At 36.6% G+C, this 115,874-nt stretch overlaps 8 protein-coding genes and 1 long non-coding RNA gene across 15 annotated transcripts; 5 read left to right on the top strand and 4 right to left on the bottom strand.

Annotated features, from left to right (window-relative positions):
* The first annotated feature begins 4,657 nt into the window (after positions 1–4,657).
* On the top strand, positions 4,658–5,616 carry MLP423 (MLP-like protein 423). The gene is made up of 2 exons (XM_022056830.2): positions 4,658–4,914; positions 5,116–5,616. Exons 1-2 carry the CDS (start codon positions 4,728–4,730, stop codon positions 5,385–5,387), a joined length of 459 nt encoding a protein of 152 aa, XP_021912522.1. The 5' UTR covers positions 4,658–4,727; the 3' UTR covers positions 5,388–5,616.
* A 39-nt stretch (positions 5,617–5,655) lies between these two features.
* UMAMIT36 (nodulin MtN21 /EamA-like transporter family protein) lies at positions 5,656–9,373 on the bottom strand. Its single transcript, XM_022056827.2, has 7 exons — positions 9,020–9,373; positions 8,793–8,855; positions 6,992–7,108; positions 6,610–6,859; positions 6,353–6,511; positions 6,120–6,271; positions 5,656–6,030 (listed from the first exon to the last, which is right to left on the bottom strand). Exons 1-7 carry the CDS (start codon positions 9,223–9,225, stop codon positions 5,877–5,879), a joined length of 1,101 nt encoding a protein of 366 aa, XP_021912519.1. The 5' UTR covers positions 9,226–9,373; the 3' UTR covers positions 5,656–5,876.
* Positions 9,374–12,148: 2,775 nt separating this feature from the next.
* Positions 12,149–18,646, bottom strand: LOC110826225 (WAT1-related protein At3g28050-like). The gene is made up of 8 exons (XM_088208898.1): positions 18,281–18,646; positions 18,138–18,200; positions 17,927–18,040; positions 14,460–14,691; positions 14,158–14,316; positions 13,898–14,049; positions 13,518–13,709; positions 12,149–12,375 (listed from the first exon to the last, which is right to left on the bottom strand). Exons 1-7 carry the CDS (start codon positions 18,454–18,456, stop codon positions 13,559–13,561), a joined length of 1,047 nt encoding a protein of 348 aa, XP_088065024.1. The 5' UTR covers positions 18,457–18,646; the 3' UTR covers positions 12,149–12,375; positions 13,518–13,558.
* Positions 18,647–19,344: 698 nt separating this feature from the next.
* Positions 19,345–23,018, bottom strand: LOC110826230 (importin subunit beta-3-like). Of its 5 annotated transcripts, none has more exons than XM_022056835.2 (10): positions 21,597–23,017; positions 21,309–21,515; positions 21,109–21,219; positions 20,821–20,906; positions 20,620–20,686; positions 20,455–20,521; positions 20,189–20,346; positions 19,907–19,998; positions 19,723–19,789; positions 19,345–19,582 (listed from the first exon to the last, which is right to left on the bottom strand). In XM_022056835.2, the coding sequence occupies exons 1-10, from the start codon at positions 22,839–22,841 to the stop codon at positions 19,439–19,441; spliced, it is 2,244 nt and encodes a 747-aa protein (XP_021912527.2). In that variant the 5' UTR covers positions 22,842–23,017; the 3' UTR covers positions 19,345–19,438. The 5 variants fall into 5 exon arrangements, 3 of the variants coding, with proteins under 3 accessions (XP_021912527.2, XP_088066155.1, XP_088066154.1); XM_088210029.1 differs by having other exon boundaries at positions 20,189–20,322; XM_088210028.1 differs by having other exon boundaries at positions 20,189–20,325; positions 21,597–23,016.
* Positions 23,019–23,959: 941 nt separating this feature from the next.
* On the top strand, positions 23,960–25,370 carry LOC110826232 (NAD(P)-binding Rossmann-fold superfamily protein). Its single transcript, XM_022056837.2, has 2 exons — positions 23,960–24,538; positions 24,650–25,370. The coding sequence occupies exons 1-2, from the start codon at positions 24,077–24,079 to the stop codon at positions 25,262–25,264; spliced, it is 1,077 nt and encodes a 358-aa protein (XP_021912529.1). The 5' UTR covers positions 23,960–24,076; the 3' UTR covers positions 25,265–25,370.
* A 23,081-nt stretch (positions 25,371–48,451) lies between these two features.
* LOC110826234 (uncharacterized) lies at positions 48,452–52,886 on the top strand. 3 transcript variants are annotated; one of them, XR_002542011.2, is made up of 3 exons: positions 48,452–48,703; positions 49,423–49,545; positions 52,392–52,886. It is a non-coding gene; the product is annotated as an uncharacterized LOC110826234 (long non-coding RNA). The 3 variants fall into 3 exon arrangements; XR_002542010.2 differs by having other exon boundaries at positions 48,456–48,672; XR_015813982.1 differs by lacking the exon at positions 48,452–48,703 and adding an exon at positions 48,712–48,879.
* A 7,945-nt stretch (positions 52,887–60,831) lies between these two features.
* On the top strand, positions 60,832–63,190 carry LOC110826231 (Serine/threonine-protein kinase WNK (With No Lysine)-like protein). The gene is made up of 7 exons (XM_022056836.2): positions 60,832–61,108; positions 61,241–61,294; positions 61,423–61,605; positions 61,772–61,877; positions 62,018–62,059; positions 62,159–62,215; positions 62,469–63,190. The coding sequence occupies exons 1-7, from the start codon at positions 60,972–60,974 to the stop codon at positions 62,976–62,978; spliced, it is 1,089 nt and encodes a 362-aa protein (XP_021912528.1). The 5' UTR covers positions 60,832–60,971; the 3' UTR covers positions 62,979–63,190.
* A 658-nt stretch (positions 63,191–63,848) lies between these two features.
* On the bottom strand, positions 63,849–95,243 carry LOC110818945 (Threonyl-tRNA synthetase). Its single transcript, XM_088209984.1, has 20 exons — positions 94,891–95,243; positions 94,567–94,804; positions 94,386–94,445; positions 93,950–94,039; positions 88,348–88,422; positions 88,078–88,206; positions 87,908–87,997; positions 87,722–87,810; positions 87,502–87,598; positions 87,337–87,423; positions 85,492–85,576; positions 69,267–69,361; positions 69,061–69,093; positions 68,880–68,966; positions 67,392–67,484; positions 66,806–66,898; positions 66,502–66,723; positions 65,812–65,883; positions 64,532–64,603; positions 63,849–64,356 (listed from the first exon to the last, which is right to left on the bottom strand). The coding sequence occupies exons 1-20, from the start codon at positions 95,142–95,144 to the stop codon at positions 64,261–64,263; spliced, it is 2,157 nt and encodes a 718-aa protein (XP_088066110.1). The 5' UTR covers positions 95,145–95,243; the 3' UTR covers positions 63,849–64,260.
* Positions 95,244–101,955: 6,712 nt separating this feature from the next.
* On the top strand, positions 101,956–102,792 carry LOC110818955 (transcription factor IBH1-like). The gene has a single exon (XM_022048010.2). It carries the CDS (start codon positions 102,205–102,207, stop codon positions 102,445–102,447), a length of 243 nt encoding a protein of 80 aa, XP_021903702.1. The 5' UTR covers positions 101,956–102,204; the 3' UTR covers positions 102,448–102,792.
* Positions 102,793–115,874: the final 13,082 nt, after the last annotated feature.

Genomic DNA, 115,874 nt, shown 5'->3' with positions numbered 1-115,874 from the left:
GAGACATCATGATAGAGTCCCATAGCTCGAAGTTTGTCATGCATCCCGGAAGTACCAAAATGTACCAAAGCATGCGACCCCGGTTTTGGTAGAATGGGATGAAGAGGGACATAGCTGACTTTGTATCTAAATGCTTGGTATGCCAGCAGGTCAAGGCAGAGCATCAACGCCCAGGAGGGTTACTTCAGCCTTTGCCGATCCCGAAGTGGAAGTGGGAACATATCACCATGGACTTCGTAACGGGATTACCCAAGGCACGTTCAGGACATGACGCCATCTGGGTAATTGTTGACCGGCTTACCAAGTCTTCCCACTTCCTAGCCATCAGGATGACCGATCCCTTGGACAAGTTGGCAAGAATGTATATCCGGAAAATAGTCATATTGCATGGAGTTCTATTGATAGTGGTATCCGACAGGGACCCCAGGTTCACTTCTTTGTTTTGGAGTAGCTTTCAGTAGGCCATGGAAACAAAACTGTCTCTCAGTACTGCCTTCCATCCTCAGACTGATGGACAATAAAAAAAGACAATCTGTACACTTGAGGATATGCTCCGAGCTTGTGTCCTTGACTCTGGGGGCCATTGGGATGACCATCTACCCTTGATAGAATTTGCCTATAACAACAGCTACCAAGTGAGCATTGGCATGGCTCCGTATGAGGCGTTATATGGGCGCCCATGCAGATCACCGATTTGTTGGGAAGAAGTGGGCGACGGACAATTTTTCGGCCCGGAGTTGGTGGAGGAGACCACGTCTAAAATAGTTAAAATCATAAAGAACATTCAGACGGCTCAGAGCAGGCAGAAGAGTTATGCGGACTCCCAGATGAGAGATTTAGCGTTTGAAAAAGGCGACCGGGTGTTCCTTAAGGTCACTCCTTTCAAGGGAATTAGTAGGTTCGGCAGGAGGAAAAAACTGAACTCCGGATTTATTGGACCTTTTTAAGTCTTAGACAGGATTGGTACTGCCGCCTACAGACTGGCACTGCCTCTAGAGCTCTCCAAGGTCCACAATGTGCTCCATGTATCTATGTTACGCAAGTACAACCCGGACCCCTCTCATGTCTTGGCTCATGAACCGCTTCCACTCCAAGAGGAGTTGTCCTATGAGGAAGTACCAGTCGGTATCACGGACCGAAAGAGCAGAATACTCCACAACCGGAAAATATCATTTGTAAAGGTCATGTGGCAGAACCACACGCCAAGGGAGGCTACCTGAGAGCTAGAATCAGACATTAGAACCCAGTATCCCCATTTGTTCGACCAAGAGTAAGAGGCAAATTTGGGGCACCAAATTTCTTTAAGGGGGGAGAGTTGTAACACCAATTTTTTTTTTATTTTATTATTATTGGAATTATTTTGATTTTATTTTATTTTAATAATTAATTTATTAAGTAATAATTATATAGTTTTAAATTTAATTTAATTTAATTTAATAGAAATAATAATAATAATAATGATAAAAAGGGGTAAAATTATTTTTTGGATTTAATTGAAAATGATTTTGAGAAAAAGGGGTGAAAATTTAGATTCTGGGGGTATTTTTGAAAAGAAAATCGAAAATCGGAGGTCAAAATGCAATTTAAAAAAATTGCACCACGTCAGCAGCGAGCCCGGTCAGTAGCTCCGGCCAACCAGGACACGCCGCGTGGCAAAGACGCTGACGCAGGAAGGCCACGCAGAACGGGCCACGTGGGCGATCCTCGTGCGCACGATCGGACGGCTGAGATCCGTTCCCGCGCGTACGGAAAGCCCATATCAAACGCGTGCACGGATGACCCAGATTGAATCACGCATGGACGGCCCAGATCGCATCGCGATAGACAATCTAGATTTATTTCTAATTTAATCGCAATTGGACGGCCCAGATTAAATCATGATGGACGGCTCAGATTAAAAGGGGAGGGTTATAAATAATCTCATCCACACCCAACCCCAAACCCTAGCCGCCAGAGTCCTCGGCAGAGAAGACAACCCAGCCATCGGAGAACCGACCGCCACCACCCGCCGCTGTACCGGAGCACCTTCAGGCCTCCAAACGAGGTAAAATTTCTTTTCTTGGCTCGGTTTTTGATGACGAACCCACCTGTGGCTAAATCGGAGCCAAACCACCAGCCAATTGGCCAGAAAACACTATCAAAGACCAGCGACGGCGCCGTCGCCGGAGCACGGCGGAGCCGCCATGCCGGAGTTGCGATTTGGGTCGAAAGGGGCCCTGGGCCTAATTTGGGATTTTTTTTGGAACACGTGCAGGTACCAGTAGTGCGTTTCAGTTCCCCGGGAAAAATTCAGGGAAAATTAGGGACAGCCCGTAGGCGCACTGTGAATCGTATTCGAATCCCGAAAACAAGTAAGGACCCCTCACCCTATTTCCTATCACGGTATTAAAGTTCAAAATGATAAAACGGTATTTCTTGAATTAACGAATGTGTGAAATTGCTTAAGGTGGCTAATGGAGCCCGAGTCTAATGTGATTGGTGATTTACTGTTATTTGGCCTGTTTACAGCTTTAAATGCAAAATGAGGTTTGATGTGTTCATTTTACAGATTTGTGTGCATATACTACGTTTTTATTAATTATGAGTTGAATGACTGAAAAACTGAGACTGTATGTTGTCTGTTTGGCATGAATTACGATTTGCTTGTTTAAATATGAATTGATGATGCTGACTGAGAAAAAGGAAAATGAAAGATTGTGTAGACTGATAATTGTATTATGGGGGTCAGCCTGACTAGATATCCTGGGAGATGGCGGACGGACCGGGTCCGTAGGGAACCTTACCGGGATTGTGGTCTCACATGCCGGACGGGGTATGGAGATCTTATGGTTTTAGCGCCCATACCGGACGGGGTATGGGGACGGCCCGTTTCACCCTCATACCGGACGGGGTATTGAGGTTTATGGTTTTGGCGCCCATACCGGACGGGGTATGGGGACGGCCCTGGAAACTGATTATGAATGTTAAAGGTTAACGGGTAGCGGGACCCCTATGGACCCCCATGGATACTAGTAGGCTGGTAAATGAGAAAAAGATATGTTGTATAATGATTGAATTACAAGAGGCGTGATAAGTGTTATGTTTTACAGCTTATATTATTCCATGATTATGATAATGTTATTGTTTTTCTTATATTGTTTTCATAAATTCCACCGAGGTAAGTGGATGGTAAAGGTTTTATCATAAATAAAAGGATTTGTTGTAAAACATGCTCCATGGGTCCTTTGTGTTTTCTACCCACCTTTACCTCCGTGACGGTGAGATATCGTGATGTTCTTACTGGGCTAGTGTAGCTCACTCCTTATTTAACCATTTCAGATCAGGAAGACATGGTTCCCGAGCCCGTTCCGCATGAGGATGACGAAAGGGATGCCTAGAGACTCTGTAGTCATACTCATAACTTTGTTTTTGAGTTTCTCTTTTAGTTAGTTTAACATTTTATATTTTAAGTACGTTTTTGGTTTTCGTGTAAGGGATGTTAATCGAATTTTGGCTTCACTTCCGCATTGACATTTTTAATACACTCATTTCATTTTAAATTTCCGGGGCCGTTACAAATTAAATACTTATAAAATTAATAATTGATCAAGATGGAATCTGTCAACTTTAATAGTAAATTTAAATTTTATGTTGTCATTTATTATAACGACTGAATTAAGACATTGACTATAATAGTTGAATGAAAGAAAAAAACATTGACTATAATATTTGAGATATATATGTATATAATTGGGTGTTAAAAAAAAAGTAGATAAGTCTAAATTGATTTTGACGTCTACAGGAAGAAGTCAAAAAGGACATGATCACCTATATAAATGTGTGTGTGCGCGTGTGGATTGCAAAAAATTGGTGAAGAGAAGAGCTAAAAAAGATTAGCCACACACAAAAAAAATTGAGAGAATTTAGACAGATATTAATCAATTTGTTCGCGTATTTCTTAGAATAAAGAGTTGAATAGTAAATATCAATTTTATTATAAATATGCATAAATTATTTGTATTTTTAAATAATTTTAATTTAAAAATTTATTATTAATTATGTTTTAAATTTAATATTCAACATGAAATATAATTTTAAAATATAAATAAATTATATTAAATTATTTTATATTTTCAATTATGTGTTATGAATATATTACAATTTTACAGTTGGTATTTTGTTGATTTCAACAAAACGGGAGTTTTGTATTTACATGAAAGTATCATTCAACTTTTTTCATTTTCGCCCATAAAATTACATAATTATAAAGAGAATGTATAGAAATCATATTGGAGTTAGAAAATTTTAGAATTTTATTATTATGCAAATATGCATATATATATATATATGCATTAGATATTTGACCCCATAAAACATGTATCCAGAAACTCTGTTCTTTAATGAAAAAATGGTACGGTTCACCAGCCATACCTACTAGCTTTAAGTATATTCAGACATACCCACAATGTCAATCCTGATTTGGGTTGAAAAAATTGTGAAGTTAATACGCCTCACTCACTTGTTTGAAAATTAGTGAAACCAAAGTTATTGAACTACCGGTGTTTATTACATTTTCATTGAATGTTTGCCCATATGCCTGTAAGGACAGTTGACGATAATGTATGGAAGCTGAAAACAAATATCTTTACTGCTATACACATATACATATATAAAATGCCAATGGAGCTCCAAAATGGATCACTGATTTTCTCTCATTGGTTTTTGAGGTAGAAATATCTTAGACAATAATGGCTTTGAGTGGCACTCTTGAGGTGGAGGTTGAGATCAAATCAAACCCAGATGAGTTCTGGAAGAGAATAAGAGATTCAACTGAGTTTTTCCCTAAAAACTTCCCTCATGATTATAAAAGCATTGAAGTTCTGGAAGGAGATGGGAAAGCCCCTGGCTCGGTTCGTCTCTTTACTTATGGTGAAGGTGAAGTAATTTATTCTTGACTGAGATGTTATTTCGTTAAAATTTTGTTTTTTTTTTTTTTATATATAATTAACAAGTTGTTTTCTTTAATCTAATCGAACCATAATTGACCTTCAGAGTGATTTTAAGACATTTTCATCTTTCATATAAATTTTGTTAAATTTTTTATAATAATAGTAATGTTGTAAATGTTAATTATAGGTTCTCCGCTGGTAAAAAAATCGAAAGAGAGAATCGAGGCAGTGGATGAAGAAAAGAAGATTTATGTTTATCGGGTGATCGATGGAGATCTATTGAAATACTACAAAGAATTTGAGGGAAGCATAAGTGTTTTTCCAAAAGGAGATGTTACATTGGCTAAGTGGTCTGCCAAGTTTGAGAAGACAAGCGATGAGATTCCTGATCCACACGCCATTAAAGATTTTGCATCCAGAAACTTCCAGGAGATTGATGCAGGCATTCAAAAGTTTTAAACTTTATGATCTGAACAAGATGAATAATATCACTAAGGTAGTCTAATCTACAAATTAAAATAAGGGACTTCAAGAGTTGTGTGTTGTATTTAATCCCTTAATCTCCTGTTCTAGAATAAGGCAGTACTGGATAATCTACTTGCACCCATTTGTCTTTCATGTTAAGTTCATGCTTTGTAGTTTTTATCGTACCTATTCGTGTTGCAATATAGTGATTTACTCAGATACATATATGTGTGTATGTAAATGTTACTAAATAATATTATGGTTTGATCAAGATAATAGCCATTCAATTTCACAGAAGCGATGTACAATGATTCTCACAACTGAAAACAACTTTCTTAAACAAATAACCTTAAGAAAGTGAAAAAGAGGGATTCAAAAAAAAAAAAAAAAACCTCATGTAGAGAAGCCTCTGCAATGGGGATTTTCTTCAAGATTTTTACAAATTTATTCAGACTAAAAAGAAAAGCTTGAATAATTCCAACATCAGACTTGAGAATCTTCTTGTAAGAGAGGAACTTTCTCTGGAAAAATTGACTTAACCCCTTCAACATCACCTTCTTTTTGTGCTTCGACTTCCCTAATCTGCCCTAACATCACAATATAATAACCCATCCCAGCTATAATTGCTCCTAGAACACTGCACATAAAAAACAACCTCAGTTCTAATTAATTCAAATAAAAATAAAAGAAGTGGGTAAAGTAAAACTCTTTCTTGATATATCTTACCTTCCATAATGAAGACTATTTGTAAAGAAGCTAACACCAAAAGTGGTTGCAAAAACAATCCCAAATGGCTTGAACAAAGGCACATAAAAAGGGCCTTTCTTTCTTGTGCAGGATACATGAATACTGCTCCGCACTATACTTACATATATTGCCTGTATAAACACACATATAAAATATTTCATCATGTGGGTATTTAAATCATTGCATGAAAAATTCAATTTTTGATAACTTACCGTCAAAACAATGATAAACAGATCCAAATTAAGGTTGAGTTTCCAGGCACTTGGGTCTCTCTCCATGAACAAAGAGAACATAACACACTGAATGCTCCCAGCTAAGCTATAAAAAGAGGCAACTTTCATGACTTGAGGGTATTTTTTCACAGTCCCCAGCTGATCAAAACCCAAATAAAGATTACATTTTAGCATACGAATAACACCCGGAAAATCAAATTTAATATAATATTTATATGTATGTACATAGTATATACCTGTATAATGTTCCATATTGAAACACAGAGAGAAGCAGCGGCGAGTAAAATGCCACCAAGAACCCAATTGTCTTGTGGTTTGTAATAAACAAAGAGTTGAGGAATGAATTGAAGGGAAGGAGTAGAAGATGAAGATTTACGAATGAATGGACCCTTGTAGAGTTCTACTACGAGAGCTCCTCCAAATGAAACCAAAGTGCCTGTAATTTTGGCTCTGGTACTGGACCTTCTAAAATCTAGTTCTGTTTTCCTGCAAAGTTCGGAAATCGAAAAAAAAAAAGAAAAAAAAAAGGACAATTTGTTTGACTCAGTTCCTTAATTATGAAATTGAGGTTACAAAAAAAATGGGGAAGAGAGTTGTTGAAGGTGAAGAAGAAAAAACCTGAGAGCAACAGAGAGCAAAAAGGAAAAAGCAGGAATCATCAGACCCATTGCACAAACAACAATCGGCGAACTGTAGCTCAGCCCAACAAATGCAAGGTTTTGGGAAAGAAAAATCCTACAAATTTCACCCAAGCAGGAAAAGTAAGAACACCATAAGAACAATTCATAAATTTTTTTAATTGCTTTTTAATAAAAAGTTATCAGCCGAGAACATCAAAAACTTGCTCTGAAGAACAAGTATGGGGGTCATTTAATTAGCAGTTTTAAGTTAACTTCAGTTCTTATTGCCCAAGGCCCATACTAGATCAGGCCCGGAAATTGTCTTTTGTTTTTTTTAATAGTAATAATATCTTTTTTTTTATAGATTTTTTTAGTTTTTTTTTTTTTTATTATTCTTAGGCCAAACGAATACATGCAAGATCAATCAAATCTATACGTTCTGAGATTTTTTTAAAGAGAAAATTACTCTGTGTAAAATAATTATATACATATATATTCTGACATATAATTTTCTAGCTTGGTCTTAATCAAATTTTTTGCGATGGTGATATAATAGCTAGATTTATGTCCAGGTAGATGATGATATCACATCACTGTTAATTTGATATTTTGAAAGAGTTTTTCAAGATTTCAGCAGTTTAAGATTTTTATAATAAATTGAGGTAGTGAAAATATAACAAAGCCAAAAAGAAAAATATATATATATACACTTTAATTGTACAAAATGTCAAACCACAAATATATATATATATATATATACAAGAAAAAAAAAATAGTTAGTTCAGGTGTAAGTATAAGTATTTATGAGATTATACAGAAATAATTTATATTTGATTTTTTGAAGTCAGTTGCCCCGCTATTCCACAAAATACGAAATTATGCATAACTTTTTTAGAAAAAATCATGTAGGACTTTAAGATTTTCTTCTTCTTTTATTTTTTGAGATCAGGAATTTAAGAAGTAGAGGTCTGCTTTATTACTGTGATTGGCAAAGATATCTGAAGATGGTAAGACATTAAGAAAAAGGTTTAACATTCAAAGAAATCAATATATTATTTTGAGTAAAAGAATATATATTTATATATATATATATATATATAAAATAAAGAAATCAAATCGTGATGTATAGATTTGTACTTCGCTTTGGAGCAAAAAGTTGTAAAGGATAAAAGCCTTGATTTATGGCAAAAAGAAGAAAATTCTTCTAGATATGTATGTGTATGTGTAGACACAGAAACGCATCTCACTATATCCATATATACATACACATATATATATTACAATATATGTATACATATATATATATATACGCATAATGTACGTACGTTATAATTAGGCATATGCAAACATATACATTTCATTTGTATATTGTATGATAATGAACATACTCTATGTAAGAAAGCATGTATATATGTGTCTGTTATAGTCATATGTATGTATACATGCTTACAGCCTTTTGCAATATACAGCACTTGCGGCAGATAATGAGCTATCCTCCTAATAGGAGAGATTGGAGATTAATATTAGTAGGATTAGTATGATTAATTATGTTACTTAGGGCTCTAGAACAAGGCCGTGATCATGATGCTCTTGTCACCTCAGAAATTGCGAGTGTCACGCAAAATTTTAGATTACCATATATGTAACTTTTTAGAGCGAGAGATTAAGCACAATATATCCATCCCATAATCAACAATTGTTATATAAATACATAGATATACATATATATATATATATAGAAAGAGAGAGAACAGGAAATAAGGAAATGAAAAGAGAAAAAGGAGTGTATATATACACACCCTGTAAACCCCATCAAGAAGCAGCGAAGAAGAAGTTGACGGGTGAAAATTGGCTGTCGTGGCCTGAATATTAAACCAAAAGAATAATTAAAATTAATACACACACACACACATACATATATATAGTTCCTCCTCCACAACAATACATCAACATATAAGAAAGGTGATGAGAAGAAGACGAACGACGGTTAACGAGGGAACGGGATGGAGAGAGAGGAGACTAGTACCTTTCCCTGTGGAAGAAGAAGGAGTAAGGAAGAAGAAGGATAGAGCCAAGAGCGTTCGTGTAAGCAATAAACACAAAAGGACTCAACCCTCTCGTCATTATCGTCTTCGCCATAATTGTCAAAGCTATGGTCGCACCTTCTGTCATCACCATCATAGTGAACATTCCCATTTCTCCCCATGAATAATCATTACCACCTTCACCCATCTTAACTCCTTCTAACTATTTCCCCTGAAATTCTCCTTCCTTAATTGCTCTCTGGTTAATTAATTAACTATAAACCCAAACCCAGAAAAGTTTGTTTTACATGCATATATATCTAGAGAGAGAGGGGGAGGGGGGGGGGGGGGGGGGAGAGGAAGAAGAATGATTGATGGGTTATATCTACAGAGTGATTTACAAGGTGTGTATTAATGGTAATGATGTGAATAGAGGGGTATTTATAAATGAGGAGAAAGAGACAGGTTATGAGAAGAAGAGAGTGGTGAAAGAGAGAGAGTAACCTTTCACAAGTCCATGAAGGTACGAAAAGAGAGAAAACGCTACTCGGGTGACTCAATCTATTCACAAAAGGAGAGAAGGTGACGTAATAATGGAAAACATCATTTCATATAATTTTGTCCTTCTACTCCCTCAATCTTAAACAAATCAATATATATGTGTGTGTGTGTGTGTGTATATATATTTGTTGCTATACTTGGCGAATATTTAATCATGGGTATGGCCCAGAATCTCTTTTCTTGGTGCTGGCATTGTGGTGGAGATTTCAAATGGGTCTACCTTATAAGATTATTTTAAAGCATCAGTGTCTTCACCCACTTGTTTTAAAGTTTAAAAGTAATATTGGGATACTGAGGAGTAAGTATTTGATTCTGTAATGATGAGTTGGAGATCAGATGCGGGTGAGTTTAGTTTTTAGATTCATTAAAACATCAGCATCATCATCCTCGTCATCATCTTCTTCTTATTGTTCTTCTCGCATTTTATATGTATATATATATATATATATATATATTTTCAAGAAGAAGAAGAAGGAGGAAGGTGAGAATGGCGTCTTATTATTTTTGTTAGAGAAGGTAGACGCCAATTCAAGAGGCGCCGACGATGAGATCAGACGTCTCATTGTTTTTATCTAAATTTTGAAGAGCCAGAAGCTATACTGCCTCCTCACCGTTTGAACCCTTCGTCAAATCCTTATAATTTAAAATTTCATCCTTCTAATTAAAGAAATAATAATAATAAACAACTACTTTTCTTCCCTCGATACAAGGCTACGTACAATATATGGTAACAACAAATAAATTATATGTTCTCGTAAATTTTTTTAAAAAATATGATGGATTTACGTTCAAATTATAAAAACATATACAATTAAATAAATATTGAATAATAGTAAAACAACGTATTTAAATTTTATTCAAATTATTATAATTTAAAAATGAATTTTTAATGTTTTAAATAAATTTAATTTACTTAATTAATATGTATTAAGAAGAAGTGAAAAAATAAATTCAAATTAATTTTACAAAAGAGAAACAATTTCAGTTGTTCCACACGTAACCTAATTTAGCGTTTGTAATATTACAAACCCTATAAGTAAATTAGATTCACCATTCTTTTATTTAGTATTTTCTGTAGATAAATTATATATTACTATCTGTATTAGTTATTTTTAAAAAAATATAACTTAATTACAAATAATATTAGAGTCTTTGAGCAGTTCTTAGAACTTAGCTTACTTCTAATTATAGCATAATTTTAAAGTTTTAAGATAATGTTAGGGTGTAGAAGATGTTCCTGTTAATTTAAAATCTTGTTTAGAGTCACATATATATATATATATATAATTGAATTAGTAGCTTTAGATTGCGCAAATTATTTTATATCGTAAAATAACTCTAAGATCTCATTATTGTTATAGAACCTCGAAACAATACTAAAATATTGAGATAATATTAAAATTCCAAATTTATGTCTATTTTAAATTTACTTCACAATTTTGAAAATATATAGGTACTAATTTTATCTTAAAATCCAAGGCTATATTGATTTCTCATGATAATGTTTAAAATTTTTAGTAGTGTTGTTATAAAATATATCTCCAAATTTTATTTTATTTTATTTTTTAGTCCTATTACATGAAGAATATTTAATCTCTTGAAATAAGATAACAAAATACAACATCTATTATTTCGTACAAATTTTACTTGATACAAAAAATTTCATACAAAGTTATGGTACAAATTTTTTTAAAAAATTCATATTTTCAAACTCCAAACATGTTGCTTTACTCTTATCCTTTTAATGTTTAAAGTGGACCTTATTATACTTTGACATCTCTGGTCTTTTTCTTTATCTAATTCTTGAGCGTGCGTGCACATGGATGCAAGTCTTACATATATGTGCACATGCGTCTGCTTATAAACAAAAGTTAATGCTCAGATTCAACCATTAAACTGGGTGAAAAAGAGCATTAGTTCCGACCAATCTGCATGTCTGGCTAATTCAACTTCCTCAAATATAAAAGGGTTTGAATTAGAGCAAGGTCATAAACCCTAAGAAATCAAAATCAATCCACAACCCTATTTAAGAATTTCCATTATAACAAGTTGAATCCAACACAATTGATGAGTATCTATAAGATGAGGGAAGGCCAGCAGATCAAATAACCACAATCTGCTTTGGATAATATTAATTATTGAAATGAGAGCATGGTATGAGCAAAAAGCAGACCATGACATAAGTTGCCATGCTCAATACAATCAAGATGTGAAATATTCAAACAATTATTTTTTCTGTAAATTTATGTTTTCGTTTCTCGAATGCTTTTTCTCAGAGTAGGGACCTAAACTATGCTTTTTACGAACTAAGAGCAGAATGAAGACGACATTTCTAATTTTGTTAATGGCAGTAATAGATTCGTCAATGAGTGATAAAAAGAAGTTTGATTAAGAAATAAAAGGATCATATTAGATAGTGTGAGTTTTTTGTTTCTTATCTCTACAAGCTAAACTCTAGAAGCAATGCTCATTTCTGTAGTCATGCTGCCCATATTTGTTAAAAAATATCTGTACCAACCACGTAGGTCTCATAGACTTCTTCTTCATGTCTGGTCAGAACATGATAATCATCACAAGTAGAACTTCAAATTTTCATTAAATATAAACACCAGATACAGAGTTCTATATGATGAATATACAATTTATCACTAGAAAGAAATATAAGAGAATTATGAGACAGTTCCATTTCATGACATTTCAACGCATTGACAATGCAAAATTCATAAAATAAAAGTGAGTATATACCATATTTCTTCAGCGCTTGGGAAGAATAAAAGCCAAGAATTATAGCTGTCTCCTGATGCACAGATAAGACAGATATATCAGATATTATTTTATGAAACGACGACTCTTGGTTGACAATTTAAAAGCGAAATAGAAATATGGCTTCAACATAGAGGAGGAGACACAATGACAGACTAATTCACTTCAAGCTTGAGTCCGAAGAATCCTATCAACACTAGCTCAAACTTATCTAAGGGTACTAAAAACTAAGGCTAGATTGTTCAAAATGATAAATCCAAGAAATAGAGATAAACATGCATTAGGAACAGAATAAAGGAGTATCTAACTTGATGTCCAATTTAAACCAGATAGTTTTATGATTCCTTACCGAAGTACAAATATGAATCCATCACCATGGAATTTAACATAAGCTTGCAATTGGTTCAATTGCAAATCAGATATAAAATTTAAGAGCTCATCCCACTTATTAAGTAAATGGAATTAAAGAAAACAATAACATTATACAGGCGGCAGATTTTCGACATTGAATCGAAATACAATCTATTATGTCCTAATTCATTGTGTACATATTACATGTTAGCATCATCACTAACATAAGACATGGATCCTATACATATTTTTAGATATATCCCGAGTTCAACTGAGCTTTACTTGATTCAAGATGTCACCCGGAAGTTTCACCTCAACCTTAATTGACACAACTGCTACAATGAGGTTTTAATCTTAAGAGTAAATTTGGATACGCATAGAGTTGTAGACTTTGAACAAATCCCACCTAACATCATTTGAAAGGAAAAATACACCGACCAAGAAGAATTCATAATAGAAAACGAAAAATATCACTCATGAACTGCCAAATGGTCAGAATACTAACATCTCAAGCCAAATTAACAGAACAAAATTCCATTGCAGTTCCAAATGTAACCTTGGTTCATATTCTTATCTGGTGAAAAAGGACGCTAACTAGTCCAAATTAGTAGGCTGCCTCTAAAAATAACGAAGGGTCATTCATAGGCTTTTTGTTCGGACATTCCTTAATTTAATGGCTGATCTGTAGCTACCCAAGACAAAATCAACTTTTACACTAAACTTTTTAAGATAATACAATATCAGGCTTTATAATTTTTTATACGAAGATGAAGATTTAAAATCAACTTTAAAAGAGTTTATCAAATAGAAGATAGTGGAGATTACCCATTCCATTTGCCAGAAGAGACCCTGTCTCTATTTGCTTTTTATATTTCATTGTCATTTTGCAAGAGAGGAACCTTTTGGCTGCTTGAAGCCAAACCTCCTGCTCCCATTTCCACGCCCATCTTCACTTCTTTGGCTTTTCCCCACATCACAAAATAAAACCCAGTGACAATTACCACTGCTCCAATCAAACTATACAAATTTGAAAAAAAAAAAAAGTGAGACATGAAATTTTTTATAAATATAGAGAGACAGTGAGAGACACAGAATAAAAGATTGGGAATGAAGAAAAATCTAAATTCAAAAGCCTAATCAAGGAAATCCGTGTTCATTATGAAATTGAGTAAGATCTGAAGAAAAGCAAGCATCCAACAGTCTACCTTCCAAGATAGAATGTATCCCCTGAAAAGATGACACCAACAGCAACTGCAATGATAATTCCCAATGGCTTGAACATGGAAACGAAAACAGGTCCTGTCTGATGTAAGCACCATGCAGAAACGGTAACTTGGAATGCAGACCCAAAAACTGCCTACATGTTTTGGAATTGAAGGTCCAACTCAGCAAGTATGTTTTTACCGCATATAAAGACATGGTGGTGTTTTTGTTGTTTATTTTTCCTTTTGGGTAATCTACTCACCGAGTACGAGACAGCAATCAACCTGACTTTAGGCTTTAAGCTCCAGGCACTGAGATCTCTTTCCATAACCAAACTGACTATTGCAGATTGAATGGCCACAAAGAGGCAGTAATAAGAGACTACAATGAGCGCCAAAGGATACTTCTTCAGGACTGAAGCCTTATAGTTTGAGAATTATGATTCAGTTTTTTTTTTTTTTTTTTTTTTCTTTTTTTTTTTTTATGCACAAAGGAAATGCAGAAACAAGAGGAAAAATGGCAAGATTTTCAACCATACTGTTTGTTTTTAAAAATAAATTGCACCTGTATGATAAGCCATGCTGAAGCCAGCACACAGGAAATAGCAAGGAGTAATCCTCCAGTCACCCACTCTGACAGTTGCAAGAGAAGCAGACGAGAAGACTTTGACATTGAAGATGTCATCAGAAGGGGAAGGCCTTTGTAGAAAGTCACTATGAATGCACCTGTAATTGACAGAACAGTTCCTACTGATTTAGCTATGCTACTGAAGCTTCTCCATTCAAGTCTTTCCATCCTGAAACCACCAATCCCAAATTAGTCAAATCAGTTCACAACACAGCAGCATTATCTGTTCACAAATTAATTTCAACATTGTTCACTACCATGTAGCAAGCATTTTAAGTGTTCATGAAATATTTGAAGCAAATACTTGCAGCAGAACCAGAAAATATGTCAAAGAATGCAGTGCACTTGAATAGAAAACAAGACTCTCACAAATTGCAGAGATAAGTTAAGAAGAAATCACTAACTATAGTAGCCAAGAGGAACTCTTGTGAACAAGAGTCATCCTGTGGGAGGTTCATTTGAATGCTTGATTCGGATTTTGTTTCTAAATTCCATTTCTGTACCTTGGAACTCTACAAATTATAAGTTCAAATGAGGTCCCATAAATACCATACAATCTTAACAAGAATGGCCATAACTATCCCTGTCATGCAAGAGGTATCCATACCAAGATGCTAAAGTACATAAGATTAGTAGCAAAAAGGGAGGAATATTATGTAAATTGGATATGGTGAAAGCCTTCAATAATGTCTGTTGGAATTTTGTTGATTACATGCTTGATAGGTTCGGTTTTGGTAAGAAATGGAGAAAATGGATCAAGACTTGCATCACCGCAACAAATTTTGCGGTTATGATAAATGGAGGCCAGTCTACATTCTTTAATGCATTTAAAGGCTTAAGACAAGGCGACCCCCTTTCCCTGCTACTTTTCATTATAGTAATGGAAGCATTAAATAAACTTATTGAACAAGCTACAAACTCAAATCTCATTAAAGGAATCTTGGTGGGCAATGAAAAGAAAATGGAGATAACCCACTTATTTTTCGCCGATGACACTTTCATTTCTTGTCAACCGGAAGTTAGCATCTGCATTTAAGATGTATTTTACTATGCTTCCTAGCTGCCTCTGGTTTACGAATTAACTTATTCAAGTGTGAATTGGTAGGGATTGGGCATGACAGCAAGGTGGATGACCTGGCCCGGGTTCTGGATTGCAAACCTGCAAATCTACCTATTAAATAGCTTGGTATACCTCTTGGGGCGAAGCATAAAGATGGCAACTGTTGGGAACCGATGGTTGATTACTTTGAAAAACGTCTTGCATCATGGAAGAGAAATTATTTGTCTAAATATGGGAGATTGACCCTTATCAAGAGTACGCTATCCAAGCTCCCAACATATTACCTTTCAACCCTTACTATTCCGGCAAAGGTGGCTAAAAGACCTGAAAGAATTCAATGTGATTTCCTTTGGGGGAATGAGGATAGCAAAAAGAAGTTCCATCTTGTAAATTGGGACGAGGTCAAGACTACTATCAACTCTGGTGGTCTTGGTCTGAGATCCCTCAACATTCTGAATAAGGCATTGCATGGTAAGTGGGATTGGAGATACCGGAATGACACTAACAGTCTTCGGAAAAATGTGGTGGATTGCAAGTAGAATCTGAATGGAAGACAGGATCACCGTTGTTGGATAGAAGTAATTCCGCTATGAGCTTGTGGAAGGGAATCTCTTACACTAATCATTCTGTGCTTGAGTGCTCTAGATGGAAAGTGGGAAAAGACAACAAAGTCAAGTTCTGGTCTGATTTCTGGTGTGGGGATTACAATCTGCAGACCCTGTTTCCTCTTATTTTTGCCCTCTCTAAGGATAAACATATCATAATTGAGGAAGCTTTTGACAAAAATAATGGCATTGGTTGGAACATTGTGGTCAATAGGAATTTAAAAGATTCGGAAATTGTGGAATACGACAATTTTCTGTATGTACTGAACATCATTCAGCTCAACAGCTCAGATGATAAGCTGATTTGGAAGCTGGAAAGGAAAGGCTCCTTCAGCATAAAATCATACTATAATTATCTTGCGGGACATAACAGAATTGTGGTAAATACTTTTCTTGCCAAAATGATTTGGAGGGCAAATGCTCCTACCAAAATTTCTTTTTGCACTAGGGAAGCTTCCAAGGAACGCATTTTGGCCATTGACAATCTCATGAAAAGAGGCTTTTCGCTAACAAACAGATGTTATCTATGCAAAAACAATGCTGAAACTAGTAATCACCTTTTGCTTTGGTGCCCTATCACTCACAAGCTATGGAGTATGGTATATAGTCTACTTGACATTTGTTGGGTAATGGCTGGCTGTGTCCAAGAAGAATTATTCGCTTGGGATCTGGTGTGCAGGAGAAATAAGAAATTGAGACTTCATTCAGCTCACTATTTTCTGGGTTATCTGGAAAGAAAGAAACAATAGAGCCTTTGAAGGAAAAGAAGAAATATTGGGCAACATTCTGAGCAAATGGCTTCACTTTTTTGGTTACACTGTACTGGAACATAATATTAACCATTTTGAAGATTTAGGGTCAGTTGTAAATATTCTTATTGACTTGTAAATCTTTTGTACATAGGCGGCGCCCCCTTGACACCTCATATCAATATATTTTGTACACTTTTCTTTCAAAAAAAAAAGGGACCTTGCCTGCGGGACTACTGAGTCTGTAAGAAAACAAAAATCATGGCATTTTATTCCCTGTTGCAACTGTAAGCATAAATAATAAGATATTTTGAAAATAGTGTGCCTGTGTAGTTTCTCCTTTTACAGGTGAAGAAGGTGCAAGAGAGCCGAGGAAACAAAACCATATCCCAATTTCCTCCCACAGACCAAATATTCTTTAACAAGGAGCATGCAAATTCTGCATCATTTCAGTATCTTTATTGTGTACAAACTACCAACGTAACATTAATTTGAGACAGTTGAAGTGAAATGTAAGCAAAGTAAAGTTGAGATTCAGTAAATGAGGCTTTAAAAGGAGAACATTAAAAAGGATCATCTTTCACATTGCTATAAGAATTTTTCAAGAGCCAGACCCTACCACCTTCAACATGAATTTGATTATTTGGGTTTCAGTAGCTGAAAATCCATGTCAAATCAAGGGCGTGAGTGCTCTTGGAAATTCAAATTCACGTATCACAAGGTAGAAGATGATGGCCAAACATGGAAGTTTATAGTGTCAGTTGGTACCCACTAATTTGTTCTCTCAACTACCGCCCCTTCAATGCATGCTTAAGTTCAAGAATTCCAAAGATAGTCAACTAATTCTATTTTATTTTTTTGGTTCAACTTACACAGCAAGATGTAAGTTCATAATTAGAGAAATTTGACCACATTAGGAAATAATCAGAAACCATGCTAAACAGTTTGATCATGAATAAATATTATCATGAGGCAGAAGGCGAGCATAACCTGAAAATGACGGCTAGTATAAAGGTAAGACCTGGGATAAGATTGAGCATGGCAGTCCCCAAAGTAGGCGAGCTATAGAAAATCCCAGCATACGCAATAAACTGAACTAAAAAGCTGCGTTATAACAAAATTAGTATAAATCAACCAAATCGACGCCGCAAATCCGCACAGATAAATAAATATTTTCCATGTAAAACGAAATCAAACATACCCAATGAAGCCAAGAATAAAGAAACTGCAGAGAATGGGAAAAGTGAGCGGAGGACGCCGTGACCTGTGTGGAGAGATTATTTGTATAATTCATAGCAAAGTTAGCACGGAAAGTTAACCTGAGTTTTGATAGATAGAAAGTACCTGTAGAAGATATAAGAAGAAGGAAGAAGAAGAAGAGAGGCAAGGGCATTGGAGTAGAAGACGAAGACGAAGTTGCTCATTCCGTCAGACATGGCTGCTTTGCCCGCTATCATGAGACCAGTTTGTGCACACTCTGCCATCATCATCCCCACGAATGCCAAAACATCCTTCCTCATTTCACTCCTCTGCCTCACTGTGAATCTCGGTGAGTGTTTTGACTTGACCCCGTTTAGATTCCTCACTTGGAGTGGAGGAGGAGGAGGAGGAGGAGGAGGAGGAGGAGAAAAAACAGTGACAAGAGGGAGACTCCTTAAACGACGACGTTTCCTCGATTGAGATTGAAGGTTTAGTAGAGATATTTTGAAAATAAAATTGTGATCGATATAAAATCTATATATTTGTTAATAAAAGGATATTATAATTATTGATTTATAATATAATAATATTTTAAGAAGTGTTTGGTGTGCACGTGATAGAAAATAAAACTAAAGCAGAATTAAATAAAAATAAAAACACGTTTAGAGCATACGACAAGAAAATCAATTTAAATTTAATTAAAGAACTAATTTAGCCCAGAAATATATTTAAAATAGAATTTTATTAAATAATAAGTAATGAGTAAAAATGAAAACTAAAATATAATTAATGACAAAAAGAATTTTTTAAATAAAAAAATCACAACCATCTTATCCTCTATTATTTTACACTCTTGCACAATAACCATATACTCATTATCCTAAAAAGAAAAAAAAAAAAAATCATTTTAGTTCAAACAATTAAAGAATATACTTGTGCGTACTATGTCAGAAATAGAAAGTAAATTGACCCATGAGTTTTATCTTTATAAAATATAAATAACAATATCCATTTTCAAAAAAAATTAATTAATTAAAAAAAACACTAAATAGGGTTTAAATTTTTTATGATTTATTATTTAATATCTAAAAATATAAATTTATAGTTCTATTACTAAAAATAAATGAATCATAATTAATTTTTACATATTAAATAAAATAAAATTTATTAATTGAACCGAGAATAGAATAAAATTTTTTTCAACAATATCATCTGAAAACTATTTCCATTCACTGATTATGATGTAAATTTACAGTATGGTAATTAACGGGACAGAGTATGTATATGTATAGACTGTAAATATTACAGAGAGGTGAGTAACTTTTGGTGTTGGGGGTTTAGGGAAGAGAAAATTACGAAGGCAGCTTCATGTGAAAGCCTTCCCCAAATTTGTTTCACCAAATTACGCATCCACTTAATACTTGCACCTTTGCCTTGTCTAATTACCTACAGATCAAAATTTACCACAAACAAAAACATGATTAAATCATGTGACCAGGTAGATTAAGCCATTTACTCGCAGTAAAAAAATAATAAATAATAAATAAATAAAAAGAACATCAAGAAACAAGAAGCCAATAGTTTACCTCAAGCAAAACCCAAATAACCTTGGGAAGGTGTTCGTTGTTGGAACCCAGAAGTTTCTCATCCAACCTGAAATATTAAAAATCAAATATAAATACAAAAATTAACTTAATTATATATATATATATATATATAAAACGTACAAATCATAATTAAATTAAAAATAAAAATAAAAATTGCACTAACCTTTCAACCATATGGCAAAGCTGTTGATGAACAATTTTTGACTCATGCACATCACTTGTAAGTGGCAACAAACTTAACCATTTAGAAAGAAGCTGCCAAATTATCAGAATTTTTTATCTTTATAAATTTATGCATAATTCAATTAAAACTTTTCTCTAAGATATAAATTTCTTCTACAAATTTATCCTTCCTGTGTTTGTGTTTTTGTAAATTTAAATTTCTAATTCAAATGATAAATAAAATTAAATTCGTATGAAATTTAATATAAAATAATAAAAATACCTTGCTGACATCAATATTGGTCCGATGAGACTCGCATATTTTTCCAAGAGCACAGACTGCAATATCAAATGCTCTTACATCCTCTCCCTGCGACCTATTGCTGTTCTCAATAATCTCACTTATTTTCGAAACAGCTTCTACACATACAGGTCGTAAATCTTACAAATATGAATTCAAAACGTAACATTAAAAGGAGAATTCGATTATATTTATGTATTATATATATATATATATAATACACAAGTAGAGTAGAGCTAGCAAGCTACCATTAATAAATGGTCTAAAGTCAGTTCCACCAAACTCTGCACAGACTCGAATTCCACGTATGGCTTCCTACCAACAAACAAGTCCTTACAATAAAACAATGCACACGTACATACATACATCAATAATCTGTGCAAAACAAAACAAGAGGAGAAAAAGTAAGAAACCTGTTTTATTTGTGCATTTTGGTTATTGCAGAGTTTAAGTAAGATCGATACATAATTGCCATAGTGTCTGCCAAGAACAAAGATTAAAGATGTATTTTTATTATAATATCTCGAGTCTTAAGTATTATTATTCCAATAATATTTTTCAAACACAAATCACTAATTTTATTACTACTCATGTGAGGTAAGAGGAAAACATACTTGGAAGCTACTTCCCGGCAGCTCTGGGTGAGAATGTTTAAACTACTTAATGCACTCCATTTTGCTGTACTTGTTTCATCATTATCCTGTGTTGACAAAACCAAAGTTAATCCCACTATATATCAACTCTTTCTTCATACTGATATGTACACATATTCATACATTTCTAAATGTACTTGTACATGTGTAGACATACAATATATTTCCCAATGTTGTTCAAGTAATTTGTGAGATGGGTTTTTTTTTTTTTTCCTAATTAATGACGGCGGTGGAAATCGGAATTCTTACCAGCAGCATTATAAGCAATTTGCTCATAATATTATTCAAATTCATGTACTGTGCTAAGCAATCCGGAGAAAGATTATTTGCCAAGGATAAGAATGCTGCTGCAACTTGTTCCTAAGAAATGTGTTTGCATAAATTAAACGATGAACACAAAGTTTTCAACCAGATGAAAATGAATTTTCAGAAATTCAGAAACTGTAGACCTTCAATCTGGGATGTTTGTTTCTGTCAAAGGCATCACTTAGCCTAGGCAAAATCCTAGGATGATGAAGGATTTGTGAAACTTGCACTAAATCTGTGGAGAGTTGCATGAAACCAAATGCAGCGCTTCGAACTCGGAAATGAGGATCTTGGAATGAATTGATTATCATGTTAACTGTTTCCTCCAAGTAATTTTCTTTTGTCATGATCTGCACCAAGAAAAATGAAAGGGCTAGTATAAACAGACTATATAATGTTATTAGAGGGTAAAGATTGTTCTGTAAATGTACCATTTCATCAGAACACTCTTTTGATATTTCTCCAAGCATGGTAATCACTGCATGGCGATTCTGCCATTCCATTGAATCCATATAAGGTGTTAACCATTTAAATGCAACAGGCACAATCTGAGTTCTGTAAATAATTGAAATTCTTTTCAAACACTCAATTCCCTGGTTGTATAACTCTGTCTTCCCTGCATTCTCACCTTCTTCATTCCCAATTATATACCATGAAATATCATCATCAATACAGAGAAGCATGCTCATTGAAACTGAGAACAACCTCGTTATATCCGTAGTATCCAAACCCATCAATGTAGTTTCCAAATCTTTGGTGTCCAACAATCTGATTATGAATTTCACAGCGAAGAGCTTAATTTCAAACGCCAACTCTTGAGCTTCTACAATCTGTACTAGATGCATCAGTAAGTTATTAACATATGGTTTAAACAACTGGGAATTCTCCCTCAAAGATAACATGAATTCCCCCATGAATTTTTCTGCGTCGTCTTCTTTAGATTCAGAGAGTAACTGAACCACTGCATCAATGGCCGCATGTAGCAGTTTGAGAAACTTGTCATGTTCAGCGGGCTTGGATAACAAATGGGTGAAACAAAAGAAAGCGGCCAGACCTGCAGCTTTGATCTCAAGATTCTTGGAAGTCAATCCTCCTTGTAAGATTTTGCAGAGAATTTCAGTCAATAAACCAAAGGTTTCACAAATAAGCCCTCTGTAATCCTTGGGAAAATGAGAGAATATCAATAGAATAGCTTCTTGAAGCTTCTCGTTCCGTTGCTGAACACCGTACGTCAATACAAAATCAACAAGTTCCGGCCATTGATCACGAGCCTTGAGAATTTCGCAGAGCACATCGGCGACTAGACGACACTCCAGCCTTACAACCGGCATTAAATTTTCTCGGAGGAGTAATTCAATGAAACAGGTTTTGAAATTGGATTTACCAGTCGCCGTCAAGGTCGGCCAAAGATCACGAACTTGGAGAAATCTGAGAACTTGTGCGGCATTGGCACGAGTATTCACAGAAGTGCTTTGACGAAGAAGAAAGAAGAGTTTGTTGAAAAGAAGATCTGGGAAATGTTTCTTGGAACAGAGTAAAACTTGGAATGCCTGAGATCTCTGGGGTTCTTGATTGGCAAGAACGTTAACCAGAAGTGTCTCCATTAGAGTCAAATCATTTGAAACTACTGCTTCGTACGCTTGCTTTTGTGATTCCTGAGAGAATTCAGATTCCATTGTTATGATTCAGAAACAGATGAGGTGTGCAACATCAACAAAGAAAAAGAAGAAGAAAACAACGGAGGTGCTTCAAAATCAAATGGGGCTTAGGGTTGATGTTGCAGATTGAATTACGAATGGAGAAGAGATGGAGTGACAATGATTCTTTGGTATGTATATAATGGGTTTATGAAGGGTTTAAGGGAACTATGTGAAAACAGTTGTAATTTGGCCACGTCAGCAAGTGGGCCCACAGCCCAATTAATAAATCCTAGAACAGTCTATTGATTTCTTATTATACAATTGTTTATTGGTTTAGAAAATAAATAAATAAATAAATAAATTGTACACCATGTAATAATTGTATAATGATTTTACAGCCGTTAATGGAAAAGCTCTTTTCTTTTTCTTTTTTTTTTTTTTTTTTCTTCTTTAATAAGAAAGTGCAGATTGATTTCTCAATTAGCAAGGTACTATTAATATCGTGTTTTTGTTTTGGATCTCCAAATTGAATAATTTATCTGGGTATCATGTGAATTAAAACCGAGTATAAGGTGAATCTGAATTTAATGATATATATATTTAATAAGATTTTATTTTTATTTTTATTTTTATTCAATAAATATGTAATATTATATATTTATTAATATCTGTTATTTTTAATTAATTTTAGTAAATGTTTTATAAAATTTTTGGTAAATTAGACATGGGTGAACAGAAAGTTTTGTGCACATAACATGTAATAGGAAATAATTTTTCATATGGAATATATATAAATTAATATTACTATTAGAATGGTACGAATTGATATGAATTAAGATTTTTACTATTAGAACATATACAAAAAAAAAAAAAACATATTTATATCTAAATGGAATGAATCTTATAAAATTTAAATTAAATGACATACCTCTCTTTATTAGAGAAATAACTAACTCCACTCGTGTATCATCTCTAACTAATATCTCAATAATTCTAAAAATAAAAATTAAGAAGTATGTATTTATGAAATTTCGGAGTTTTTTTCTTTTTTAAAAAAAAAAAAATTTCCCCGTATAATTTCACTATCTATCATACTCTATAGATAAAAATATATTTTTTTGTTAGAAGAAATAATTAAAACTAAATGGCCCAAAATAAATGAATCTGCAAAGCATTATCATCTCATCCCCAAGTCCAACCGCACACCTGACAAAACGCTCGACGGACCTCTCCCTTAAACGCAAGAAACAAAACCACAAAGCAAATCGAGGATGGGAGATAATCCGGTGCGTTTTGGTATCATCGGATGCGCGAAGGCTGCAGGAAAAATTGGCAGAGCCATCAACTTAGCTCCCAACTCCGTTCTTCACGCCGTTGGAGACCCTTCTCTCGAAACAGCGAAGCAGTTCGTGGCCGCTAACGGAGCTCCAGATACCGTCAAGATATACGGAAGCTACGATCAGGTCGTTGCCGACCCATGCGTGGATGTGGTGTACGTGGCGTCGCCGCCAAGTGTACGCGGCCACTGGGCATTGTTAGCTGCTAAAAATAAGAAGCATTTGCTGGTTGAGAAACCGACGGCTCTAAATTTAGAGGAGTTGGATGAGATTTTGGGTGAATGTGAGTCAAACGGCGTGCAGTTCATGGATGGAACCATTTGGTTCTATCATCCCCGTACTGCTAAAATCAAGAATATGCTTCTTGATTCTCATTGCTTGGGAGATATTGATCATGTAAGTTCTGAAAGTTTTAGCCTTTTTTGAAAATTTCAATTTTTTATTCAAATTAGGTTTAAAGTTTCTTTTGGGTCTCATCTGGGTTTTCTTTTTCTTCCAAATTCCAAGATATACAGCACATTGACAACTTCTATACCACCTGCATTCTTGGACAAACTAAACGCCGACACCTTCGGGTCTCTTGGCACCGTCGGCGAGCTCGGTTGGCACTGTGTCGCCGCTGTTTTGTGGATCAAAAACCATGAACTCCCAACCTCAGCGACTGCTCTACCAGATGTGACAAAGAACTCACACGGCTTAATCATGTCCTGCACGGCCTCCCTCCATTTTGACCATGCCCACAAAACTTCCGCAACAATCCACTTCTCTTTCCTTTCGCACCTCTCTACGGAACTAACGGTGATAGGCTCCAAAGGTTCCCTGTATGTAAAAGATTACATAATCCCATTTGTGGAGGATTCTGCTTGCTTCGAGTTCACAATAGGAGCCAAGTTCGTTGATCTCCATGTTGGGTGGAATGTGAAGCCTGAAAAGGTAGTTGTAGCTTGTGGGTTGCCGCAGGAGGCGAGTATGGTTCAAAAACTAGCAAACCTTGTAAATGGTATTAGAGGATTAGGGCTCCCACCTGATAAAAGGTGTGGCGAGATTTGCAGGAAGACTCAGTTAGTGTTAGATGCAATCAAGAAATCAGTTGATATCGGTTGTAAAACTGTGTACTTGTAGATAGATATTTGTTGTGTTCTGAGAACAGGGATGCTTCTTTCCTAGCTATATATTGTGGTTGAATCTTGTATTCAAGGAGTTTGAAATATGAGAGAATTTTCTCAGATAGACAATTTTCTAACATTAGTCTAGTCAACCAAATATCTAATCATTTTATATACATAATAGGTTAATCAAAAGTCTTAATTCTTATATATATATATATATATATATATATATATATGTATTATAATCAAGTATATATATTATCAGATTTTATGATAAATCAGAAGGTGTAGTTAATAGAATTCTACCATTGAATGGGGAAGATTTGAGCAAATCGGTGGAGAAGAGGAAGTGTGCTCCAGAAGCCAAAAATGAGAGAAAAAAGAGAACACTCAATTTTGTAAATTATGGAAAGTGAGAATTATTTCATTGATTGAGAATTAAAGAAGTATTTGTATTTAACTTACAACTAATGAACAATCCGAATCAAAATGCTTGATGAACAATGAAGAATAAGAGTAAACCTGCATAAAACATTGGCTTTTTAATGTTTTTGTAAGCTTGAAATTCTATTGCCTACTAGCTTGTTCTAAGCCCTACAAAGATTTTCTTCGATTTACATACATGTAGCTTCTGATTAGTCTGAGAACTAGGTGGTAAAATTATATACACTTCCTCAATGCAAACTAATATGTAAAAAAGCAATGGATGGATGTCAAGCTGATGAAGGAACAAGTCCTTAACAACAGCAATAGCAAGCAAAGTTTTGATTATGGTTAACTTAGTAATAGGTAAAAAAGTATCAAGATAATCCACACCAGATTGCAAGTATAACTCTTGATTATTAACCTGGGTTTGTATCGTTCTACAAAGCTATCTACTCTTCTTTTTAATTTGTACTGGTTAACTTGCATTGCCTCTTTCCAGCACGAGAAATTAATAGTCTGACCTAAGACTCTTGAAGAATCTTTTTTATTTTTGTGTTATGTATGGAAAGATAAAAATAAAATGATCACAATTTTGGATATTCACTTAATTTTGTTAGGTACATGTGTTTTTCTTCTAATATCTAAGACTCTTTATTTTGGAGGCGTATATGATACCTGGGCTCCAAGAGGGGCATATGTACGAAAAAATTACCAACTTGACTCTTAATTCAACAGTTATATTTAGTTATTTACTAAAATTTTCCTTTAAGGGAGAATAATGGATTGTTAATGCAGACGATTTAGAAGATATAATTGGAGTTGTAAGGAGTGGACACATTAAAATTGATTGTGGACTAAAGACCATAAAGATAGTAGTCATGCAAATTAGATGGTTGTTTCCTAGATCTAATAGACTTTCAGGCAATATTTCAGAATAAACAGAATCTAAATAAACATTTGAATCAAGTACATTATTTTCATTTATGTGATTAAATGAAGAATCAGATGAGGTATTAATAGGAATATTAAAAGGTAAAGATTAAGGTGTAGTACCATACATGATTAGTGCTTCAGAGCATTCATGACCTATAGTATCTTATTGCTTGATAGACCAAGTATTATCACTATAATCTTTCATGAAATCATTTATATGAGACAACATAAAATCACATGAATATTTATTAGGTGAGGAAGCAAAAAGAAAAATATGTTCAAAAAATTCAGCATCACGAGAAATAAAGAATTTATGATACTGTAAACCATACACTCTGTATCCTTTTATGTGAGAATGATATCCAAGAAAAATCCATTTGAGTGTTCGAATATCAAATTTTGACCAACTAGGGATAAGATTGAAAACATAATACAAGTAGCCAAAGACTTTTAAATGTTGATATGTTGGAATAAAATTGAATAAAAGCTCAAAAGGGGTTTTGTTATTGATAACTGGAGAAAATATAGAGTTAATTAGATAAGTGACATGCAGTACACAGTCTACCTAAAATTTCGTTGGTAAATTTGTTTAAAAAACACATGGATCTTGCTACATTTATGATGTATTGGTGCTTCCTTTCCACCACACCATTTTGTTGTGGTATGAATGGACTAGAACACTAATGTATGGTTCCTTTTGCAGTCAAAAATTCAAGCATGTGCCATTGTTCACCCTAACACATTTGATATTTTTATTAAATTATATTTCCACAAATGTAAAGAAATTGATTATATGTTTCCTTGCTTCTATCTTATTCTTTGTAGGATACAACCATATATAGTTGCTCTTGTCATTAATAATAGTGAGGAAATAATAGTAACCATGTAGAGAAACAATTGATGGTGGTCCCCAAATATCAAAATACACTAAATTAAAACAATAAAAACTGATTGAATTGCTTATGGGAAAAGAAAGTCTCTTTTATTTACTAAAGTGACAAATGGTGAACAAGATAAGATAAATTTGTCTATTTGATAAAGCATTTGAAGTTTTGGTGAGGAAGGGTGATCAAGACAAAAATGCCATAAGTTTTTATTAGTAACAATAGATGAACAATCAAAGGACTAGTTTAAATAACATAATTTGCAATGATGAAATCCTTGGTTTTATTAGTTTCAAGATGATATAACTCATTTTATTTTTTAGCTATAATAATCGTCTTCTGGTTGTGAGCACCCTGAATGATGCAATAATTATTATGCAATAGTAAGCATTACTGATAATGTTGTACGACTAATAAATATAAGATTGAGGAGAAATTGTGGGGTATACAAAGCATAGTGAAGAACAAATATGGGTGAAATATAGACATCACCTATATGTGTACAGGTCAGTTGTTTATTATTAGCTCCCACATTATTCCTCTTAGTAACTCCAGAATTATAAGTATTGGTCACTCTGTTTTAGAAGTCTTATTCGTATATAGTATATTCGACTCATATTGCATAGATATTTCTTTATTGAGACACCGTTGATGTTGCAAGACTAGTGCAAAACCCTAATTCAAATGAGACAAAGATGTAGTAAACAGAATTTGAGACTTCACTATGCTAAAGGAGTCACTCAATCCTTTAATAAATTGGATTATTCTATCATCTTCCTAATATCTTCTATCTATATTTGTGACATTACATACACATCTCGATTCACACTCACATACAAATACAAGTCTCAAATTTGAGAGTTCATTCCACAATATTTTTATCTAAGTGAAACACTCAGTAGCCAAATGTATTCCTTACTTTAATAAATACATTTCATCTTGAAGGTCAAAAACATACCCTACATCACTCTGTGTGAATCTATCATGCAGATCCTTCCATAAATCATTTGCTCAATCTATCCAGATTATGTTATGTGCTATGGAAGGTGATAATGATCTCATTATCCAAGAAATGACTAAAGCATTACATCAGTTTCATGCTCCATACAGAGGATCATCTCTATTGGGAACATGAAGAGATCTATCTACAAACTTCAACTTATTCTTGAAAATTAAAATCATTCACATCGAATGAGACCAATAATGGAAGTTTTTACCTGAAGCACCATTGAACTGAGTTGGAGTGGAGGATTCTCACTCGGACAGAAACAGAAATGATTTAAGATAACTTCGTCAAGCTTCGATAAATTTGAACTCAGATGTATTTATGACCATTTATATGACAAGATCTTCAACTTCTGATGAACAAAAAAAACAAGAAACACAAAACCTAGGGTTTCATTGAATGTTCACCACCGATCAATTAAAGAACTTGTAAAAGCTCATATGACATATAAGATTTTGTGATAAACCTGAAGGTATGTTTAATAGAAATCTAGCATTGAATAGAAATATTTGAGGAAATCGATGGAAAAGAGGAACTTTGCTCGAGAAGCCAAAGATGAGAGAAAAGAGAGGACATTCGATTTTATAAATTATAAAAAGTGAGAATATATAATTAATTGAGATTTAAAGAAGTATTTATATATAAGATTTAACTTATGGCTAATTACAAAATTAACCCTATATTTTAAAGTAATTATATTTTGACCCACTATTTATAAGTAATTACATAGAACTTATTTTAATATGTAAAAAAAAAGGCAATGATTGGTTCGCTGGCACCAAACGGAGGAAGAGTATCCTTCAGTAGTGGTAGTACTTGATGAAGATGTACAATGATCGTTATGTATGGTGCAACAAAAGAAAATATTATTTTTAGGAGAGAATGTTAAGGAACGTAGCTATGGAAGACAATGTCCCTATGGCTAGGTGAGGGAAGATGAAATGTTTTAGGATTTAGGTATTATAGTATAGATAAGAAAAAAAAAAATTAGGGATAAGGAAATTATAGTCATAATGCATTATAAATTTATTTACTTGTATTTTACACCAATAAAATGTAAATTAAATGTAAAATATTGTTTTATTTTACATTCACATTTAATTATTAACTTAATTTAGTTATAATTTGGGAAACATAATTAATTCATACAAATACTATTTAAAAGAATTATTTTATTTCCAATCTTAAATTAAAGCTATACTACATGTATAATTTATTTCGATTAGTTTGGAAAGTGAATTAGTAGAGAAGATTAAGAGAAATTGAAACTATAATGAAATTAAATGTACATATATTAGGGTTACACGATAGAATTTTTAAAATTATTAAAGAGGTGATTTAGACTTTAGTTTAATTAATAACGTTTTTTGAAAAACTTATTTAACCTCTCTAAATGATAATTATTATCAATAGTTAAAAATTAACAATTTATGAAAGATAGATGGCCATGAAGAGTTGGTAATAACCAAGCTATTCAATATGTGAGGAAAAGTGGATATCAAACTAATATGAGAAAGAGTGGATATCAAACCAATTTAGTCACCAAATTATGTTTTCAGAATTAGCTCTATATTAATATCCACTTTTTATTTTAGACCTAATCCACCACAATTTTCTTGTATGAAATAATAATTTACTCAATTAATTATTTAATATATATTGTAAAGACCTGAAACTTAAATGAAAATAAAGTCATAAATTAAATATGGAAGTGATTAATGGAATTAGGGTTTATATTCCTTACACAATAATTTAGAATACCCAATAGGGTTACGGAAATTTTCTTTTTAAAAGACAAACGAAAATTAAAGAAATAAAACGAAAAGTGAATAACTAAGTATCCTATGACAACTTTCACTAGCACTTGAAGAGAATTCGGGTAGTAAATTACTCACAACCTTCTTGCTAATCGGGATCTTGATTTTGATCCTCTTGATCTGAAATAGTTAATAAAATGGTGAGCTACACTAGTCCAGTAAGAATATCACACTAATAACATATACAGAAACCTGTAATTATTTTTAAAGTTTTCTAATTTTTCATAAAAATACGAAATTATACATCGTTAAACCTCAATTTACCATAACGAATAATAGGGTAAGGGATCCTTAACTGAATCGGTGTTTCGAGACGTCGAACTATCTATTTCACCTCCTAACGGGCATTGGGTTCCCTAAATTTTTTCTGTGAAATCTAAAACACTCGTCACATACCTAAAAATACTCCAAAAATCCAAAATCAGTGTCAAAAACTCATTCCAACCAATTTTAGAATTCTGACACGGTAGTGTCGTTGTGCTCCGGCGTCGACTTTGCCGCCTACAGCGGCAGTTTACTTCGGCTTAGTTGGTTTTGGCTAGTTTGGTCGTATCCCCGCAGAAAAACATATTAAAGACCTCGGTTAGCCAGGAAATCACAAAAAATCGAACCTACTGGTGGGGGAGGGGGGACCTCCGAGTGCAGCAGCTCTGCCAATCCTCATTCGCAGCTGAAATTCTTTCTTTGGCTACCCTGTATAGAAAAGTATAGTGAACACAATGATTAAAAAATTACGTAAAACGGAAATCAGAAAATGGCTCATCAGAGGAATTTTGGCATTTTGACCTCGGTAGCTCCGCCGAGCTTTACCCACAGTTTTTAGCTTACCCGTTGTTCCTCTTGCTCCAATTTGGCCATAGGGGTACTCAGAATCGAATTCCGAGTGAGTATGACAAATTTTTACCTTTTATTATGGCCGGCAGTGGCTCCAATGCGGTAGCGGTCGGTGGTTGGCCTCCTTCTCTAGCATCAGGTTCTTCTTCTCCAACACGGACAGGGTTTGGGTTCTCGTGTGATGCAAAGTATTTATACTCATCCCGCGGTGATCTGGACCGTCCATCACGATCGATCTCGTTCATTCGATCGTGCATAATGAGAAAATGAATCTGAATCATCCATCGAGATTGATCTCGGCCGTCCGATTACTCCTAATGGAGAAATAAATTCGGGTTGTCCATGCGCGCAGAATCAATCCTGGGTCGTCCGATCGTGGGGCACGCAAATCGCCTGTGTGGCCTCCCTTATGGCACCGACGTCAACGTGCCTTATCAGGCGGCATGCTCTAGTTCGTCGAGGGTGCTGAATGGGCAGTCCTACGTGACCAAACTTTCTCTATTTGCACTTTAACTCTCTATTTCTAATTTTTCTTTCAAAAACACCACTCGAATTCAAATTTTCACTCATTTCTTGTAAAATTGCTTTCAATTATATCCCTAACCTATTTTTTTCATTTAATTAATAAAATTAAGTTTAAATTAATTTTAAAATAATTTTTTATTTATTTTTTTATACTAAAATTTGATCTCGGACTAAATTTCGGGTCTAGGTATTACAACTCTCCCCCCTTTAAGAAGAAATTTAATCTCTCAAATTTGCCACCAAGAAATTTAATCTCTCAAATTTGTCACTCTTTCACTAGTCAAACAGTTGAGGATACTAGAATCTAAAGTCCGATTCTAGCTCCCATGTGACTTCTTTCTGTGTGTGATTTTGCCATAGGATCTTGACTAAGAAAATTTTTATGTCATAGAGTACTCTACTTTTTCGATCTATAATACCCACTGGTACCTCCTCAAAGGATAGATCCTTCTGGAGTAAAGGAGTTTTGTGGGACAAAATGTATGAGGAGTCCGAGTTGTACTTGTGTAACATATACATATGAAATACATTATAAACTCTGGATAACTCTAGAGGTAGTGCCAGTTTATAGACGATCGTACCAATCCTGTTTAAGATCTCAAATGGCCCAATAAACTGGAGATTTAATTTTTTTCTCTTTCAAACCTATTGATTTCCTTGAAATTGGTGACCTTGATGAATACTCGATCATATTTCTCAAATTTTAAATCCCTCTTCTAGGTGTCCGCACAACTCTTCTACATACTCTGAATTGTTTAGATGTTCTTCTTGATCTTAACTATCTTGGTTGTAGTCTCCTCCACAAGATCTGGGCCAAAAAATTTTCTATTACCTACCTCTTCCCAACATATCGGTGATCTGTAGGGGCAGCCATACAGTGCCTCGTACGGGGTCATGTCGATGCTTACTTGGTAGCTGTTATTGTAGGTGAACTCTATCAAAGGTAGGTAATCATCCCAATGGCCTTCGAAATTTAGAACACAAACTCAGAGTATATTCTCCAGTATACAAATCATCCTCCGTGATTATCCATCGGTTTGAGGGTGGAATACAGTACTAAGTGACAACTTCATTTCCATGGCTTACTGAAAACTAGACTAAAACCGAGAAGTGAATCTGGGGTCCCTGTTGGATACTACTGTCACTAGAACTCCATGTAGCCTGACTATCTTTTAGATATACATTCTTACTAACTTGTTCAAAAGTTTGATCATCTTAATAGCCAAAAAGTGAGAAAACTTGGTGAGTTGGTCGACAATCACCCAGATAACATCATGTCCCGTGCGTGTCTTAGGTAATACTATCACGAAGTCCATTATGATATACTCCTACTTCTACTCCAGAATCGGTAATGGCTGAAATAACCCATCTAGTCGTTAATGCTCAGTCTCAACTTGTTGATATACTAGACACTTGAAAACAAAGTCAGTTATCTCTTTTTTCATCCCACTCCACCAAAATCAGGGTCGCATACTTTGATATATTTTAATACTTTCGAAATGTATGGCGAACTTGGAACTATGAGCCTCTGTTATGATACCTCTTTTTAGTTCACTGTCATATAGAATACACACTCTGCCCTAAAACTTGAGCAATCCATCGGCAGAGACTCAAAATTTTGGATATACTCCTTGTTATGCATCTTTTTTTAGGGTGGCTATGGTGGAATCGGTTTATTGAGCTTCTTTTATTTTCTAGATCAATTTGGGTTGAATAGTTAAGTGGGCCAAACATGTAACTCTCTTCAAGTCCTGAAGTCATATCTGTTGTGTAGCCCCTATTACCCTACATTTAGAAACCATTATGTGAGCTAACATACTTGTATTTTTTTTTGTTGAACGCGTCAGCTACTACGTTGCCTTATCCAGGTGATACAAAATATTACAATCATAATCATTTAGGAGCTTTATCTAACGTCTCTGATGCATGTTCAGATCATTCTGAGTGAATATATGCTTCAAGCTCTTATGGTTAGTAAAAATCTCAAAAGTCTCCCCACACAGGTAGTGGCATCAAGTCGTCAAGGCGTGGATAATGGCGGCAAGTTATAAGTCATAGGTGAAGTAATTTTTTTCATAACTCTTCAATTGCTTGAACTCATAAGCAATGACCTTGTCATGCTGCATCAGAACACAACTCAACCCTAGGTAAGAGGTATCATTATAAACTATGTATCTACCTGTCCCACTCGGTAAAGCCAACACGGGTGCAGTAGTCAACCGCTTCTTGAATTCTGTAAAGCTGCTTTTGCAGTCCTCGTTCCATTCAAACTTAATGTTCTTTTTTGTGAGTAGGGTCAAAGGAGTGACTAAGCTAGAAAATTCTTTTACAAACCTGCGGTAATAACCTGTCATTCCTAAAAAACTACGAATCTCTTTGAACGAGATCAATTTCTATCATCCAAGCACTACTTCAACTTTTTCGGGGTTCACTGATACTCATCCCTTGATATGATATGTCCTAGAAAGGTAGTCTGCTCGATTTAGAACCCATACTTGTTCAATTTTGTATACAGTTTCTTCTCCCTAAAAACTTATAAAACTTGAGTCAGGAGGTGAGTGTGTTCCTCTCTGCTTTTTAAATAGACTAGGATATCATCGATAAACACGATGACAAATTGATATAGAAATTGTCTGAAAATCCTATTCATCAAATCCATAAAAATGGCTGGTTCATGGTTAGTCCAAAGGACATTACTAGGAACTCATAATGTCCATACCTAGTTCTGAAAGTTGTCTTGGGAATGTCCTCTGTCCTGATCTTTACCTGATGGTAACCCGAACACAAATCTATTTTAGAGAAGATTTTGGCATCCTACAACTGGTAAAAAAGGTCATCAATTATATAGAGTGTATACTTGTTCTTGATCGTGACCCTATTCAATCCCTTGTAGTCAATACATAATCTTAACATCACAGTCTCTTTCCTTGCAAATATGACTCTAGTACCTCAAGAAGATACACTATGTCGGATGAACCTACTATCCTGCAACTCATTGATCTAGTTCCTCAATTCTTCCATCTCAACACGGCTCATGTGGTAAAGGGAGACTGAGATTTGGTTGAGTTCCGGGTTGAAGATCTACAGTAAATTCAACTTTTCTATCCACCGACAATCTAGATATTTCATCAGGGAATACATCCAGAGAATCTCGGATCACAGGAATCTCTCGAATGAAAATTTATTTCGTACGCTTGTTCTGTATCACGTCTGGGTTGACTTTAGTATCCTGCTAGATGAAGGTATAAATTATGCCCTAAACTGAAGGTCTGGCCTAATTTTTTATTCTGCAGACCCTCTTTCATGTAGTATCGGGCACTTCCGCAAATGCGGCAGGTGTTGTTGAGGCAATAGTAGGGTCAGTCTCCATGGTCTTTGTCGCGGTGCTTACAAGTCCTGTTGAAGAGGACCTGGATTATGTTGGAGAGGGATCGGGTGACCCTATGGTGGCACCTGGTTGTATGGTGGGGCACCGGATTATACTGTAGCAGTACCAGATGATATGGTGGAGGGGCAGGGTTGTATGGGGATGGCTTTGGATATTCCCGCTACAAAGGTAGCTCAAATTGTGGCTACTGGGGAGGGTCAGAAAACTCTCTCCTTTCCTCTTGGATCTGCTAGGTAGAGATGAATCTCTCCAGCATCTCAAAAAATCAGTCAACATCCTCTCGAAGTGAGTCATCCCGGGCTGCTCAGTTTAGTGGGGGTCTTCCTCTCCTCATTTTCTTGTACCTGCATTTCACAAGGAAATGTTGAGTGATAGTTTATATTTGATGGTTTTAAGTTTTTATGTAAGAAATGGTTCCAAGGAAAGCGGCTCTGATACCAACTGTAAAGACCCGAAACTTAAATAAAAATAAAGTCATAAATTAAATGCTAAGCGATTAATAGAGTTAGGATTTATATTCCTCACACAATAATTTTGAATGCCCAATGGGGATACGGGAATGTCCCTTCTAAAAGATAAACAGAAATTAAAGAAATAAAACGAAAAGCGAATAACTAAAGCATCCTAAGACAACCTTTACTAGCACTTGAAGGGAATCCGGATAGTGAACTACTCACAACCCTCTTGCTGATCGGGATCTAAATCTTGATTTTCTTGATCTGAAATAATTAATGAAATGGTGAGCTATATTAGTCTAGTAAGAATATCACACTAATCACATATACAAAAAACTAAAGATTGGTAAAAAATCAGAAAAATAACTAATGGAGTCCTTGCTTTATTTAAATACATTTAAACTTGAAGACATTTGTTTAATACTTACCATAATAAGTTTTCTAAAAATAAGATATGAAAACTCATATTCATACTATTTCTATTTTTATATATAAGAGAATAAAAGAGGATATATTTCCTTTCTTACCTGTTTATTGGTACCCCTAGGGATCCATAGGGGTGTCTCCCCTACCCGTGAACCCGATATCTAATTTAAACAATTAATCGGTCGTTCCCACACCCCATTCGGTAGTAGGCGTCAAACATTCCATCACCTTAATACCCCGTCTGGTATGAGAATGAACTATATCTCCCAAACCTTTCTGGTAAGGGACTTCTCAGCCCCGTCCGACTGAGGTAACGTTCATGGTAGGGTTCTCTATGTATCGGGCCTATCCACTCTTTTTCAGTACCCAATAACTCTTTCGCATACAAATTTTCATCAACAAATAACCAACAAGCGCATACCAATATCTCATTGTATATTCACAGATTAATTAAACGACATTTAAACTAACAGTACGATTTCATACCTCAACAATTAAGGAATGTAATTGAGACCTTTATTTCAAATTAATGAATCAGATAAATATCACAATCAGACAATCAATAAATAGAAAAAATAATTTAAAAATAATAATTCTAATCATACGGTGAATCAATCAAGTAAGTAGAATAGTACAGAAAAATAAACAGAAAATCAAGATAGTTGTGAACTAACCGGCTCCGACTCCACTAGTAACCTGTAATTATTTTTAGAATTTTCTAATTTTTTTATAAAAATACGAAATTATACATCGTTAAGTCTTAATTTACCGTAACGAAAAATAGGGTGAGGGATCCTTACCCAGATTGATGTTTCGAGATGTCGAGTTATTTACTACGCCACCTAACGGGTACTGGATTCCCTGAATTTTTTCTGTATAATCCAAATCATTTGTTACATACCTAAAAATACCCCAAAAATCTAAAATCAGTGTCCAAAACTCATTCCGACCAATTTTGGGGTTCCGATACGGCGCCGCCGCCATGCTCTACGCCGATTCCGCTACCCACGACAGTAGTTCGCCTCAGCCTAACCTGTTTTTATCAGTTTTGGCCGTATCCCTGCAAAAAAACATGTTAGGAGCCTCGATTGGCCAAAAAATTACAAAAAACCGAACCATCGGTAGGGGAGGGGGGACATTTAAGTGCGACGGCTTCGTCAGTCCTCCTTCGCCTCTGAGGTTCTTTCTTCGGTTACCTTGCATAGAAAAAGGCAGTGAACACAATGATCAAAAAATTACGTAAAACAGGAATTGAAAATGGGCTCATCGAATGAATTTTGGAGTTTTGGCCGCAGCGGCTCTGCCGAACTTTGTTCACAGTTTTCGGCTCATCCATCATCCCTCTTGCTCTGATTTGGCTACAAATGTACTTGGAATCGAATTTCAAGCAAGTATTGGAAATTTTTACCTTTTTTTTTACGGCCGTAGGTGGCTCCGGTGCAGCGGTGGTCGGTGATCGGCCTCTTTCTCTGGCCTTTGGTTCTTCTTCTCCAGTGGAGGCTTGCGGCTAGAGTTCGGGTTCCTATGTGATATGAAGTATTTATATCCATCCCACGTTAATCTGGGTCTTCTATCGTGATCGATCTCGTCCGTCCGATCGCGCCTAAGGAGGAAACGAATATAGACCATCCATCGCAATTGATCTCGATTGTCTAATCATGCCTAAGAAAAAAATAAATCTGGACCGTCCATGCACGCATAATCAATCCTGGATCGTTCGATCGTGGGGCACGCGGATCGCTTGCATGGCCTCCCTAGTCTAGTGTGTGAATAAGTATATTATGTTTGTCAAATGTAAGTTAACATAACAAGTGTACAAATACTTGTAATATGTATTTTGCATGGAGAAGGGGAAGAGGACACATAATTTATTCAAGGCATTTGTATATGTTAATACAGTATAATGTCTAAATTCTATGTAGTTGATCGAGCACATGCAAACACTTTTTACATATTTATTAGGTGAAGTATCTTTTGTTATCAGACTTACCTTCGTTATGGTTTATACTTATATTACACCATTTTAAATAAAATAGAAATATGTAATTTTATCATAAACAGTAAATTGAACCTCAGATACTAGTGAATATATTACAATTGAAATTTAATAAAATTCAAGATGTCAAAGTAGATTATAATTTCATTCGGAACAAGATTTATAAGTCTGACAACATAAATATTATCTTGGATGTCTCCACTATTTAGATTCTACAAATTGGATAATGATGTCTTCAGTGGTAAATCGGGCTATGAATGACATGCTAAGACTTGAGAGGTGAGATCTTCTTTGCTAGTAAAGACATCGGTACTCATGTTTATCCTTTTATTTTTTATTCACTTGGATTTCTAAATATTGTAATCAAGTGATCAATATATTGATTATAAAGACTTTAAAAGAATATATATTTTTTATTATTTTTGTAGCACCCGGAAAGGAGGAGGAAGAAAAAAAAAAAAAAAAAAAAAAAAAAAAAAAAGGGGGGGGCCACGTCAGCAGCCACGTCAGCAGGCCCGGTCAGCAGTCCCGGCCAACCAGGGCCTGCCACGTGGCAAGATCGCGTCACTCCGAAAGGAGCCACGTTGGCGATCCGCGTGGGTGCGATCCGATGGCCCAGATCAATCGCGCGATCGGACGGCCCAGATTCAAACGCACGGACGGCCCAGATTCAATCAAAAACGAACGGCCCAGATTAAAACGAAATGAACGGCTGTGATCAAAAGGCAAGGGGTTATAAATAGAACCCCCACACCAGACCAAAAACCCTAGCCGCCAGCCGCTTGTCGGAGAAGACGAACCAGAGGCCGACCGCCGCCGCCCGCCGCCACTCGCCGCTGCACCGGGGAAATTTCCGCCCGCCGATCGAGGTAAATTTCATACCCCCGACTCGTTTTTCCCCGCTGATTCCTCCTATGGCCAAATCGAGGCCGAAATCCCGGCCAAACGGCCGGAATACGCGGCCGAAGCCCAGCGGCGCCGCCGCGCCCCCTCTCGGTTTTTGCCTCCGACGAGGCCCTTCCCGGCCTCCGTTCGATGCAATTTTTATATCACCGTGATCACCATTCTTTTCTCTACAGGTTGACCGGAGCCGAATCACCAAAACACGAACTTCGCCGGAGAGCCGCTGCACCCGAGAGCGCCGCCGCCGGTAAGCTCCGTTTTTCCGTGATTTTTTGGCCCCCCGAGGGCCCTAGGGTTGTTTTTTGACAAGGACCAATGCGAGCGTGGCCGAATTCGGCCGAAAACGGCCGAAAACAGCCAACCCGAGGCGACTTGCCGCCGCCAGCGGCGGCGCCGTCGCCGGAGCACGGCAGAGCCGCCGTGCCGGAGTTGCGATTTGGTCCGAAAGGGGCCCTGGGCCTAATTTGGATTTTTTTTTGGAACACGTGCAGGTACTGTTAGTGTGTTTCAGTTCCCCGGGAAAAATTCAGGGAAAATTAGGGACGGCCTGCAGGCGCACTGTGAATCGTATTCGGATCCCGAAAACAAGTAAGGACCCCTCACCCTATTTCCTATCACGGTATTAAAGTTCAAAATGATAAAACGGTATTTCTTGAATTAACGCATGTGTGAAATTGCTTAAGGTTGCTAATGGAGCCCGAGTCTAGTGTGATTGATGATTTACTGTTATTTGGCCTGTTTACAGCTTTAAATGCAAAATGAGGTTTGATGTGTTCATTTTACAGATTTGTATGCATGTACTACGTTTTTATTAATTATGGGTTGAATGACTGAAAAACTGATACTGTATGTTGTCTGTTTGGTATGAAGTACGATTTGCTTGTTTAAATGTGAATTGATGATGCTGATTGAGGAAAAGGAAAATGAAAGATTGTGTAGACTGATAATTGTATTATGGGGGTCAGCCTGACTAGATATCCTGGGAGATGGTGGACGGACCGGGTCCGTAGGGAACCCTACCGGGATTGTGGTCTCACATGCCGGACGGGGTATGGAGATCTTATGGTTTTGGCGCCCATATCGGACGGGGTATGGGGACGGCCCGTTTCACCCTCATACCGGACGGGGTATTGAGGTTTATGGTTTTGGCGCCCATACCGGACGGGGTATGGGGACGGCCCGTTTCACCCTCATACCGGACGGGGTATTGAGGTTCATGGTTTTGGCACCCATACCGGACGGGGTATGGGGACGGCCCTGGAAACTGATTATGAATGTTAAAGGTTAACGGGTAGCGGAACCCCTATGGACCCCCACGGATACTAGTAGGCTGGTAAATGAGAAAAAGATATGTTGTACAATGATTGAATTACAAGAGGCGTGATAAGTGTTATGTTTTACAGCTTAGATTATTAAATGATTATGATAATGTTATTGTTTTTTCCCATATTGTTTTCATAAATTCCACCAAGGTAAGTGGATGGTAAAAGTTTTATTATTGATAAAAGGTTTTGTTGTAAATTATGCTCCATTGGTCTTTTTGTGTTTTTCTACCCACCTTTATCTCCGTGACGGTGAGATATCGTGATGTTCTTACTGGGCTAGTGTAGCTCACTCCTTAATTAACCATTTCAGATCAGGAAGACATGGTTCCCGAGCCCGTTCCGCAGGAGGACGACGAAGGGGATGCCTAGAGACTCTGTAGTCATACGCATAGTTTATTTTCGAGTTTTCTTTCTTAGTTAGTTTAACCTTTTATATTTTAAGTACGTTTTTGGTTTTTCGTGTAAGGGATGTTAACTGAAATTTTGATCTCGCTTCCGCATTCGATATATTTAAATACTCATTTCTTTTTAATATTTCCGGGGCCGTTACAGTTGGTATCAGAGCCGCATTTCCTCGGACCCATCCCTTACACTATAGTCCTTTAAAGAAATACTCACCGATGGGTCGTTACTCAACCATTCCTTGTAAATGCAGGTACACAGAAATGAGGAGAGGAAGGCCCCCACTAAACCGAGCGGCCCAAGATAATTCGCTTCGGGAGGATTTGGACAGATTATATGAGATGGTGGAAGCTCTCGTAGCTGCCCAGCGAAGGCAAGAGGAGAGAAGGGAGTTACCCGGACCTCCTCCGCTAGCGCAGGTTGAGCCCCCGTTACAGCAGGCTGATCCCGAGCCACCCCGGCAGGAGCCTGTTCCTCCACAGTACCACCCGGCACCACAGCCGCGGTACGACCCGGTACCACAGCCACAGTACCAACAGGTACCGCCACAGCATATTCCAGTGCCCCCACCCCATCAGCAGGCGCCACCACAGGGTCCCCCAGTTCACCCTCAGCCGGCCCCAGTTCCTTTACCTCGGGACCCCGCTCCCTCCTTGATCGACCCTGGCTTCATAGAGAGGTACAGGAGACTGAACCCTTCTACTTTTTCGGGGGGATCCTCTTTTGAAGAGGCCCAATACTGGCTGGTGGAGACTGAGAGAGCCTTTGAGACCTTGGGAGTAATTCCTGAGCAGAGGGCTGCCATTGCCTCCTACATGCTGGTAGGGGAAGCAGTACGCTGGTGGGAGCTCAAGCGGGCCACCCTGCCTGTACCAGTTACTTGGGAGCAGTTCCTAGCGGCTTTCCATGCGGAGTATCTCCTTAAGCACATCCAACATTTAAAGGAAATTGAATTTGCTCAGTTGGTCCAGGGTAATATGACAGTGTCGGAGTATGCCCGCAAGTTCCTGGAGCTGGGCCGACATGCCCCGGAGACATTGTTGGATGAGGGCCGAAAGGCCAGGAAATTCCAGTGGGGTCTCCGCCCGGCGATCAGACAGCACTTGTTGGTGATGGAGCTCGAGACATATTCGGCAGTCCTGGCAAAGGCGCAGATCATAGAAAGGAGCTTCGACACCCGCCCTCAGCTAACGGGAAGTTCCCGACCTTCAGCCCCGCTCCGCAGGCCAGCGCCTACCATGCCTGTCCAACCCAGTAAGAGACCCAGGCCTGCCGTTCAGGGCCCTCCTCAGGCTATGGGGGCAGCTCGTGGGAAGATCTGCCAGTACTGCGGCAGGGATCATGGGGACCGACCCTGCTACCGCCTCAACAACACCTGTCGCATATGCGGCAGTGCCCAGCACTATGCGAGGGAGTGCCCTAGGAACCAGAATCAAGGGAGGCCTCCAATCCAGGGCAGAGTTTACAACCTTACCCAGAAGGATGCCGATGCAGACCCGGACGTGGTACATGGTATGTATACTATCTCTGGCCACATTGCTCATATTTTGTTTGATACTGGTGCATCACATTCTTTTATTTCACATGTTCTTGCTTCCAAAATTTGTGTATCACCTGATAGACTTGATTCATTATTATTTGTATCTACCGCTGGGGGGGAGACATTACTAGGAGAGGTTGTCTACAGGGCATGCGCCGTGGAGATAGCAGATAGGAAATTGAGGGTAGACCTGATAGGGTTAGACACAGGGGATTTTGATGTAATCCTAGGAATGGATTGGCTGGCGGCGTATCACGCCACCATAGACTGCTTTAATAAAAAGATTGTATTTAATCCTCCCAACGAGGAGCCATTTACAAGTTAATAAAATTATTCGGTACTGATTCTCCCTAATGACAAATTCTTTTCTTCTTAATTCCCAGTGCGTTGATATTGTATTTTCCCTAACTAGGTAAACCCAAGAAGGAAGTTTGTATCCAAGAGATTCCAGTAGTCCGAGACTTTCCAGACGTATTTCCGGATGAACTGCCCGGTCTACCAGGGGACAGAGAGGTCGAGTTCACCATAGACTTACAGTCAGGAACCCAACCCATCTCGGTAGCTCCTTACCGAATGAGCCGCATCGAAATGGAAGAGCTAAGGAAACAAATCACTGAGCTACAAAACAGTGGCTTCATTAGACACAGCATTTCCCCATGGGGTGCCGGGGTTACTTTTGCAAGGAAAGGAGATGGAACGTTGAGACTGTGTATTGATTATAGAAGGATAAACAAGGTAACAATTAAAAACAAGTACCCTCTCCCCCGGATCGATGACCTTTTCGATCAGTTGCAGGGTGCACAGGTCTTTTCTAAAATAGATCTACGATCAGGTTACCATCAGGTAAAAGTGAGAGCAGAAGACATCCCCAAGACGGCATTCCGAACCAGGTACGGACACTATGAGTTCCTGGTTATGCCGTTTGGGCTAACCAACGCCCCGGCCATCTTTATGGATCTAATGAACAGAATCTTCAGAGAGTTTTTGGATAAATTTGTCATCGTGTTCATCGATGATATCTTAGTCTACTCAAAAAGTAGAGAAGAACATGCTCATCATCTTGCCCAAGTCCTCCAGGTACTCAGGGAAAAGAAGTTGTATGCAAAGTTGAGCAAGTGTGGATTTTGGCTCGAGCAAACCGCCTTCCTAGGACATGTTATATCGAAGGAAGGGGTGTCGGTGAACCCCGAAAAGGTTGAAGCGGTACTTGGTTGGGAAAGGCTGACAACAGTTAAGGAAATTCGCAGTTTCCTAGGGATGGCGGGTTATTACCGCCGGTTTGTCGAAGGGTTCTCCAGTCTAGCGGCCCCTCTAACCCGACTCATAAAGAAGAATGCAAAGTTTGATTGGAATGAGAACTGCGAAAGGAGTTTTTCAGAATTGAAGAAGCGACTGACTACTGCACCCGTGCTGGCTCTACCGAGTGGATCAGGAGGGTATACAGTCTATAGTGATGCCTCCTATCTGGGCCTGGGTTGTGTCCTGATGCAGCATGGAAAGGTTATAGCATATGGGTCTAGACAGCTAAAGAATCATGAGAAGAACTATCCTACCCATGATTTGGAGCTTGCCGCAATCATACACGCCTTGAAAATCTGGCGCCATTATTTGTATGGAGAGACCTTTCAGATCTACACCGATCATAAGAGCTTGAAGCACATCTTCACTCAGAAGGATCTCAACATGCGTTAGAGAAGGTGGATGGAACTCCTCAAGGACTATGATTGTGACATCCTATACCATCCAGGTAAGGGCAACGTAGTAGCCGATGCCCTCAGTAGGAAGAGTGCAGGCACCCTAGCCCATCTGATGGTTTCGGAATGCAGGTCCATTGGGGCTACGCAGCAGGTTCGACTGCAAGATCTGAAGAGGGCCGCATGTTTGAGCCACCTAGCAGTCCAACCCGAGTTAATCCAAAGAATAAAGGAAGCCCAGTCAATCGACCCCGCCCTAGTAAACCGCAAGAAGGATGCAGAACAGGGAGTGAACTCAGAATTTCAGATTTCTGCCGACTGATTGATTCGTTTCAAGGACAGAATGTGTGTCCCAGACGACAATGAATTAAAAAGAGACATCATGACAGAGTCCCATAGTTCAAGGTTCGCCATGCATCCAGGGAGTACAAAAATGTACCAAACTATGCGACCCCGATTCTGGTGGAATGGGATGAAGAGAGATATAGCCGACTTTGTATCTAAGTGCTTGGTATGTCAGCAGGTCAAAGCAGAACATCAACGCCCAGGGGGGTTGCTTCAGCCTTTACCGATTCCAGAATGGAAGTGGGAACACATCACCATGGACTTCGTATCGGGACTACCCAAGGCACGATCGGGACACGATGCCATATGGGTAATTGTTGACCGACTCACTAAGTCTTCCCACTTCCTGGCCATCAGAATGACTGATTCGTTGGACAAGTTGGCAAGAATGTATGTCCGGGAAATAGTCAGACTGCATGGGGTCCCAGTAACAGTGGTATCCGACAGGGATCCCAGATTCACTTCTCAGTTTTGGAATAGTTTCCAGCAAGCTATGGGAACAAAGTTGTCCCTCAGTACTGCCTTCCACCCCCAAACCGATGGACAATCAGAGAGGACAATCCGTATGCTGGAGGATATGCTCCGAGCTTGTGTCCTTGACTCCGGAGGCCATTGGGACGACCATCTACCCCTGATAGAGTTTGCCTACAACAACAGTTACCAAGCAAGCATCGGCATGGCCCCATACGAGGCGTTATACGGGCGTCCGTGCAGGTCACCGATTTGTTGGGAGGAAGTGGGCGATAGAAGATTGTTTGGTCCGGATTTAGTGGAAGAAACCACGTCCAAGATAGTTAAGATCAAGAAAAACATCCAGACAGCTCAGAGTAGGCAGAAGAGCTATGCTGATACCCGGAGGAGAGACCTGGCCTTTGAGAAAGGTGACCGGGTGTTTCTTAAGGTCACCCCCTTCAAGGGAATTAGTAGGTTCGGCAGAAGGGGAAAATTAAACCCCAGATACATTGGACCCTTTGAAATCTTAGACAAGATTGGTACCACTGCCTACAGACTTGCACTGCCCCCTGAGCTCTCCCGGGTTCACAATGTGTTTCATGTATCTATGCTGCGCAAGTACAATCCGGACCCTTCTCATGTCGTGGCTCATGAACCGCTTTCACTCCGAGAGGACTTGTCTTATAAAGAAGTACCGGTCAGTATCACGGACCGAGAAAGCAGAATACTCCGTAACCGGGAAATATCATTTGTAAAAGTCTTGTGGCAGAACCACACGCCTAGGGAGGCGACTTGGGAGCTGGAATCAGAATTTAGGGCCCAATATCCTCATCTGTTTGATCAAGAGTAATGAGGCAAATTTGGGGACCAAATTTCTTTATGGGGGGGAGAGTTGTAGCACCCGGAAAGGAGGAGGAAAAAAAAAAAAAAAAAAAAAAAGGGGGGGGCCACGTCAGCAGCCACGTCAGCAGCCACGTCAGCAGGCCCGGTCAGCAGTCTCGGCCAACCAGGGCCTGCCACGTGGCAAGATCGCGTCACTCCGAAAGGAGCCACGTTGGCGATCCGCGTGGGTGCGATCCGACGGCTCAGATCAATCGCGCGATCGGACGGCCCAGATTCAAACGCACGGACGGCCCAGATTCAATCAAAAACGAACGGCCCAGATTAAAACGAAATGAACGGCTGTGATCAAAAGGCAAGGGGTTATAAATAGAACCCCCACACCAGACCAAAAACCCTAGCCGCCAGCCGCTCGCCGGAGAAGACGAACCAGAGGCCGACCGCCGCCGCCCGCCACCACTCGCCGCCGCACCGGGGAAATTTCCGCCCGCCGATCGAGGTAAATTTCATACCCCCGACTCGTTTTTCCCCGCTGATTCCTCCTATGGCCAAATCGAGGCCGAAATCCCGGCCAAACGGCCGGAATACGCGGCCGAAGCCCAGCGGCGCCGCCGCGCCCCCTCTCGGTTTTTGCCTCCGACGAGGCCCTTCCCGGCCTCCGTTCGATGCAATTTTTATATCACCGTGATCACCATTCTTTTCTCTACAGGTTGACCGGAGCCGAATCACCAAAACACGAACCTCGCCGGAGAGCCGCTGCACCCGAGAGCGCCGCCGCCGGTAAGCTCCGTTTTTCCGTGATTTTTTGGCCCCCCGAGGGCCCTAGGGTTGTTTTCTGACAAGGACCAATGCGAGCGTGGCCGAATTCGGCCGAAAACGGCCGAAAACAGCCAACCCGAGGCGACTTGCCGCCGCCAGCGGCGGCGCCGTCGCCGGAGCACGGCAGAGCCGCCGTGCCGGAGTTGCGATTTGGTCCGAAAGGGGCCCTGGGCCTAATTTGGATTTTTTTTTGGAACACGTGCAGGTACTGTTAGTGTGTTTCAGTTCCCCGGGAAAAATTCAGGGAAAATTAGGGACGGCCTGCAGGCGCACTGTGAATCGTATTCGGATCCCGAAAACAAGTAAGGACCCCTCACCCTATTTCCTATCACGGTATTAAAGTTCAAAATGATAAAACGGTATTTCTTGAATTAACGCATGTGTGAAATTGCTTAAGGTTGCTAATGGAGCCCGAGTCTAGTGTGATTGATGATTTACTGTTATTTGGCCTGTTTACAGCTTTAAATGCAAAATGAGGTTTGATGTGTTCATTTTACAGATTTGTATGCATGTACTACGTTTTTATTAATTATGGGTTGAATGACTGAAAAACTGATACTGTATGTTGTCTGTTTGGTATGAAGTACGATTTGCTTGTTTAAATGTGAATTGATGATGCTGATTGAGGAAAAGGAAAATGAAAGATTGTGTAGACTGATAATTGTATTATGGGGGTCAGCCTGACTAGATATCCTGGGAGATGGTGGACGGACCGGGTCCGTAGGGAACCCTACCGGGATTGTGGTCTCACATGCCGGACGGGGTATGGAGATCTTATGGTTTTGGCGCCCATATCGGACCGGGTATGGGGACGGCCCGTTTCACCCTCATACCGGACGGGGTATTGAGGTTTATGGTTTTGGCGCCCATACCGGACGGGGTATGGGGACGGCCCGTTTCACCCTCATACCGGACGGGGTATTGAGGTTCATGGTTTTGGCACCCATACCGGACGGGGTATGGGGACGGCCCTGGAAACTGATTATGAATGTTAAAGGTTAACGGGTAGCGGAACCCCTATGGACCCCCACGGATACTAGTAGGCTGGTAAATGAGAAAAAGATATGTTGTACAATGATTGAATTACAAGAGGCGTGATAAGTGTTATGTTTTACAGCTTAGATTATTAAATGATTATGATAATGTTATTGTTTTTTCCCATATTGTTTTCATAAATTCCACCAAGGTAAGTGGATGGTAAAAGTTTTATTATTGATAAAAGGTTTTGTTGTAAATTATGCTCCATTGGTCTTTTTGTGTTTTTCTACCCACCTTTATCTCCGTGACGGTGAGATATCGTGATGTTCTTACTGGGCTAGTGTAGCTCACTCCTTAATTAACCATTTCAGATCAGGAAGACATGGTTCCCGAGCCCGTTCCGCAGGAGGACGACGAAGGGGATGCCTAGAGACTCTGTAGTCATACGCATAGTTTATTTTCGAGTTTTCTTTCTTAGTTAGTTTAACCTTTTATATTTTAAGTACGTTTTTGGTTTTTCGTGTAAGGGATGTTAACTGAAATTTTGATCTCGCTTCCGCATTCGATATATTTAAATACTCATTTCTTTTTAATATTTCCGGGGCCGTTACAATTTTGCAAGAACTATTGATTTTTTTGTTTTTTCAAAATAATTTTTTTCTATTTATTTGAGCGATATAAATTAAAAAAAAATTCTCAAATCAAGTTAAGTTTTTCTCTTTAAAAAAAATCGATTTCTTTTTTTCATTTGTTAATCAAATATACATATTCTATTACATTTTATATTATTAATTGTACTTCTTCCTCACTAAAAATAAGTACTTTTTCAAATATATTTTTTTTTAACACTTTTTTCATTTTAATTAAAATTTTCTTCTATATATTTTTGTTAGTTTTAGGTATACAATGTTTTCTTAATTTTTATTACCAGTTAATTTATTTTTACTCAATCTCATTAATGAGTAAATTAAAAATACTTTAGTGATTTTTATTAATTTTATAAAAAAACTTACCTACAATAAAAATTAAAAATAGTTTAATCTTAAATTTTATATTTTTAATATATTAAGTCTTATATCAATTTTTTACATTTTCTTTTTAATCCGTAGTAAAGTGCGGCTATTAGCTATTAACTCGTCATTAACTTATTACTTAAAGTAATTGAAAGCAAAATTAATTAGAAATATAAGGAAAATTAATTAATCCTAATGGTCTCAAAAGAAAATAACCGCTTCTTATCATGGTAAAACTAAACCCGCATAGTATGATCGGATTTTTCCGGCAGCCGTATGTGGAGAAGTAGGTCGTCGTCGACTTGTATCATGCAGTTTTCTAGTACTAGCGGTAGAGAAATTATAGAGTAGCGAGTGGACTAAAGAAGGCTCAAGTAAACAGTGTGTGCTTGTACAACTGCAGACAAACGAACCTAAAGGTGCGGAACTCTGTCACAGAAGGCCCAATGAGTATTCTCACTTTCTTTTAAATCTCGTACACTTTGTTAGGTTGCTAAGAAAATTTCCAGGAAAATGAACGAAAACATTACTCCGTTTTCAGTTGGTTGATGGCCCTTTGTTTTCTCAACTTCCGGAAATTGTAATATATTATATTGTTCATTTCGGTTTTTGAGCTACCAAACGGGGTATTTGCTATAGAGCTTTATTGCTTATCGTTTAAATTGGGTTTTAGGGTGTAATTTGTTTGGTGATCAGATTTCTTTGTCTATAATTGCTATCCTTTCTTCCATTTTAGTGTTACCGAATGTTGCAATAAATTTTCATGGTTGCTAAAAAAATTGGTTTATCAGATTTTAGGTTGGAATAATTATAACACACTCGTAGAATTCATTTGCACTTTCTTAAAAGATACTTTCAGCCCTTTTGATCTTGTTCCGAATAAGAACTCCCACTTGGTTTGGTTTATCTTTGCTTCCTTCTCAGTGCTTTTTTTTATTTCAGTTGCATTTTACCTCAAGAACTTCTGATAACAATGTGATTTACTTCTTGTTTAAAAAAAATTAGAAAAAAAATTGAAAAAATTGGTGAAGCTTCATGGTGTTTATTGATTGAACTTTTTGCTGTCAAGTTTATACACAAAGCTCTGGGACCTGAAATTTAGCATTTTTAAGGAGTTTGAGCATCCATGCGTCCGAGATATGGATTTTTTGTTGTTCCTTTCTTTGCAGGAACTTGAAGATATGACTACTCTCCTATTGACTATCAAACATTTTGAAGAAAGTAAAACCAGCAGGATAGATAAAAGCATCAAGCAAGAGCACCATAATCGATTAAAAGCAAACATGCTGGAGGTAATACTGCCTTTTGCTATACCTTGCTGTCCAAATTAGTTGGGTGTTTATCATGTGTTATTTGTAACACATTCCTTCTAATTCCATGCTACCCACTAGAAATATTACAGTTTTAGCCAGTACTAGACATGAATGATAAAGTGCTAATTGAAGGTTGCCTGTTACTTGTGGTCGCCTTTAATTCACAGTATATCTGAAGCAAGAAGTAGTTTACAGTGTAGACTGCTTTTAGCCTTTGAATAAGGGAAACAACTTCCCCTGTCTACAAAGGCTAAGAAATTTTGCACGTGCTTCTTTCTTTTGGCAGTATTAGGGGAGACCTAAACTAAAGAACATAATACTGGAAGAAAATATTGACTATTATGTAAGAGGGATCAACAACAAGATTGAAAGGCATGTCAGGATGATTAATAGAGACCAGGTTCTGCAAGTGGAGTCCTGATTGGTTTTGGCTTGTCATAACCTTATAAACTGAAGGCAGATTTCTATTTCCTTTATGTCTTTAACGATATAAAAAAACAGTTAATATGGTAAGGCTACAGGAAGAATAAAAGTGATACAATGATGAAAGAGTGGAGGAAAAATATAAAGAAGCGTATGAAGAAGCTATATTCTTTGTTTGTTCAGTCAGAATCCTGCTAATTATTTACTTCATTATATTTCATATTAAAGCAGAGGAATCTTATGTCTTCAAGTCGTTAATTTGCACCAATACTCTTGATGAAGAAATAAGCAACTAATCCAACAGCCTTTCCATAATGACTTGGATCAGAAACTGAGATTGTCCTTTTCTTATCACTTACCCTAAGGTTGAGGGCATGAAATTTGAAATTTTTTGTTTCCAATTTTTATTGACCGTTCATTATTTCTTTTTTTTTTTTCCCTCCCAGATTTATCTCTTTTTGTTATTGTTGTTCCATTGGTATTTAATGTTGAAGTCTCTAATCTAGAAGAACTAAATGCACCAGTTAAAGAAGTTATTGAGTTGCGGCAGGAAAGGGTATGGCTTTCGAGGATGGTCGAGCCATCTGGTATGGAAAGTGAGAGAGCAGAAGAGTGGTGATAGCTCAAGAGAGTAGTAGAGTATCATCATGGAGGGAGGCTGAAAAAAAGTCATAACTCTGAGGTAGATGGTTCTTCATAAACTTTTGGGCTTTGAGCCCATGTACTGGCAGTTGTAAGGGTCATAAACAGGATGCAATTAGTGTCATAAACAATATGCAGTTTTTCTCAAACTAGGAATCAGAAATATTGTAGTTATCAAACCCAACCAACTAGGCACGCTTGGTATCGACATGCCCTGCCCTCTTATTGAGCAACTATTGACATCCCTTAAATGAAATTCCTCCTTACGGGCTTTTCCATGAAATACTCACAAGGAATCACGTCAGGCTGGTGAGAATGGTTGAGGTTGTAAGTGCAGATTAGTTGATCCATTATCTTCTAGTAGATTTTAATTTTTACTTCTAAGAGGATGAACTATAATGGCATTTCCATAATGTTGGCAGCCCACTTACCAGTGGGTTGCCCCAGGCATCATATGATTACAAACAAAACTTATTTTATTGCTTGGGATTGTTATGTTTTCTGGGCTTCAATAGGTTATATGGGCCAGATGTACATTTACTTCCTAAGAGAACCAAATATCTGAATGTTCTGTGAAAAGACAGGTAGAGACTTAGGTTGAGATCCAGTATCAAGTATATAGGTGAAGTAATATGACAATGAAAACTGCTTCTCAACGTGTATCCAGTGCCAGCTAGATTATTATGACTTTTTTCCCTTTAGTGGGATGAATTAGTTGAGACAACTTCGACAAAATTTATAGTCTAGATCAACTTCGACAAATACAACTTGTGATAAGGATAGGATTGGTTAAAGCATAAGTCACAACCAACTTGTTTCATAGTCTCAAAATTCTCATTTCTTCATTATAATTGAAGATAAGGTTGGTATTTGCTGTTGATAATTTCTTTTTGAGTAAGGAAAGAAAAACCAGGTCTGCCAGCCAACTTCACTGCCAACAAATGATATAAGGAACTTCTCAAAAATTGACCTTCTCAAACTTAGTAATTTCCTTGAAAAAATTTTGGCCTGAAGTCTGTCTTCTCGTATCATTTTGAATTATGATGGTAGTGGAATTATCATATGAATATTTAGAAGACTTTCAAGTTCCACTTCTCCCAAAAATGGAAATGAACCCTTCCTCGCTCATGTAGAAATAAGCAAGAAACTGATATGTTTAAAATGACATGTTAAAACAAATTCGAGGACAATGGCAACTTGTAAGTTGTAACATCTAGAGAAATCAAATGCCTACTGTCCCCCAAATAATATATGGTATTGTCATAATTGATTAATTTTCCTTAAATGTGGTGCATCTGGCTGAAGACTTCCCAGCACTACTATGTTTGGTGCGTCACTTGATGCAAGGATATGGATGGGCATTTTATTTCCATCTACACCACTTTGTTAAATGTTATATGCCTATTTTATATCAGTCGTTAGCGAAAATTCTTCCCGAATGAAAATTCCCATTTAAAAAGTACTATTTCTGAAATTTTGAATAAAAGAAGAGAAAATTGTTCCAGTGTTAGGAATGGTTAGAGAAACTATACAGTTTGTATTATTATTTTTGCTATTTCAATGAGGGATGAGAATGGGGGAGTATTAGAGGAGGTCCCAGAACAATTTGCCTGTCCAATTAATAGCTAGGCTGTGGAGAATGATGATCAAATGTGGACACTTCCAATTCCTGAAATTATTTCTATGTTGCTTTCAACCCAAAAATAATTAGTTTTTTTACAAATTCTTGTAGCTTCATTTAGTTATTTATTTGTCTGAAGAGTTGCCCTTCGCCAATAATACAAGAACACGTAGCAGGCTGCTGTAGCAGACACGTGGAAGTCACAAGCTGAAGAAGTGGGGGCTGAACGGCTAAAGTGAAGATGCTATGGACCTCCAGTATTGAGTACAGAAGGGTTGATGAACCTCCTTCTCAGGTCGCTGGCAAACCTGCTTGGTTCCTCCCATTGGCTGCAAGTACCAAGTACGTTTTCCTCTTTATCACACTGACTGATGCAAATAATGAAATTTGAGGGGGAGATAGAGGTGTCTACTAGATGGGTGGTCCCCCTCAACTTGCATTGTTCATTACTGTTTGGTATTATGGGCCTTCGTCTAAGATAATGGTCTAACACTGGATCCCAGCTTATAATTCTATATCTGTGTGAAGAGTGACATGGAAATTTTTCATGGTAGTGATAATTTGTCTTTAGAATGAGAGACTTTGTACCAGTGTCAATACCAAGTTTTTGTTTATTGAACAGGCTTCAACTTTATGTGTTTCTTGGTTGGATGTCAAAATGGATAGTTACTTTTTTCCCTCAGCACATGGAACCTAAACCCCTATGACATCAGCGAGCATAGGGCTCTCCCACCACCAAGTCAGCAACCATGCATGACGGGAAATAAGCGCTCTTACCACTAAATCTGCATGCATAATGGAAAATAAGTGACTGCTAAATCAAAAGGTGGTAAAAGTATCTTTCAGAATAGTTGAGATTACCTTTTGATTTGATAGGTAGTTGAATAGCCTGGACGGTGCAGATTTCATCCCACAGTAATAAACCATGCTAACTCCGCATAGATCCAACAAAATGGTAACGTAAAAGTCATAACCTTTTTATGTCGTGACTAATTCTATATGTTTGAACTTAAGTCACATTGCAACAGATATCAGATATCTGTCATAATGTGACTAATTCTATATCGTTAGATTTTCTCATTTAGCAAAAAAAAATATTGTCTGGTTAGGGTACGACTTTTTCCTAAAAAATTTGAATGATACCAAATTTATAAAAAGCCATATTTGATAAAGAGGTTTAACACTTTTTTTGTTGACAGATTTGTATGAATATATAAGCTCATGATAGCTGAAGGTTAACTGATATGGTGGTGTGACAGTCTAATGTCCTAACGGGGCAGTAAATATTTTTTTTGGGGGGCTAGATCATGCCTTGAAAGTTACTAAAAGAAATTCAATGTGTTTATGATTTGTTTACTGAAATGGAAGTGGTCCTTCAAGCTATCAAATATCTAAAATTGACTGTTACCAACCTCTGCATTATGGTTCTTCATAAAAATTATTTGAAGGTTTAGACTGAGAGCTTTCAGTGGGTTCACTTTGGGCCAAGGCGGCGGGCCCAGCAACTCAGCGGCCTAATTGGATAAGCATCTTGAGGTACGTACAATTCAACAATCTCAAGCATTTCTTTTGTATTCAAGAGAAGCTGTATGTGTGTGTGTGTGTGTGTGTGTAAGGCAGGCATACACATATACATACAGTATTAAGGACGTCATCGTGAAGGGGGCTCTGAATCCCTGGGCTGAAGATGTTGATGGTTGAGAAAATAAATAGTCCGGAATCAAACCATCACCAAAAGAATGTACATAAATATGGGAATGCCCCAGTTCTTGTATATTCCATTTTCTTCTTTCTTCTTGAGAAGAGAGAACAGAGAGCATCTTTTGCCTACACTATGGCCATGCTCCCATGTGCCATCCCTTCTGTAAAGAGATGAAAAAAAAAATGGGAAAGTAGTAGTGCCTTTGTTTTGACATTGAAATGACATTGTTGGGGACATCTTTAATATTTGTAAATAACCATAGGATATAGACATACTATGGTTGGTAGTTAGGAAGAAGGTGCAAGAAGGTGTCATAGTTCTGCTAGTCCTTTTGAGGTCTCCCAAACTAAGTAGAGACGGAGACCGAGAGAGGGACTGAAGAGAGGGAAGAGGAGAGATTTAGTAATAGGGACTATGCTCACTTTCTAGGTGATTGATCAAATGTCTCTTTCTCTCCTGCCCCACATATCTCAGTCATGTTGTCCTCAGCCCACAGTGCTTTTAGATGCCTATTCCATCTCTCTATGATTTCCGTCCCTTTCAGTGCCCTGTAGGTTAAAGAAGCTAGCATCATCAAAAGTCCCCTCCTTGCCCCCACTAAGTTGCGGCAATCATCATCGCTTTTTCCTCCCTTGGACAACAATTATAAACAAAAAGAGAAATAACAAAATAAAATGAAAACCTCAACCTAATTTCCAATGATTAGTCTAATATAATTAGTTACTAAATATGAAGAGTCCTGTTTGCATGGTTCCATCAATATAGGACTAGACGTTAGGAGATAGGGCTTCTTGAATCTTGACTTCTTTTTGCTTTTATTTTCCACGGAATATATCCCATTTCTAGATTCCTCTTATAGATAGATACATATGTGTTTGGTGGGAGAACAGGCTGTGTTATTGGGTGAACATTAATTAAATGAGTCTACGTTGTAAGTAAAACATGGTTAAAGCGTAAAAAGGTTTGCTCAAGGAATAAATAAACAAAGTTCTGTTTTTTTTTTTAAAAAAAAAAAAGTAAATTAATAAACAAAGTACTGTTTTGGTTGTTCGGTCTATAGCACCTTTATACATGATGTTGATGGATGATGGTAATGAAGTGGATGGTGATGGGGAGAGATGGCTAAATCTCTATAGTCCTTGAGGAGTAGATTCAGTGTTGCACATCTGTATCCACGATACTTAAGGTTGTAGACCATCATCCGGATCGTCCATTGGACTAACTTATTCTAGTGGGTGATCTTTAAAAGTTGATTAATCACTTTCTGTTTGACTACCTAAAGCAGATTGAACTGGTACATGTAGAGATGCAATTCTAAGCTGCATTATATGGTTAGATACTCAATAATTATTTCTTACAAATATACATTGATGTGTTATCTGTTTTATTATTATGGAATAAAAACTGAGATGACCAATAAAATTATGGGTTAATTTATGAATATATCACTATTAATGAAAAGAATATCTCATCAAAATATAATGGTGGGACAAGATAATTTTTCACTCGGTACCAAAAAAAATTAAGCATAGTTATACTCTTTTTATATTAGGTTCATTAAAGAAAAAACATTTGGAAAGTTATTTTTTCCTTTCTTCTAATTGAAAACCGTCGATCAAATTGGATAGAAGTAAATTGATTGGTGGTGGGTGATCAGCCCATTGGATGGCCTAGATTGAAAGGGAGGGTGTGTGTACATTAAGAGTGATGTTAGGTTTTGGCTTGCGTCTCTTAAATAGAGAGGGTCTCTCCTCCTTGATGACAAGGAAAAGTTACATGTAAATGTAGAGGGAGGAAGTCAAGGGTAAGTGAAGTTTATGAAGGACAGAAGAAGATCTACAGCATGGAGAAAAGTTGGAGAAAAAAGGTAAGTAAACTAAAAAGGACTGTGTTTCTTTTTTCCCACTTTATTAAATTTCTTTTCCTTTTGTTTTTTGGGTGGGTACAAGCTTTTATTTCTAGGCTTGTGGCTACAATGCCTTCACGTGATGTCTTGGAGTTTTCCTGCGTGGGAAAGTTAGAATCCTCAGTGTTTTTTATACATTTGACTAATTACTTTCCTCCCTCCCCACCTACATTGCCTTTCTCTTTTCTACCGTCCTAAATCTTTAGCCCCCTCTCTCTCTCTCAGGATTTCCACAGCCCGTATTTGTATAAATATTATATATATACATAAGGGTACATACGGACATGTTGCCCTAATCATATAAAACGTGTTTGATGGGTGGGTTCTTTGGAGGAGGTCCAAAAATGATTATCATTTTCAGAGCCTAGTCCTTCTCTTCATCACCAATTAAACACTAATCTAATTTTGTGAGGGCTACCTAGATTCAGCAAAAGTCATGGCATCCAGCTCCATCAGAATTGGTCTTCCACTTTTTTTCTATGTGTATGTGCTGGCTGTACCCCTTCAATCAGTATTAATGGTCAGAAATAAAGGCAGCATATAATCTTAATTGGACTTGTGGAAATTCTGCCCATTACCCATTACCCATCCATCAAATTCTCCTTCTCTCTCCCCACAATATATATGTACGTACACACACTGCCATTAAGGAAAAACAAATAAAGAATGCATCCACATTTTCACATTGTAAAAAAGTTAAAGCTGAAAAAAAAACAATTATATGAGTCAGGCATTAAATACCACTATTTGATATAATTATAATAGTACTACAGTCATAAGAAAATAAAAAGAATGCAATTAATGCTCGTGCATGTCATATGTTTTATGGACTGACTGTATGCTACTGGCATATATATATTTCTATATATATATATATATATATAAGGTGATTAAATTATCCAATGGTTTCCTATTTTCCCATTTGAAAAATGAATTTCTTTTTCAAGTATATGATCATCTTGCTAAGAATTAGATTGTCGCACTAATGCATAGCAGCGCCCAATTGGCTTCACGTGCACGAACTTGCTACCTTTGATGGATGCACAGGGCACATATAAGAAGGATTTTAGCAGGTGAAGAGTTGAGGAAAACAAATTTTGGGAAATGTGGATTCCAATTTTTATGTCAATTTAGAAGATGGAAAAACAAATTTTCTTTAGATGAGATGTTTCATCACTTCAAGAAACACTGAAATTTAGGTCTTTTGGACATCATGAATATATTTATATATATATATATATATATATGTACACATATACTTGGAAATACCCAATCCGTTTCAACAAAAACCTAAGTATCTGAGTTGTAGTGTGTGTTCCTGTTTCCTTCGGAAACAAAAAATCCTAATCAAAATCCTACTATTAAATATTATGAAACATTCCAAAAGAATAATACCAAATGATATGTATAAATATATATATATATATGTCTTTACCATTCTTTGATCCCCATTCAACTTTTCTCATTAAATTAATAATAATAATAAAGCAAAAAACTGTTGGGAGATTTGGGTGCCTGCAGGAGGTGTGCATTATTAGGATATTGTGTTTGATTGTCTTGATAATCAATCTTGGCCAGACCCAAAAATATTAATAAAAAAAAACCCAAAACCTAATTTAGAAAATGAAAAAGTTTGGCTTTTTGTTAGTTTGAGCAAATTTTTTAATAGCAAATGGGACAATGGAGAGGATGGGAGATAGCAGAGATTCCACCCACTTAATGGAAGAAAGGGATGGGCCATTTCAGCAGTTATTATCTTCAACCAGACTCTTGTGCCATTCTTCTCTCCCATACCATCCTCTCTCCATGTGTGTATGTATACATTCCCATTTCATCATATATACAAATCTCTCCCTCTCTCTCTCTCTCTATATATATATATATATATATATATATATATATATCATCACAAAATCTATAAAGGATATATTATTTACATACAAATATAAAGACCATGTTATCATTATTTTATTATCATTTTCACCCATAGTACAAAACATTCCATGACACTGTAAAATGGGAATACATCAAAAATTAGCCGACGATCAATTGAGAATAGAGAAAATTACTTATGCTTAGATAAAGATTGATAGTGAGAACTAAATGTGTTATGTTAACTTTCACTAAAGTTCGTAGAAAAAACTCAAAAGTAATCACATATATTTCATTATTAGTAACTTGAGTTTGATTACTGATAATTTAGTAATGGAAATTATAATGCACATTAAAAATATATGTGATTACTTAAATCATTTGTTAAACTTGACTATTTTTATTTAAATATATATATATATATATATATATCTATCTGGACTTGGAATTTTTTTTTTTTAAATGGTTGAAAAAATATTATAGTAATACTTAAACAGACTCTAACATGGTAATAATTGCGTGCAATGCACCAATTTATTTAAAAATAAACAAAATCTTTAAAATTTTAAGTAAAAAGAAAAAATAAATAAATTTGAGAAATTATATTATATATATAATTTAAAAGTTGTGGTTTTTTTTTTTTTTTAAGGGATAAAAGTCTTTTTTTTTTTTTTTTGCATTAAATTCAACATACCCAATTATTTAATAATGCATATATAGATATCTAATAACTTAATATAGGTATATATATATATAGATTGAAACTTCATATTTATGTCAGTATAATTAATTATGTAATGTGGGTTGAAATTTAAGTACATAGTTAGCAATATTAGATAATCTAACTTACTTATATTAAGTACATACCCATTTCATAACAATTCATTACAAGTATTGAATTTAATATCTTTAATTTTCTCAAAAGATATAAATGGTCATTCGAAATTCCCGAAAGTATATATTTGTATTATTATATATCATTTAAACAAAAGTATTTATTTTTTTTGCTGTGAATATTATATGACGAAAATATACAATATTAAATGTTGAGGGTCACTTGTGTGCGGGTTGGAGACAGACACAATATAAACTTGCTCATGCACAAATATTATTCATATAGTAGATTCATGTACTATGCCGCAAATTTTTGGACTAGAATAAAACTGTACCCATATAATAAATACAGATATACATATATATATATATATAATATTACAGCTACCCTACTCTCTTTCTCTTTCACTAAAACACATACACACTACCTGCACACAAAAACACAGAATGGTTTGCCTTCGAAAGAAGCCAAAGAGAAAAGTATGAGGATAGCAAAATGTGTCGCCATTAATAAAGGTGACAAACAAATGCAGGAAGGGTTTTCGTCGGAGAATTATAATTTCTATTTCATTTTAGAATTGGCTTAATATAATACATATATATGTATAATATATATATATATAATATGGTTAAAAAAGTAAGAGACAGTTTCTCATGACCAGCACACGGTCAAAGACAAGAGTATAATGAATGGCCTGTCAAAACTTTCTTGGTGTCAGGGCTGGAAGGGTGAAATGAAAGCACTGAAAGCTCCTTTTGGTCATCATATAAACTTGCAGACACAGAAAGAGAAAGAGAAAGAGAAAGAAATGAGAGAGATGCAGCAAACTAAATGAAGTCTAATCTGCCTCAGCTAAAATCTACCATCAAAGAAAAAAAAGTACACTGGGTTTCTATTCGTTTTTCTCATCACCATCATCATCATTCATCATCATCGTCCTCGGATCTCTGTATTACATACCTATATCTACACTGTTGTTAATAAAGTTAATTATTTTACAAGATGGGTACATATCCGTATGCATATACATATATATGTGTATATCAAGTTCAACATATATAGTTTACTTTCTGTCCATGGATTGACATTCAAATTGCAGTGTTTAATGTGACCCAGCCGGTCAGCCCCTTGTTTTAGTGGCTACAGGTCCACATGATCAAAGTTATCTCGCCGAAAATTGGTCTCCGTTCAAGGCTTGTCAAAAAGAAAGACGCTTAAATCTGTCAAAAAGAATCACATACAATCATGTGATTTTTCTGCTTTATCTCTCCCCATATTAGTGGGGTCCTCGCAATTATATATATATATATAGATAGATAGATATAATATAAAGTCATTATGTACAAAACTTTTTTTAATCAACAACCTAATGTGCCTAATAAGGAAACAAATCAAATAATTATATTGACATAATCATGCAGCTATATATATACTTATATATATAAATCTATGCTTATAATTAACTAATTATAAGTTAAGTACGCAAATATGACTGACTGTTTATTAAGAATGGATCTAAAGCTTGAAATAGAAACCATCACACATAAAGCTCAAATTTCTAAACAGTAGCAGCCTATGGCAAGCATGAAAAATACCTATATCTAACTATTGTTTTTCGTATATATTATATATAATTAGGATTACAGTAAAGTGATGAAATGTACATGAACTAAATAGATCCGTACTCTGATGTCCCATCTATAGCCAAGAGTCTGCCACACGTGGTTAAACACTGGGAGAAAAGAAAAAGGAAACTTTGCAAAAATAAGAGGGAAGAGAACCCTAAAATAAATATTGAAGATGGTGGATGGCAACAGAAAGAAGTTTTTTTCATGGGTTTGATTCGTTTGAAATTATATATATGCGTAAATATATATATATATATATATATATATATATTACTGTCAGAATTAAAGCAGATATTATGAGTAATAATTAGGGTTGAAGAGAAAGAGATACGGGTCCAGTTCTGAGAGAGAAAACAAAGACGATCATGATGGACTACAAGAATAATGCGAGGGATTATATATAGGAGCAATATTGTATATTTGTATGTCAATAATTGTAGTAGTATTGTAGGAGATGGATAGAAAAAGTACTGGAGAGACTAGTTTTTAACGGAGAACCGTTGGGAACAGCAAAGGGAAAACCAAGAGTACTGTGGGCCATGAAATCATTTTGGTTAATTTAAAGCACTGTTAATTAAATGCAGTATATATCTGTAGTGACATATATATGTGTGTGTGTGTGTGCATGTGTGTGTGAAATTTCATCTTTGGTGGGCTTATAAAAGGATTAAGGTGTTGGGTTCTCTCTTCTTTTAAAGCAAGATTAAGTACTGTAAGGTAAAAAAAAAAAGAGAGAGAGACAGAGAGAGAGAGAGAGGTATAATTGAGGAAGTTTGATGGAAGAACATCTGAGTCCATTAGCAGTAACTCATCTTCTTCAACACACTCTTAGAAGCTTGTGCATTCAGGAAAACTCTCAGTGGGTTTATGCAGTGTTCTGGAGGATCTTGCCCAGAAACTACCCTCCACCCAAGTAAGCAATACTGTTAATTACCTGCCATCTATATATGTTTTTTATAACTAAGCCAGCCTCAGAACTATTTATAATAAGGCCATTATGTAATTATATATTTTATGTTTTCTTGTTTTAATTTTTTTGGTTTAGATGGGATATTGGTCAAGGAGCTTATGACAGGTCAAGAGGAAACAGGAGAAACTGGTATTATATATAAACTTAATTTGCATCATTCTATATGATATGGAATCGACCATCTATATATACATATACGTAAATTATTTTTCATCCCCATTTTGCATCTTAATACTGTGATGTAAAATACATGGCAGGATATTGGTTTGGGAAGATGGGTTCTGCAACTTTGCTGCTTCTGCAGCTGAGATCAATTCTGAGGACTGTACTCCTGGAGCCTCCTCATCCGTCTATGTCAACTGTGAATTTCAACACTACCAAGGTCTGCAACCAGAGCTTTTCTTCAAGATGTCCCATGAAATCTACAATTATGGTGAAGGGTAAGTTTACAAAAAAAAAAAAAACGGAAAATGAAAAAAGTAAGAACGCAGACAATTTGATGATCTCTCTCTACAGTAATCCTAGCTCGCTTTATATTCTTTGGTGATCGATTTTAAGTTTATAAAGCAAATTAACTCAAGTTGATTTTGGTTCGATGGGAAGCAGATTGATAGGAAAAGTGGCTGCAGATCACAGTCACAAATGGATATATAAAGAGCCAAACGACCAGGAAATCAATTTCTTGTCAGCATGGCATAACTCTGCAGACTCAGTAAGCATATTCACACACATATACGCATATATATTCCATGTACACTTCTGATGGCTTATTAGAAGGTTGTGATTTCATGCTGCTCCCTTCTTACGGCAGAAATATATGTGATTCTAATTACTAAATATGATCTTTTACAGCATCCGAGGACATGGGAAGCCCAGTTCCAGTCCGGTATTAAGGTATAATATGACAACAGCTATAATATAGTTTAAAGATCATATATATGTATATCTATCTACATAGATCTACTTGTTTTGATCAGAAAAATATTTTTGCAGACTATTGCCCTGATTGCAGTTCGAGAAGGTGTCGTCCAGTTAGGAGCTGTTCACAAGGTCATCTCTCTTTCTAGTTTTCTGATCTATCTCCCTTCAAGAAGCTTTCTATAAGTAGAAATTTATATATTCATAGATTAAATTAGGTAATACATACGCAACAATCATAAGACAATAAAAAATAAAACAATCTTTAAATAAATAAGAACAGACAGAAGCTTAATTCGACTTGAACTCTTTAATCTATTTTCTTTTTTTTTTTTTTTTACACTTACACTAAAAATGATAAATTTGTTTCGATTGGAACCTGAAGGTAATTGAAGACCTGAGCTATGTTGTTCTACTAAGGAAGAAATTCAGCTACATAGAGAGTATACCAGGTGTGCTGTTGCCACACCCCTCATCTTCTGCATATCCTTTCAATGGCGGAGTACCAGACGCATGGCACTTCCCCGCCACCTACGACCACTTCAACCAGCCCATGAAGATAACACCCTCCATGAGCAGCCTTGAAGCACTCCTCTCTAAGCTCCCATCTGTCGTCCCACCGCCACCAGCCGCTCCTCAACCACCAGCTGCCTACTGTGACCCACATCCACACTTCATACCCCCATCCCAGAGGCCCATGGAGTTGATGGGAATGGAGAAAGGTGCTAAAGAAGAGATTGATGAGGAGCAATATAGGGCTGAAGGTGATATGGGTGAGAGTAGCAGTTCAATTTCAGCTTACAGTCGTCGTCAACAGCATTACCATCATCATCAAGACATGAATATAAGTAGCAGCAGCAGAGCAAATCATGGATTTTTAAGTGATAGTTATTGATTAATTAGATTATCATGATTGTTATGTAGGAATTAATCAGGGCTTGGTTTAATGCTGTCTAACGTTGATTAATTAGAATATATATATTAAGCGTCAGTCTGCTACATATATGAGTTTAAGGAGATTATTTATTTGCTTGGGAGCTGTTTGTTAGCGTTAGATTCAAGGTATATACATGATGCATAATAAATTGCCTTCCCCATATTTATATATGATCAGATTCTTCAGGTGTTAATCACTTCATAATTCGTAAATGGATTTCTTATCTTTGAAAAAGAGAACCATAAGAGAAATTGATGAGCAAATTAAAACCGAAACCCAACTCTAAACCCTATCTATTTTCTATAGTATCTTCACTTCTGCAACCTGCAACTTACCCTTAAAGCATTTGACAGTGTCCTTCAGAACTTTTTCAAATCTCCATGGCAAGAATCTTTTGAATGACCCAGAAACCAGAAATATCAGATTGGAATGCTAAGAACATTTTGAATTCAGACGAATACTTCAATTTTTTTTTTCAAGAAAATTGACTTCTTGGTAAATATTCTTGGAACCCAGTTTAATAAAAAATGTTTTTGAGCCCTTACAACTTTAAAAATAATAATAATAAAATAGGAAGAAACCTTGAATGAACTGATTACATACATTTTACCAGGCTTGCGTAACCTGACTGCTTTTAATAGAATCAAACATTAAAAAACACACAGCAATTAAAATTCTGACCAAATCATCCTAATTTGGATCTGAAAAAGATAAAAAGAAAAGAAATAAACATGATTGAGGTGAACGGAGGCGCAGGGTTTCAGGAAATATAATCAAAAATTGTTTCTGGCAATGCATTGGGAGGATTGCTGTCTGAATTTTACCAGATATAAAATTATTTTTAAGTAGAAAAATTAAGTAAAACGTGTTAGCTGTTCGTTCATATGATGGTGTCCAGCTCCCTTTGGGGCTCAGCTTATATACATACTCCATACAATGTCGTGGATTTTAATTCCTGTTCCCCGATCGGCACATGGAAAAAAATCAAAAGCTAATTCATGCCACAAGTACGATACAGAAGAATTTTTCACTTAAAATAAATAAAACTTGCTTGAAAAATCACAATGGGGCGCCCCTAAAATAAGGAGAATTTTAATGTTCTAATACTATAAACGCGGCGTGTTGATGGAAATTGACTTAACCATCTCTAATCAATCAGCCTTTTTTAACGCCCCAATCTTTGAGTCCTTCCGCTCCAAATAGCATTCAAAAAAGTCACAATTGTAATGTTTATCCCTTCCTAATGAAAAGCTGCAGTCTCCTCTGCAAAGTGCTTGAGTAGGCTCTCAATGCTCATTACGGAATGGTCTGCCTTATCTCTCACCCTCACACTAACCTGCGAACAATGAATAAATGTAACAAGCCTGAGAGATCTTGTATAAGTATAGACAGTTAAGAATCCAGAAATTTGACATTTCAGCCTAGAATGGCCATATAGGGAAATCCAATCAAAAGAGCCAACTAAAAGAGGTGATTCATTTAAGGAATTAAAAAGATTTTTCCGAAATAACCTGTCCAGTTTTGGCCTCCTCTTCACCAACAACCAATATGAAGTTGTACTGTGCCAACTGAGCTTCTCTAACCTAAACACAGCAAAAAATTCAGAGAGAGCAATCTGTAATGAGTAAAGTAACAACATTATAGATGTAATGATTAAAAATAAAATGGAAATGACGAAAATGTGGCTGCAGAAGGACAGTAGTGGGAAGAGCATTGCAAGTAGTGACCATGCTACAGACTTTCTCCATCAATCATTCTTGTTTTGCAGGCATATGCTACATTAAGAATTTGATGCACAAGAAAGTTTCTTGAATGAAAAATCACCCTCAAATTGGACATATTTGCAATATGCCTACAAGTATGGATTATCATAAAATCCCATATTCAAAATGATCAGGTTTGCAGCTTTCTTTTATCCTTCCAACAATGCATGATTTCAATGTGCTGGAATCACACCACTCACTTCTGGGGCAATGTATTGTTCTAATGAAGGCAAACCAACCAATATAGATTTTTTTTCCCTTCTAAATAAAGGAAGATCAAAGGCTACAGACGTGGCTACTTCCATCATCATAAGTGATACCATAGCACTAAAATGTCCGGATGAAAAATCACCCTCAAATTGGACATATTTGCAATATGCCTACAAGTATGGATTATCATAAAATCCCATATTCAAAATGATCAGGTTTGCAGCTTTCTTTTATCCTTCCAACAATGCATGATTTCAATGTGCTGGAATCACACCACTCACTTCTGGGGCAATGTATTGTTCTAATGAAGGCAAACCAACCAATATAGATTTTTTTTCCCTTCTAAATAAAGGAAGATCAAAGGCTACAGACGTGGCTACTTCCATCATCATAAGTGATACCATAGCACTAAAATGTCCGGTTTCGGCCATAACTATTATTTTTTGCCCCAGTTTGTCACCAGTTCCACTAAAGCGTGGATTTTAAGATAAGTAAACATCTATGCTCTTTCCATAGAAGGCACCCAATATTACATAGTGAGTGCCGTCAGCAGACCCCATTCGATATTTAAGAAATAAGATATTATATATGTAATTTAACCAATAAAAACTAATCTTAATGTTATAGCTTTGGTATTTTGACTCCATTAAACATAATAAATTAAACACTTGACCACATTGGTCGTAATGAAAGATGATTTCATCTCATTCATCTATAAACAAGGACAGCATTTTAGATTTATATCAAATAGTGTTTAATAGTCAAGAAACCATAACATTACAGAACTCAGAATAAATATAAACGGTTTGTAGAAGTACCTTTTTCTGGATCTTCCTATCTGTTGTATCCACATCAACATAATAACCAGCAGCATAAATCTGATCACGCACCTATAGAAATCAAACAAGAAAGTCTCAACATTATTTGATTTCTTGATCACAAAACACAAGCAGCACAAATAAGCACTTTGTATTCTTCACTTCCCATACAAACTAATGGCAAAAGACATCATGGAATAGACAGTAGCATTTTATATGCTTCATACAAATCACCGGAGAAACAGAACTGATGGCATGAAATAAACTTGAGTGAATTAAACCAAGTCAATGATGTGACAATTTATAACAACCATAACTAGCATAAAGGTAGCGAGTTTCAGAAAAGCATTCAAAAGCAGCATCAAACTGCCTCAGATTATAATTAACAGAGAAAATGACCACTATAAACAAATTTTTGAACTTATTTATGCCATGATTCACCACAAGTTTAATGTTTCGACAACATTTACTATATGAATTTTATGGCATCTTTCACGAAATAGACATTACCCTTTACAATTCTGCTCTGTGAGAAGAGCAAAATCAAAAAATGGTAAAACAAAAGTCCATTATCAGCCCAACACAATGCCAAAGACCACTATGACGTAAGCACGAAATCAAAATTCAGAAGAAACAACACCAGCTCTATATTACAGCTCCAGAAGGTTGACAAGAATAAAGTGAAACTACCTGTAGAGCATATGGCTGAGATTTCTCCGAGACAGGGCAAACAACTGCTTGACGTGGACTAAGCCAGAAGGGCCATTTCCCTTTGTAATGCTCCAATAATATAGCAAACATTCGTTCAACAGATCCCAGGATGGCTCTATGTATCATAACAGGCCTCTCTCTCTTGGCTTCATCTTCTGCTGAGTACTCCAACTTGAAACGATCAGGAAGTTGGAAGTCAAGCTGTAACGGTGGACGAAGTAATAAGTCCGCTGCAATAGAGATAAAAGCAGGAAGCCCAAAAATAAATCTTAATGCTATAAACCTGCAATGTAGCACATTGGAATTTCCTATTCAATGCATCCGACACACTGATATCTATTTTTGGTCCATAAAATGCCCCGTCTCCTTCATTTAGCTGCATAACAAGACTAGAACATAAGCATCAATATATAGATAAATGTGAGACGTCAACTTGAAAGATTATCTGACAAAGCATGGCACAAATAAACTGAAGCATAATCACAATGCAGTAAATGTCAATCAAAAGAAGCTTATATTCCTGCTATTTACTACTAGATTTGGCCTTCCATTACTTCATCCAACAATTTTATGGAAGGTTTGATCCAACAATTGTATAAAATTCAAACCAGCTAAAGTACCGTACCACAATCAAGAAGAGCCTAGGCATTATCAACTCAGCATACATGGTCTTTCACATGCCCAAGCAAAACTTGTAAGGCAACATCTTTAAGCACACATGTTGAAATGTATGGCAGAAACTAAAACATATAAGTCAACAGTGATGGCAACAGAATGCTTCCAAAATAATTGCATTATATTGCTATAAAATTGAATAAATTATGCTGTCATTGAATGAGTAATGAAAGGTAACAAAAAGAAGAATTTACCTGCCATGGCTTTCCAAACTCATTCAATGCTTCTGTAAGGGCGGCTTCAGCTCTTTCCCAGGTCACCAAATCACCTAGGTACTTCTCTGGCCTCTATAATTCAGAAATTAGTAGTATAAACATATGTCCTTAGTTCTGCATATGCACAAATCCATTATCTTTTCTTCAAGAATGAATTCCATATAACCAACAAATAGTTATCACCTTCTCAGAATAATACAGAATAGATAAGGTTTAGATTACTTAAATAGATTAGAAATTGTAACTCTTCAAATATAAGATTATTGTACTCTTTGAGAGTCTGTTAATTTTAGGAGTATATTCATATGGTATCTACTTCTGTTTGGTTCACTAAAACCTTTTCTAGTTTCCATTTCTAAAATTTGTGTTTATTCGTATGTAAAAGAATTTATGTATGTAAATGGTGTGTTTTTGTGGAGAATCAACTACCATTAAAAAATTTCTTTTTTTATAAAGTATTTAGGAAACATTAGAAACAACATTTAAAATTTTCAAATTTCACAATCAATTTCATTATTATTTTCTTCATTGTAACAAACTTATATGTTTTTATTGAATGAAATATACAAATTTAGAAAATGAAAAATAAAAAAATACCAAATGGAACCTTAATTTCCCTTTTTTTATTAATAACTAGTTTTTTAAAATACTAATTTTCATTAATAATTAGTATTTTCTAGTTTTATCCCATTCAGAAAAAGATTACGTAGGAAGCCTTAAAAATACCTTTGTAATCTTACTTTTTGAGACAGCTCAATTATTTAATAAAAGATCTAGAGAATTCTCTCATTTTTATGATCACATGATGCTATCAAACCCTAACCAGGTCATTTAAGACTTATTAAGTACAATGTCTAGAAACTATGATAGCTAGGTTATTATCCCAAAATCCTTAAATCAAAAAATAAGTGATTTGTCCTATACCACAGGACACTCCACAGCTGTTCCTTTTGCATGGACGGACTTAACAAAAAAGTTATCCAAACCCTTGAGCCACCCAGTTAATCATATTATGATTGAGACAAAGCCTCATAAATTAGCTGATCATCCTCCATTTTAAAGAACAAACAGAAGAGTTTTTATCTCCAGAAATGCAAATAAGTTGGGACTTCTTTTATAGATAAAAGAAACTAATATTCATAAGGCACATACACAAAGCTTGGGAAATCAATTTTTGTTAGATTAATTTTTAATCAAATCCTATTGCTTTAGATTTTGTTAGATTTAATTGCAGTTCCAGTTGAACTACAGAATTGTCCTTGAAACACACTGAGCTGGATATGGAACTTAATGATATTATCCACATATATAAAGACATGGCAAGAAAGAGTTGAAATACCTTAAACATGATACTAACAATAAGCGGGATTTTTTTTTATGAAATAACTAACAATAAGCAGATTAAGCTCAATAAGTCAAGTTAAATAGACAGAAGAACAATATGTGTTCACCACATTCAGATCATACCGTTGATAGCTTCAACTCATATGTGAACCCAAATACAGTGTATGTATAGTTGATGAACTCTAAAACACCCCTCACTTCATCTTTTATCTGAAAATCAGATCCATAAATTACATATCATGGATAAGGTAACGAAAAAAGCATTCATATTAAGATGACAATATATATGAAACAAAGTGGCCACCTGAGACTCTCTGCAGAAAATATGAGCATCATCCTGGAAAAGAAATGAAAAAGTAACTTTTGTCAAAGGATAATTGAATTTACTAAATAAATGGTGACATCCAGAAGATTAAAGGACTAGTGAGAAATCATGATAGTGTCTAGGTGGCAGAGAAAACCAGCCAACAACCCTAATATCAACCAAATGGACCACATCTAAGAAGAGACCTGCTGAAATCTCCGGACACGAGTTAATCCAGTAAGAGCACCACTGGCCTCATTCCGATGCAAGACGCCGAAATCAGCCATTCGAAGAGGTAGTTCTGTTAAAACACAACAAAAATGAGGAACAATTATGTAAGACAAGGAGACTGGCAACTGAATGACCTCAGAACTAAAGTAAAAAAGAAATAAAATGGTAGATTTGCAAAACTAGAGGATTATGTTTTTTTAAAATAAAAAAATATGTATGTATTCATTCACACACACCAAGAGAGTGCAAACTCATGTACAAGAGTTTTACATATCAATCAGAATGTCAATAAGGTTCCGATGTCCTCAAAAGAATAAAGAGGACGACCTTTAATAAAAAAATCTAGTCTAGAACCAACTATCTTTAACCTCATCAAAATTAACCTCTATATACTTTAAAATTCTCCTATTCCTTTCCTTCCACACCACCCAAAAAGTAGCAAGGGAAATAAAGCTAAGATATCTCCCCCCACCTTCGATCCCTTTCCATGCTCAAATTTTCCTGCTCACCGAACCAGCCATCACCTTGTTAATACCTACGAAGCAGTAAGCAAGGGTCTATAGTCTAAATGCAAAAAAGGCACCATTAAAGAAGATGATTACATGACTCCGCATCCTTTCTACACATATAAGAACCATTCACCAAAACATGGTCCCTTCTGATCAGCTTGTCCAAGGTTAAGATTCAACGACTAATAGCCTCTCAAGCAAAAAAAAAAAAAAAGCGACTTTGGTTGATGCACTAACCTTCCAATGTCTGTAAGGAAAGTCTCTTCCAGTAGTCTCTCTCCCAGTCAAATAGTGGCAAAAAGATCTTATAGAGAACAGCCCTTTAGTATTAAGACTCCAGACTGGACTATCTCTACTCCTATTGATCCTCACTCTTGAAAGGTCAAAGAGTAATGTCTCATATTCCCTGACTTCCCAATCATCGAGGTTCCTCATGACCTCCACAAACCATTCCTCAAACCCCACAGTGTTGAGTAGGCATTCTATATCAAGGCATCTTACTATAAGCAATAGTGTATATATGAGGAAACCGATCTTTGAGAAGGATCCCCCTTGAACCAATTGTCATACATTGCCAGATCCAATTCCCCATACCAATCCTCCATCTAATGCAACTACGAAACTGTCTTCTTCCCATGCATATTTTTTTCCATATCTATTGATGTGAGGTTCAAGCATCAGTTAGTGAACCAACCTCTTTCCTCAATACCATACTTTGCATCAATCACCCTCAATCAAGGACTACCATCTTCATTCATGAATCTCCATAGCCATTTCTAATGAAGAGCACTATTAACCTCCGCCATAGATCTCAACCCGAGCCCACCAAAGTGAAAGGGTTTATTAACCTCACACCAAACCATAAGATGATATCTTCTCTTCTTCTCGGAATCACCCCCATAAAAATTACATTGCATGCACTCTAGTCTCTTAGTCATACACACAAAAATATCATGAGAGACATGTAGTAAATCGGAATATTGGTCAACATGATGTGAGCTTGAACCATAAAGAGATGGATGGCCAAGCCCAAAGGCATGAAGAAGTTAGTGTCCAAGAGATAAAGCTTGAAAAAGATGGCGGCCAAGAAATCCCAACCCGCGGCAAAGCCCAACACAAAGAAAAGGATTTCGGCCATAAAGGAAAATTTCTCCAAGCCATGAAAAAGGAAATTTCCTATGAGATTTTCTTTCCTAATCCCCTGGGAAATCTTCTCCCTTAAGAGGGAGAATCGGCCTAAGAGGGGAAACTCATCTAAAACCAATTGCAATCTTGGAGAAAATGAAAAATCCATTTAAGGCACCAAATCACGTGGGAAAATGAAAGATTTGGGCGGCCATAATGCTCCTTTAATGGTCAGTCCTAAACTTCCATTTATTCTCCTCCAAATTCTTCTACAACCAATTAAGATATTCCCCATTAAAAAGTTTCCACAAGGGAAAATCTTATCTAACTTATTTAGTCAAAATTTTTTAATTTTTATTAATTTCTCATTTAAGATAAAATATAATTTCTTTTGTAATTTATACAATTAATTTATGATATTTATTTTCTTATAAGGCACATGACTTACTTTATAACTATAGTCTTCAATTCACTATTGAAATAATTCAAGTTTAAGATAATAAAACTACAAAGTTATTTTCAACAAGAGAGACGTTTTCAACCTTCTCGTTGAGTAAGGAATTTGATCAACTTATCAAGGAATATGTTATGGCGTTTTTCTAATTTTTTTAAATTTTTCAATTACCTTAGTTCCTATCACTTTATTGATAGCATGGTAAGTAGAGAGCGTTTATTAAAATTTAAGTCTTTAATGCTTTATGAGTGTTGTGTAAGTTATGTATTACACTATTAATCTTAAGTTCTGCATCATTTGGTATCAAAGCTTAGACTCTACATAAACCTTACTATCTTTTGAATCAATGTATTCTTCATAACACATATAACATACTCAAAGTTGAAATATCTATAGCATGTATGGGCACAACATCACAATGTACTTTATCAGTGTATCGCCCAATATAGAAGAAAAGTAATACCTGCTTAGTCACCTTCATCTCTCCACAATCAATCAACCACTGCAACTTATAAGGGTGAGAATGGCGCATGTACGTCAACCCAAGTTTATCAACTAGGTAGTATTGGTAAAATCGGTACAATTACCCCCATCTATAATGAGACTACATACCTTCCCATTTACAAGGCAACGAGTATGGAAAATATTCTCTCTCTGCTTATTTTCCTCCAGTTTGGACATTCAGAACTCTCCTAATAACCAAAGCTTCCTTCTGAGCTAGATATTCAACACTTTCCTCCACATCCCCCCAGTGGTGGCATCCTATCATTATCTTATGTATGTTATGAAGAATGTAACGGCCCCGAAAATTCAAAATGAAAAGTGTATTAAAAATATCAAATGCGGAAGCGAAGTCAAAAATTCGATTAACATCCCTTACACTAAAACCAAAAACGTGCTCACAAAATATAAAAGATCAAACTACCTAAAGAAGAAACTTGAAAGTAAAAGCTACAAATATGACTATGGAGTCTTTAGGCGTCCCCTTCGTCGTCCTCCTGCGGAACGGGCTTGGGAACAATGTCTTCCTGATCTGAAATGATTAAATAAGGAATGAGCTACACTAGCCCAGTAAAGACATCACGATATCTCACCGTCACGGAGGTAAAGGTGGGTAAAAAACACAAAAAAGACCAATAGAGCATAATTTACAACAAATTCTTTTATCAATAATAAATCCTTCACCATCCACTTACCTCGGTGAAATTCATAAAACAGTATACGAAAGCAATAACATTATCATCATCATGAAATCATATATAAACTGTATAACATAACACTTATCACGCCTTTTGTAATTCAATCATTACACAACATATTTTCCTCATTTACCAGCCCACTAGTATCCATGGGGATCCATAGGGGTCCCGCTACCCATTAACCCTTAACACTTGAAATCAGATTCCAGGGCCGTCCCCATACCTCGTCCGGTATGGGCGCCAAAACTATAAACCCCATTACCCCGTCCGGTATGAGGGTGAAACGGGTCGTCCCCATACCCCGTCCGGTATGAGGGTGAAACGGGCCGTCCCCATACCCCGTCCGGTATGGGCGCCAAAATACATAAGATCTCCATACCCCGTCTGGTATGGGAGACCACCATCCCGGTAGGGTTCCCTACGGACCCGGTCCGTCCACCATCTCCCAGGATATCTAGTCAGACTGACCGCATTATACAATTACCAATTTCCATAATCTTTCGTTCTCTTTTTCCTCAGTCAGCATCATCAATTCACATACAAACAAGCAAAACAGTAATTTATGCCAAACAGACAACATACAGCATCAATATCCCAGTCATTCAATCCATAATCAATAAAACAGTAAAATATGCACACGAAACTATGAAATGAAAACATCAAACCTCATACTGCTTTTAAAACTCTAAAATAGGCCAAATAACAGTTAACCGACAAACACACTAGACTGGGACTCCATTAGCGACCTTAAGCAATTTCACACATTCATTGATTCAAGAAATACCGTTTTATCATTATTGAACTTTAATACCGTGATAGGAAATAGGGTGAGGGGTCCTTACACATTTCGGGGTCCGAACACGGCTTCACAGTGCGCCTACAGGCTGTCCCTAATTTTTCCTGAATTTTTTCCGGAGAACTGAAACGCACTACCAGTACCTGCACGTGTTCCAAAAAATCCCAAATTAGGCCCAGGGCCCCTTTTTGGCCAATATTGCAATTCCGGCACGGCGGCTCCGCCGTGCTCCGGCGACGGCGCCGCTGCTTGCGGCGGCGATTCGCTTCGATTTGGCCGTTTTCGGCCGAATTCGGCCACACTTGCATCGGTCCTTGCGATAAAACAACCCTAGAGCCCTCGGGGGGCCAAAAAATTACAGAAAACCAAAGCTTACCGGCGGCGGTGCTCTCGGGTGCAGCGGCTCTCCGGTGAAGTTCGTGTTTTGGTGATTCGGCTCCGATCAATCTGTAGAGAAAAGAATGGTGATCACGGTGATATAAAAATTGCATCAAACGGAGGCCGGGAAGGGCCTCATCGGAGGCAAAAACCGAGAAGGGGCGCGGCGGCGCCGCTGGGTTTCGGCCGTGTTTTCCGGCCGTTTGGCCGGAATTTTGGCTCCAATTTGGCCACAGGGGAAATCAGCGTGGAAAAACGAGTCAGAGGTATGAAATTTACCTCGATCGGCGGTCGGATATCTCCCCGGTGCGGCGGCGGGTGGCGGCGGCCGGCGTCTCCGGCGTCTTGTTCGTCTTCTCCGGCGAGGGCAGGTGGCTAGGGTTTTTGTGGTCAGGTGTGGGGGTTCTATTTATACCCTTTTGCCTTTTGATCTCAGCCATCCATTTTGTTTTAATCTGAGCCGTCCGTGCGATTGCATCTGCGCCGTCCGTGCGCACGCTTGATCTGGGCCGTCCGATCGCGCGTACGCGGATCGCCAACGTGGCCGGTTCCCGGTCGACGTGGTTTTGCCACGTGGCAGGTCCTGGTTGGCCAGGACTGCTGACTGGGTCTGCTTACGTGGCTTTTTTTTTTAACCTAATTAAAATATTTAAAATAAAATAATCAATTTTCTTTTTTTCATATTTTCCGAGTGTTACAACTCTCCCCCCTTTAAAGAAATTTGGTCCCCAAATTTGCCTCATTACTCTTGATCGAACAGATGGGGATATTGGGCTCTAAATTTAGATTCCAGTTCCCAAGTGGCTTCCCTGGGCGCGTGGTTCTGCCACACGACTTTTACAAATGATATTTCCCGGTTGCGGAGTATTCTGCTCTCTCGGTCCGTGATACCGACCGGTACCTCTTCATAAGACAAGTCCTCTTGGAGTGGAAGCGGTTCATGAGCCAAGACATGAGAAGGGTCCGGGTTGTACTTACGTAGCATAGATACGTGAAACACATTATGAACCCGAGAGAGCTCCGGAGGCAGTGCAAGTCTGTAGGCAGTGGTACCAATCTTGTCTAAGATTTCAAAGGGTCCAATATATCTGGGGCTTAATTTTTCCCTCCTGCTGAACCTACTAATTCCCTTGAAGGGGGTGACTTTAAGAAACACCCAGTCGCCTTTCTCAAAAGCCAGGTCTCTCCTCCGGGTATCAGCATAACTCTTCTGCCTACTCTGAGCTGTCTGAATGTTCTTCTTGATTTTAACTATCTTGGACGTGGTCTCTTCTACCAAATCCGGGCCAAACAATCTTCTATCGCCCACTTCCTCCCAACAAATCGATGACCTGCACGGACGCCCGTATAGTGCCTCGTATGGGGCCATGCCGATGCTTGCTTGGTAGCTGTTGTTGTAGGCAAACTCTATCAGGGGTAGATGGTCGTCCCAATGGCCCCAAGAGTCAAGGACACAAGCTCGGAGCATATCCTCAAACGTACGAATTGTCCTCTCTGATTGTCCATCAGTTTGGAGGTGGAAGGCAGTACTAAGAGACAGTTTTGTTCCCATAGCTTGCTGGAAACTATTCCAAAACCGAGAAGTGAATCTGGGATCCCTATCGGATACCACTGTTACTGGGACTCCATGCAGTCTGACTATCTCCCGGATATACATTCTTGCCAACTTGTCCAAAGAATCAGTCATTCTGATGGCCAAGAAGTGGGAAGACTTAGTGAGTCGGTCAACAATTACCCATATAACATCATGTCCCGATCGTGCCTTAGGTAGTCCCGATACGAAGTCCATGGTGATGTGTTCTCACTTCCACTCTGGAATCGGTAAAGGCTGAAGTAACCCACCTGGGCGTTGATGTTCTGCTTTGACCTGCTGACATACCAAGCACTTAGATACAAAGTCGGCTATATCTCTCTTCATCCCATTCCACCAGAACCGAGGTCGCATAGTTTGGTACATTTTTGTACTTCCTGGATGCATGGCAAACCTTGAACTATGGGACTCTGTCATGATGTCTCTTTTTAACTCACTGTCGTCGGGGACACACACTCTGTCCTTGAAACGAATCAATCCGTCGGCAGAGATCTGAAATTCTGAGCTCACTCCCTGTTCTGCATCCTTCTTGCGGGTTACTAGGGCGGGGTCGACTGACTGGGCTTCCTTTATTCTTTGGATTAACTCGGGTTGGACTGCTAGGTGGCCCAAACATGTGGCCCTCTTCAGATCTCGCAGTCGAACCTGCTGTGTGGCCCCAATGGACCTGCATTCTGAAACCATCAAATGGGCTAGGGTGCCTGCACTTTTCCTGCTGAGAGCATCGGCTACTACGTTGCCCTTACCTGGATGGTATAGGATGTCACAATCATAGTCCTTGAGGAGTTCCATCCACCTTCTCTGACGCATGTTGAGATCCTTCTGAGTGAAGATGTGCTTCAAACTCTTATGATCGGTGTAGATCTGAAAGGTCTCTCCATACAAATAATGGCGCCAGGTTTTCAAGGCGTGTATGATTGCGGCAAGCTCCAAGTCATGGGTAGGATAGTTCTTCTCATGATTCTTTAGCTGTCTAGACCCATATGCTATAACCTTTCCATGCTGCATCAGGACACAACCCAGGCCCAGATAGGAGGCATCACTATAAACTGTATACCCTCCTGATCCACTCGGTAGAGCCAGCACGGGTGCAGTAGTCAGTCGCTTCTTCAATTCTGAAAAACTCCTTTCGCAGTTCTCATTCCATTCAAACTTTGCATTCTTCTTTGTGAGTCGGGTTAGAGGAGCTGCTAGACTGGAGAACCCTTCGACAAACCGGCGGTAGTAACCCGCCATCCCTAGAAAACTGCGGATCTCCTTAACTGTTGTCAGCCTTTCCCAACCAAGTACCGCTTCAACCTTTTCGGGGTTCACTGACACCCCTTCCTTCGATATAACATGCCCTAGGAAGGCGGTTTGCTCGAGCCAAAATCCACACTTGCTCAACTTTGCATACAACTTCTTTTCCCTGAGTACCTGTAGGACTTGGGCAAGATGATTAGCATGTTCTTCTCTACTTTTTTAGTAGACTAAGATATCATCGATGAACACGATGACAAATTGATCCAAGAACTCTCTGAAGATCCTGTTCATCAGATCCATAAAGATGGTCGGGGCGTTGGTTAGCCCAAACGGCATAACCAGGAACTCATAGTGTCCGTACCTGGTTCGGAATGCCGTCTTGGGGATGTCTTCTGCTCTCACCTTTACCTGATGGTAACCTGATCGTAGATCTATTTTAGAAAAGACCTGTGCACCCTGCAACTGATCGAAAAGGTCATCAATCCGGGGAAGAGGGTATTTGTTCTTAATTGTTACCTTGTTTATCCTTCTGTAATCAATGCACAGTCTCAACGTTCCATCTCCCTTCCTTGCAAAAGTAACCCCGGCACCCCATGGGGAAACGCTGTGTCTAATGAAACCACTGTTTTGTAGCTCAGTGATCTGTTTCCTTAGTTCTTCCATCTCGATGCGGCTCATTCGGTAAGGAGCTACTGAGATGGACTGGGTACCTGGCTGTAAGTCTATGGTGAACTCGACCTCTCTGTCCGCTGGTAGACCGGACAGTTCATTCGGAAATACGTCTGCAAAGTCTCGGACTACTGGAATCTCTTGGATACAAACTTCTTTATTGGGTTTACCTACTTAGAGAAAATACAAGATTAAGGCACTGGGAATTAAGAAAACTTGCCATTAGGGGAAATCAGTACTGAATAATTTTATTAACTTGTAAATGGCTCCTCGTTGGGAGGATTAAATACAATCTTTTTGTTAAAACAGTTTATGGTGGCGTGATACGCCGCTAGCCAATCCATTCCTAGGATTACATCAAAATCCCCCGTGTCTAACCTTATCAGGTCTACCCTCAATTTCCTATCTGCTATCTCCGCGGCACATGCCCTGTAGACAACCTCTTCTAGCAATGTCTCCCCCCCAGCGGTAGATGCAAGCAATAATGAATCAAGTCTATCAGGTAATACACAAATTTTGGAAGCAAGAACATGTGAAATAAAAGAATGTGATGCACCAGTATCAAACAAAACATGAGCAATGTGACCAGAGATAGTATACATACCATGTACCACGTCCGGGTCTGCGTCGGCATCCTTCTGGGTAAGGTTGTAAACTCTGCCCTGGATTTGAGGCCTTCCTTGATTCTGGTTCCTAGGGCATTCCCTTGCATAGTGCTGGGCACTGCCGCATATGCGACAGGTGTTGTTGAGGCAGTAGCAGAGTCGGTCCCCGTGATCCCTGCCGCAGTACTGGCAGATCTTCCCACGTGCTGCCCCCGTAGCCTGAGGAGGGGCCTGGACGGCGGGTCTGGGCCTCTTACTGGGTTGGACAGGCATGGTAGGTGCTGGCCTGCGGAGCGGGGCTGAGGGTCGGAAACTTCCCGCTAGCTGAGGGCGGGTGTCGAAGCTCCTTTCTACGATCTGCGCCTTTGCCAGGACTGCCGAATATGTCTCGAGCTCCATCACCAGTAAGTGCTGTCTGATCTCCGGGCGGAGACCCCACTGGAATTTCCTGGCCTTTCGGCCCTCATCCATCAATGTCCCCGGGGCATGTCGGCCTAGCTCCAGGAACTTACGGGCATACTCCGACATTGTCATATTTCCCTGGACCAATTGAGCAAACTCCATCCAACATCTAAAGGAAATGGAGTTTGCTCAATTGGTCCAGGGAAATATGACAATGTCGGAGTATGCCCGTAAGTTCCTGGAGCTAGGCCGACATGCCCCGGGGACATTGATGGATGAGGGCCGAAAGGCCAGGAAATTCCAGTGGGGTCTCCGCCCGGAGATCAGACAGCACTTACTGGTGATGGAGCTCGAGACATATTCGGCAGTCCTGGCAAAGGCGCAGATCGTAGAAAGGAGCTTCGACACCCGCCCTCAGCTAGCGGGAAGTTTCCGACCCTCAGCCCCGCTCCGCAGGCCAGCACCTACCATGCCTGTCCAACCCAGTAAGAGGCCCAGACCCGCCGTCCAGGCCCCTCCTCAGGCTACGGGGGCAGCACGTGGGAAGATCTGCCAGTACTGCGGCAGGGATCACGGGGACCGACTCTGCTACTGCCTCAACAACACCTGTCGCATATGCGGCAGTGCCCAGCACTATGCAAGGGAATGCCCTAGGAACCAGAATCAAGGAAGGCCTCAAATCCAGGGCAGAGTTTACAACCTTACCCAGAAGGATGCCGACGCAGACCCGGACGTGGTACATGGTATGTATACTATCTCTGGTCACATTGCTCATGTTTTGTTTGATACTGGTGCATCACATTCTTTTATTTCACATGTTCTTGCTTCCAAAATTTGTGTATTACCTGATAGACTTGATTCATTATTGCTTGCATCTACCGCTGGGGGGGAGACATTGCTAGAAGAGGTTGTCTACAGGGCATGTGCCGCGGAGATAGCAGATAGGAAATTGAGGGTAGACCTGATAAGGTTAGACACGGGGGATTTTGATGTAATCCTAGGAATGGATTGGCTAGCGGCGTATCACGCCACCATAAACTGTTTTAACAAAAAGATTGTATTTAATCCTCCCAACGAGGAGCCATTTACAAGTTAATAAAATTATTCAGTACTGATTTCCCCTAATGGCAAGTTTTCTTAATTCCCAGTGCCTTAATCTTGTATTTTCTCTAAGTAGGTAAACCCAATAAAGAAGTTTGTATCCAAGAGATTCCAGTAGTCCGAGACTTTGCAGACGTATTTCCGAATGAACTGTCCGGTCTACCAGCGGACAGAGAGGTCGAGTTCACCATAGACTTACAGCCAGGTACCCAGTCCATCTCAGTAGCTCCTTACCGAATGAGCCGCATCGAGATGGAAGAACTAAGGAAACAGATCACTGAGCTACAAAACAGTGGTTTCATTAGACACAGCGTTTCCCCATGGGGTGCCGGGGTTACTTTTGCAAGGAAGGGAGATGGAACGTTGAGACTGTGCATTGATTACAGAAGGATAAACAAGGTAACAATTAAGAACAAATACCCTCTTCCCCGGATTGATGACCTTTTCGATCAGTTGCAGGGTGCACAGGTCTTTTCTAAAATAGATCTACGATCAGGTTACCATCAGGTAAAGGTGAGAGCAGAAGACATCCCCAAGACGGCATTCCGAACCAGGTACGGACACTATGAGTTCCTGGTTATGCCGTTTGGGCTAACCAACGCCCCGACCATCTTTATGGATCTGATGAACAGGATCTTCAGAGAGTTCTTGGATCAATTTGTCATCGTGTTCATCGATGATATCTTAGTCTACTAAAAAAGTAGAGAAGAACATGCTAATCATCTTGCCCAAGTCCTACAGGTACTCAGGGAAAAGAAGTTGTATGCAAAGTTGAGCAAGTGTGGATTTTGGCTCGAGCAAACCGCCTTCCTAGGGCATGTTATATCGAAGGAAGGGGTGTCAGTGAACCCCGAAAAGGTTGAAGCGGTACTTGGTTGGGAAAGGCTGACAACAGTTAAGGAGATCCGCAGTTTTCTAGGGATGGCGGGTTACTACCGCCGGTTTGTCGAAGGGTTCTCCAGTCTAGCAGCTCCTCTAACCCGACTCACAAAGAAGAATGCAAAGTTTGAATGGAATGAGAACTGCGAAAGGAGTTTTTCAGAATTGAAGAAGCGACTGACTACTGCACCCGTGCTGGCTCTACCGAGTGGATCAGGAGGGTATACAGTTTATAGTGATGCCTCCTATCTGGGCCTGGGTTGTGTCCTGATGCAGCATGGAAAGGTTATAGCATATGGGTCTAGACAGCTAAAGAATCATGAGAAGAACTATCCTACCCATGACTTGGAGCTTGCCGCAATCATACACGCCTTGAAAACCTGGCTCTTACACTTTTCATTTTGAATTTTCGGGGCCGTTACAAAGAATACCTTATTCAAACGATAGTAACGTTTATATAGAGTTTAAACTCTGATACCAAATGATGTGGACCCAAGATAAATGGGGTAATCCAGAACTTATACAATACTCACAAAACATCAAAGACTTAAATCCTAATAAATTCTTCCTACTTAACATGCTATCAATAAAGTGATAGGAACTAAAGTAATCGGAAAATTAAGAGTTAGAAAAACGTCATAAGTATACCTTGATATGTTGATCAAAGTCTTTACTCAACGAGAAGGTTGAAGACACCTTACTAGTTGAAATAACTTTATAATTTTATTACCTCAAACTTGAATGATTATAACGGTAAATTGAAAGCCTATTTATAATATATGTCATGTGCCTTATAAGAAAATAAATCTTTTAAACTAATTGTAAAAATTACAAATAAAATTAAATCTTAACATAAATGAGAAAATAATAAAATTAAAAAAATTTAACTAAATAAACTAAATAGAATCTTCCCTTGTGAAAACTTTTGAAATGAGAAAAATCTTAATTGATTATAGAATAATTAGAGGTAGAATAATTAAGGGTAGAATAAATGGAAGTTTAGAGCTGGTCATTAAAGGAGCATTATGGTCATCCAAATCTTTCCTTTTCCAGCAGGATTTGGTGCCTTAAAGGGATTTTCCATTTTCTCCAAGATTGCATGCGGTTGTAGATGAGTGTTTCTCCTTATGTCGATTTTCCCTCTTAAAGGAGAAGATTTCCTGCGAAATTAAGAAAGCAAATCCCGTGGGAAATTTTCCTTTCCACGACTTGTAAAATTTTTCCTTTATGGCCAAAATCCTTTCCCTTGGTTGGGCTTTGCCATAGGTCAAGTTTTCTTGTCCGCCATCTTCTTCAAGCTTTTTTCTCTCTTGGCCGCCAACTTCTTCATGCTTTTGGACTTGATCGTCCACCTTTTCATGGTCCATGCTCACATCACAAAGTCTCACCAACTCAAACTTCGCAAGATTAACATTCAAATCAATACTGCTTAGAAACTTAATAGAATTCATCTAATATTTAGCAAGGCTCTCTCATTCAGCTCCAAAAAAGCAATGTGTCATCAACAAAAAATAAGTGAGTAATCTCCTCCACGTGCTCCCCATTGTCAACCTCTAATCCCACAAGCATTCCAAATTCACGAGCCCTCGGAATTATTTTGTTGAGAGCCTCCACAATGATAATGAAAATCGGGATAACAGATCTCTTGCATAAGACCACTCTAGTGGCCCTGAAGAATGATGGTGGCCACCCATTCACCATATCAGCAAAGGAGGTCGTAAAAGTACATCTAACCCACTTTCTCCATTTCTCCTCAAAACTCATCCTCACCAACATGTAATCTAGAAATTCCCAATTCACATGATCCTAGACTTTTTTCATGTCAAGTTTATAAAGGACCACCTCTAAATTCTTATGCTTCAGTTGATCCACAATCTCATTCGCAATTAAGGCTGCATCCAAGATTTGCCTACCTCCCACCACTTCATCACCTTAGCCATTTTTCTCATCAAGACTTTAGGAATAAGTTAATATACACTTCGCACAAGATTAATGGATCTAAAGTCCTTAATGTTCTTCACCCCTCAATCTTTGGATAAAAATTAGGAAAGTAAAATTTAAACTTTTAAAGGAATTGTCCTGTTTTGTGGAAATCATTAAAGAGTTCAACAAGATCATCCTTTATCACATGTCAAAACCTTTAAAGGTGACTCATGTTGAATCCTCCAAGCACAAAAGTTTCTTATTACAAATCATCATGCTTTTACGAATCTCTCTCATAAAACTTTTGTTCAAGAGCTTCATAATCGTGATCATCCAGTAACAGAAAATTCAAGTCATCCAACTTAGGTCTCCCCTTAAAATCTTCATAATAAATCTTATTGAAGAAAGCATTTGCCCCCTCCCTCAAATTTTCATTACCATTCACCATACCTCCATCGATCTCCACCTCTGTCACGTAGTTCAAACCTCCTATAATAATTAGCCATACAATGGAAGAATTTTCATATTTTTATCTCCCTCCTTTATCCACATGGCTTGTATCTTTTGTCTTCATGAGATTTCTTCTATCTAGATTATGTTTCCCAGTTCAAAGCAGATATGTTCTCTATGGGTCTTATCAAACAGCAGACAAACCACCCTCCCCTTCCATTCTATCAAGGTCCTCTAATTGTTGAAGTTAAGGATTGAGTAATAATAGACGCGCTCCACCACTTAATCTCCTCTTTAACTGCCCAAAGCTTCTTAGCAACTCTATAAACTACCCTTGCCCTCATCATCATGCCATTCCACCAATCTCTAATTCTTCCTTGCAATCCAGTAACTTTAAACCACTTCTCCTTAAATCTAAAATGAGAAAACCCCCATTATATCCCATCAGAATCTAGGCGGATCAAGAAATTATCAAAGATAATGCATTGTAGTAATATCTGACACAAACCAAAGCATGGCAATTCAACCATACAAGGAATCTATCAATCCTAGAGCAAGTTGGTTTTGATCACTTATTAGACCAAGTCCATTTGCCTCCCGCTAAAGGCAAATCCACTAAATCAAGTATATTCAAAATCCCTCAAAACTCCTCAAGACAAATCCTAGCAAAATTATCCCATGTTCTTTTCATCTATGCAAAACTATGTTGAAATCACCTCCAACCACCCATGGGACCTCCCAGTTTCTTTTATACTCTCGAAGTCCTCCCATAAATTACCACTTTCCCCACACTCATTTCTGAATATACTCCAGCGAACACCCACCGCCACATTCTTCTATTCTCAAGTAAGCTTGAAATGGTACAGTCCACAACCAAGACATCAACCCACCAAATAGAATCCTTATTCCACAGGACTATAATCACACCAAGAGCCCCATTACTCTGACCAATCTTCTAACCTTCCATATACTGTGAGTCATTTTATCGGATAAGAAGCTTACTTTAGTTTCCTAGAGACAGATTACCCCAGGTTTCCACCTCACCATGCACCCCTTTATTCTTAACCTCTTTGTATGATCATTGATCCCTTTACATTCCAAGAGATAATGTGCCCTATCATAACGACAAATTTTTTCTCTACCTCTCTCCCTTCATCTCCCCCTTATTATAGTTAATTGTGTATTGTAGCCTCTTCAATTGCCTGAACTTGTCCAACCCCTATTTTTTATTAGCCGCAGATAGTGCAGAGTTTGCATACCCTTTTTCCTTCCTTCTCCTTTCAATCTCCTTGAACAAATTTATGGCGTGCTCATCAAGACCTTCAAAACTTACTCCTAGCAGCTTGATGATACTTTGAATATTTTGAAGGACCCATGTGGCAGCATCCTTCTTCCCTATACCTCCTCCATTTTCGTTATTCACCCCTTCAACAGCCAACAGAGATTCCTATATTTAACCCTCTTCCTCCTCGATAACTTCCTCCATCGCACTAACATCAACCGAGATCACCACCAATGACTCGAACTCCACCTCCCTAACATTCCCGATGCTATCCTACTCAAATACTTCCATTCCACATTCCTACCCCGATTGCATAACCAACTCATATCCTTCCCCTTCCCGCTACTCTCTCCTTTGCTTCTGTATCTATCGTCCTTGTCGGAGGATGTCCCAGAATCATCACCACCTCCTCTACATAACAACAAGCACCGCACCCTCTATTCTCCTCAATTCTCAACCTGAGCCCTTTCTGTTCTCCAAAAGCCAGGATTTCCATTCTCTTTGCAGTCCATTTCCACTTAGTTCGATCCACCTGCCTTTCTCAGCTTGACTTAGTTTCTTCTTTTTTTTCGGGCTGAATTGGTTATCTTAACTTGCTTTGTTGAGGCCCACTCAGGGTCTTGAACTTAATAAAATAACGTCCACTTACTACGTTTTGGTGAAATTTGAACTTCATCTGACCCAGTTTGAGAGAAGAGATTATGTTGAGAAAAATAAACACCACAACTGCAGAGAAACAAACCACTAATATTTTCCTAGGGTTCAAAAATGAAAGCTAGACAATGAAAAAATTTTAAGAGAAGAAAATGTGAACTGATTTAGCCTATGGAACTTGATTAGGGCATTAGAGCTTCCAAATATACCAAATAGAAGAGAACCAGAATGTAGTTGAAGGAAAAACCCCACTTCAAAAAACTTGAGAATGCCATTGACTTCCACTATTACTAAACTTTATTACTATCATTTACTTTTAAAGAAAAAAGAGATATGATATAAATAGGGCACCAAGGGGAATGTCACACATATACAAGAGATTTACATGTTAAAAATAAAAATGAATTAATCTATTGGAACCAATAATCTTTAGTATTAGCAAAAGGCAACAAAATGTCGTCAAATACCCTCCTCTTCCTTCTCCAAACCACAGGTGTGCTATTGGAATGAGAGAAATGAGCTTCTTCCTGGAGTTGCAGGCTTTAATATCTTACAACACCCAAATCTTATCCACAATCAATTTTCACTAGCTACCAAGTATTTGGCCTTTATAGTTTCCTAAGAAAAGAATTTTATCAGCCTAAACATATGCCAAAAGGCAAGAAGTAAGAGAGAACTACCAATTTGCATGATACAGAATGGTAACAGAAGCTCTGAGATGCTTTGATCAAGAAAGCAACAGAGTCCAATAATACAGTTTGAAATTGTACAATCATTTGGCAAGCTATAACTAGATGCATGAAGTGGCATCAAAGCATAATCATGGGAATAAACTCCACAGGATATTTTTAGATAATTATTTTCCTTAGTCTTGGTTCACCCAAAACCATTATTAAGACTTGCTAAACATAGACATTAAAATACTGTTGGAACGAACGTACCTCTGTATGAACGAACTCTATTTTGAAACATTAAACAGTGTCCTGGGCAATTCATTGGTTTGAGTCCAAATTCTTGTTTTTCAATCTGTCCAGAAACAAAATATCAAGGTGGCAAATAAAAAATGAGAAGCAGAATTTCTTGAAGCATGAAAAGTAACGTTATGTTTAAATGCCCTACATTTTTTAGTTAAGGAGAATAAATTTATAAAGGATACAGCATCATTAATTTTTTTATTTCCTCTCAAGTAAGCCCTTCTTGTCATCCATCATTATTTAACAAAATAGTTTGTGTGCATTCTCAAAAATAAAATAAAATAAAATAGATTGAATGCATTTGATACAAGAACTGCATACATGGGTGCACGAGCTTTAACCTTTATGGATGGGGCAAAACATAAACATACTCTTGTATAAACATATTTAAAAAAAAAAAAGCTAGAATTCCAAACCATTATTTTCATCTATATATGTATAGGGCATTATTCAATATTTTAACCTTCCTATCCGAGTGATAGATCATATACAATCATGAACATGACAACCATATAGCACAATATGCGCATATCATTTTATTTTAGGTAACAATTCATAGAAAACCTATCCGAGACAATAAAAAATGCAATATACAAATTAAGATCTGGCCCCCAATATATATGGTCTTTTTGTATAAACACCTAGGAAATGATAGACCATTTTCCTTCATAGCCGTAGACCAGATCAAGATAAACATATGGTTTCTCTACATTATTCAAAGTCCTAATTGCAGTTTAATTGATTCTTTGAACTGCATTTATACTTTGAACAATATAGGAAGAGTATAAAAGGAAAAAGATTAATGTATTTGGACTTGAATGCATAGATGTGTTAAGTAATACAAAATTGCAAGTCAGCATCATCCGTGACCCCTCATCCCTCACCATCCCATATTCTTTGCTTGGGAGGCTTGCTGGGAGAAGATTTTAACTACTGATAAGCTTAGAAACAAAGGCTGCATTCTGGTGAATGGGTGTTATTGCTGTTTGAAGGCAGAGGAAACTTGTAACCACTTATGATTGTGGTGTCCTATGCCTTATGGTTTATGGTCTTTTATTTATGGGTCTCTGGGCATTAATTGGGTTATTGCGGGCTCAACGGGGGTTTGAGATATGTGCTTGTGATGGTTTAAATGTAAAAAATAAGTTAGCTAATACGATCCCATTGACAGTTTTTTGGGTCATATGGAAATAAAGGAATAGTAGAGTATTTGATAGTTAGGTTAGTAGCATGATTAGGTTAAAAGATAGGTGGTTGCATTATTTTGGATCTATCTTATTAGGGCATGATACTATTGAAGATGTGGATTTTGGGATTGTCATTGATTCTCTAACCTTATTGTAAATTTTGTATATGAGCGGTACTCCCGTTTTTGGTACCTTACTAATACATATTTGACACTTTTTATTTCAAAAAGAAAAAACAATTATGTTCACATAAAGTCCTTGTAACAAATAACACTACATCTTCCCCAAACAAGTTCTTCATAATTCCTACCTCTTTCCTCCTAAACAAGTTCTGGTAACATTTAAAGTAAGCTTCATAATGTATTTTCTTTCTATAAGACAAAACTTGTTTATCACCCAATTCTTACCACCTTTCACCCTCAACAAAGATTATTATGGTTAAGTTTCAATTTCTTTAATTAACATTTTCAAAACCAGTTTAAGAGAACCCATACCCCCATATGCACCTCCAAAATGAAAAGAATGAAGCTGATAGTCTTACCTCCATAGCTAAGACCATACTCATTCAAACATACAGGAAAACATCACCTCTACATGTGATTATAATATTAATACAGAGCCTCACCTCAAACAAAAACATGTTCTCCTTGTAGTTTGCTGCATGACCTGATGTTTCCCAGAGATTCATATTGTACATATTAGGTGAAATGACCTGCCAATGACAGGTGATTTAACAATCCATACTGGGGGAATATGTAGGATATTGAAAACAATCATAACTAAATTTAACCTCTTGGTATCCCCTCTCCCAATATTGCTTTCTTATGAATTCCATCAACTTGTTGTAGATTCGAGTGCCATGTGGAAGGAAGAACCAGCTTCCAGGGCTGAAATTCAGAAACATATTGGAACATGTTTGGATGATTTTGCAAACAGGAACATTATCTCAAAAAAAAAAAAAGATTTTTGCATACAGGAACTAGTACTAAGCATATTCCCCTGGACCATACCTAAGTGGATGACAGAAAAAGAGCTCCTGCTTTGTACCCAACAGTCTATGGTCATATTTTTTGGCTTCTTCGAGCATATCAATATATTGCTGCATAATATATAAAATTAAGAAGATAGTAATATTTTTCCAGAATCAAAGAGCACATATAACAGCAACACAACAAAATGCCTGGTTATGTATCCACCTTCAAACGTTTCTGATCAGGATAAGATATCCCATAAACTCTTTGCAAGCTCTCACGATCTTTGTTCCCCCGCCAGTAAGCTGATGAAGCCTGAAAACCACTATAGTTAACCAGGCAATATATACGCACGAAACCATGCAGATGTTTCTAGCACATCATGTAAACATCACCTTCAAACACTTAAATGCCTTAACAAATGATGTATTTGGTATATGGGGCCCACGACATAAATCAACCAATGGTCCGCATCTGTATACAGTGATAGTTTTGTCTGCAGGCAAATCATTGATGATTTCAACCTGGTTATAACAGTCAAAAAAGGATCTAATAAGAAATGTACCACAAAGCAGGAAATGAAAATTGAAATCTCGAGAGTAGATAGGAACAGTTTTATTGTGATGAAGTAAGTTGCATCGTGTAAGGCCAAGCAGCTTACTCACCTTGAAACTATTGTCAGAAAACATCTCAAGTGCCTGTTCCCTTGTCACCTCAATACGGTCAAAAGGTTGTTTCTCCTGACAAATGTAATAACAAGTTATTGCTAATTGGAAAAAACTCAATGCTCCTGACCAATAACAACTAGCAAGAAAGAGAAACATCCAAATTATGTAATGCCCACTGCTGAAATGAACCCCACGAACTTGCCCGTGATGGGAAATTGTTTCCTGATTTGACCCGATTGCTTGTGAGTATGAGAAACAGACACATACACCAAACACGGGCACAGAGCACAAAGAGGAAAAAAGAGAGAGAAAGAGAGAGAGAGAGCAAGAGAGAATAGAGAGGAAGAAGAAAGGATGCTTCTCCGCACTTCAGTTATGGATGCCAAAGGCTACTACTAATGTGTTTGGGAGAACATTGTTTCAGAGGACGATGAATGGTATTCTCCTCTCCCAGACCTTCTTATAGGTCCCTTCACAGTAAAATCAGACTCAGAATACCGGAATGTTTCTGGCTGTTTAACCCTTTTATACCTATTTTTACCTGGTTGGTTCATCATTATTTCCAACACTGCTGAACTAAACTACATATTTTCTCAACTTGAATTGAGTGCCTAACAACATTGTCCTTGTGATTGTGGCTGTAGTTATGAAATCCCTGTGATTATGAATTGAATTTATCTTTTATTTTTTTATATTTTTTCTACTTGTCTAAACCCTATTCCATTTTGCAACATCAGGTACAAGAGAATTTACAGTTGATGTACAAATGTATCAATAAGATCTCTTAATTTCTCATTAGCATGAAGAAGATGATCATTGAGCAAAAAGACAAGGTTTAAACTATAGCTAAGAGTCTCTAACCCTGTCTTCTCTTGAACTGTCGCTAACCCTGTCCAGGTGGGGGAAAAAAAATATCCGCCTCAAAGCCTTATGGTTCCTTTCCTTCCAGATAATTAGTTGACAGGTCAAAGGGATAAGAGAGGTTAATTTTTTCCTCTTCTTGTCACCCCAGACACCCAGGCCAACCCAAAGCTCATCTTGAATAGACCCAGCAACAACCAAATTCAAATTCAAGAAGTGGAGAATCATGCACCACAGGCAATGATAGGAGCACCACAATGGTAAATGATCCAATCCCAACTGGTCCCTTACACAAATAGCATTCATTCACCAAAATCTGCCCCTCTGCTAAACATCATGAATTGTGATTATCCACCCCTCACAACATGTAAATGAAAATAATAACTGCCTAATGAAATTGACACACTTCATAAAATGAACTAACACATTTATATTTGAAATGAAACATGAAGATAAACCAAAATTATATTAGGAAACCAAGTATTGACTCAGATGATAACATTACTCCTATCCTCCCCAAGGTGCTTGTCCTCTTTAAAGTTCGGACCACTATTTTAATGATAAAGTCGGAACCAATAGAACCTGAAATGCCTCTTATGGTGCGATCCCTGTCTAGAAAAAGTTCAACCTCTTGATCTAGAGTGGGAGAACTTTCTCATGCTGCCAATTGTTCAAATTGGCACAATTATTCTTCCATTAAACTGGTTTGCCTCAACTCCACCATTCTCCAAACTTGTTACTTCATACAAGAGGCCAAAAGTGAAAGTTGCATTGACGCTTAAAACTACCCCATGAAATGGGTAGCCTAACTACTGTCCTTTTTCGAAATAAAAAGTATAAAGTATCATTAACTACAAGCACCAAGGGGGTGCAAACCCATGAACAAAAATATGCACCAAGGGGCTGGCCTATCTATTTTCAGTTTCACAAACCACAATTAAGCATCTCCTTCCAAATAGAATGATGCCAACCCACCTTTTCTTCTGAGTCTGTATGTGCTGGTGTCTAATGAAACATTCACACCCATTAGTCCCTCGTAAAAGTGTATCTCTTCTCGTCATGCTCAGAAAAATACAACTTAGAATATATTAGGACAATGGGAATGCTCGATGCATTTCAGCCCCTAGACCTTCTCTATCTTGCCTCTATTAATGCTTCCTTACCCAACACTGCTCCTGCCTTCTAGAGGTCCAGTACATAGATTTGTTTGATAATTCATCTCGTAAACTATTCTGCGTTGCAAATGCTAGTAAACTTAGGGAGAGGACAAATTATTGATGGAAGGATCATAGTGTCAGACCACTAACTCATGAGTCAGTCAAGCCTGGCCTTGAGAGTGGTATGACATCAGTGAGAGAATAATAGAGAAGAGACAGTAGTAACAAAGGAGAAGAATAACCGAAGAGACATGGAGAGAGTTGAGAGACTTAGGGAAGAATGCAGAGGTAATTTCTCATTAGCTTTCCCGGAGCTAGTGCATTGGCACCATACATAACCAGCTGTACTACCTACAGGTGTGCATAAAGGCTAGTCTGCCATGAAGGACCAAATGGATAGCTATGAAATTCAAAAAAAAAAACAATAACAAACTTGACTAACAATGACTAACACTCTTCTTATTAATTCTTCCTGCTAATTCATGACACGTAGATCACCTATAAACACCAGCTTTCAGACCACACTGGTAGCTCATGGCCTCTAGATCTGGTTGTAGGTCCCAGTACACTAAAAATGAACTAAGAAATACCAGAATGCTCCTGATTCTTTCTCACTTCCTGACCTAGCTTGACTAAATTGCTTAGGCTTGTCAGAGAGACAATGATCTCCAGGATTCAAATAACTTTTTAATTTTCTCTGCATATTTTATTCATTCTAGAACAGCCTAATATAGCTTACAACAAGAAAAGAGATAATTGCTTGTAACAGCTCCTAAAGAATAGCAAGTCTGACAAGTGTATTTCAAACATACAAGTAATCTGTAACTCAGTAATAAAACAGCAGACTGGTTAATAAAATAAACACACTCGACAATACACTGATACATATAAATTTGAAATAAAACTGAAGATACACAGTTGACGAATAGATTGTCTGAAGTCATTGGCTCGATCATTGGAAAAAATCAACAAGTTTTTGTTTATGAGCGTCAAATTACTGATGTTATCCTTATGGCAGATGAAGTGGTTGATGATGTTGTTGAAAATAAAAGAAGAGCCGTCTTACGTAAATTAGACATGGAGAAAGCTTTTGACAGTGTCTCTTGGGATTTTATTGATCATATGCTTGAGAATCTCGGGTTTGGATTCAAACGGAGATGCTGGATCAAGAAATGTATTACTACCACATGTTTTGTTGTGATGATCAATGGTGGCCCGTCTAAATTCTTTAAGCTTTCCAGGGATTTAAGACAAGGTGATCCCCTCTCCCCCCACATTATTTATTATTTTCATGAGAGCACTCAACAAACTTGTGTCGCAAGCTAGAGCCTCAGGACTGTTGAGAGATATTTTTGTGGAAAAAATTAGTCATCAACTTGAATTTTCTCACTTATTCTTTGCAGATGACACTCTCTTCTTCTGTCAGGCCAATGTCCGGAATATTCTTCATCTTAAATGCATTTTACTATGCTTCTAAGCAGTATCTGGCCTCAAAATCAACATGGTAAAATCTGAATTGATTATGCTTGGGGAGAATTCAGATGCTCTTCTTACTAAAGCACTTGGCTGCAAACCTGCCCAACTTCCCTTAAAGTATTTGGGTGTTCCTTTTAGTGCCAAACAAAAGATAGCAGGAGTTGGGAGTTGGACATTGATGCGTTGCAAAACAAACTGGCGTGTTGGAAAAATAAATATTTGTCCAAAGAAGGGAGACTAACTCTAATCAAAAGCACCCTATTCAATCTTCCTATCTACTATCTTTCGATCCTCACTATATCCAAGAATGTTGCTAAACGACTTGAAGCCATTCAATGTCACTTTTTTGGGAAGATGATGATTTGAATAGAAAGATTCACCTGGTTAACTGGGAACAGCTAAAGAAACTGAAGAAAGATGACGGTTTAGGCATTAAATTCATTATTGGCCTCAACAAAGCTTTGCTTGGTAAGTGGATTTAGAGGTTTTGGAATGAAAATAACAGTCTTTGGGAGGAGGTCATTGTGTGCAAATGGTTTGGCAACAAAGTGTATGATCTTGCTGGTATGGAGAAGAATACGGTTGGTCTCAACCTTTGGAAGAGTATTTGAAAATCTAGTAAACTGGTTCTAAACAATTCCAAACCGATGGTTGGAAAAGGCGACAGAATCCGGTTTTGGAAAGATGTTTGGTGCGGTCAAATGAATCTCCAAAACCAATTTTCTCACTTTTATGCTATTACTAGAAATAAAGATATCCTCTTGGAAAATGTTTATGAAATCAGTTTTTCTCTATCTTGGAATGTGGCTGTCACCTGGAATTTGAAAGATTGAGAGTTAGAAAAATATGAAAACCTTCTCCAACTTCTAGCTACTGTCAAAATGGGTAATAAAGCTGATAAGTTAAGTTATTTGCAATAATGACTCTTTTTCTGTTAAATCTCTTTACAGAAATTTAATAGACAGCAATTATTTTATCTCTGATTTTTCTTTCAAAATCATCTGGAATATTTCTGTTCCTCCCAAAATTTTTGTCTTTACTTGTGAAGCTGCTATGGGTTCTATTCTCACGTTAGACAAACTTATGAAAAGAGGTTTTCTTTTGGCAAACTGGAGTGCATTGTGCAAGTAGAATATGGAGTCTTGCAACCATCTTCTCCTTTTGTGTCTAACTTCCTATGAACTATAGACAATGATTTACAAGCTGCTTGGTGTTTCCTGAGTTATGGCTGGATCTGTTAAAAGCAAATTGTTAGCTTGGGAAGGCCTCAAAACTTGTAATAGGTGGCATAGGGTTATTCCCTTAACAATACTTTGGGTTATAAGGAAAGAAAGGAATTGTAGGATTTTTTAGGGTAAAGAACCAAATTTTGCCATTATTAAGGATAGGTGGCTTCATTTTTTTGGCTCCATCATCCTTGACCATAACCCTAACTCTTTTGATGATTTAGGGTTCATTGTAAATATACTTACCGATCTATAAATATTTAACTTTTTATACATGGGTTTTGCCCTCTCAGCGTTTTTTTTAATACTATTACTCACTTTTATCTCAAAAAAGTCTAGCCGTAAGAAGTTGTTGATTAAGTGCTAACTAGAATCCTAACAGAAAAAGTAAGATAAGCTTTCATAATAATCCTATTCCATAACCTTATAAAAGAGCTAATGAAGGCAAAGTACCCTATTAACCCTCAATTAGCCAAACCAAAGTTGGGGACTAAAGAGGTTCTACAATTTATCAATCTTATATTTTCAATGAAATTAAGTACTTACATTCAAAAAGAATAACATATTTTCTAACAAAAAAAGATATTTATGTGTTTCCAAAATTTATAAAAAAAATATGTGCATGCCATATTTAGCATATATCTACCTTTCTTTACTCCTGTCAAGGAAATAAAATGGGATTAAAAGATTCCCTCTGCCTATTATAGTTAACTCCAAACACCTCTTCCACCTTACTTTAAAATCTTACTTCACTTTCTTCCTTAAACTCCCAAACATGGTGTATATATCAAATTGTAAATAGAGCTAGCTAAAGCAGGTAAATTTTAATGATACAAACAAGTAAGATTTATCATTCATTTTGCAGGAGATGAAAAATACCGAAACAGCTTTTAGTGCACCCGCTTCAATTTGATTGAAATGATCATCATTCAAGCCCAAATCACCATAAAATGCATCATAATAAAAACCCTGTAAAAGCATTTAGCCAACTAGTAAGGAATTGAGTTCTTAGATATAACATTGAGGACCATGACAAATGCAGATATATTTGAAAGGCACAAAACAAAATTGCAATAGTTAAGAGAACATTTTACAATATTATTTACAAGACATCTTGTCCAAACACGGTCTTAAAACAGAAAATACAAGGGAGACTTAACGGGGTTTTCAATTATCATTATCTCTCCCAACAATTAAGAAAAAATAACTTCCAGAGTTTCAAGTTCGCTTATATATGCAGCTGAAGCACCAAGAAATATTTAGACTGCACTCGGAAAAAATATCAAAGGAGGACGCTTAAAACATAAAGGAATACCTCTCCTCTGGTGGTACAGGGCCCAATGCAGAGCTTGCAACCGTATTCGGCCTCGAGAGACTACAACCAAATCAACAGAAACAATAAAGTAGATCCATCATAAACCCCAATTAAACCCAAATACCTAAATTATGAAACCACACAAAATTTTCCAGTTTCAAAGCAAACCATAATATAGTACCTGCCCAAGAATATGAGCACTGGAGTGCCAGAAAGTGTCGCGGCCTTCGTCGCTTTCGAATGTGAAGAGTTTAAGCTCACAGTCCCCTTCTAACGGCCTAGTCAAATCCCACAGCACCCCATTGACAGAAGAAATCAAGGAATTGGCGGCCAAACTCTTCGAGATCTCCTTGGCAATGTCCAAAGGAGAAGAGACCCATTTCTTGCCTTCCTTCACACTTCCATCTGGCAAAGTAATCCTAAAAAATAACACAAACAAATATTAAGAGGCATGAGAAAACAGATAATTAAAACTTGGTCACATACAAGGGGAAGAATGCGATACTTTATGGGATCATGGGAGAGGGACTGTAGATGAGCGAGTTGCTGCGATTTGATAGTCTCGAAGAAGTCGATGCGCTTGGGGATGGTTTTATCTAGATAAGCTTGGTCTTTGGGATGAACGGTCGCCATGGGAGCCGGGGATGAGGAAGAGAACGAGAAAGAGAATAAAGAGAAAGTGTTAGAGAGGAAGCGAGGAGAGGAAGTAGGAAAACGGCGGATTGGGGAAGCGAAAATGGCCGCCAAGTACAACAGCATATGGGGGATTTTGAGGGAGGTTTGTGTCGGAGGTTTACATGGTTTTTATAGTTTGGACTTCGGGCGTGGGCACCTCCAGCCAGAGGCCCGGCTCTCAGTTGGGGCTTCTGTTTGACTTTTTCTGTACTCCCATTTGTTAGAATACATAAGCTCTCTGTTATTGGAAAATATATTTTAGTTTTGTTTATTTTTTTTTATTTGTTCATAAAAATATGTAAATTTTGGATATTAATGTAACGGTTTAAGATTTAATTAAAATAATTTTCTGTAAATTATTAAAGATAATATTTTAACATTTCTGAACTTGGTGATCATTTTTTTATTCTCAATTAAGTTATATTATTTTGTGAGTAAAATAGGTATATATTAACAAATAAAAAAATATTTTTCAGATATCAAATAGATAATTTTTTATTAAATAAAATATAATGTTATTCACACAAATGTTGCTACATTTTTTTATATATTTTAGCATTACATTCGATAAATAATTAATAACCATAGCAACAATTATGACATTGTTAATAGTGGCAACAATAAAAGTACGAGTAATGTAAATATGATGAATGTAATACTTATAATAGTGTCAAATAAAAAAAAATTATTTTTATTTGGGTGTTACAACTCTTTAAGGGAGGAGAGTTGTAACACCCAAATAAAAATAAAAATTTTTATTTTATTTATTTTTATTTTTATTTATTTGTTTGATTTTTTATTTAATTTAATTTAATGAAAATACAAATAATAATAGTGATAAATTGGGTAAAAATATTATTTGAATTTAATTGAAATTGATTTTGAGAAAAATATATGAAAATTTGGATTCTGATGGTGTTTTTAAAAAGAAAATCGGAAACCAGAGGTCAAAACGCAATTTAGAAAAGTTGTGTCACGTCAGCAGCCATGTCAGCGGCCCGGTCAGCAGCCCCGGTCAACCAGCACGCGCTGCGTGACAAGGAAACGCTGACCAGGGGACGGGCCACGTGGGCGATCCGCGTGCGCGCGATCGGACGGCACAGATTGCATCGTGTGAATGGCCCAGATTTAATCCCAATTAAATTGCGATCGAACGGTCCAGATTTAATCTTGATGAACGGCTGAGATTAAAAGGAAAATGTATAAATAACCCCACCCACACCTGACCAGAAAACTCTAGCCGCCAGTGCCTCGCCGGAGAAGAAGAACCAGACGCCGGAGGAGCCACCCGCCGCCACCCGCCGCTGCCGCACCGGGGAAGTTTTCGACAACCGATTGAGGTAAATTTTCTCCTCCCTGCTCGTTTTTTGATGCTGAGTCCGCCTATGGCCAAACTGGAGCCAAACCACCAGCCAAACGGCCGAAAAACCCAGCCGAAACCCAGCAGCGCCGCCGCACCCCTCCTCGGTTTTTGCCTCCGATGAGGCCCTTCCCGGCCTCCGTTTGATGCAAATTTTATACCACTGTGATCACCGTTCTTTTTTCTATAGGTTAATCGGAGCTAAACATCAAAACGCGACTCACGTCGGAGGAGCCGCCGCACCCGAGAGCACCGCCGCCGGTAAGTTTCGATTTTTCGTGATTTTTCGGCCCACCGAGGGCCCTAGGGTTGTTTTATCGCAAGGATCGATGCAAGTGTGGCTGAATTCGGCCAAAAACGGCCGACTCGATGCGAATCGCCGCCGCTTGCGGCAGTGCCGTCGCCGGAGCACGGCGGAGCCGCCGTGCCGGAATTGCGATATTGGCCGAAAGGGGCCCTATGTCTAATTTTGGATTTTTTGGGACACGTGCAGGTACCAGTAGTGCGTTTTAATTTCCTATGAAAAATTAGGGACAGCCTGTAGGCGCACTGTAGAGCCGTATTCAGACCCCGAAACAAGTAAGGACCCCTTACCCTATTTCCTATCACGGTATTGAAGCCAAATAAATAATTAAACTGTACTGTGTGACTTTATAGATGTATAATTGATTAAGGTTGCCAATGGAGCCCGAGTCTGATACTGGGTTGGTCTGTTATTGTTTGATTTAATTTTCAGTATTAAATGCAGTATGATGTTTGATGTAATTATATTATGGTCTCGTATGCATGAATCATGGTTTCTTTTATTATGATTGGTATTATGCTTAACCCGATACTGTGTTGTCTTGTTTGGTGTCCATTACTAGTTTACATGTTGTGTGTGTTTGGATGATTGAAACCAAGAAAAATGGCAAAAAGGTTATGTGAATTGATAAATGGATAATGTGGACAGCCTGACTATATATTTTGGGAGATGGTGAACGGACCGGGTCCGTAGGGAACCCTACCGGGAACGTGGTCTCTCATACCGGACGGGGTATGGAGACCTTATGTGTTTTGGCGCTCATACCGGACAGAGTATAGGGACGGCCCGTTTCACCCTCATACCGGACAGGGTATTGAGGTTCATGGTTTTGACGCCCATACCGGACGGGGTATGGGAACGGCCCTGTAATCAGGTTGTAAATGTTAATGGTTCACGTGTAGCGGAGACCCCTTATGGATCCCCAGGGATACTAGTAGGATAGTAAAAGAAGAAATCTGTTTTCTGATGATTGAAATGTAAAGGTATGATATGTGTTATGTTATAAAGTATGTATGATTTCATGATATTATAAGGTTATTATTTTCATATGTTGTTTTCATGGATCTCACCGAGGTAAGTGGACAGTAAAGGTTTTTATGTTAATAAACGAATTTGCTATAAATTATGCTCCATTGGTTATTTTTGTTTTCTACCCACCTTTATTTCCGTGGCGGTGAAATAGTGTGATGTCTTTACTGGACTGGTGTAGCTCATTCCTTATTTAACCATTTCAGATCAGGAAGACATTGTTCCCGAGCCCGTTCCGCATGAAGACGACGAAGGGGACGCCTAAAGACTTTATAGTTATATTTATAGTTCATATATCGAGTATCTCTTTTAGTTAGTTTGTTCTTTCATGTTTTGAGTACGTTTTGGTTATTGTGTAAGGGATGTTAATCAAAATTTTTATTACGCTTCCGCATTTGATGTTTTTAATACATATATCTCATTTAAATTTCCGGGGCCGTTACAATGAAAGTACGAGTAATGTAAATATGATGAATGTAATACTTATAATAGTACCAACAAAATAGATGATATTAATAATAATATTAGCAATAACTGTGAGAATTGTGATAATAAAAATGTGACTGGTGACGATAATGATTATCAATAACAATTTATTATAATAGATATCAACGAGGAATGCATTAGGTAGCAAATGTTGTGGTAAAATAATAAAAATTATACAACAACTATAATTATAATAAGATTGAATATTATAACATATTATAAAATACTAGCAGTGATAATATGTAATATTTTAATAAATAGAAGTGTCAATATTAATTTTTGTGACAAACATGATAATTATAATATTATTATAAAAGTTGTTTATATGAAATGTACATGTGTATATATATATAATGATCATTTGTGTATTTTAAAAACACATCTCGTATATAATTAGTGTGTGTGTCCTCTCTAATTATATGAATAATTATTTTATAATTTTTTTCATATAATATATTTTTGTATACATGCACATAACAAATTCAAATTGTTTATGAAATACACTTGTAAACTTATGTTTTCTATTATAATGATGTAAAAATTTTCATAAGAATATAAATAGCTGACCTTATGAATTTAAAAATATGAATATGTTTCACAATATTTATAAAATTTTAGCTTACTAAGGTTATGATAATTTGAACAAATTCAAAAATCACGTAAGTTATTTGAAAATTTATATTTAAAGAAAACAAAAATGCTACTAAAAAATATTTAACTACGCTAAAAAAGAATCATATATGAAATTTGAATAATAAATTTCAGGTTTCATAAAATTTAGTAAAACGTCTGACTATATTCTTTAAATCTCATATAAATTTCATACAATCTCAAATTTATTTCTTATCGTGATATAATTTACATTTTCTAACTAAGCTAAATAAAAAAAAAATTATAAATAAATTCTAAAATATACTAAAAGAATTTATTTTAAACATAATTCAAATATAAATTTAAACATAAAATTCATAATTATTTTGAACCAGAAGGACGAGAAAGGTTAGATGAAGCCCAGCATTATAGACGCCGTTCCAATGTGGGCTGTTGTCATGCGTACAGGGTTCGAATCCTATGGGCTTCAAACACAAATATTTTCTCCTTTTTTTTTTTTTTTATTGAGACGAATAAAATACTCTATTTCTAAAGAAAATAAACGCCGTAGTTAACAGAATACTGAGTAAATGAGTTTATTTGTTAATGGTTTATTATGAAAAATAATTATTAAACAAAAATTAATTATATTTTTTATTAATACATTCTTACAATGTATATGTCTATATATATATATGTATAAATATTTGTTTAAAATAGTAGAAAAGTATACGAGTAAATAAAATAGATTAAGTTGGATAGTGGGGAGTGGAATGTGTAGATATTGAAGTAGTGTATAACAACGTGTAAGTAATGAATGGTCATGATCAGTGAGTTGGCAAGCCACATGCACAGTATGGGGTGTAGGGTGCAACGGAGCGTTGAGGGATCATGGACCTCATTCATCATCATCCCCAAATCAATTACTCTTAAATCCCAACTTGTTTATCCACATCTCTAAACTTTTTAATTATATTTATATATAAATAAACACACACATATATATAACAAAATTATTTATTTAATTAAAAATGCTACGTGTTATATCAATGTGGTATTTGAGTTGGTGTACAAAAGGCGACAAAGAAGCATATTATATAATTCTGTTGTGCAGGAGACAGCCAATTTCAAGACATGCTTACCCTCATCTCTTTTAACTTGTGTTCTTCATTGCACTTTTTGAATCTTCTTTCAAGTTGTGCAAACACTTAGTTCGATTCATTAATTTAATTAATTAAATTATACCCATTTATATACTATCAATACCCATTTATATATTTAATTTCGTATATTATGGTGGGATTTTTGCCTTTAAAAAAAAAAAAAAAAAAAAACTAAAGAAACGGAAAAAGGACAAAGGTAGGGTAGTAATGAGCGGTCCCGACTTACAGAGTTTCAGGATTCATGAGAACATTCATATATAAAGGTGTTTCCATGTGAAGGATGATGGTGATTTTGACAGATCATATGATGATAACTACATGCAAACAACATCATCATCATTCATCATACATACATATTTTTTCACATACATTCATCAAAAGGTGGAGGAGAGTCGTCCACAGCTTATGATGGGTTTAATTTTTGGTTTTTATGTACCCATACATCACTCCTACGTGGGGTGGGCATTCTAATCATTAAATGCAGTTTCCAGAGAAAAAAAAAAAAAAAAAAAAAAAAAAGTTCACTCGGAAAATACGCGTTATTATATATAGAAATATATATGTATTTAATATCCACGAATTGTTTAATTTAATTTTGCTATATCTGTTAATTTTATTCCCTCTGGTGATTTTTTTTCTATAATTATATTCTTCAATTTAAATTTAATTAATTTAATGTGTGTGGTGGAGATGTGAATGCGCAAAAGAAAGAAATCATGCACGTGCCTTGTCCCAAAGCCAAATGGCAAATCCCACTAATTAATAGAACTTGCAATTACATATATATGTATATGTATATATATACATATATATAGGCCTGAGTATGTAAAATGAGACCTAGAAACTAATCAGAACACACGATGTTTAAAACATAAATTTAACAGATATGAAAAAATTAATATAAAGTTGTAAAAGAATAATATTCTATTTTAGTATGTTCAAGTTGTATATCCTTTTTTCTTACTAGTTTAGATTAATAAATTATAATTAATTGTATTTTTTTAATAAAATTGTACAAATAACGAATCACAATAAAATTAAATTTAAACTAATTGAAATTCAATTATTATTTGTATTTTATTTTAAATTTAGTAAAAGCGATAATAATAAGCTAGTAACCGCATTAGGAAACTCCAATGATGCATTTCTATAATAATTATTTAGCTTTCCCAATTAGATTAATTGCGCAAGATAAAATTTATATTAATTAACTGACCATTAGTATAACTTAGCAACAAAAAAAAATTTATAAAATAAAAATTCAATCACGAATATCAACACGTAAAAAGCAGTAATTATGATTATTTTCCAAATTGCTGCGTTAATCATTTCGGTTATTGTTTTAATCCTCTACCCAATAATTGATATTAAAGAAAAACAAAAGAAAATAATCAAACTAATCCATCTTGTCGCCGTGAAGTACCCAAAGTACGTACACCGCTTACTTACTGCTCCATTTGTATTTTATTAATTAATTAATAGGGTGTAAATTTGTTCACTATATTCTTGAATCGTACGGTCAAAATCTTGCCAAGTTGATTTTGCGGGGCCCACATATTCGAGATTTCGATCACATCAGCCACGTCCATTTGCCAGGCTCAGGCTCAGCTCACCCCCTACCTGGAACCTGGTTGGCTAACACTTCTAACGCAATCCAGACTCGTGACGAAATCACAAAAAACGGGGCGGTCGATTATGAGCCGTTTGATTACTGCATGACGTGGCCAATAGGATTTCAGACACGTGTTGAACAGAAACTGTCAGCGTTCGGGGATTACGAGGACAGAAGCGAGCGGGCGAGAGAGCTGTCAGACACGTGTGTGGTTCTCTTCAAAGCCAGGTCCGCACTTAGCTAAACGACAAAAGATGGAGCTTGTGGGAGAATTCCAAATTAAATTAAAACCCGACCCGGCTACGGCCAACCGAGCCCCCAAAAAAGGCAAAAAGAGAGAAAGACATATTTTCCAAATAAATAATTCCTATCGATTTAAAAGCCGAAAAACAAAAAAGCAAAATATGGCTCGGCTCACATGGCACGTCTCCTTGCAACCCTTCTCATCATTTATATTGCCCTCCCCACCTCTTCCATTTCTCCACTTCATACAAATTCAATTTACACCCAATTCAAGTTCTCTCCATCCCTCATTAGCCTCCGTTGCAGAATTTCTCAATCTTTCTCTGTTCAGATAAAGTGTCAGGTGCCGCACATTAATGGAGTCCAATGGGTACTGCAAGGAGGAGTTGATTTCTAGGGTTAGATGGAGTAGGAGGAGAAGAACGAAGATGGGTCGGAGCCGGCCAATCCAGATAAAAGTAAGGAAGTTGCAGAAACTAATTCCGGGCGGCGAAGGATTGCAGCCGGATCGGCTTTTTACAAAGACGGCGGATTACATTTTGCTTCTAAGGTTGCAAGTTAAGCTTTTGCAAACTCTCGCCAACATTTACAAACCATGAATCTGTATACATCTATATCTATATGTATGTAGCGATCGAGAGAGAAAGAGAGAGAGATTCTGATATTCTTCATTTTTATTTTATTTTCTTTCTGTTATAATTCTTCTCGGCACGTAGTATATTATATATATATATATATATATATATATATGATGTAGAGAGGTTTCAGGAGTGTTTGTGGTTCTAACAGATAAACTGGATATTTCTTTACAATTTCATTATATATATATATATATATATATATGTAGGTAAATATGATGTTCAACAGCTTGATTTCTTGTATTCTAATATCTTATCCTATATATACATTACATATAAATATCATGTACTTATTTTCTTTCTTAATTTGTTTTATGAACCAGTTAATATTAGGTTTTTGCCGCCCACGACGTCGTCTCTGTCGACCCACATGATTAAGCTTACAGCTACAAATCCAATCCTTTGCCGTAATTTGATTTTGCTGCAGATTTCTATTGCATGCATAAAACATGATTACAGATCTGATTGAAGTTCAAAACTAGAAAACACGATTTCTATTGTCTGTGTAATACTATTATAATTAGAAACACTATTAAACTCATATTATTTTTCTGGGTTTGGTACATATACGATTTGCTTGTATATTTCCAATTTTAGAAATCGATAACCTTATGAAACTAATTGATAAAGTGTGATCATTTCGTTAAGTTGTGTTTAAATTCGATCTACATATTAGATAATGCAAGTTTAACTCTGAATGTCAATTTACTTCGCATGATATTTTAACCCACAAACTGGTTATTAGCTATAGTCAAATATTTTTGAAATATTATAATTTAAATTCTTATGAAACACTATTAACTGCGTATGAATATATTTCATAAACATTTGATAAAATATAAATTTAGAAATGTAAACCACCATATAATTTATTTTATATAATTGTTTAATTTTTCAATTCAATTTGTTTGGGGTTGATATATATTTTTTTTTTGGAAAGGGGATAATGTTTCTTATTAATCAATCAAACTACCGTACATTAGCAGCAGAACATTAGATATATGATATGTACTGATAATTAATTATTTAAATGATATGTAGAGGATATGAAAATTCCTAACAATTTATAGTTTAATGGTTTTGTCTTATAGGTTAATGGTGTTAAATAATAAGACATTCTCTGGCAAATGTTGGTTGAGGAAATCCACTGTGACATTTAATGTGCCCGTATATCCTATTTAATCACTATATTACATTAAGAAAATTGGTTTAGACCATATACTACAAAGTTTGAACTGTCCCAAAGCTGTCACCAAAAAAAGAAATGAAAATAAAAACTAAAGTTAAGATCTCTTTTAAATATAGAGTAGGACATAATCTATAGTTACCTAAATTATTTTTGTTAATAGAAATAATTGAAGTATATGTATTCTCAAAGATATTCACATGATTATATATATGTATATATATTTCCTTTTTTTTTGTCCTGCAAGAATGTTGTTAAGATTTTTATTTAAAGATTTTAGCTATTTGACCCAGTTTTTTTAATTGGTTTTAGTGTTTTAAAGCATTAATGTGATTAAACGAATAAACTAAAAATATTTTTTGTCATTACTTATTATCTATCTGATTCAAATAAAATAATAAAAATAATATAATACATAAGTGATAAAAATAATAATAAATTAATAATAAAAATTGGCAAAATAATTAAATTAATTTACGACGGCAAAGAATGTCATTTTTATTGCTATTGTTACTAATAGTGTTTGATATTATCACAATTTACTTATATTATTAATTTTGTTACTGATTTTTATTATTAATTTTTATTCTTATTTTTATTGTACTCTTATTTTTATTTTGTTATGTATTGTATAAAATTAAAAACATCCATAACACCCATTATAAAAAGACACGATTCTTCGTAAATCTTAAGATAGAAACTCTTCTTGTAAAAAGGATGACTCTTGGTAAATATATAAGGGAGAAAAAAATTATTTTTGTTCACTTACTAAAACAAATAACATTCAGAAAAAAATATATTATCATTATCTATCTCATATTAAGTTAAACCATAAATAGACTTTAGTTTTTAGGTTTGAAAATTATCCGAAACTTTAATAGTATATAAAAGAAAACAAAACGTATTAACAATTGTTCTTTGTAGGTAGAAAAACAAGCATCTTATCTTATTGCTTAAGTATTAAGATTAGTCGTAATTTTTTAACAATAGTATCAAAATATTCATTTAGTAAGTGAGAGGTATTGAGTTCAAAACCTACTCTCACCATTTAATTTAAAAAAAAAAAAAACAAAATAGGTGACATTATCATCCTCATAATGAGAGAGAAAAGAATAAACAACTAAATATATGTAGATATATATATATCTTCAATCTCCTCCCCCAGCCCCCCTTTTTTTTCTCTTTCACGCACACACAGTGCACTTGTTTTTTTTTATCTTTTGGCACATAGTTCATTATTTTTCTTTCTCTCTTAGTTTTTTTTTTCTTCCTTCATGCATACACTCTATGCACCTGGAGTAGTACGATGTTGTTTATTTTTAATTATTTTTTTATTGAAATTGGGTTTCTCTCTTAACTTTAAGACTGATACTTTAGACATTTTATATCATGACGATATATTTATTCATGGATATTTAAAAAATAATTTCTTCGTTCTTGACTTGAAAGATAATATATATTTCTCTAACCAATTAAGCTATGAAATATAGCTGAATATTTATGTATTTGAGCATATTCATTGGTTGGCAATATGTGTATTTTAATAGTATTCCATGTATACATACTAATTTATTTATTTGGACACTATATTAGTTTTTTGTTATACTATTCTATTATCATTGTACTAATATATATTAATTAGTTTATGTAAATTAGTTAGTTACACATCTTTTGTTAAAACTTAGATAATTACATATATTTATATGATATTTTATACTAATTAGTTTGACAAAATTAAAAGGTTACATAGATATATTTTATTTATTTATTTTTGTTAAGATAATTAAATTATAATATTTCTAATTTGTATCCTATGTGATGATTATGAGCCTAAGAAAATTTTCAAGCATGTAATATAAACAATGAAATTTTGATAATTTAATTATGAATAATCGTGCCTAATATCCATTTTTTATGTACTTGTAGAAATGGCAACCAAAAATATGATTACTAATTTATCCACCAACGAGGAGTTTGATGGGACAAATTATGATATATGACATAAGAAGATTCAGTATCTTCTTAATGAGCACGAAATTTTGAAAACCTTGACCACTATTATATATAATCTAAAAAATATCAGTAGTGACTAGTATAATAAGAATCTGGCTGCATACCAAGAATAGTGTAAGAATGATCGTTCTACGCTCTATACTATGTTGTATTGCATGCATAACGAGATTGTTCCACGACTAATGATATATGAGACAAGCTTAAGGTCACTTATGACCAAACATTCGCTCCAAGACTCCGTGCTTTGGATTTAAGGATGATACAATATGAAATAGATCAAAAGCATAGTGTCGTTGAATACTTACGTATCATGAGTGCTATAGTTTGTGATCTTAAGGGTGGAGGGCATGACATAAGAGATCATGAGCAGGTTCTGAATGTGATTTTTTCATTTCAAGATAAACCTGAATGTTGGAAAAATTTTAAACTCTTGATGGTTCATAGTGAACACATTAATACTTTATTTGAGATTGGTAGACACATTGAGATGGAAGTTGAGCATCAAAAGACGCTAAATCCTTCCAATGTGGCACTTGTTGCCTACGGGGTCAGACCCAAAGGAAACAAGTCTAATCGTGTCAAGCAATTTAAGAAAGGTCGGCGCCCCTTTCAAGCCAATAGACCTAAAGGTGGTGTGGCCCAACAGCATAAGGCTAAGGGCCATAGAGAGAAAAATGTAGCGCGAATGAAGTGCTACAACTGCGGCAACAAGGATCACTTCACTCGTGATTATTCCAAGCTGAAGAAGGTATATTTCTCTATTATGCCTATTGATTTATTTTTTTGTTCCAATGCATTAGGTGCTATTTTTTTTCCTAATTGGATTGTAGACATGGGAGCAAGCAAACATATAGTTCAAGATCGAGATAGATTCGTGGACCATCATGTCTTAGTGGGTTCGTAAACTGTTGTATTGCGCAACGACAGTGAAGAGGATGTCTTTGGAATTGGAATATACCAGCTCAAGCTATGTGGAAAAAATACTTTACTCCTTCATGATACTCTCTATACACCTTATTGAAATTGTGTATAGAGATTGTGTTTCTCTTTTAACTTTAAGCCTGATACTTTAGACATTTTAAATCATGACAATGTATTTGGTCATGGTCTTTAAGAAACAATTTCTTTATTCTTGACTTGGAAAATAATATATATAATAATTTTATACTTGTTTATGTTTCTCACTTTGATTGTGATTCTAAATCTATTAAGTGACATTGTAACGACCTCGGAAATTCAAAATGAAATATATATAATAATATGAGTGCGGAAGCGAAATAAAAGATTAAGTTTAACATCCCTTATATAATAACTTAAAAGTACTAAACAATATCACAGAATAAGTTCTTTAAAGGAAATATGAGAAATGAGAAAAATAAAGAAAACTATAAAGTATCTAGCATCTACTCGCCGTCTTCTTGTGGATCGGACTCGGGAACCAAGTCCTCCTGATATGAAATGGTTAAATAAGGAATGAGCTACACTAGCCCAGTAAGGACATCACACTATATCACCATTACAGAAGTAAAAGTTGGTATAAAATAAAAAACAACCAATAGAGCACAAATTTTAAATAAATTTATTTATCAATAATCAAACCATTTACCCTCCACTTACCACAGTGAGATTTATAAAAACAATATACGAAAATAATAACATTATAAATATCATGAATTCATATATAATCTGTAATATAGCACATATCATACTTTTATATTCAAATCATCAAACAACAATTGCCCTTTTTTATCAGTCTACTAGTATCTATGGGGATCTATAGGGGTTCCTGCTACATGTGAACCATTCCACTTAACAAACTTAATTCCAGGGCTATCCCCATACCCCGTCCAGTATGAGTGCTAAAATAATAAACCTCAATACCCCGTCTGGCATGAGGGTGAAGCGGGCCGTTCCTATACCCCGTCTGGTATGGGCGCCAAATGACTAAGTCTCCATACGCCATCCGGTATGAAACAACGTACGTACCGGACAGCAGCTTCGTTGAAGCGTTTATCTGGCTGCCGTTGACGGAGGACGTGAAGATCGCCACCGGGACAGAACTCAGTGAGTAAACACGACCACCGATCGCAATCCAAACTCACATAAAGACACGGCAAAAACGGATGATCCAACAATTCTAATATTTCCCTCTCTGTCCTTGATCTTCCTTCCTTGTTTCTGCTCGCCAGCTCCTTTTTGTCCATCACCTTTGCCGCAAACCACGATCCCTTTAGCTCCACTAGATAAACGCTGCCGATGTCACCCGGACAAACCGGAGGTCGTTTAGAGTGATGACGTCGGAACTTTTCTCAGATTTTGTCAGGATATCTAGTGAAAATGTCATCTTATCCACTTATTAAATCTCAGCTCATTCCTATTTATCCTTAGTCTCCATTACCAACTCAAACATGAATACATACACAAGTAACGTGCATCTAACAAAGTAAGCATATATTAGATTCCCAAAATCAAACAGTAGTGAAGTAAACAGTGATACATGTATTCAAAACTATAGAATAAATAAACCAGATACCATAATGCATTTAAACTATAAAATAAATTAAACAGGAATTGACAGATAAATATGTCCAGTTTGGGCTCTATTAGCAACCGTAATTAATTATGTATATTTATTTAATTTGTACAAAATACAGTATTATTATTTATTCAGACTTCAATTCCATGATAGAAAATAGAGTGAGGGGTCCTTACTTGATTTGACGCCGAAAATTAGATTTTTATTATGCCAATGGTCGGTCCCTGGTTCCCTGAATTTTTTACCAGGAACTGAAACATGCTTACGGTACCTACACATGTTCCAAATAACCCAAAAATCAGACCCAGGGCCTAGTTGACCAATTTCAAAATTCCGGCACAGCGGCTCAGCTGTGCTTCGGCGACGATGCCGCCACTCGCAGCGACGATCCACGTCAGATTGGCTATTTTCGGCCGTTTTTGACTGAATTTAGCCAAACTTGTATCAGTTCTTGTGAGAAAACACACTTAGGGCCCTCAGTGGGCCGAAAAAACACAGAAAACTGAAACTTACTTGTGGTTGGGCTCTCCAGTGCGGTGGCTTCTCCAGCGATTGGGTGTTTTACTCCAGTCAACCTGTAGAGGAGGAAACGATGATCATAACGGTAAAAAAATCACATCGAACGGGATTCGGGTAGGGCCTCATCGGAGGTAAAAATTGAGACATCCCGCGGTGGCGCTGATGAGTTTCAACGATGTTTTCCGATCAATTGACCTGTGCTTTCACTCCGATTTGGCCATAGGTGGGTTTAGAATCAAATTCTAAGAAAAGAGTAGAATTTTTACCTCGTTTGGCGGTCAAAAATTGCTCCAGTACGGTGGCGGTGGCAGCGGTCGGCTCCCCAGCAGCTAGGCTGTCTTCTCCGGCGATGGGCTCTGGCGGCTAGGGTTAGGGTTTGGGTGTAGATGAGGTTATTTATATCCATCCACTTTTGAATATGGACCGTTTATCGTGATTCAATCTGAATCGTCTGTGCGCAATTCAATCTTAGCCGTCCATGCTCGTTTTTGATCTAGGCTGTTCATGCGCGCGGGAACGAATCTCAGCTATTCGATTGCGCGCACGCGGATCGCCCACGTGACTCCCTCCCGCGTGGCCTCCCGCGTCAGTGTCTCTGTGACTGGCGGGTCCTGGTTGGCCGGGGCTACTGACTGGGCTGCTGAAGCGGCATAAGTTTTTTAAATTGCGTTTTGACTCCCGATTTTCGATTTTTCTTTCAAAAATAACCTCATAACCCAAATTTTCACACATTTTCCTCAAAATTATTTTCAATTAAATTCTTAAATAATTTTTACCTTTTATTATTATTATTATTATTATTTTTATTAAAATAAATTAAATTAAATCAATACTAAATTATATTTATATAGAATAAACTAGATTAAAATAATATAATATAATATAATAATAAGAAAAATGAAAAGAAATTTTTTGAGTGCTACAGACATGCTAGACTTGGCCATATTGGCCAAGACCAAATGAGTAGACTAGCTAAAGAAGGTCTTTTATACCAATTTACTAAAGTTAAGTTGCCTAAATATGAGTCATGTTTAGCCGATAAAGCGAGTAAGAAGCCTTTTAGTCAGGTTTCAAGGGTGTCAAGTCCCTTAAAATTAATCCATTATGATATTTGTGGGCCTTTAAATATCAAAGTATGTCATGGTGCTATATACTTTCTTATTTTTATAGATGACTATTTACGATATGGATGTGTGTATCTAATTTCTCACAATTATGAAGCATTAGATATGTTCAGACGTTTTGTAGTAGAAGTATAAAATCAAATGGATCGAATAGTACAGACTTTTTGAATCGATTGTGTTCCTAAATACCTTTATGATATGTTCAAAGAATATTGAGAGAAAAAATGTAAACATAGGCAACTTACAATTTCCCATACTCAGCAATAAAATAATTTTGTAGAGCGAAAGAATCGTACATTACTAGACATGGTTAGACTAATTATGGCTCATGCCAACCTCTCTAATAATTTTTGGGGACATGCATTGATTACGACAACCTATATCCTTAACCGTGTATTAAGTAAAAATGTATCTGTCGCTCCATATAAGTTATGGAACGACAATAAACACATTTTGAATCATTTATGTCCTTGGAGATCGGCATATTATTTGCATAACCCAACCCACAAGCACAAAAAACTACGTCCAATAGCAACTAAGATGGTGTTCATCAGATATCCCGAACATCCGAATGATAACATGACTGAAATAGACTCCAATAATGTTGATTTCCTTGAGGATGAATTCCCAAGTATTAGTGAAATAAAAGAGAATCTCAAACTGGATGAATTATACGAGGATATGCAACTATCTATTGATGAGAGTGAGGTATTGAGAACCTACCAAGTTACCAAGGATAGCGACATTCCACCAAATGAAAGAGATAGTGGGAGTGATCCTACTATTTTAGTTGGTGGAAACTTGTCTACAAATGATAATACAATGAAAAATAGGGTTAGTCCTCAATATCCGAGCTTGGAACATGAGCTTAGTTTTCAAGTTTCAGATCCCATGCTAAGGGACAGTGAGAGAGATTTATCATCTAGTCAGGTATGTGATGAAGGTCCTAGAATCCGAAGGAGTGAACGCGAGAAAATTTCCCAACGATATTTTCAAATCGAATGAGAAATTTTTGTATGCACTCTTTTAAAAATTGAGGAACCCACCTCCTTTAAGGAGGCTGTGAACTCACCAAACAGTAAAGAGTGGATTGATACCATGAGGTATAAGATTGACTCAATGACAAAAAAAAAGGTTTAGGAACTAGTTAATCTCTGCCTCGACGTAAATCAATTGAAAACAAGTGAATTTTTAAGATAAAATGTTGAACAGATGGATCAATTTACAAGTTTAAAGCTTAACTAGTGGCGAAAGGTTTTACCCAAATTGAAGATATAGACTATGAAAAGACTTTTTCTCTTGTGGTGGGATTTACTTCTATTCACCTCCTTCTAACCCTAGTTGCCTATTTGGACTTGAAGTTCTTTCAAATGGATGTTAAAACAATTTTTCTCAATGTACACTTGAGGAAGAAATATATATGGATCAACCTTTTGGGTTTGTCTCAAAAGGTTAAGAAAACAAAGTTTGTTTTCTTAAAAGATTCATATATGGTCTCAAACAGTCTTCTAGACAATGATATTTCAAATTCTATAAAGTCATTACTTCGTTTGGCTTGTCCATGGTAGATGAAGACCATTGTGTGTATATCAAGAAAACAACGGAAGGGATTATGTTTATCTCCTTATACATTAATGACACATTATTAGCTGAAAACAATATAGAGATGATTAATGCCATTATATAGTGGTTGTCCTCTACTTTTGAAATGAAGGACATGGGTGAAGCCAGGTTTGTCCTTGGTGTGGAAATAAAGAGAAATCCTCTCAAGAAACTTATAGGACAGTGCTAAAAAGCATATATTAAGAAAGTCTTAGAATAATTTTGAATGCATTACTCTGAGAAGGGTTTAACCTTAAGTCTTGATTAGTGCTCAAAGATAGATGAAGACAAAAAGTAAATGAGTAACGTTCCTTATGCAAGTGTAATAGGCAGTTTGATGTAATGCATGTTGTGTACACGACCAGACATTTATTTTGCAGTTTGTTTGGTAAGTCAATATCAAAGCAACCCTGGACCTGCTCATTGGCAATCAGTCAAGAGAATCTTGCACTACCTTCGTGGTACAAGTGACCTAGTCTTCTGTTATAAAAAAAGGGACTTAAGGTTGAAAGGATATTCAGATGCAGACTGGGGTGGCGACTGGGATAAGTCTAAGTTAATATCAGGATATGTTTTTATCCTTGGTGGCGGTGCCATATCTTGGTGAAGTAAAAAACAAGGCTGTATTGATTTATCTACAATGGAAGCAGAGTATGTTGATAGTTGTCTTAATGTACAATAGATAATTTGGTTGAGAAGCTTTTTACAGGATCTCAACATCACCCCTAAAGTTCATGAACTTGTAAAAATGCATTGTGACAATACTGCTATTATCCAATATACTTGGGATTCGAAATTTTATAGGAAAACAAGCATATTAAGAGTGTAAAGATTCGAAACCTTAAGAGAATGAATATATATTAAAATAGTATAAGTAAATAATAATTATGATTTACATTTCTTACACAATAAATTGGAATGTCCAATAGGGTTACGAGAATGACCATTCTAAAAAAACAAACAAAAATCAAAGAAAAAAATGAAAAGTAAACAACTGAATATCTTAGGACGACCTTCACTAGCTTTTGAAGGAGTACGTGTGGTGAACTATTTACAACTCTCTTATTGATCGGGATCTAGATATTAATGCTCTTGATCTGAAATAGTTAATGAGTGGGTAAGCTACACCAGCCCATTAAGAATATCACATTACTCACCAATACAAAAAATAAAAGTTGGTAAAAATAACAAAAATAACCAATTGAGCTCTTAATTTAAGTAAATTCATTTATCATAAGTAAAACCATTTGTTGCATACTTACTGTTGTTAGATTTTTAAAACCGACCTATAGAGACAATAACTCAACAATAGCATAATCTCATATTCAAGTAAGTAAAAATAACAAATTTTCTTTTTTATTTGCCTACTGGTATCTACGGGGGTCCATAGGGATGTCTCACTATGTGTAAACTAACATCTAACATTGTCAACTAACCGACTGTCTCCACACCTCGTCCAATATGGACGCCAAAAATACCACCTCTCAATACTCTGTCCGGTATGAAAGTGTAATGGATCGTCCTCATAGCCCGTCCGGTATGAGCGCCAAAAATACCAATTCTTGATACCTTGTCCGGTATGAGGCGACGTTCATGGCAGGATTTCCTATGTACTCGGTCCGTCCACCATCTCCTAAGATATCTAGTAAGGCTACCCTTCATTCATTCACTTAATCTATCAATTTTACGTTTATATTTAATTTTCAGTTTCACAAGTTAACTATAAATCAATGCAAGACAAATAATATACGCATCAAGAAAATACAACTGAATCATTTTACTAATTTCAGTATACTATCATACATTTAAAGCTGTAAAATCAATCAATCAGTTAAATATGACAACAATAATAAATAACCAGTTCTGGCTTCATTAGTAATATGTAATTAATTCTCGAAATTTTTTAAATTATACAAAATACCGTATTATTGATAATTAAACTTCAATTCCATAACAGAGAATAAGGTGATGGATTCTTACCCGAATCGGTGTCTAAAAGACTGAACTTTCTATTGTGCCTACTGACAGACCCTGAATTTCCTAAATTTTCTTGCGGAGATTAAAACATATTTCACGTACCTAGAAATACTCTAAAAAAATCCAAAATCAGTATTAAAAACTTTTTTCGGTCAATTTTAGAATTCCGACACAGCAGTATCGCTGTGCTCTGGCAACGGCACCGCCGACCGCGGCAGTGGTTTGCCTTTGTTTGGTCATTTTTTGTCAGTTTTGGCCGGTTTTATACCCATCCCTGCGAGAAAACACATTAGAGAGTCTCGGTTCGGTTGGTAAAAAAAATCACAAAATAAAAACTTACCGGCAGCGAAATTTTTCAGTGCGGTGGCTCCATTGGCTCACCTTTGTGGCTACGCGTTTTTCTCCAGTCAACCTGTAGAAAACAGAATAGTGAACACAATGGTGGGAAAATTACACAAAATGGAAGACAGAAAGGGGCTCATCGGAAGAGATTTTTTATTTTTCTCACAGCAGCGCCGCTTGGTGTTACCCACAGTTTTCGGCTCATTCGTCGTTCTTTTTACTCTGATTTGATCATAGAGGTGTTCAAAATTAAATTCTGCATGAATAAGAGAATTTTTACCTTTTTTAGCGGTCGGATGTGGCTTCGGTGCGGCGGCAGGCGACAGTCAGCTATCTTCTCCAATGACTGGTTCTTTTCCTCCCGCGAGGGGCTGGCGGTTAAGGTTTGGGTTCGGTGTGAAGTGAGATATTTATGCCAATGTCCCTTAAATTTTAGCCGTTCATCACGTATGATCTCGACCGTTCGATCGCATTTAAATAGGAAGCGAATATGAAATATTGCTCTTGATTTGATCTCGATCGTACAAACGCGTTTAAAGAGAAAATGAATATGGACTGTTCATCGTGTTTAATCGCGACCATTTGATCACACCTGAGAAGGGAACAGATCCGGACCGTCCACGCGAGCGGGAACGCATTCAGGCTATCCGATCGTATGTGGATTACGCGCGTGATCTCCCGCGTGGCATTGAGTCAGTGTGCCTTGCCACGCAACGTGCTTTAGTTCGTCGGGCCTGCTGACTGGACAGTCTTACGTGACACAATTTTTTTTAATTGCATTTTGACCTCAGTTTTTGATTTTTTTTTTCAAAAATACCATCTGAATCTAAATTTTCACCACTTTTTCCTAAAATTATTTTCAATTTCATCATCAACCTATTTTTTTTTCTAAATTTATATTAAACAAAATTTATAAATTTAAAAATTATATTTTTAGACATTTTTTAAAAAAAATTTTAAAATTAATCCAAATTTCAAACCCGGGTATTACGATTTTATTGTCTGATTGAATTAAAACTCTACTGACTGTTAATAATTTTTATGATTATACTATTTTCTACAAAGTTAAAGGAAATAAGCAAGCATTTTTCATTATGTGTTTTTGGCTAAAATCAAGTTAAGAATTTGCAATTTGGGTCCCTCCTAATATCCAGCAAGTCAGCTGTATGAAGAAATTGCTCGTTTGAGTTTTGATCGAGATCAAGAAACAATAACTGAAGTGTTTCTTATGGTTAAACCAAAAATGACTAATGTTTTCATGAATTGCCTCTTGATCGTTGTAGTTTTGTCATAAGCAATTTGGTTAATTTATTCGGTAATAACTTATTTTAAATTTCAAGTTCAAAAATAAAACCTTGTTAATTTGTAGTTTTTTATTTTTTAATTTATTTATATTTTCAGATAATTAAAAACAGGAGTTAATGTTGTTAAAATGCAAGACTCTATTATGAACTTAATAAATTTGGCAAAACTATATTACATGTTTAATATATAATTAAGAAACTAGATAAATTTTATTATTCTGATTAACTAATTTATTATTTTGAAATAATTAATTTATATTGAATTTATAATTAGAGTGATTTAACTAATGTTAAATTTTTAAAACTTTTATATTTATATGGCTATGCATTTTTTTTAAATTAATCATGTTCGAACTAAAAAGAAAATGATTGAAATAAATAAATTAATTGAATATATATAATTATTTAATTATTTAAAAATTAAGAAAATTAAAAATTATTTTTAATAAAATTTATTTATTTACTTTATTGAAGTAATAAAAATTATAATAATAAATATTATAAGATAACTAATTTTTAACTTTATTTTAATTTATAATTATAAATAAAAAATTATAGTTTTAAAGTAATTTTTTATATTTATTATTAGAAAGTTAAAATTTTATTTTTTATTACAATTTTTTTTATTATTTAATTTTTTTAAAAAAATTATAATTTAAATAATTTTATAAATTAAATCACTGAATTATAAATTAAATAATTTTTTTAATTTAATATTATATATAATAAAATAAAAATAAATTAATAATTTAATTAAATGCACAATCATATAATCTTATTAATTC

Source organism: Carica papaya, chromosome 8, assembly GCF_054855325.1.
Source record: "Carica papaya isolate Zhongbai chromosome 8, ASM5485532v1, whole genome shotgun sequence".
Taxonomy (NCBI): domain Eukaryota; kingdom Viridiplantae; phylum Streptophyta; class Magnoliopsida; order Brassicales; family Caricaceae; genus Carica; species Carica papaya.
The sequence above is the reverse complement of the archived record's forward strand: the minus strand, read 5'-3'. Positions and strand labels throughout refer to the sequence as shown.

Bases quoted from the DNA above. Each gene is read 5' to 3' on its own strand.
- LOC110826231 (XM_022056836.2), top strand. From the start codon at position 60,972: ATGGAAGAACATCTGAGTCCATTAGCAGTAACTCATCTTCTTCAACAC. The intron at 61,109-61,240 runs GTAAGCAATACT...TTTTTGGTTTAG, and splicing joins AGAAACTACCCTCCACCCAA to ATGGGATATTGGTCAAGGAG. The intron at 62,060-62,158 runs GTATAATATGAC...ATATTTTTGCAG, and splicing joins AGTTCCAGTCCGGTATTAAG to ACTATTGCCCTGATTGCAGT.
- UMAMIT36 (XM_022056827.2), bottom strand. From the start codon at position 9,225: ATGGGTGAAGGTGGTAATGATTATTCATGGGGAGAAATGGGAATGTTC. The intron at 6,860-6,991 runs GTTTTTTCTTCT...CGAACTTTGCAG, and splicing joins TTGCTCTCTGTTGCTCTCAG to GAAAACAGAACTAGATTTTA. The intron at 6,512-6,609 runs GTATATACTATG...GGTTTTGATCAG, and splicing joins CAATATGGAACATTATACAG to CTGGGGACTGTGAAAAAATA.
- LOC110818945 (XM_088209984.1), bottom strand. From the start codon at position 95,144: ATGCTGTTGTACTTGGCGGCCATTTTCGCTTCCCCAATCCGCCGTTTT. The intron at 87,599-87,721 runs GTATGGTCCAGG...TCTGAATTTCAG, and splicing joins TTTTTCTGTCATCCACTTAG to CCCTGGAAGCTGGTTCTTCC. The intron at 69,362-85,491 runs GTACGTTCGTTC...GTGTTTTAACAG, and splicing joins TAGAGTTCGTTCATACAGAG to AACTACCTCTTCGAATGGCT.
- LOC110826225 (XM_088208898.1), bottom strand. From the start codon at position 18,456: ATGAGGAAGGATGTTTTGGCATTCGTGGGGATGATGATGGCAGAGTGT. The intron at 14,317-14,459 runs GTGCAATTTATT...TCAAACTATAAG, and splicing joins CAGCATGGCTTATCATACAG to GCTTCAGTCCTGAAGAAGTA. The intron at 13,710-13,897 runs GTAGACTGTTGG...AAATTTGTATAG, and splicing joins GATACATTCTATCTTGGAAG to TTTGATTGGAGCAGTGGTAA.
- LOC110818955 (XM_022048010.2), top strand. From the start codon at position 102,205: ATGGAGTCCAATGGGTACTGCAAGGAGGAGTTGATTTCTAGGGTTAGA.
- LOC110826230 (XM_022056835.2), bottom strand. From the start codon at position 22,841: ATGGAATCTGAATTCTCTCAGGAATCACAAAAGCAAGCGTACGAAGCA. The intron at 21,516-21,596 runs GTACATTTACAG...TTCTTGGTGCAG, and splicing joins AAGAGTGTTCTGATGAAATG to ATCATGACAAAAGAAAATTA. The intron at 20,687-20,820 runs GTATGTTTTCCT...TGTTCTTGGCAG, and splicing joins TGCCGGGAAGTAGCTTCCAA to ACACTATGGCAATTATGTAT.
- MLP423 (XM_022056830.2), top strand. From the start codon at position 4,728: ATGGCTTTGAGTGGCACTCTTGAGGTGGAGGTTGAGATCAAATCAAAC. The intron at 4,915-5,115 runs GTGAAGTAATTT...TGTTAATTATAG, and splicing joins TCTCTTTACTTATGGTGAAG to GTTCTCCGCTGGTAAAAAAA.
- LOC110826232 (XM_022056837.2), top strand. From the start codon at position 24,077: ATGGGAGATAATCCGGTGCGTTTTGGTATCATCGGATGCGCGAAGGCT. The intron at 24,539-24,649 runs GTAAGTTCTGAA...CCAAATTCCAAG, and splicing joins GCTTGGGAGATATTGATCAT to ATATACAGCACATTGACAAC.